We start from the raw sequence: 144,179 nt of genomic DNA, 5'->3' as shown, positions 1-144,179 counted from the left end.
TCAAAGAAAGCTCTGTTCAGGTAAATACTACAATCAAAACACAAAATGGAACCTCTTCATGAAGCTTATGTAGGAGATTCTGGGCATTCCTCCTTCTGTTATAACAGTGACCAGTCTAATTATGTACGAGTCATTAAAAGCAGTCTTTACTTGCTCCCGGAATAATTAAAGGTTTCATCTCTTTTAGCAACCACCAACTATAATTACTCCAGAATTTGTGGCCAAGAGCCTGAACAACAAATGGACCTTCAAGATGCACACAGACTTTTACCATTTTTTGTGAATGGGCATTGCCTGTGGTCTCCTGGTCCTTTCCCTTGTGCTGCTCTGCTCAGCTTCTTCCTTCGTCTGGTTTCAAACTGTGAGATCCCATCTCTCTCCTTCCCATAGTTTCTCTGCCTCTTCCATTTCAATCCTTCTACTAAACTTGCATGCTTTCACTACGTTTGCCTGAATCACAGCTATCATCTTTTTTTAAAAGCCAAATTTTGCTCCTTTTGGTTCAAAAAGAGCAACAGTTGAGTTTATTCCCTTGACAATCACTCTCCCTACAGGCACCATCTGGACACCATCATAGTTTTTCGTCACAGTGAAGGCCTCTAGTTTTCATTTTGAAAGCCCCATCCTACTCTGCTCCTCCCTTACTCCTTGCCCTCCCAGTGGCAGAGTTTCCTATCCGGAGGCACACAGCCCATTCCCTCCACACGATTTCTACATCCCTCTAACTCTCCGTGGCATGCAGCTTTCTCAGCATCTTTGTCGGATAGTGTCATAACCAACTCCAAGTGCTCTGGAGACATGACAGTTCATACAAGCAGAATACCGCTAGATATCACCTGAAGTCACACATACTAATGAATGCATACAAGTTCTGCAAGCAAACTATAAATATATGGAGCACTAGTCATCCCACTTCAATGTGCACAGGAAAACTAAACAAGGAAGATTATTTCTGCTGCTTTATAGGACAGACCTAAAATGAGAATAGGCTGGCTGAATTACAACAGAAAGAAGTAGCAGCACGCAAATAAACAATTTAGCTGTACATGAATGTCATTACAGACTGATAATAGAATTCACTCTCAAAGAAGTGATGTAAAGCGTAGAAGCCATCAGCTGCATGACTGATACTACCTTCATTCTCAAACTATGCTTTCACAAAACTTTGCGTGCTTTCTACGCCACATTCACGGCCTACTGAAGACGCTATAAAACCTTATTACTACAGATTTGCACTGCACAAAATAGCAGTCAGCCAGTGCAGCGTCCCAACAATTTTTGGCAAAGCTGCCTAGAACCACCAGAATTCCCATAGCACTGGATGGCGTAGTGCACGCCCTGAAGAATGAAAGGGATGGCAGAATTCACCAGAATTTCAGGAGCAAGGTCATTGGTGACACAGCTCAAATAAAAAAGCCTTTTTTCAAGTCTACTATGGAATTACTAAATGGAATTACTTGTGTTTTAAGTAATACAGGATTAAATTATTCCCAAATTTCCCACCATGCCCAGAATGAAACTGGGTATTTCACTTTACACCAAAACACCCAGCTTGGCAAGTTTCATAGTTTTATGTTACAGAAGTAGTAAAAAAAAAAAACCCAAAAATTCACTGGATTCCTAAAAATGACAAAGATCCCCTGGATTTAGTAATTTTTGAGGGCTCTTTCTAGCCCTCTCAAAGCAAGATGTGATGCTTTCATCTACTCTGGGCTGTAACATTCTTGTGACAGACACCTTAGGATGCTCTTGCACCTTACAGGAGGTTCACAGGATTCTTCTGAAGGTAGTAGAGTTTCAGCCTTTGAAGAGATACTTATTTGCTCAATAGCAAGACCTGATTAATTTTCATTTCAACACAACTGGTTTTCATCCTTTGTAGGTCCACACACGGGCACAGCCTTCCATATGAAAACTCATTAAGGAGCCAGGCGTAGCTGCTAACTCCTCTCCTAAGTAATCACATCGTAAATGAACCTCTGTTCTGACATGCCAATGATTACCTTTCAAACCCATTTTGAACAGCTCCATGCTTTTTAGACAGCATAATGTGCATAATCAGCAACACACCATGAGAGAACCAGTGCCAATATGGAAATAAAGGATGTTAATGATTACAAAGATAGAGTCACAGGAAGACAGCGGCCTCCTCTAACAGTATACCAAGCTTTAGAAGTTCGAATCACAGATACTGTTTTTCAGTAAATGGTCTTAGGATATGACAAGTTACAAACATCAGCATTTTTGGAATCACCATGTAGAGAAAGAGAATAAAGGGGAGATTCTACTTAAGTGTGAAGAGAAAGCAAATTAAGTTTGTTTGGTTTTTTTTTTTTGTTATTTGATACTATGTCCTTAGCATAATCAAAAAGTCTGGCTTATTGTTGGTTTGACAGCCCATACTGCTGAGCTTCGCAGAACTCCCTGGGAACACTTGGTATACATACAAAAGCATCATGTGTAGAGACACAGACATAGAAACACATCTCAAAACCGCATGCTAGGGAGGCTGCTAATTCTACCCATGCTGAATAAAACACTACTCCCACTCTTTTAGCCTCCTGTCACGTCATTAGCTCACCATAATCCTATGAACATCCCCAGAAACATAAGGGTCCATGTAGACAGAGTACTTCCTTCAAGCCAAGCTACATAATGTGTGTTACCACATTTTTTATCTAGATTAGTACTAACAGACATGGCAAGTGCTGGTTTACTTCACATAAGAGTTAGTATCACTGACAAGTAATACACCAGCCAACGGGACAGCAGTCTGGGAGGTTCTGTAGTTAGTCAAGCTTGCAGCAAGCTTGCTCTTTATAGCAGTGCAACTTCTAAATCAGAGGAACCCATTTCTTACCAGTTTCTTCTGGTAAGGCTGAAAAGCAGTTAAACTTCTGACCCATCTCTCACAAAACTCTTGTTGAAACATCTGCTATCAGAATAATGTGGCATTGTGCTACTCAAGTATTTGAATAAAAGTCTTAAACACCAACCGTGATTAGAACGTTACAGCCTACCTGCTGGCTAGCTGAAAGGCATCAGTAATGACTATTCCCCTAAGAGTACCAAGTCAGAAAGAGGACTAATGACATGGCTTAAAGAATGCCAAGAATCATTTAGAAAGATTAGTAATCCAATCTGCCTAACAGCAGAAAAGAACAACCCCTGAAGCAACATATTCATTGTTAGATTACAAGCATTCTATTGATTTACCAACAAGATCCACAGTCATATATAGTACAACTATGAAAGGCCACATGCTGTGAATGGGTTTTAAGACTTCTCAGGAAGTCTTAAGTCTTGTAGACAGTCATACAGTAGTACTGAATACGAGTAAAATTGGAAACCTTACCTAAAAAAGAAAAAAATCCATCTGAAGGCAGATGTACCTTTTCATAAGCCTATTGTTGCCCTATGAAAAAAAATTTCCTTCAGCCACAAAATAAAGAAACGTAGGACTTCAAGCACCCAGAGCAGATTGCCAGATTTTCCTTGTACTTCACTAACTCATCATAAACCATAACTCCTTACTCTTACCTGGTTTTGCTGCACTTGATTGTTTCACATCGCCTTCCCCACGTTCAGAAGCTTTTACTCAAAATTCCCCAGCACGTAGCCAATAAGTGAGATCTCCTACACAGCCGAATTCTGCGTTGCTCCTGGAAACACTGGACAACTCAAAAGGCAAATACAGCTGCCACTATGAGTTTCAGTGCACACCAGCACTACACATAGCAACAGGACAGGAACTGCACCTGAACAGAGAGGGCCACGATGAAGACAGTACAGAATATGTATACAGAATCAGCACCTGTAGATTGCTATAGCTATATAAAAAGGAAAGAAAAGGCCACAAATCCATACAGTGAATATGGTGTATGTTTTATTCTATTTACAGTACATTTGTTATAAATATAATACATTTCTTGAAAATCTTGAGTAGATTTTTTTAAAACAGATCAATTGTTATAGTTACATAACAAAGTAAGTGACAATTTAAATGACAATCTCATGGTTGTGAAATAGTGCATTCTGTGTTGAGATGAATGAGAAAATACTCAAACTGGCTGAAGAAATTATTTTTTAAACACCTTAGGTGGGACTTGTATGTAAACCTCGAAAGGTCACTAGTTTCCATAAACATGAAAACTCAAAACTTTAAACTAAAGAACTGAGAAACAGAAACAGATTTGAGAGACCTTACTGAGCTTCACAGTAAAGTTGGGGTTTATCATGACTAATGGCTTCAGACAGGAAAGAGCCAACGAGGGTTTCTTCCTGAACCATATCCTAATACAGCCACAAATATTAAACACACCATGCTGGAAGTTGTAACAGCAGTCAAGCTGCATTTTTGACAGGGCATAGGGCATACAAATATGTTCAGATCTGGAGCTGAAGAGTATTTTGTGTTATGAATATCTTAGTTACCAGGGAAGAAATACATTATAAAAGGATAAATGTATTTTCAGTCCAACGTGCATTGCATTGAGAAACAAACTGACAAGTCACCTGAATATTTTGCTATTTTCTTTCCTACACAATCTTTAGTAACAAGTTAGATGTCTGAGGTGCTACTTCCAAAACCTGCAGCAATATGTCAACCAGCAATATCAGAAAAGAATCCCATTTTATTTCTCATTAAGTGTGATTTTTTTCAGGAAGCAGTCAGATATTATTGATAATAATCAGTGCAGGCATGGAATTCTGCTGACTCGTTTCGAACAAAGTAACTTGGTCCACTAGCTTGGCAAATACTCTGGGGGTTCCAAGATTATAGACACCTGTATGAACAAAGCAAGCTTTCAGCTGCAAGCTATAGACCTCCTGGCTTTTAAGTTGAAGCTTGTACTGTGTTTGCCCAAGCCACGTAAAAGATCCATGGATTTCTAGTGCTTCTGGGCTGAAAAAGAAGGTAGCATCGTTATTTCTCTGCATTCGAAGCATGTATTACCAGTTTACATGATTCCCTCCAGCCTCAAGTTTTCTCAAGATTTTAGAATGTACTATGTCTGTCACCAGCCCATAAAAATATACATTTGTTTATGATTTCTGAAAACTTATTTTTGAAAAGTCAGGAATTCAGAAGTTCAGTTACTACTCTGGCAGTCTCTGGATGCATGAGTGCCTACTGCCATTTGTCTTTGATGTCTTTGAAGTTTTTAAGTCTTTTTGACTGGTTGCCTACAATAATTTCCCTGAAGTCACTGCCTTTCCCAGATTCATCATGCTCTTTGTTTCACATACACACCCACCCATTAAGACATTAAGGTTTTTCTAGCAAGACAAAGGTAGACTTTGAAAGGACAACAGTTGCAATCTAAGATACTAAATGCAGCTTCAGAAAAGGTCATGTCTATATGTCCTCTTCCCTACTACATCCACACACATGCTCATCCTTGCAAACATACACACACTGAGAGTAGCTAAGGTATCTTCACTGATCCTTATGTCCGACTATCAGCTCAATTTAACTTTGGGTCCTTACTTCCTATCAAATATGTTTTAATGTTCTCTGACTCACACTTAACACACTCTTTACAGTGGCTCTCCCCTTGGCTCAGATCCATCAGTAGAAATCTTTAAAGCATTTCTTTGGTTCCTAGTATACTGTACACTATATACAGATCCTCACTAAACATATGGATAGTGAGGAATTCCAGTGTGTTCCCAGCTTCCTACAGAACCTGCACATAACGCTAACAACTGACATAGTAACAAGATCCAGAAAGTTTTAGGAATTCCTACATAAGGTATTCTTAGGCCTGCCCCATGAGCTAGAATCCAATCAGAGTGCATATCCACAGAAGTAGTCCACCTACTTTAGAGGTACTGCATTAATAAAGGGGGGGGGGGGGGGGGGGGAGTTGTTTGTTTTTAAGAAGTTTCAAGGCACATGACTACACTGTTCTTCCAAAGACATGTCATACAATGGCCATCTTGTGAAAAGACCGGACCAATGAATAGCTTCCTAATGTTAACTGATAAGTAAAACATATTTAAGTCTTCTGTCCTCTATTTGTGAACCTGTTTCCCATGCCTAAGCCTACCTCAGTGTCTTCACAATCTGCTATCTTGCCCCAAGAATATACAAGTCAAGAATCCCAGAGTCTATTTTGTGGTAAGCGGACCAAGTAGCATTATACCTGGTGGCAGGGTGGTATTTAAGGCAGGGGAGAGGGAGTGTCACCTGAATTACACAACCACTTCCGTTAAAACACTACTATTAACAATGGTATACCACGGTACTGAATTATCTCTCTCCCACAGAAATCCTTAGTAAAACTTTTAGAAGCAATTCACAAAACATTTCCTCAGTGCTGATATTTTTGCACATAATACTACAGTTCTAAGCAAAAAGCTAGTCATAGGAATCAGTTGATAAACCTAGGGGAAGTCTTAAAAATACCTAAGGTTCTATGACATTTTATACTAAAGCCAAATTGCAGGAGGAAGTACTTGTTTAAACTTCAAAAGTGTTTTCTACAAATTACTTTGTATTTTAAAAATGACAACGCGACAACATACGTTTAATAAAGTAAGGTGGCTGAAGCTTGTATTTCAATAGTTCAAAAAGAACTTTTCCCTAAAAAAGATCTGCAGAGTTTAGATGCTCAAGAGTCACAATTCAAGGTCCTGTCTTAGCAACAGTCAGAAGCAAATTATAAATTGAGCACTGACTGGAGACTCCCATTTGGCTGTATGAAGCCTTTACCACCTTCCATTCTTTCAAAGAAGCCACTGTTGAGAAAATCCTATTCTAGATATTCAATACAGTTAAAACATTACATGACTCCCCAAAACTAGGAAGCGTTCTCAGAAAATAGTTTTATTAACATTCACACATTACCTTGTTGTTTTATGCCGCAAATCAATCATCACATCTACAACAGCCTGGGAACAATTGGAAAGTAGAAGAGTGACAGGTACCAGACAGAGGCTGCAAAGAGAAATAGTTCCATAGTAAAGGAGAAAAGTCTTACTTTGAGTAGTCTTAATTATACTCTTAAATAGTTGAAGTTAATTTCAAGAAATATTAATATGTAGTTGTCTATTATGCAGTCAGTGTACACTGCAATATGATCACTTACATTGACTAGAGTTACTTATAATAAAAGCTATTGAGGCAAACAGCATTGGCTCAGTTGAGCCAAATGAGTTACCACCTTCCTTCATCCAGCTGAGACAGGCCAGCAAAAGCGTAACTAATGCCTTACTTTACAGGAAATCCACCGTTACGACAAGAGACTCCTCAGAATGCGGTAACATCATCCAGTATGCTACTCTTAATAACCACTGTTCAGCAAGTTTTGTCTACTTTTCTTCTGCATCACCTCCTCTAGAGGAATTGCTAGCACCTGGCCTGAAGTTTCAGCCAGAACAGTGCCCCAACAGAACAGACAGCACATACATGTTTGGTGTTAATTTAAGCCTTTACCCTGAATAAAACTAATACAGTTAGTTGATATTCTGCTTTTTCAAAATTAGTATAATTGTTTTTATAAATAATGCTGCAGAAAGAAAGACCCCAAGATATTCACAGGCAGGTACAGAAAGTACAGCAGCTGAAACCACTTTGTGTGCACAGTAAGTGATTTGTGTCACTGAAATTCCTTGACACTGCTTAACAGTTTAATTATCCTAAACTTGAGTAACAAAAAAGAACAATCAGCATTATAACAAATAAGATATGAACTTGTTACTGGAATAATGCATGCTTTGTAACTGTCACTAAAATATGCCACCTTATAAAATGTTTAGATGTTTGATTTTATAAAGAAACATACATCTTTCTTTCGGCAATTTATATTAACTGAAATTTTAGGGAAAAAAGTGTAGCAGTTCTCAGATAAAACTACTCAAACCTGAACAGGTATTTATGTTTCAAGTACAATTCATTTCATACCTGGAAGTTAATCCAGAGGGCTTTGTTAGTATTTTAATTTTGAAGATTCATGGATTTCACAGGCTCCAATCAACTCACTCTAGCAGTCTGCTTTTTGGCAGACATTAATTCTGATACCCTTCCAGGAGACAAGCCCCAGTGATCTAAACTTACCACCTTTCCTTCTGACATAAATCAGAACCACAGGCAGCTAATCTTGGCAAGTCAGATGCTGTAGACATAACAGTTCTTTTGACTTAAAAGTACCTCTTGCTTTCTGTCTAGCTTCTCAGAGTAGTAACATTGTTTACTGACACCAAAAACAAAGGCAGCAGAGTATTTACTTTTCTTTCAGTGTGTTTGATAACATTACTAGTTAACATTAAGCCTGGAACTCTGGTATTACATCCTGCTTCTCTACCTGAAACTTTCATTTTACCTATGAAATTCTGAAGCAGTGACTTCAAGAATCGAGCAAGATTTCACCCTTGCCTAACAGACTATCTTATGTATCATAACCCACATAGCATCTCTCAATAGGATTCATATCAAATTGACAATATTTCAAAAGTTTCTAAAGAAAACGTTGCACTAACCTTTTTTGATGAAAAGAATGATTGAAAGACTCTGGATAATGAAGACTTGTCTTGATAAGATTAGAGAGCTGCTCTGGTGTTGGTCTTGCAGGTGCTGGCGTGTTTTCTGGTCGAAAAAACTTTAAGAGAACCACTTCTGGTAATTCCTGAAACACAAATTCAGATCAACATTTAAAATACTGACATTAGGTGCTGTGCAATGCAACAAGAAAACCCATCACAGAAGCTACAATTTTCCATTATGAACTATAATGCCAGGGAAATAAGTTTACAGCATCATGAAGCTTAAAGTTCTCTCTGATGTGCTCTGTATTTAAACATGCTAGCGAAGAACTGGTATGATTTATTTATTACCTTCTTCTGAGACACTTCACAGCTGCTTATGAAAACACTATCTGTACAAGTTTCACAGAAGCAGCTATTGTCGCAGTGATTTGTTAGTGTTTGTTCTTGTTTGTTTCTACAAAAAAGGGACAGCTTTTATACAATTCCCTATTGAGCAGCTGTACAAAAAAAAAAAAAAAAAAAAAATATCCATTACCTGCCCTGGGAAGTTCACAACAGGAAAACCAGTACCCAAGTTTCCCAAAACAGATCCAAAGTAAAAGCAAAGAAGTTTATAGGAACATGCTAACGATGATGGAAGGATTTAATAATGCAGAGAATCTTAAAAATTGTATAGCAAGCTCTTGCACATATGAAAATTACCTTTGTACCCAGCTGAAAGCCCAAGTCAAGCACTGACACACTACCTGGGATTCATCCTAACCCTGTGGGGAGAATCAATCTCTGAAGCAGAAGAAATTAGATGATTCACAAAGATGCAATGCCAAATGAGGCAATAAGGCTGCATTTGGTCCAGCATTACAGCACTACTGTAACACTGTCCAACATCATCTAATCTGTTTTGCGAGCAGGATTTATTCAGGAAGGGGCTGCCTTTTAGTATTCCCTTATGAATCTATTCTGCAAAAAGTCCACCTTTAGAAGAGAAAGGAATTTGCAGCAATAAGTGAGACCGACTACTAAAAGCATGTGAAAGAAAATTTTTAAAAGCCACCAATACATCAGTACAGTGTAGCAAAGCAATACTTGTTCATTTAAGGGTGATGGATTGCACCTTCTAAGTTGAAAATAAAACTACAGGCAAAACCTGACTCTCAATAACAGACACACTAAGCATTCTGTAATATGTATTAACATCTCAGTCACTGTTTGCCTGTGCTGGAAATACAACGAAGACATCACATGTTTTATCAGCCTTGCAATTCTCTCCTCTCAAAAGGAACGGCAGTTTTCTTAAAAAGTAATATGAGAAGAAAATAAAGATATTTGACAGTAACAATGAAATATATTTTGAGCATTGAATGAATTTGGAATTTCCACCCTACCCTATAGGTATCCAACTTGATGAAAATTGACAGCATGAACCACACCACAGATGAGATTATAGGTTTTCATTTAAATTGATCTTTCCCCTCAGATTATAATCCAACCAATTATTCAATGCCCTCTGCAACATACCGGTATCCTACACACTGTAGTTTGCCCTAGAGTCAATTACCTGTTCCAAGTCCTCCCAATCAGAATTCCCGAGTATTTTTTTAAAACCCTACAAAAGACAAATACGAAGGTTTATCTCTACAAATAGAAAGAACATCATGAAATGCAGCAGGAACATATACTGGTGAAAGTGCAGAGTGCCATTAATATTTCAAAACTTTAATTCTAATATTACACCTCCATTGAAGGACTTGTAATTAGTAAGATTAATCATTTGCCATCACAGAGCTAAACCTTAATTCCAGCCAGCCTTTGAGTGTCGGATTCAGAAAAAGATGTTTAGGTCTCCAAGTTCAGCTGCTCAAAGTCTAGGGGCTTTTTTTGTAATTCTGTACCTAGAACAAAGGCTAAGACATGACATTTAGTACATGATTCTCATACCTAATGGTTCAGGACAGAAGTAAGCACTTCCAAAAGGTAACCAGAAGATATGCATATGGATTAGGGAGCTACCTAGAGACAGCTAATATGTGCTAAGTTTAAGGATGCATTAATCTCCTGCCCTACTCTAGAGCTTAGGAAATTGGATCAAGGCTACAGAAAAGATGCCCCTGCCCGCTTGGGCATCTGTAGCCTTCCCTTCAAGAACATGCACCAAGCAGATAACCTCAAGACTTTTGCTTATTTACTCTTAGAAACAAAAGCAAAACAAAACAGAGAATTGAACAGGCCGCATTTTGTTGCTGAACCCCTAGAATATCAGCCCAAACTGAATATTGTCTTTCAAAAGGCAAATATGAAAGTTCTGACACTTAAAAGTCTACTTGTTGACCCATTATGGTTCCTTCAAAGCCTCCAGAAGTGCCATGGGCTCCAGTGTACAGCAAGCACCATATATTGCATACAAGAAGATAGTCCTTTAAAAAAAAAATAATCACAATATAATTTGAAGGTCTCATCCAAACATACTGGTAGAGGTACAGATAAGCTTGCCTGGAAGAGCCTTTCATCAAAAGAAGAATTTGGAAGAGCTGTATGGGAGGAAGTATTTATTTTTATTTTTAGGGTTTTTTTTTAATATATTTTACAGCTGCATTTTTAAGCTTTTTGGGTTTTGACTAGAAACATGCAACAGGCAGTAGGCACCAGAACCATGCTGCTCCCACAGTTACCTTTCAAGAGCTACAAATTGTGCAATTTGTGCTAGGAAAATTGTTTCTATTTTTAGAAAGCTTTTTGCTGCCCAAAGCCACCTACAAAGGCCAGCTTCAACAAATATACTTAAAACTTGACAAGCTTGCTGTTCCAAGTAGAATAATCTCAACAGCTTCACTTATTTGGTAGTTAGGAAAAAGCCAGAACCTTTGAAGTCTGATGTTTTGCTACGTTGAAACAAAGTTTATATCATCCCTTCTTACACTTGTGAAACTGGGTATTAGTCATTCACACTGGTTTTAGGTATCTCTTGCAACTGTACTAAGCTAGAAGTTGAAAAAGTCAAAATTTAGACCACTCAAAGCATCCTTTGCGTTATCTGATAGATGTAATAGGTAGGTCTGATCACAATATATGTTCCTCAATCTCTTAGAACACACTTTCAAAGTGAAAACTTCTTCCTTTCCATCAGACAGGTGGAAGTGATGGTATCTTCACATGCAGTCATTTTAAATGATTTTTTCTATGTAATATTAGACAGTTTCCAATTTCAGAAACAATCTCCTCAGTGACTGAGTCAATGTGCTCTTAAACAAACTAGAAAAAGCTCAACATCACAATTTGATTTCCAAGTTGTATGGAACTTCAGCCTATTCACCCCACAAATCACCAGTTACACATAGCCAAAAGGATTATTAACATGCTCAGTCAAGTATGTGGGACCAATACGCACAGCACAGAAGAAAACCTAAACAGGAAATTTACTTGTGCTTTGAGTTGTTCAAAAGCAGAATATGAAAGCAACAAAAAGTGAGACAAAGGAAGATCTTAAGCGATGTTTCTTTCTTCCTTCCCCATTTTAGATCAGAGAACTCCCATTTTAAAACCTCTGTTTTAAATTTGTTTCCTTCACCGTGTGACTCATCTATATTAATTCTAGCTCCTAACATCATAGAAATGATGACTTCAAGAGCAGTATTTTACTAAGACAAGACAGCAGTAATAATGCATTTGAAAACTCAAATGTTATCATCAGTTCTGCAGTCCATCCAATGGGTAAAAAAAGCAAATACAATTTTTCAGCTATTTGGAATATCTCATTCATGATAAAAACATAAGCCAGTCCTCCCAAACTGGCACAGTAACTAGGACATTGATACAAGAGTGAAAAACATACACTTCAGCTCTTTATTTACCCTTAGAAATTTTGCTTTCCCTCTATCAATCTGGTTTAAAGAAAGTCTTAAGCCCATTCCAACAGTCTGTGTTTGACTCAAGTACCCCTGCCCAAGTATTCTGTAAAAAAAAAAAATCTGAACTAGCGCAAGATATCACTTCCAGTAATTCAATTAGAAAAAATAAAGCTATGTAGACCCTACACACTCTTACCTTTAGGAAAGTCCTACTTCCAACCAAACTGTTGCTGCCTCACTAAATTGCACCTGTATTAACAAGCAGTGTTACCAAAAATTAGTCTCTGAAATGAAACAATGCCAATAAGCCTGCATCCATGCTGCATATATTTTATGGATTTTACTTCTGGGCTGCTCATTCAGTCCTGTGGATTAGACCAGTGCTAGTCCAAATCATATCATATGCAGTCCTGAAGAACATCTGGATTAATTCTGCCTGGAAAGCATCCACTTTGTGCATTACAAGACCACTTCACAATGAAGCCAGAGGGCTCTAAATGGGGACAGCATCTTAAAAAAAAACAGTATGCCTGATCTAAAACACACTTGGACACTATCTCATCTAGACTTCAGTCAAAAGTAAGTTTACACTCACATGCTAGTGTGTTTCAGAAGTATGAATGCATACATGCCAGCGTAACCAAGTGACAAGCCTCTACTAGACTGCTTCTCACCTTCCATCAGTGTGGCAAACGCCTCAGTCCCACACCACTACTGCCATCCCACCATACTACTGTGCTTCTCCTTTGAATTCACCAGATTAGAAAAATATGGGAGGCAGTAATAAGAAATAATGTTGATCAACAGCCCTGACTGAATGGATGTTTAAAGTATTTGAAGTTTTTGTTCTTTCATTAAGTGAAGGTAGAAAGATCAAGAACAAGAGACAGTACAGCTGTCTTTCTGATTTCTGTATTCTGATCAGTGTTTCTGATGCAATCAGAAGTTGACCTTCAGTTAAAAGAACCTTCTTCCTGAAAGCAAGTCTCAAAAGAAACAAAACCCATAGCAGTATCGTTGTCAAAAGAACAGCCTTTAGTTACAAACACCCAGCTAATTTGTATTAGTGAGCTTCTACTACTTGGACCTCAACAGCCGCTGCTAACACATCTGTTCAGAACTATTCACTTTAACACCTTCCATAATTTATTCTTTACATATTGTTGCTAGTGACTACAATGTATCACTTTGTAGCACCTTGTATTTCCAGTTCAAGGAAATAAACCACATTTAGCATTTTTCCCCTACCTTTAGCAAAAGGTCATATTTATTATTTTTTTTTTTTCAAAAATACAAGTGAGAAAGATAGGAAAATAAATGTTTTCCATATTATTCAAAGAGATTTCTATATGAAAGATTCCTTCAGCATACTGTGTTATGATTCCATACTTCCACAACATAGTGATGTAAGTAGTTCATCACATGACCTGGTAAGTCTACTGTACAGTACTATACAGTAACCTATGCTCAAAAACAGTGATATTAAACAAATAAAGAGCCCTGTAGTGTGGAAAAAAAAAAAACCAAAATAAATGTATTCAACAACAGAAAACCAGTAAGCCTCAGTCAGTTATCATTGTCTTTTTCAGAAAGAAAAATGTTTAGAATTCATAATTCTTTTGAACAGACATGGGGAGGAAAAAAGGAAGCACATGCATCTGTGTATCCAAGTAGGATTTGTATAGAATTTTACTGTCATTTTCTTTATGTGAGTACAGACAGAAATTTTCCCCAGAAAAAGATTGTCAGCCTCCCTCAAGCCCTCTATCTCATGTTTTATAGAAACCAGAGGTTTCATCTTGAATTTATAAATACCACGGCAAGTTATGCTACTGTGATACAGAAAGACTCAGATCCTGCTGTCTGTTCCACATCCCTGTTGTAATGCATTACACATTCCACAATGCACCAAGCAGAAGTAACCGCCTGCCCCTGCATCTCAGTTAGCAGTCTAACAGCTTAGCTTAGACATAGATGACGTGGTACTAGTGCACCCAGCTACCAGAACCTGAGAAACATTAAGTGCCAATAAATACCAATCTACTGCTCTTCTACTACAGTGCTTCACTGCAGCTTTGCTTCCCTGGACACTTCTATAATCTAGCCTCTATAAATCCAAACTAAAGCCTTAAAAGTTGGCAAAGAATTAGTCTGAGGCACCTCAGCTGACAAAGCAGCAGAAGCCAACCAGTACGTACATAGAATTTAATCAAAACATAAAGCAAGCAATCTTGACTTGTTCAACGTTGTTTGATGAATTCAGCTAAGATTCGAGACATTTCTCAGAGGGCTAAAAAAAATAAAAGCGGATGCAGAGAGAAATCTTGTTCATGTTTTCTCCATGTCTATTGTGAGACTTCTCAGTTGGGAATGGCTGTATTGACAGACAGAGAAATTCCTTTGCTGGCTGCCACAGCATGAAGCAGAAGCAGCTCAAGTCAAGAAGAAAGTTGCCCAAGAGCAACAAGCAAAACACAGCAAGAAACACAAGACTTTCACATCCTAGGTGACACTCTGTTCAGAATTTGTGAACAAATTTATCATTTAAGAACTGGTAACCAACATGCATTGGTAAAAAGCATGCATCTCCATCTCCCTCTGCTGTCTAGACTACAGAAAACAACTAACTTCTACACTGTCAGCACAAGATATTTCAGGAACAGTCCAGAGTTTCCAAACCTGAATAAATACAGATTTACAAAGACACACTATTTGAATGTTACATTATAAGTCTCAGAGCTATACACTGAAAATCTTAAGTTAGAAGTAATGTTTGGGCTTGGTATTTCTCTCCCCCCACCACAGCTTTTCACTGTGTAACTAATGCAAGAGCAAGATAACTCAAAGACAATGTGCAATCCTTAATATATTAAGTATATTCTTTTCTCTACCTAGCCTCATTTAATCCTATTTTTGGGATTCTTTTAATTCTTAAATGTGGAGTGAACGAAGTAGACTGCTGCAAAGTCTCAAATATTTTTTTCTATACCTCACCTCCCATCTCAGAGGGGTTTATCTATTCTCTTCACAGGATAAAGTACCAACTAAAAAAAAAGCTAGTACAGGAGTATATGAAATTTCTCAAGCCTTAGTAGTCCCAAGATAACAGGCTCTTAAAATCCAAGTTACATCTGGGCTTTGGTTACCATGAGGACATGGAATCTACACATTTAAAAACAACCACCGCTACTCACACCAGATTTCAACTGTGTCACAATACAGATGATTTTTGCTTCCCATCAAGTTACAACATGCTTCAAAGGAAGTGTGTTCCTTATGCTGAAGAAAGTGAATACAATAATCAATGTAGCATCTATCTGAATGTAGCTGTAATACTGATGAGAAAAATTATAGACAAAGAAAGATAATATAGTAGCATGTGTTCCTCAAAACAAATTGAGGGTGCATCTGGATCTTCCATGTTGCCGGTGGCAGGATTCCTTTTAGTTTGAAGCTGAATTTGATGCACAGAACTAGAGTTCCAGTGCAGTCAAATGTAAACTTCTACCTCTAGCATGTTCAGTTATTTGTTTACTTTAGTGTAGAGATCTGACTCATTCCTACTACTTATCCTCCCACTCATTTGCAAGAGCCTACTTCTGATCTCACTGAAATCTGAAGTCCGCAGTGTCTTCTCCTAACTTTAGGTGCATACAGTATGATCTACTGCTCTACACATACCTTAAGACAGGAATGGTAATACCAGAGTGGGCAGTTGTCTATAATAGACTAATAGAGCCTATTATAGCTCAGCATAGCTTAAGCCCACAAGTGCAAAGGATTTTTTTGGGGGTGGGGGGCTGTTAAGTGTTAAAAAAAGAAACAATTGGAATTTAATTTTCCTGTTTTTCAGTACCAATGAACACCAGCCAGTTTAGCTTAAACTGCATGCCCCTTTTGACTTATTCCCATCTACCTCATAGCACAAAGAACTAAATGGAAAAAACGATACAAAAATACTTAAAGCCTTATCAACCAAAGCCAAGTCCACAACTCAGTAATTCACTACTTACATGATAGCATAGTATTTACAGAAAGACATTTGCCCTGTATTGTTTTCTTGACAAAATCAACATATAGTAAGATTTGCTGCAATTTTGAGTAAGAGCTCACTAAAAGTTATATACAATGTTTGCAACATTGGTAAAAATATAAGGAGAATAGCACCAAAGCCAGAAGGAACAGCAATTTACTGCTCAGCAGAAGACTGAACAGGTACAAGACTTGTTTCTTTTTTTATTTTGCACATTAGTAATATTCACACAGCAAGTGACACCTAGCATAGATGTTTTTACAGAAATTTATCTATAGCTTCCACAGTTGTTACTGATTAATGTACCAGGAGACATTCACCAGTTTCTTACATATGCTATTTTCTTTGATCAAACAGGCTATGAAACTTCAAAGTGGAATAATATGCTATTAATTGATCAATTCCAATAGAGCTTTCAATGTCTTTTGAACTGCTCCAGTGTTTCTGCTGTTCTAACATTTTACAGTAAAGGTCTTCAAAGTTGTACATAGTAGAATTTATAAAATTGAATTTATTAACACTCCATTCTACCATTTTACTATTAACTTCGTTACGAAATAACTGTTAACTTTGACTTAATACCATTAATAAGCTCCTAGTTCTACTCAGAAATACCACAGAACAGCTTACTCCAACTGCATAGCAGCATACTTACTTGCAGATCACTTATCTTTAAACTGAGTCTAGCTACTTCACTATAGATGACTAATCAAAGTTGAAGTAAATCTGAATTATTTAATAACAACACGTATCTGATGTTAGATTCTACAAAAGCACCTAAAGTGATGCCATTTTTTTTTACAGGAAAACACAAAGTTTATTTCAGGAAAGAAGCAATTGTAAAGGAAAGCTTTGCACTAGATTACCTGTTTCTGAGGAAACGAAAAAGCCTCCTTCCCAACTGTATTAAGAGCAACATGATGCTGGCCCTCCAGAATAAGCTGTTTGTTGTCTTCCACAACATATGCCTACAGAACATAGCACAAAGACATTAGCAGACCAGAAACTATGACAAGCTTCATAATCACAGAATTACTGATTTCCCCCTAAGTTCAGTGGAAGATGTTGTGCTGTTCAAAACCTAAAAGGCATGACATTTATGTGTATTAGACTCCAATTTCCACTACTTAATATTTGCACTCTGGTAAGTAACATCTTCTTCAAAGCAGACTGGGGTCAGTCTTACAGATCTATGATAAAAACATGCATTAAGAAATCTTTGTTTAATATTTCAGAATTTCACTTTTAAGAACAGAACTTAAAAGAACTAGATGCATCCAGAGTAATGTAAAACCATTTAAGCATACTTATTACAGTAACAGCTACTAAGATTGTCTTTGCTTCCTGACACCATTTTAGTTCATTGGTCTGTTTTCACAAAAAAAAAAAATCCATAAATTTTCTATGAGTATGCTTGAAGGTTCAGGAGGCCATATTAACTTATTTTCTAACAGTCATACTTCATGCCCAAATTAACACAAAGGACACAACCATACATACCTTCCACAGTACAACAATGTTCAGATCAACTTCACTGCACCTTTGTATCAATCTGACTGTCTCATCAAATGATTGTTTTGCAGCCCTTTGAGATGTATAAGTATGAGATTGCACATGTGTTCTTTTAAATTCAGAGGATAAGCTTTGAAAAAAAAAGTCTGCACAAGGACTGGCTGAACTTATTATCTGCAAGAAAAAAAAAGCAAGAAAGCGTTCTCAGAACAGAATGCAAGCTGACACAAGTTACTCTAACAGAGCTGATCACCCCTGTAGTATTTCAGTTCCTTTGTCTTGCTTTGCTTCCCTTTGCAAACCTACAGAATCCTATACATCTTTGTTTCCATGATTGCCCTGTTAGAGATCAGCCCTCCCTAATAAGCAATCTAAGGCAGGGATCCTCAAACTACAGCCCGCGGGTCGGATATGGCCCCCCAGGATCCTCAACCCGGCCCCCGGTATTTACAGACACACACACACACCCGCCTCCCGGGGACTGCGGGGGGGGGGGGGAACCAAGCAGCCGCAGATGACTGCCTGCCACTGCATCCACCCACCGGCCCCCTGGTTAAAAAGTGTGAGGACCCCTGATCTAAGGTAACATGGGTAAACAGAGCTATAGATTATTGGTCTAAAACTACAAATACCAAGCTTAGAAATCAGGACTTTGATTACTACCACCAGACAGCCTACTGTGATATATGAAGTGTAGCAGAGGGAGCTGAAGTATCCAACTCACACAATCACATGCAAGTCATTATTGCTTATTAGTATTTTCCTCAAGTTAGGCAGAAATATCAAAGGTAGGAACATATATTTTGCTACAATACCAAAGATAATGGATTGCACAGCACATTCCCCATGCCTAAGTGGCACAGCCAGAAGTACTGTGCTGTTTGTCAAGTTTGTCATCATTTGTGCTGAGCTTTTCCAACACCAAAAGGTTGATAAGGAAGCAGTAGTTGTAAGACCAACAGCAACAATACTTGGAGACAGCAGGGTAAGTAAGAATCTTCAGCTTCCTAAACCTTTGCTTTCAAAAAGTTTAGCCTTTCCAGAATATGCTGTCGCAGAGCTGCTAATCATTAGAGTAAAACACACTTCTACTGAGGCAGACAATCCACTTTTGCGGTAACTGTCTAGAAGAAAGGGCACCCTCCCCAACCCCCCCACTCGAGAACGTTTTCTTACAAAAAAGCTGAAATCTATGCAGCTCATCCAACTTTAAAAATGCAGAGGGATCATCTATCTCAGCTTTTTAGTCCTAACTTCAATTCATATGCCTATAAAATGAAATGGCAGTGAATGGGTTTTCTTTGGCTTCTAAAAGCTGGATACATATATGGAAAACATACACTCAGCATAAAATAAGCAATCTGACATCCAGCTAAATCCACTATGCTAATGCAGATTTCTCATCTGATGCAAGTGGACTACTTTTCTCAGGGTTTGGAAAAGCTTTTGCTTACCAAGGTCATTTGCTAAAAGGATTCTTCTTCAGACAATGCCTGTATACTTAAAAAGATTAGAAAAGCATGGCAGTCCAGAAACTTGAAACTAAGAAGAAACAAACAGGCATCTTGAATGGACTGCAACCTACATCAGCAGTTTTGATAATCTGGTACGTACATACATTACAAGTTTCCAGATTATTTGTAACTATATTTTTACGAAGTTAAGAAAAAACAATATAAGAAGAATCTGACATCCACAGATCTCTACTAGAAACCTAGAGGTCTGGGAAACATTCAGAAGAACTGCTCTAAAGGGTTGGAAAGGAAAGAAAAGTATTAGCAAAAGTTAGCATTGCAACGTGCTCCCTAAGTGGTTCAGCTGTGGAGATAGGAACTTAAATTCCAGACTATCCACTAGTCTATGCTTTCTTACTTTCTCTTTGTAAAAAAAAAGAGCTGACCTAGAAAACCAGTATTTTTTGCCATGCAAAACTCACCTTTCGAACTACAAAAAGCACTGTTCCCATTTTTAGTTTTTAAAAAAGGTTTTCACTGAAATACTTCCACATGACAGGGATACCTTGCACAAGGACAAAATATGCAGTTGTACCAATTCACCTACCTGTTCATTTCCAAAGACAATGTCTGCAAATGTGTAATTTTCTAAGGGATAAAAAGAGAAGGCATTGTTTCAGCATCATGAGAAGTCACAACTTCAGCAAACAGTATTTTCTTCAGTAAGTTACCACATTCAGGGGACAACCTACCTTCTGAGTTTTTGCATCTCACTGCTTTAAAGCATAACTTCGCTCGCTCTCTGCTAGCAAGTTTAGTATCTGAAAGAAAAAGGTTGCAAGATTTATTTCCTCCCCTCAACATAATCACAGTCCCTCCTCATTAGTCAAGCCAGCCCTCAAACTTCACAAATAAGAAACACTGACAATATTCAAGAGGCATAACTAATCAAACAGAGCAACTGCATGGTAGTAAAGATGCATCTTCTGCTGACTCCTTCCATCAACATCTAGAGCAGAAAATGAGCCATAATACATGAGGGAGATACAGACAAAGGAGGAAGAAGCAGAAGACAAAAGATTCAGTTTATCTGACTGGTTCACCCTCAATATTAATGCAAGAGGAATACATGTCTAGACTAATTTTTAAGTACATAAAATGTTAGCATACTAACAAAGATAACATCCATTAGATACAACAGTTGTCCAGGGTTTTTTTGCCTGGGATAGCCTTTTCAAGAATTAGCAGCTTGTATTGGTTAAGGCAGGATACAGCACTAGCAATTCTGGTATATTTCTAATAACTGAATGGAGGACTTGTTGATCACTTTAAATACTGATAAAAACGAAAAATAAAGGAACACCAAAAGATATTTCTTGTGAGCCAAGTTATCAGCCAACCCAGACATGGATTTCTTTACATCACAGAAATAGTTTACCTGTAAGTTAAGCCCATTTTTAAAATTAATGAAGTCTGAAATATACTTTTCTTGAAACACTGACAAAAGACAGGCTGTAGCATGCTTGAAATGGACAAAGTTCTCAGAAATTCATTATCCTGAAAGCCAAATTCAACTCCTTGTAAGATTTTTAACTGTTCTTGTCAAGTAGAAGCTGGACTTGCCATCCTTTTGGTGAAACAGATACACACCTTTGTCTTCAGAGACGTTAACAGATTTTTGAAGCTTCCAGTGCTTGCTATTACTTGAAACCTGCACTATATGAAATTCTTTAACACCAGTCTCGCTCTACGGAAGAAACACAGATTATGTCAAACAAGACAATCACAGTTGTGATGTTCTACATTGCATCGTAAGTGTTCATTGCAAGACGGCACTGTTAGAATCTTAACTAATTATTCACACCATCTGTAATACAGTACTGAGAGACAAAGAGAGATTTAAGATCCACTGTAATGTGAAACAACAGTCCCAGCTCACAGCAACTTCCAATTTCAGTAAACAAAGCCACATGAAGAAGCAGCAAAGATCCCCCAGAAAAAAAAACCACAAGCTAGTATTTTAGATTAAAACAACTATAATAAAACCCATGCTTTTAACTCCAATGCAGAACACTGTCCACAAGGCCACTTATTTTCTAAGATTACTTTAGGAACATTGCTAGGTCATAAATCCCAAAAATTCAAGAACCTTTTTTACATACGTACACAATGAAAAATAGCTTTTGGGATTGGTTTTCTTTCTTGGAAAGAGTGGTGGTAGTGGAAAACTAAGCCTCACACAATGTTATCTGTTAACTTGGTAACTACTTCATAAAACATTCCTTTCTCCTCAAAGAAACAGTGGACAATACTCATTTTAGTAGCTGAACTAAAAATGAAGTGTACACAATTTAAAAACAAAATGACATATCAGCTCAGTGATTCTACTACCGCCTAAGCATCTAGGAATTCTATAAACAGAGCATTCAATTACCTTGCTTTGTGGTTGGAAAAATGGGAGTAGCTTTACCAAAAAAAATGACTAGATTTCAGTTAGCATGGTATGAACGACTAAAGTGTTTTTATCTGCTTTGCTAAGTCAACAGATCACAACAGACATCTCTATATGGACTGTGTTTGCAAAAACATCTTTTAGAGTTTAGTAACAAATGTAAACACAGAAGCTTCCCTCAAGTTGGAGTTAAATTTTGGCTTCACATTACCACTATTTCTAGCAGTGTTTTCACTGAAAGGTTGCAGGAGGCACAGGTTGTCAAATTCAGAACTGTCTTAAAAGTTGTTATCATCAAGAACATTCATGGATTTGGAATAAGACTTCCTAAAAGAAAAAATTACTCCAAACTACAGTACTGCAATTTGCTTAGGATAGAGATAGTTATAGTAGACTTCCAGAGAGTTGAAGTATAACTTAATGTTAGTACTCTTTCCAACAGTAACTGGAATTATTAAATATGCAAGGTTTACTTAGTGCTTGCATAGTTGTAAAAAACACTTTTACTTAAGTCTCAGTTCTACTGGTGACATATCTGCTGAGCTTTAGATGAGTATTATTAAAAATAAGAACTTACAGTATTGGTATTTTCTACATCCACAAACACCAACATATTGTCCCCTCTGCCTTCTTCATCCTCAAGGGCATTACTTCTGCAGACAGTAGCTCGAATATGCAGAGATCGGCTAGTACAAATAACTGCAGTGTGCCTTAATACCCTATGACTAGGAAGGGGCAGGGAAGGGGGAGAGGAGAAAAAGAAACACACATGCTGAACAACCAGGACTGCTGTCCAGATCCTGTCATCAAGAAGTTTAGCTTTTGTGGTTGTCATCAATATTATGGCCAATAAACAATTTATTTTTTTTTCAGCTAACGAGACAGTTTTTTTTTTAAGCTTCCTAACAAAATTATATTATTTTTAAAAATCATGCTGCATGGGTAGGTGCTGTTCAAACATGCAATCTCTCAGCCAGTTCGGAATACTGGAGGAAAAGGTTTGTATGCTACCATGACAAAAAAATGCAATCAGAAATATTTCAGACATAAGACAACTAGCACAGTGAAAGCAAACAGGCATATATGGGCACAAGGATATCATTAAGGTATTTAATGCCACCAAATACTTTGGAAAATAGCTTTGAGTAAATAAACCATAAGCAGCCCACTAGTTGGTCACATCTCCTATGTAAACATTTACTAAAAAGCGTTTAGAGAGAATACCACTGCTTTCAAGTTCCCCTGAACTAAGAATCTTGAAAGTTTACTTCTAGAGCCATCACTACTATGACTTTTTCCAGATACACTCAAACTCCAGGCCAACAAGCCCTTTGTAAAATTTACCTTCCTGCTTTTCTAAAGATGAGTAAACTTCAGTTCTTGGACACCATCAAAATACATCAGCTTTTCCCACATAGAAGAAGCTCTGTGATACCCTAACTTCCACTTGGAAACATTAGAGAAATGTAAAAATTTGGTACGCATTACCTACTAAATATGCTGAAACACCACACAATACTTGCTTTGGAGGGGAAATCAGTGGTCTCCTAAATTCTACTTCACATAATGTCACAATCTACAGAATAAACTTCATAGTTTGCAGTTAATCTTCAGACAGATACATAGATTCTGTATAGCTTTCAGGTGGCACAAATAAATATTTTTTTTAAATTTAAAAGCTATGCTCAGTCTACAAAAGAGCACTTTTGAAACAAGATCACTTTGCTTAAGTTCCCCCGGAAAGTTCAATATAGTAGGGAAAAATATATTCCCCAAGCAACCACCTTCTATCTCTAGAACACCTCACTTTCTGAATAGTATGAACTCACAGGAGAAATAAGTTCTGTTCTTAAAAAAAAGTGGGGGAACAGAACAACTACATTGTAAGGGGACAAATTCCCCGTTCCTACAGGCTAGCTCACAGGTAAATGAAAAGTTAACTTTGGCATTTCAGAAGCTACAAAAAAAACCACTAAACAAAGTGCATTTGCATGACTTTTAGTTTGACTCCACAAATATGCTGCTGATCCATTCTCCTCACTGTCTTCAACTTACTCTGCTTTGGTTTACATTACAGAGTAGTCTCACAGCACATGAACTTTGTTTTTTTCTCAGAACTAGCCTGAAAAACAAGCTACAGTCACAAGCAAACCTGGAGTCCACGTGACTAGAGCTCATCTGAAGTAGCCCCGCTCACCACCATCATCCTGCATATGCATAGCACAGAGACCAGATGTGCTGGTTTTGGCTGGGGTAGAGTGATTTTTCTCCACAGTAGCTGGTAAGGCACTGTGCTTTGGATTTGTGCTGGAAACTGCTTATAACACAGGGATGGTTTCATTACTGCTGAGCAGCTTACACGGAGTCAAGCAAGGCCTTTTCTGCTCCTCACACTACCCCACCAGTGAGCAGGCTGGGGGGGCACAAGAAGCTTGGAGGGGGACACAACTGGGACAACTAACCCCAGTTGACCAAAGGGATATTCTATACCATATGGCATCACACTCAGTTTATAAAGCTGGGGGAAGGAAAGAAGGAAAGGGGGGGGGGGGGGGAATGTTTGAGTGATGGCATTTGTCTTCCCAAGTAACTGTTACACACTGAACCCTGCTTTTCTGGAGATGCTTGCCAATTGCAAGGGGTGAATGAATTCTTTGGTTTGCTTTGCTTGCCTTTGCAGCTTTTGCCTTACCTATTAAACTGTCCTTATCTCAACCCACAAATTCTCACTTTTACCCTTCCAATTCTCTCCCCAATCCCACCAGAGAGAGGGGAAGTGAACAAGCAGCTGTGTGGTGTTTGATTGCCAGCTGAGGTTAAACCACAACACCAGGTCCCCAACCCTGATTACAGATCCACTCCTAGTCTGCACTGCTTCTTAAAGTGGACAGTGATATATTCTCCAGACAAACAAATCCAGCACATGCAGCTCTAATAGATTTCTCTCCCTGAAAATTAAGTATTAACATTTAGGTCTTTGACCTGTAATCTTAGTGAGCTATAAACTAATCTAGATAAAGCCCAATTGCAGCTTTCTCTCAGCTCTAGCTATATAGCAGTTAAAGCTCGAGGTAGTAACGTAAGAATAGTATTTGCAAAAGAGTAAGAGAGAGGGGTAGTAAGAAGAGCCTTCTTTTCTGTATTTGGCCATTTGCTAGATTGCTACACAGGCTTCCTGAAGGCTGATCTCTTCACTTCCTGAACACAATCTTATTCACCTCCAGAATCTTTCTGGAATACGTTTCTCAAAAAGTTATCTCCTGAGCCTTCTTAGCTGGGTGGGACTTGGGAATAAGCAACATAAGTCAACTTGCTACCTTTCAAATAAAGTTCAAAGAATGCATTATTTCTTAGCTTGTGGTGTCAAACTTGACTGTCCACTGTCTCGACATGGTCCAAAAAGGCACTATACAACAGCATACAAGTCAAACTTGGTATTTAACCCCCTTCAAAGAGAATAGCTTTCATCATAATACAATTACTAACCACATTTTAGCTAAGAACAAAATCTTTTGTTCAAAGTACCCAAGATTGGTTTATAACACACAGAAACAAATTAAGTCATGATTTTCTCCCCCCCTATGCCTCAGAACGATGTGCTTCCAGAGAAACTACATACAGAGTTTGTATTAACATCATTCCATTAACCCTCCTATTTTAATAATTGCCACTGATGGAAGCAGTGTAGGCTGTGTAATTTCAGATGGAAATCAGATCGTGTAACAAAAATCATTGCTTAGAAGAGCAGGTAACAGGCATCTTCTTTTGTATTATCATAGCCACTGTAAGCATAAACGTAAATCTTAATTTCTCTCAATGTTTATAATGTATCTATTAAGCGTGACAGAAAAAAGTAGATAAAAACTTACCACATTTTCGAGTGTCTTTTAATACTTTCATAGTAAAACAAAAAGTTAATTTCATGAACACCTTCTTCATCTGGTCCCCGTAACCACATTGGCAGCTGCACTGAAGCCCCAGGAAGAAGAACAGCATCAGGAAGCGGGACATGTATTACTTCAGGCTGACCTCCTGTGCCAACCCCAAAGTCTGCAGAAGAAGCTGAAGATAGCAGTGCTGTTCGCACAGAGGTAGGGTCTGTCACAACAGTCTTGTACGCACTACAGTTTTCAGAAGCTGAAGGACTTAGTGGCGTTAGAACAGCAGTATTTCCACCAAAAGTAAAAAATTCTGGATGCTTGGACACAACTTTCAGTGCCGTAAGAGGACACTTGCTTACGTTCACAAATTCTACATATGCTTTTCTAATTTCTCCACAGAGAAGCCCTGTAGGAAAATTTATGAAGAACACCTGTATGGGAGAGAACAGGAGAAAAGAAAAATCTGAACAGAGTCAAGTTACAAACATGCATGAAAAACCACCACCAATGTATTTAAACTATATTGCTCTGTACAGCTTCCTGAGGAAGGGAAATGGAGCGGCTGGTGCTTATCTCTTCTCCTTGGTACCCAGTGATTGAACCAGTCCCATGTGTCCTACGCTGCACCATGGGAGGTTTACACTGGACATGAAGAAGCATTTCTTTATCAAAGGCATGGTCAAATACTGGAACAGGCTTCCTAAAAGGAGAACTAATGCCCCAAGCCTGTCAGTGTTTAAGAAGCATTTGGACAATGCCTTTAACATCCTTTAGCTTTTGTTCCACCCTGAAGCGGTCAGGCAGCTGGACTAGATTATTGTAGGTGCCTTCCAACTGAATTGTTCTATTCTAGAGAGTGTTGTCATTAACCAGTTAGTCAAACCACTTTAACAACCGTAGTAAAGAAAACCACTAAGTTCTAATTAACCAATTTGAGGAACTATTCTAGATAAACGGCAGGCAAACAAAAGCTTCTTTGCCTGTTTCCCCTCACCTTGAAATGTGGCTACAAAAGCTGTTGCGAACTAAAATTCTGAAGGGAATATAACCATTTCAGAAGGATGTTAAATTTGGAGGCTTCAAGCTTCACTTGAAAAAAACTCACCAAGTTTGGCACTGACAGATCAGAAATTAACTGGAGATTTAGGCATTAACAAAGTCTAAGACTTCATTGTTACAACTACATTTATAAGCTCCAGATTCAGCTATTTGCTCAAAACTGCCTATAGAAAGTAGTTACATACCTCCAACAAAGGCATTTCTTCTGTAATAATGGGATCTAAACGTCGGTCAGGTCCATATTTAATAGATGTTTTTTCCTCTTTTGTGTTATTAAGTCGAGGCCCTTGGATTTCTAAATCTTGTCGTCCTCGTACAGATAACCCATTGGAGACAAGTTTTCCTGTAAAACAATTTTAAAGTTTGACTTTTTTTAAAGCTATTCCTAACTTTTTTGGGGAAGGGATCCAAGGCTTCCTACCCAACCTCAAAAGTATTTTTTTCTGTTACTGGGTACACACAGTGTTCACTGATTAAGTAGCATCACTCAAAGAACTATTCAAAGCTCACTGTCACACATAATGCATTGCTTCTGTGAGTTCAAACAGCCAGTTATCCACTGTTGTGGACTTACTCTGCCCTTTAATAGTTTGACTACAACTAGGGGGGAGGCACAGAGCATGAACATGATTTATTTCGTTTCCCAATTTCTGCCAAGCTGGAAAAATCCCCAAAGATTTTTATTTTCTTCAAACACAGGCCACCACTCTTCAAGTGTTCTTTATTCAAAAAGGTTTCCAGTTCACAGACAGCTGAACAGGCATCACTATTTCTTTTAGACACTTTCAAACATGTGCTTTAATCCCCATTTCCTCCCACAACTACCTTTTCCCTGTGAGAGTTTCAGATTAATGACTCAACAAAACAGATGAAGTAATATGCAATAAGTCATTTATATGTTAATATTTTGGTTCTCTTTCCTTTGTAAAGTGAAGATGCTAAAAACAAAAACAAACTGTATCAGCCAAACTTAAGTTTGGGAATCTATGCAAACATCATTGCAACAAAAAGTTGAAAGCTAACAAAAAGCCAAAAGACCCAGAGGAAAAACGAATGGCAAAAGAGTCAATGAAAGTTGTTACAGATTCAACATGGCATAGATATAAGTTTGTGGGGTTTTTTCATCATTTCAGAATTCCCACAGATTTAAAAGGAAAAGTATGGACTTCGCAGAGGTTACTTCCTTTCTCATAGGCTTCCTACAGGTCCCAATTAATTTTTTCCCTGTTTCAGTTGTTTCCCTTCTTTCTATATCCTCACCTGAAGGAAGGCCTCGCATGATGATAGTCAAACATTAAACACTACAATTTCATTCTATTCTACAGACACCATGTCTCCCCCCTTCCCCAGACATAGCACTTCAGGGAATAATACACTTACCTGTCTGTAATCCAACAGAAGGATCTATCCCATCTAAAGTCACAGCACCCTGAACAGTGCCAAGATTATAAACGACTCCCAGAATATGTAGCTCCCCTGTTTGATGGGGAAAGAGCTTTAGTCTTGCCTGTGGAAATATGTTAAATTTTTGTTGTTGTTGCTACTAGAAAAAAGTACTATTACATTTAAATGTCCAATCACTAAAAAACACTCACAGCTACATTTACTTTATGGTTGTGTCATATGTAGCTGCATACAATAACTACAGGCCATTTACTGGATTCAAAATTTCATATACACAGGATTTACTAAACCAGCCTACAGCTGACAGATGCTCATTACATTCAGAAAGAATCCTAAATTATAACAAAAATTAACAGAGGCAGAATGACAGAACTATTGAAGTTGAGAAGGACCTCTGGAGGTCATCTTGTCCAATTCACCTGGTCAAGTAGGGCAACCTACACCCAGCTAACCATTACTATGTCTGAACAGCTTTTAATATCAGCAACAACAGAGGCTCCATAATCTCTGGGCAGCCTGTGTCCAGTGCTCAGTCACCATCCCAGTAAAATAAAAAATAAAAAAAAGTTTCCTGATTTTCAGAAGGAGCCTCCTGTGTTTCAGTTTGTGCCCATTGCCTCTTGTCCTGTCACATCCTCCCTTCAGATATTTATACATGCTGATGAAATTCAGAAGTTCCAGTGTTTCATATATCATTAATGTCTTCTATTGAGTTTAGTATTGAGATCATAATATCTGAACTTCATCCTAAAGTTCAACACGAAGTACAGTACTTACCACTTTTGTCTCCTCACTATTAATTAGAAATTCTGCTATTGCTTCAGTTCCTATCATACCATCATCACACATTCCCTGAAAAGAAGAAACAGCTTTTCAGATACTATTACTCCTAGGCAGAGAAAGTGCCATAAATATTACTTCCCACACCCTTCCTAAACTGTTCAAGGAAAAAAGTATACAAATTCTAAACTGCAGACAGTTAGGACCAACAGGTGCTGTATGCCCAGCTTCTTAGGCTTTCCGAATTGAAGCAGCAGCTAGAGAGCTCAGTAAACATTGACTTGAGAGAAATTTAAGATTTATCACTATAAATCAGAACCATTCCCAATCAGTTTCACTGATACTCACAAAAGTATTTATCATATTAAAGTAGCAGTTCAGACCAGAACAGAAGGAAAAAAGGACTGGTAATCCTTGAGGCTCAGTCGTATGAAGCCATGTTTATAACTGACAAACACTTACAGTACCTTTAGAGATCACTATGTTCCAAATCCTTCTGACCAGGAAACCAAATTAAAAAACTTACTACAATATTCAGTATTAGAACATACTAAAACCTTAAAAATATGAATGTGGTAACAGTCCTTCACAGGAAATTTTGACAGTATTAGTTGTGTTTAACAGTAGTACGTGGTTCATCTAAATAATTCAAAAAAATTAATTTTTAATACAATAAATTTTAATTTTTCTTCTAATAGAGGTATTCCTATGTCATACCAGCACAGTTTTTCAGAATATATATTTCACTATATACAGTAGCTTGTGTAAGAAAAAGGTATTCGACAATAATACCTATTGACATTTCAAGACATTTTTGCTGGTCGAGGCTAGTGTGACTAAACAGATGTACTACACATACAGTGAAATGTTGGCAGTATTTTGCTCTGTAATGTAAAGCATTAAGCTTTACAATATATTTGTTACCTTGGCTGCTTTGTGTGCTACAGATCTAAGAAAATCTAAACATCACAAAAATTCAAGAGCTACTTTTTTTTTTTTTTAAACACACTTGAACCATCTGTTTTCATACTACCAAATTTTGAAGACTGAAATTATATATACACATACACACTCCATAACTAGCTGTTTGGGTTTGGTTGGAAAAGGATGAAGCTTGCCTTACCAGCTCTTTTGTTTCTCCATCATGCTTTGCATTGAAGTCTTTAGGTTGAAACTTCCACTGCAATGAAAGGTCAGTCAAAAGAACTGGGACTTTCAGAGGGTTTCGGAAGGACACTTCTACAGTTATTGGTTCTATTAAAAAAAAAAAATCACAAAAATAATGACAGCCTATGCCTACCACAATCTAAAGGTTCACCTGACTCAAAGCATTCTTGTGCTAACTTGCACAAGAATATTGGTTTAAATCTACAATAACACATGAAATATTTTATGTATTTATCTAATTCACTTTATTTCTGAAGTGTATAAATCTTAACTTTACCTTCTATCACAGCAAGTGGAAATCTAGAGTTATCCGAGTAGCGATTTAAACAGAACTGTGTTGGTTGGAAGTTTGAAGGTATTATTCCTTTATTTATCACAGAAACAACCTGCTCCTCAAGTTCCTTCCACTGCTGTGATGATTCCGAGTCATATTCCTGATCCAGGCTTACATGCGTAGCTGCCTGCTTTTCACCTGGTATGAATAAGGCAGTCTTAGAAGATGAGAACAGTGGCACGCAACAGTTGCAACAGAAGGCTTGATTGGTGATTTGGTAAGTATTGTTAAAATATTTTAAGTTCTCAGTCACTGTCATTTTATAAATATTATTTATAACACTGTCACGTTATAAGTGATTTAAGTGAGCAAACTGCAAGACATTTTGAAATACACACATGGAAGACAATACTGAGGATAATTTGAGTATAATTCTATTTGCAAATTGTGGAACTCCAAGATTTTAGCATGCTACATGGTATACTCAACTTACTTTACATTCAGGCATTCAGGAATCAGTGTTTCAAATACTTCATCCAAGAGAAAGTTCACTGTGAAGCTAATTTCTAGCACTGGCACTAGCGTCTAGCATTTGCTAAAGCATTAATAATCCAAAGTTTGTTACAGACTTTCATAGCTGGAAAGCTTCAATGTAAAATAGTGGAAGTCAGCACATCCACATACGCAAATTTCATATTTACACAGGAAGCCTAAAAACGTCTAGCAAGTAGATACTAAGCTTAAGCTTTTATTTTGAAACCGTATTTAAGAAGTTAGCATGTCACATTAGTTCTACATAATGATATTTTTTTTTTTAAATGACACTAACTCTTGCATATATGTTTGTTCCATAAATAAGGGACTCCACCTCTGTTTACATAAAAATTTCTAACCTTCTGCTGGTCTTCGATCATGCCCAAAGAAAACACGGGTTGCCGAGCTGTTAATATATGGTAAAGGAAGCTGTGGTAATGGACCGTCAGGTGATAGCTGGGTTACTTTCTGGAGCAAAGGAGGAAAATAGAGTGTCATGACATTATGCAAATACATAATGTCCATGCTGTACGTTACCAATGACAAGGAAGCCAAGTTATAAGCACTCAGTGTTTGAGCAGGTAGTATTTTTAAGATGGAATCAATAATTTCAATTAACTGTTTTGATAATTTCCTCTGCTTTGACAGACTTATTTTTTTCAATAAGTTAAAGTTGCAAAATCTTTATGGAAAAAGGAGAATAATGATTTTAATCTAGCAGTCTAATGACTATTGTGCCTGCATGGCTGTTACAAGCTTTATTTGATGCAAAGCTTGACTCCCTAACTCAGGATTTTGTAAACTACATTCACTACACCACCACCGTTACACAAGACTCTCACCACAGCTGAGCTGCAGAATTAAACAGCGGTCTTAAGTAAGGTCTACCCTAACTTAGCAAATCCACAGAAATTCTGTTTACAAGCTTTAGAAGACAGTAACTAACTACACAGCTACAACATACTTGGTTTTCCTGAAGCCTAAAATAAAAAATGAACACATTAACTAGATAGAACAACCCTGGAACAATGCAGGTATGACAAAAAATTGTTCAAAGACTTAACAGAAAATTACTAGTAATAAAATAACTAACTACTCAAGGAATAAAGACAATTGAAAAGTCATATTTACCTTATAAACGTAAAGATATTCTCTTAAAAAAGCTCCTTGCTGAGCTGGGGGTTGTTTGCTATCATTGATCAAAATATGCCTGAAGGCAGACACAGCATTGTCAAGCTGACGAAGTGTAAAGGACTGGCGACCAATTGTGAAGTTAATATGGTCTTCTGCAAGAGACCAGCCTTTCCCTTTGTAAACCTGCATGGCTTGACAGTAGCAACGTAAGGCATGTTTCTTCTGCAAGAAAAAAAAATGAGTTAATTTCTCAAATAATCCCATCAACCACTCATTGTAATTGTAATATCAGGAAGATTGACCAATAAGTCAGGAAAGTTACTGATGTTTTACCATCACCACCCATTATGCCAAGTGTAACGTTTGCAGAACTATACCTCACAGCAACTGGTCAACTTCAAACACAGAAGTGTTGGTTCCTACAGTACAGAGCCTAGCCTGCAGATTAAGCTCATGTTTTCAAAGACTAGTGTAACAGGCAGTAAGTTAAAAAAGTAAGTAAGAGAAGACTGCTTCAAAGTAGTGTTCTGTATTGCTTTAGGACTGACTGCTACAATCCACAGAGCTCTACTGCCAAGCTTCAGGACATAAGCTAGATCTAACACACTTCATTCCACTTTTGTAACTGAACTTTCAGTGTGACACTTCCAGTCAACTGCTATTCTGTAGACACTTTGGACAAAATCCATGCCAAGGAAACCAATAAAACACAGCCCTGCAGTGCATACAATACAATTACCGATCGCATCAGCCACTGGGAGACAGATGCTCTGCTCCCAGTCAGCTCCACAGTTCCTTTCCTCTACATATATCAGGACCTGAGCATTAATCCCAAGCCCAGGTACTGAACATCTGCATAGGCATTCACTGTACAGGCAAGTATCAGCTTCTAGAAAAAGGGAACAGCATTGCCTTATTTACAGCAGTAATGGGGAAATTTGAAGATATGTTTAAATTGGTATGGTGATGACAGAGTACAAGCAGTAAATCCTTAACATCAGCAAGTATTACTGACACTTTAAAATATATTACAGTATGCAGTTGAGTAGCCTGGATGACTTCCCTTTGGTAGAATTTAGTATTTTGGTGTCTTTAAGGCTATGGAAAAAGTAACCTACATTTACTGTAACACTGAAAAAGCATCCCTTAGAAACCAGAATATCCGTAAGAATCAGACAAACAATGAGAGCTGTAACGTGAAGATAAAGTCAAAGCTTTACCAAATGCATAAAATCTCCAGGCAAATGAGTGAGATATACAACAATAAACTAACACCTCCGGTCAGTAGCTCCCTGTCAGTACTGTATTGTCATAACAATAGACTGGGACACTACTGCAAGAAAAAAAACAAGGAGGGAGGGAAATAGTCCTACTATTCTTCACATCTGTGGTTTTAAATGCAGAAGCCCAGAATACACCACTTTCTTTGGTCCTTACTAGGATGATACAAATGAGATTGGGTGGAGTAGGAACACTCCCCCAAGACCACGGAATTCCAGTGCCTGGGTTCTCCTGCATTATTGATTTGCAATACAAATATACTTCTATTACAGATTTACATTTACAGCTTATTAGTAAACCGAAATTGAATGTATTCCAAGACAGCTCCATAACTGAACTCCAGAGGCTAACCTCAGCAAGAATCACGCACAAACTATCTTTAGAGAGTCTATCCCACAACTGAGGCAGAAATAAAGCACACAAGTTACATCCAACAAACTCTGAGTTTATGTACCACAATTAGAGCTGCCTGCACAGGAGTGTGAATGGAAGTAAAAACAATCTGATTTGTATTGGTTTAACTGCTACTTAAGTCTAAGCAGCCATAGAGACACTTTAGTTTGTTTTGTAGTAACTATTCATACACCTGTACAACCACTAAACACATGTGGTTAAAGCACCTAAATTTGCTATTATTCTGATAAATTAAGAGTTTAACAAATCCTTAACTCCTGCAACTCACTTATCTCAATAGTAAAATACTCCTTTGCCCAAATAAAAAGCTTTGTATTTTGCTGTGTATAAAAATTGAGACTCAGAAATGAATACACACATCACTTCAGTTTCAAGTCAGTGATCTTCAGCATTACTTCAGATACATGAATAAAAGCCTAAGCTGAATAACACAGATGTCATTTTCAGACGACCAGAGCTGAATACTTTTGACTAACACAAAAGTATCCAGAAGCAAAGCATCTTTTTCCAGACTAATGACACATTTAACATGTTTTTCAGAGTATCAAATACCAAGCATATTTTCCACGTGGAAAGATACTACTTACCTGGCCTGCTTTACTAAACCTATGGCCAGCCAGTATCATATGAAATGCAAACTTTCTAACCATGGGACTTTTCATATTTATAAAGCAATGGGCTGCCTGCTCCAACAGAAGTGCACTGCGAAGATCTGAATCCTATTTAAAAGTGAAAAGGAGAATTAGCCTCACAGTTGATTATAAAGATAACAGCAGCCTTGTTTTAATGCTAACAAGGACAGTAAGCCCTAACAGTGCTGTAAAGTTGAAGATTCATTTATATACAAACTTTAGATGTACATGTGTGCATATAAAAGAAGATTAGAAGTATTTTTCACTTTGTTATATGTAGTGTTCAATACCAAACACTGGGTTGTTTTTTTCCAGTGGAGAGATTTATATATCAACCTGTTTCAGTATAACAAAAGAAATATTTTCTGCTTTTTCAGTTAGTCGGGCTACAGTTTTAACATTTACCATTACCTCTGAAGCACTCCGCTACCTTTCCCCCTCCCCACCCCCTGCATGTATTAAGGCTAGAAACAAAAAAATAAGAGGTTTAACAGGATGAAGGAAAAACAGAGGGAACAATGGAACTTAGTGAATTTGTATCACAAGAACCAGGTTGATTTCTTAATGACATACAATTTCTCATTACTGTACTCTTCTCATGCCAAAACACAGCTATATTATTTTAACCAATCAGACCAGAATCTACTTGATTTTACCACAATCAAACTCCATGCTACCAGTGATGTCCAAGTATGCATCTGGACTATGTACTCTGAGACGCCTACCTACATAGTACCCTATAAATATTTCCCTTGCAACTGCCAAAAGGCACCAGAAACATACTAAATACAATTTTAAGTCATAAAATGATTGTGCAGAGCCAAAAGTATTTAAATTCCTTGTTTAAATAACTTGGTAACCGATTTTGGTAGCAAGTTTAAGTTGAAAGGGCAGGAAAGAACGAAGCTACAAATATACTTGAGAGCAAAACTTACAGAAAGTTTATTCCATGTTTAATCTGTCACAGGAAAAGTCTCAGAAGCATCACATTCAGTGCAGCTGGCCACAAAGCGAGAACTAACTGCCAGTTAGACTTTCCTCCAAGCTACACAGAAGATGCTACATTATAGTATTACACTTGTTTCACTCCTTTTCAAGCAAGCCACTTTCTGGCCATTAGAAGCCAATTCCGTGCTTGATTTCCACCAATTAATATCACAGAAGTGTTCAAACTAGCTTTCACTTACACTGTAAGATTCTAATGATTCATAACAGCTAAGCTACAGTATTGCCTTAGTTACTTAAAACTATAGAGAACTACCGATTTTATGTGGGATACTATCCATTATGGCTCTGGCAAGACATGTTGATAATTTCAGTTTAAGAACTTGGGAGTTAAAAGTATGTCATACAGGAGTTAAGCAGATGTCAAAGAAAATTACTTATAAAGCCAAAGACAAAAAAATGCACATTTAGCACTTTTTAAAAAGTCAAGCAAGTCACTTGACTAGAAAGAAACCAAGTAACAGTATCAGTTTCTTCACTTGCAGTGTAAACTGAGTTTTCTTCACTTCATACCTACTCATTTGCTACTTTTGGCTAGAGAGTATCATAGGACAAGATTTAGAATGTAAGCTAGAAGTGCTTGTGTAAATAAACAAACAGGGGGAGGTCAAGACTGGAAAAAGCTGTTAAGTGTTTTACCTCACTGGTTAAACGAATCAAAAGAGCAGCTGCCTCTGAATATTTGCTTTGACTTTTTAAGATTTCAGCACTAAGCAGCACACAGCGTTCAGCCAGAACCATGTTCCTAAAGCAAAAACATACATGTATTAATAAATATTTATGAAAATAAGTCACAGAAATCTTTTCACTTCAGATCTGACAAATTTTCTCCATATTTTATCAGACTGGTTTTCTGTTGTTTATCTTAAAGTAAAATATAAGAAAGCTCATCCACTGCAAAACAGCACCACACAGATTGATACATTGTGTCCTATCCTACTGTAGCAGCAGCTTTTTGAAAGTCAAAGCTAGAGCGCATTTTTGAATACAGTATTTTATTTATAAAAATACCAATCATCTGATAAACAAGAGGTCCAACAGCCACAAACAAGTTGTCCTGGGCTGACCTTGGCAAGCACCAGGTGCCCACTAAGCTGCTCTGTCACACCACCTCCTCAGCAAGGCAGGAAGAAAAAAAATCAGATTAAAAAGCTCATGTGCTAAGATAAGGGCAGGGAAGTGACTCACCAATCAGTCACAGGCAAAACAGACTTGGATAGTGATAAATAAAAAACTAAATTAAATCACCTTCCCCTAACTCCTCCTTCCCAGGCTCAACTGCACTCCCAACTAGGCAGGGGGACAGGGAAGAGGAGCTGCAGTCAGTTCATAACATTTCATCTCTGCTGCTCCTTCCTCCTCACACTTTCCCCTGCTCCAGCATGGGGTCCCTTCCACAGATACAGTTCTTCAAGAATTGCTCCAGCATCGCTTCTTTCCACAGGCTACAGTCCTTTAGGAACAGACTGTTGCAGCGTGGGTTCCCCACAGGTCACAGCTCCTGCCAGGAATGTGCTCTAGCATAGGCTCTCTACAGGCTGCAGTGATCTTCAGGGCATATCCACCTGCTCTGGCACTGGATCCTCCACAGGCTGCACTGTGGATCCCTGCTCCACTGTGGTCCTCCATGGGCTGCAGGGGGGACAACTGGCCTCACCATGGTCTTCTCCACAGGCTGTGGGAAAGCACTTCCTCACTGACCCCACCTTCCTCACTGACCTTGGTATTTGCAGAGCTGTTTCATTTTCTACACCCCCCTCACAGGTGCTGCATAGCAAATTTTACCCTTTAAGTATGTTACCTCAACAGCACCACCAGCCTTGCTGACAGGCTCAGCTTTGGGCAGCAGCAGGTCCATTTTGGAGCTGGGTGAAAACTGGCTCTGTGCAACACAGGCAGCTCCTGCTGTTTTCTCACAGGAGCCACCCCACTACCAAAATCTTACCAAGTAAAATCCAATACATAAGTTTAATGAGTACTCTCTTAAGAGCAGCATAGAACCCTTTACATGTTATCCTAGACCAACTAACATCTCGCTCTTTAAAAGTTACCATCATTCTGTGATTTTAGTCATCTGGCACTATCACTGTGCAGGGGAAGAAAGTTAAGCCACCTTTCATTGGATCAGTACAGAAGTAGACAACGTACTTGCAGATATCTCGATAGGTCTGAATTGCTGTTTCCATATAATGAGCAGGATATGGTCTAGGAGCTCCAGGCTGAAGAAAAGCAGATACTGCTGCCATTTCCTACAAGAGAAATTCAGCACTGTCACTGTAGGTTGTTTTCAACAAATTGTAAACCTCAAAATGCTGAGGAATACATTTCAACACCTGCTAGTTCAAGACCTTCATCTAATTGGTTACTGGCATGTAAAAGTGTACACAACACATTAACTGATAAAAGTTTTAATGCAATAGCCTACTTATCGGTCTGCCAGACAGCAGCCAGAGTGTTACACACACAGAGAAGGTTTTCAGCTGATGGCAGCCCCAACATTATGCAGAAGCATTGACTGAGCACCGCTTTACAAAACCAACAAATCATTTCCTATTTCAGGAACAATTTTTCTCATAAAGTAGCACTAGGAACTGATTTCTGAGACTTCCTTAAGTGAAGTTACATCATCAGCTTCCAAGGAAACTCCAGCAAACCTGGACTCTGAAATTTTACTTTTTTCCCTAGGGGGTGAAGATAGGATGGAAAAGTTTTTCTGCAGTAAATAGAGACTAATACTTGTAGGTTGAAAAAAAATCATCATTAAGACATACAAACCGTTAATTAAGAAATTAAGATAAATTTTCAGATTATCCAAATGCAGAGCAACTGTCTGTACTGCAAACATACATATCAAGGTGGGACAGTGTACAAAGCTGTTTTACATCAAGATGGGACAGTGTATAAGAACACTTCCATAGTTCTGCAAAGTAAGAGTTAAAAATTTTATCAAGTCAACTAAAGTCTACAAAAGATAGCTTCCAAAAATTGTTAAACAAGCTTATTTTCCAGTGTTCCCATTTATCTTGTTGAAAATTGTTTTAGTCACATATACCTTCAGTTTCAAAACTAATGAGTATGTGTTTACAGTGAAGTTCAGCAGTGACATACTCAAACTATATTGCTCAAGAGCCTTAAAGAAAAATAGTACAATACCATATTTATAGTGACATAGTCTTGACTTCCTGGCACATAATATTCTGCCAAAGTCTAAAAAAAGCTACTATAAAATTATTTTGCACCTGGTTTTGGATTATCAGACTAAAAATCTAAAGATCCATTCTGCTGGAGTTGGCCTTCTAGGTATTCTCCTTTCGTATTTTACATTTTAAGAATTAACTCTTCAATTTTCATTCACACCTTTACCCCCTTCATAGAACAGCAGCCAATACATTTGAGAATCCTTTAGGATTTGCTAAAGATATGCAGCAGATTTGGCAAGACCCTTATAAATTTGGAGATGGAGGGAAGAGATCATATATTGTTACCTTCAAACAAGTGTTTAGAAATTATTAGGAAAAGTTCACAGAATGTTTATGTTATATGAAGTACCAACCAGTGCTCCAGCTGCATAAAGCATTGCCTGATCATTTAAGAAGTCTTTCTTTGCTGTATGGTAACAGCTATATGCAAGTTCATAGTGTTGCACCAAAAAGCACAAGTCTGCCATTTTCCGGATTTGAAGCTCTGGTGCTTCTGGTGGATACCTATAAATACAAATATTTAAATTTAAAGTTATTTTAATAATTAGAGCAAGGTATGCTCTATGAAGTCATGCCCTCTCATCTTAATTCCTATTCACAAAGTAGGAATAAACACTGCATTCCTTCAGCTTTACCCAAAAAATAGCTAAGAAAAGCAAAGCTGCTTTCCTTCTGCCAAGAAATACTGGGAAAAAATATGCAGCTAGCACTGAAACTGCTCAATAAGATTAATTGTCAGAGCTAAACAGAGCTATATGTAAACAAACAAAAAAGACACTGGTCATCTAGCCATAATTGTTACTTCTCCCCATTTCTCTGGAAAGAAAAAAATCCACTAAAAAACCGTCTTAGTCCTGGACAAGTTCCTGTCCTCTACAAGCATCAGTAACTTTTGGTTAGCCAAATACATATGAATCACTTCAGTGAAGATTCACAAACAAACACTTATTAGTCAAACTTTGTCAGCATGGTTTGCCTCCTACAAGTTCAATACAGAAAGCTCAAATTAACATTGATTTTGAATCCAAAGACACACAACATACATACAGCTTTAAACTTGTAAGTGTCAAGGACATTAATTTTGGCTTAGTGATATCCAAGAACTATTTAGACTTCCATGGTTAAAATAAGACAGTTGAAGAGAGAGCACTTTTCATAATTATACATCCTCATATATAGAGGAATACTACAAACATACAGAATGTATAATTTGGTAAAATTCAAAACCTAATTCTAGTGTAAAAAACAGGTGCAAAAAATATGAAATTCCCCTTAATTCAGCTCTCAAGTGCACTTGCAAAAGCAATATACTTATATTCAACTGCAGTAAATTATGTAGTTACATGAACAAAAACACTTCTACATCGCATTTGCCTTAAATAAGAAAAGATAGTACTAATTTAAAAATATCCCTTACAGCAGACCATAGCTTATTTTTACTACTATTACTTTTAAAAATGTACGATTTTTGTAACTTCGAAAGCTTCACTGTAAATATAGCAGAAAGACTGCTCTGTAAACAGGTTTTATCCCCTTTTTCTTTAGGGTCTGCTACTCCTTTACTATATGTTTAGGCACGGTACTTCTCATGATTTCTATGCTCATTTAGTTCACTTGGTGGAACACTATCAAATAAACACAGGCTTTCCCTCCCCCCCAAAAAAAGGTACATTTTCAGTTTGGATCTAAAGATAAGGACTGAAGTTACTTACAGCAAACCAGAAGTATTCTTCAGTTCATTTATACTTTTCTCTGGAACCTTGCTGCCGCTAAACCACTTTTTAGTAGCGGAAAACAATGATCGACTCAAGCCTTTCCTGGAAATTAACTGCAAAAAGATACTAAGTTAGAGCAGTACACTGCAAGAGAAATACTAATACAGGTTAAACTTGTATAAAAATCCAAGCTGCATTAAGGCTTCCTAAACTCTTGTTTTTTCCATAAAACAGAAACAGTAACATAACCAAGAGCACACTCCTTTAGAATGAATCACTGACACTGACAAGTTGCAATTCATATATTTGTTCTATTTGAGACAGCTGAGGTTCACTGTTTTTGCTGTAAATTGAAGATATCTCAGTCCTATGAACTGAAACATTTGATGTGTCTGCTTGAAATCTAATAGAGTATCTAATTTCAGTCTTAGTTTTAGGCTGGACCAAGTACATACTTCAAAAGAGAACATTCTCCCTGTCATCACCCACATAAAGCACTACCACATTGTGAACACTGATTTCAAGTGTAAAGGGTACTAGTCCTATGTGCAAGCAAGGTCACACAACTTTATTCTTTTACATAATTTCCACTAACAAGGATACTTCCACAGCGAATTGCCATTCCCAGGATTTAAGGCAAACTACATCCCTTTTTAAAGATAATTTTAAGGATAGCAACATCATGCTTTTCTTACCACAGCTAGGAATTTATTACTACATTCCTAATGGCAAAGCTGTTTGCCACACTATTTATGCACTTTTTTTATGGTTCTTCATGAAACTTTCCAAGTATAAACATGGACAGCATATACAAACTCCTGAAAGTCAATTCAGGGAGAGAGTGTCCCTTACAGAATATGATTCTTAGTACCAAACCCCCCTCACACTTAAAACTATGACCTGAAGAGAGAATTCAATCAAAATACAGAGTTAAGATAACAGAATTTGGGTCCCAGTCTAATGCTAAACACAGTAATTTGATTGCACTAATGTAAGTCAGTCCATCTCTCTAGCCGTTTAAGACCATATGGAAGTGAAATACATAATAAAAAAGGGCCTTACTGTAATGGAAATCACTTTAACACACATCCTTTTTAACATGGGCATGATACTTAGTATCACACTGCTATAAAATCCTAGTTTAATAGAAGAATATTCCATTGCAAAAACTGCTGACATCAAAACAGAATTGCATGACTCAGGGTGGCCATGCATTTCTCTTCTGTCAAGAAACAGCAACTGAAGTACATAGCTCTTTTGCAGACAATTACTGATGAAAATATACTTGTAACTTCAGTTGTGCATTCTAATGTTGAAACATAAAAAGTACATTTTGTAAATACTAAGATTTTAAGAGCAAGGACAGATATCCCCAATAGCAGTTCAGATAGGCTTTCACCAAGAAGTCACCTTGCACCGAAGCTCTTTTGATATAAATTGAGTTTTGTTTTTTCAAAAGACAAACTGAACAAAAATGGTTAACTTCAGCTATCTGTCTTATATTTATTTACAGTTTTCAATAAGATCATTGAATCATTAGATGCAGAAGGAAGTAATAATTTCAAAGCAGGTTTTTGAATAACTGGATTTATACCTCTATTGTTTTTCATTATTATGGCAAAGTGGTTTTAAGAGTAAACTGACCTGATCATTAAGTTGCCGAATTGTCTTCTCTATATGTGGTAAAAGTCCCCTAAATGTGAATTCCTGTATGAACTGCCTAATTCGATCGTGATCTGTCAGTGTTAAACAAGCACCATGAGGCGTTCCAGAATTTAATTTCTTTGGGTCTTGCAATGATGCAGTAGCCTTCGTGTAATCAGTGCTATCCAAACTGCCACTGGGATGATCCAGTTGAAGGGGGTGAGTCTTAAAGTTATTTGACAGACCATCTATGGAAAGATTGAAAAAAAAAAAGTTACTTAAATATTTTGGGTTTTACATTAATTTTTAGTAACCTACTTTAAAGATTTCCTTACTCAGAACTCTGTTAAGCAAAGCTGTTCACCAATTATTCTGCACTATAGATCGATGCTAAGCAGAAAGACAGCAGCAGAGCACTACTCAAGTATGACATCACTCCTGAAATTCTTCAGAAAGCTCAAGTAATCGCAGGAACTACAACATGGCTAAATATGTACATTTTTGGTTCTCAACTACAGTGCAAAGAATCTCCAAGTATGCTGACTAGTACCAACAGCACTGAAGGAAAAAGTATGAAAACATTACAGATGAAGTCAAATATTCATGAAAAGTTGCAAACGCAGGCAATTACAATGGCTCCATTAGATCCACTCACTCTTTTCTATTCACGTTTTAAGATTAAAAAAAGAAAAAACAAACTCATTTTCCAAGCCCTTCTGAGCAACCATGATGTAAAAACAATCTCCTACGAAGTCCTCGTAATTCAATGAGAGGAGCTGCTGATATGACTATTGCATCTTACTACCCAAAATAGACACTTCTGCTCTAAGACTTAAATAGTTCTTATTATTTCCTTTCTATATAAGAAAGTCAGCTTGCTTTATCTGGCCCTAGCTAGCACTGGGCAAAGCTGAGCTGTGGAAACAAATTCTTAATGGAGTTTACTCGTGAAGTGTAAAGCTGGGTACGTAACGTTTAAACACCAGCCTGCAGGCTACATCTGGGCTGTAAAGCTCAAGAAAGCCATTTTTTTTAGACAACTGCAGGCTCCCCTACACACACCAAGTCTCCTCGTGCCTTTAGAGTCAGGTATGAAAGATTTGGGCTGAGTCAGGTCAAACAGCGTGGGGTACCTTCACTTCTTCCCTATTTGACCATGCTTCTCATCTGAATCCTATACAACTGCCTTATAATTAAAGAAGCCATGCACTAATTTGACCTCAATTTCATTTACTGTCCTCTGCCATCCACAAGCTCAATTGCAAGTCAAGTTCTTCCAGCCAACTTACTTTGAAAGTCACTACCCTGTCATTTCCAGATTTAAAAGCAAACAGACAAAAAAAAAATCCCCTCAGCTTCAAAGCTACATCAGACCCCACTAAGTGAAACTTTTATTACCATGAGAATTAACTATTTAATCCTATGTTACTTTTAATTAATTGTCAACATGCTTAATCTTACAAAAGGTGAGCCAAACACATCAACAGCCATCTCATTGAAGATTCATCTACCAATTATCACCAATGCAGCAGATCAGCACCACAGAATTTCTTTCCTGACACCAAGTTAAGTTATCTTTGAGCTTTTAGAAAATAATTACTTTGAACTCCCTAACAAATAACTCAAGTGATTACTGTCCAAGATGAGACAGCTGTATAAATGCTATTGTTTTGATAGAAGTTTAAAAAATACCTTTAATTTCACTGTCTAAGCCATCTGATATCAAGTGATCTGTATTCTTGTTTGAAATGACAGTATAAGGACAATCTTCATAGCAATCCTGACCAAAAAAAGAAAAGTCAGAATTTTAAGAATACTAGAGCACACACGAAAGTCAGTCAACAGCAGCTGTTTACTTAAATAACAGTTAACTGAATTATAAAGAAAACATGTTTGTTCATATATATTCATTGTTTCAGTAAGTTTGTGAGGCTTTAAGAACCTGTCCTATTGCACAGATGAAAGTTACTTGCTTCATTTGGTGAATATATCTCCTGGCTTGCTCAAATGGCTTCACTGTCAACTAAAGCAAGCAATGCCAACTCTTACACAGCAATGTCTACAGCAGTGAAAACATTCCCTAAAGCAATTCCTGAACAAGCTCATACAAAAAAAAAAATCAGTTATCTACAATGGACAGTTGATAAGGGACAGAAAAAATAAAGGTCTAATTAGTTCATGGTGGAACATTACTTCGCTTACAGAATATGAGTTATTTTGACTTTCCAGTACCAGCTAGACTTGGTAAAGAACTATGATTCCACAAACAAATCTTTTAATCAGATGCAGTTAAAACTGCAGGTCAGTCAAAAGCAAACTCAAGAAGGAATATTTTCGGTCCTGAAGCCTGAAATACAGACATTTATGGCAAATTGAACTCAAGAGTCTGAGCTAACACAATCATTTGCAGTCCAGTCTGGTCTCTCATCTGCTAAAATGGCAAGGAATTACCAGAAAAACCACACATGCCCCCAGAAAACACACCCCCACTGTTTAGTGAAATAAAGATGACCTGGAAATAAAATAAAACAAGTTTTAAGGGTGAAGAAAGTTAATCAAAATGAAGGTAGAACATTACTATGAACCGGACAGACTTCTGAGTTTACCTGCTCTTGTCAGTGCCTAAAGTCTAATTATTTCAGTGCTCCTGTCAGTTTATTTCAGACAGTCTAGTATTTCAGTGCTCCTTACTGCCAATTTAAGTAGCACAGAGGACAGTTCTTTGAAAGGACTAATCTTATGCCGTCAAGAAGTCATAGGTAAGTCAGAAGTATCTTAACTGCCTATTAGCCCACTCTGTAGCAACATATTCATAATACTAAGGCAAAATGTAACACAGTTAAGGTGCATATGAAATCCCAATTTATAATCATCTTTAGAATACTTTAATACCTGGTTCTGGATAGTGTTTTTCTGAAGGTACTGACTCCAAGGATCTGGTATCTGTTCATCTGTTCCTCTGTTAGACACCCGAGAATTTATTTTCAGTAAATAGCAACCCTGGGTTCCATACCTCTGCTTCATCTCTTCATAAATGGAGTCAGCTCTGAAAAAAATGAAACAGCATTTACCCTGTCTTGATATCAAACATATTCTATTCTAAATGTGTATTGCAACAAACTATTTTAGACTATTATCCATAGGAATTAAAAGGAAAATGCTCCTATTTTTAAAGCAGTCTTTTATGCAAAAGTGAAACAGACTCTTTGAGAACTAATCCAGCAAGCCAAAGCAAGCATCTATCACAAAAAGCTAGGACTGATTCTTTTTATTTTATATGAACACAAGAAGTAGATACTTCAGAAAATCTGCCTTGTTAATAGCTGGCTTACTAGTTAATGGATCCTGTAATCTTAACAATTTATAAATGCAAATGTTTCAGTCAGAGTTCATCGGTAAGTTCACTGAAGGTAGAAAACCCACCTTTGTTCTTCTCCTGTGCTTACATCATGCAGTAACACATAGTATTTGAGCGTGTTTGGTATAAACCACTTTGGATACAAGTATTCACTACTATGCTGAATGCGATGTTGCTCTTGAGACAGCTTCAGAAATTGCTCCACAGGCTCTGGTTCACTAGAAGAAACTACAAGCATACCTAAACTCATTGTTAAGGGCATTTATCAAAGAACCCAGGAACAATCACTGATCACAAAATACAAGATGTATAAAGTAGATTATATGATGTTTAAGACTGCAAAATGCACTACCACAAAATTATGTGCAATTAGAATTTGGCCTTAGTCTCAATAAAAAAAAGTGTTTAAACAGTCAGTTAACCAACATCCATGACATGAAATGAAACAGGAACTTGCTCCAGTTGTGACGTTGAATTCAAGTTTAAGCCAATACATAATAGCAAATAGTTCATTTAAGATTTTAAATACAGACCAACTGTTCATATAGCCAACATATAACTGAAATTCACTCCCAGTGTACTTCAGTTTTCAACTTCCAAGGAGAGCTGGGACTTTAAGGTATCACCTGAGCAACAATAACAGCCCATATTCATAAACACAGCAACATCTTCTGGTTTAAAAGCAGCAGCATTCAGATTTTTCTCTCATGCAACTACACAACCATTAGTAAGGAAAATCCTGCCCTGCTACATCTCTTCACTAAATCAAAGACAAATTCAGAGAAGCCAGAAAGCAAGTTGTACTCTAAGCATTCTAAAATTCCGAAGTCAAAAGCCAGAATCAACATTATGCCAAGTTAATTCTGTACAAATGGTTCTGTCTAATGGCTAATAACAAACCTGTTCCACCATACTGAAATGATGAAGTACAGTAAGGAGTTAGGAATAGAGTAGGTGTTATAAAGCCTGAAGCATTATAATCCTTGTAGAAGCTAAACACCAGGTACATCATGAAACACTGCATATTTTTATTTTCCCTGTAGACAAGCAAATTGGGCCCAAGTTTTGGTGTAAAAAAAGTGAAAGCATTTGGGCATCTTTCCAGACTTCTTTTTGTCCAAAATAGCTTAAAGTTCACCAATCTTCCAAAACACCCTCCCCAACCTTCCCCCTCCATCTGCTTGAAACAGTTATAAAAAGCAGCAGGTGCATCCCAAACACACAAGCCTCTGTTGTACCTAAGGGACAATCAACAGATACTTAAAGAGCTACAGTAGAAAGCATTTTAGGATGAGGAAGTTTATTTTACAGGTATTAGCTTAGAGTTCAGTTTGACACAAAGCATGATTTTAAAAAAAAAAAAAAAAAAAACAACAAACAAACAAAAAACAACAAACAACCACAAAGAAAATCTGGCCCCCTTATGAAATCAGTCTCCATAGTTAGACATATTGAAAAAGACATATTTCAAATCATAATGGCAAAAAGTTACCGCAAAATTTCAAAGTCTCCTATGTTACATTTCTGCAGCCAGCTGTAACAGCCTCACTAGAGGTCTGTAACACTCAAAGGATACACGCTATATAGTGGTTTAAGAATTCATGATCTGATGCAGGCATGGACTGAAGAAAGCACTCTCTGTAAGATTCAAACCAAGGAGTAGTAGCTGGAATACACAATAAGACAGAACGAATTGGAATATTCAGCAAAATTTCCCTGTTTACTCATTCATGAATAGGAAATATGAAAGACTACACCTAAAAGTGACACTTACAAAGTCTGACAAGGTTTGCATGGCAGGGGAAAGAAGGGGGGAAAAGTCTAGGGAGAAAGCATATAAAATACACACAAGTGGGAGAAACAGTAACACTTTGAATCAAATGGGACACTGAATAGCATCTAAGCACGAACTGCCTCAGTATTGCAGGCTCACATGTATTCAGTCCTTTTTAGATTCACTACTCCTTACCACCCTTTTAAACATGGACACACACACCCGGAAAGAAAAAAACAAAAATTCTTCTAACAGTCATTGAATTTGCCTTAGCTAGGGATATAAGAATTGACCAAAAAGCAAAATTAATTTTTGACTATGTAGAGGAACTAATAATTACCAAAACCTTATCCTGCCAGTTTTGTCCAAAGCTTTTTGCAAGTTTTGTGACTTGGCTTGATAGCAATCCCTTCCTCTGCTCTGCTAAAAGAGTTCAGCCATCAGCTAGCAAAGGAGAGATCCAAAGAGCTAAAAGCTCAGATCCAAGTTGTGCCATATATGCTTTATAATGTTAACCTGCCACATTCAATTGCCATTTTACAGTACAGATTTCAGTTTTCTGAGTCACAAACCAAGGGAAGCCAAGTATGTCTGGGGCATCCAAAGACGTGAACTTAGAAGTCTTGTCCATTTCTTTCCACTCCAACTATCAGTCAAGCAATGAAGTATTATTTCTTCTTTCAAGCCTGTTTTATATCATCTCAGTTCTGCAAATCCTTCCCTTGGGTGGGAAAGAGACCCCTGAGCAAAATCAGTCCACTTCCAATAACCTGATTTCACAGTGAAGTTAGCTTGAAGCCAGTGTAAACTCACCTGCAAACTAGAAAACCATAACTAGGTACAGAAAAAAATCCAATAAGAAATCCTGAATTTACGTTATTTTCTTTCCATGGCCCCAAGAAAACACATTCCTTGATTTAACTCACAGTAAAAATTTCTAATGCTTTGTAAGCCTTCCCCATTCCCACAAAAAAACACACCACCCTTATTTCTTAGCCGGCATTAGGAAACTGAGTTCCATTTTTATGTTGGAATTATCTCTTAGTGCATTAAATTAATGCATTTTGTTTAATCCTACATTGCCAGACCATCTTACATCAGTTTCATCCACACAGAAGTCAGATATAATCATGTTTCGTAACTGAACTCAGTAGCAGTCAGCACATCTCACAAAGATCAGCAGGAGGCAAACTTCTGGCTTTTGAATACAACCTTTCTAGCAACTGCTCTCTGAGCATTCATCTAGGGCAGGGGTCCTCAAACTACGGCCCGCGGGCCGGATACGGCCCCCCAGGGTCCTCAATCTGGCCCCCAGCATTTACAGAACCCCCCGCCGGGGGTCGGGGGGGAAACCAAGCAGCCGCAGATGACTGCCTGCCACTGCATCCGCGCACCGGCCCCCTGGTTAAAAAGTGTGAGGACCCCTGATCTAGGGGCATAAGACTACGTCCTACATGTAAATATGCCAACTATTTAAATTAAGGAAAACATACTTGTTATTAAAAAACAAACCATGAGAAAGTGACTCATGCATATTTTTCACATGTATAACAAGGCCTTGTAGTAACACAGGTTCAAACCAAACAATACTAAACTACTTAAGGCAGAAATTTCAACTGCATTTTGGTTTCAAGCTCTGTTTTCAGTTTTCCATTTCTATTTTGCAGTTGAGCCACAAAAAAAAAAAGTTTTAAAATCTGACACAGTTCGTTTTGTGGGATGTGGTTTTTTTCTTCCCCTCACCTTTCTCACTCTGACTATTAAGAACCTTGGAAGTTGCTACAAAGCCAACTTGTTTCCCTCCACACAACTAAAACATACACTAACAATATTCACTCAACCGCATTTAGAGGGCTGCAATCAATTAGGGTAGATATTTAGAATAATAAACATGCACCATATTCAAAGCAAAAACAGTATTTGAAAAAGTTTTCACAGATGTAACATTTTATAACACATTATAATAGTGCACAGCAACACTGTTATTTAGGTACACAGACCTGTATGTTTCTCATTTTTCCAGTAATACGTTTCCAGTACACTAAACAAGCAGAACTGAAGTTTAGGCAAACCTGTTACTGTGTTCAGAAATGGTTAAGAAGAGAACTGCTAAGTAATATTCACACGTAACTGCTTAAGAATAAGAAGTCTACTTCATGAAGTTTTGTACTCTTTTGCTACCTGACCAACCAACATGAATTTCACAGGTACACTAGCACATTAAGAAAGGAAGGAATTTAGCAGCATCTGACCAGACACTACTGAAAGGATAGCTATTATTAACCAAAGGCATAAACTTTGTAAATATCCAAAACTGAAAATCAAAATGTGGCTCAGACCACAACACAGAGCTTCACTAAGTTGAGAGTCCAATTACCAATACATTTCAGTAGCAAAAAGTCTTATAAACTACATGAAAATGTATTAGAAAGCTGTATTAGAAAGCTTTATTTTTTTTGAGAGCCATATTCCAGAAACAGTATCAATATAGTAGAAGCATATGCGCTCTAAGTACAGTCAACATTTTAGTTGCAATTTGAAAACTGCTACTATTCGCCTGAGAAGGAAGTTCTGTACAGAAGCAGAAAGTATTTACATTTGAAATATAGAACAGTGACAGTATACAGTTCCGTAGGATCAAACAAGACAGTGCTTTTATAGCATCAGGTCATTTCCCACCACCACTCTGCACTTATTGACTGTATGGAAAGACTAAATGATTTAGATTAACAAGAGTAGAAATATGACTAAAAGAAAAACTAAACAACCATCACCAACAACTTTTCATTTAGGGGGAAAAAAATGGAGGAACACACACCTAGGCCAAGAGAAGTGCTAAACAGTTGTAGCAGATGGTAAGGAAAGGTGGATGGGGCACACGGAAAAGGAATAAAGGGCAATTTGGTAGATTGGCACCAACCACAAAAAAATACCTGAATAAAACGTGGATGTGTTCAGTTCCATCAGTGTCTCTTTCCAATTACTGTACCAAGGAACACTAGCTTTAACTGAGCGATCTGATAGAAAAAACATGGTATTATTATACTAAAAAGGGTCAGGTGCAAACACACTATTGGCTTTTACGCTCTGGTAGCATAAAGTAGAAAAGCTATACCATGCAGGCCCATTAGGGACTAAAGACACTTGGTTCCAGCTAACCTTAATCATGAATGTTTCAGGCTCCTCAACGTTTGACAGTGTACTTTAATAGAATTCAATATTAATTTCTAGTTCAGCCCTAATTCTGGGCTTGAGTAAAAATGGAAGTCTGTAAAGTAACACAGAATTAAGTCTTATTTGGATATTATTTCTATTTTTCTAGTTGGAATACACTAAAAATGGAAGACACTAACTTTGAGATTTCTCAGCCTGTAGTACTAAAGTAACTGAAGATGTTAGCTGTTGAAAGTGGTTGTCCCAACATTCCCCCTTATCTCTACCATATTCCTGATTGCTACATGCCAGCATTAGCATCATGCAGCCCTGAACAAACATAGTCAGGGAAGTGATCCAGCAGAAAACTTACTTGAGAGAAGAAAAAATATGTCTTTAGTGAGATCACTTTTCCTCACTATCCACATGTGCAAGTACATGGGAGAACAAGGCATGGCTGAACCCTTTCAGCCATCAACCATGTCTCTCAGTACAAGATTATGGAACTATGAGACTATGAAACAAGAAGTATTACAAAGAAGGATTACAAACAATTGAACTGATTCACCACAAAAGTTCCAAAACTTCTCAAAAAAGAGCAGGATCATGATCCCTATGCTGGAAACATACATGAGCTTCTTTATGTTTGTATCATCCTTCAAAATCGACTGCACTTGATCATCATTAAAATTTATGCAAATATGTTTCAATATTGCTATCCTAGACTAATCTACCAAAAGAAAAAGAGCAAACTGAAGAACAGATGAGAGTAGTTCACATTTCCATGCCAAAAGATTGCATTTTGCTGCCAGGAATGAACACTTCCATTGGTTTTCAATAAAATGCTCTAAAAGTTTCTTGGTAAATATCATCGTTTCTAAGCAAAAAGGGAACTCTACCTGACAAGCTAGGGACTTCCTCATGTCCTCCTACAAGGTAATGGGATCCAAGTTTCATCATTAAGGACACCATGCCAGTGTTCTGTGCTAAAGCCCTAAAATGGGGTACTACAAAGTTGTTACGATTTTGTCCACCTGCATGGTCTTAAACAGCTTATACATCTCTCCTTCTGTCAAAAAAGCATATAGCCAGTCTGAATGGAAATAAGACCCTTATCATGGAGAAGCTGAAAACAGTCAAGTATGATAATTTCTACATCTGAGGCTCCAGCAGCAAATAAGGAAAACAAAAAGGAGAGTTACTTGCTTCGACAACTACAAAGCATAGCTTCATAGTGCCACTATTTCTCTTTGCTTCTAACACCTCACTTCTAAAGAGAGATCATTAGAAACATTAGGGGAAAGTCTCTTCACTGAAACCATTCTGCTTTCTTAGGATCTTCTAGTCTCTAGAACTGAAGCACTTTCCCTCCAAAAAAATGGCAATTCACCAATTCCACAGCTAAATGAGGGCATGGAAACAAAAGCGTGTCATTTTGAACAGCATTCAAGAATCAGAACTTCCAGGCTCTTTTCCTTTCCTATCAATATTTCACATCAAGTTGAAGATGTGGCTTGTTAAGTGAGGTATTGAGGATGTAGAATTATGCAATTTATCATAAACGTAAAAAAATCAACATACTACAGCATCAGTTACTAATTCTGATAAAGACTTTTCATCAGTCCTTTGCTATAGCAAAGTCAAATTTCTCACTGCATGCTGAGCTTTAAACAGGAGTAATTTATTGTACTTAAGTAGGGCAATGTATACACACTGAATTAAGTATGTACTCAAAGGTTTTAATGGATTAGGGTCTTAATTGGGAGGAGTTTAATCTTCTCAGCTCTAAAGATCAGGTCTCATTTAGTGTTATTCACAATGCCTCATCCCTTGGAAAGCTGAAAAAAATTTCAAATATTCTAGCCATTTTGACAGTGAAATATGAAGCACTGAGTTTCATGGCAAAAACAAAATCAAGACCTGAAATCACACACCTTTCCTCAAAACTTTTTTTTCCTTAAACTTCTTATGACAGCTATGTGACCTCTATGCATTAGCAGTTAATTAAAAAGAAAAACAAAAAAAGCCAGGGGGACTAACTTCAACATAAAGCTGTACCAACATTAAAAGTATGTTCTGTTATTTATTCAGCCAAGTGTAACAAGTGTATAAGGTTGCTAACAAGAAAAAACTCATCAGTTGAGACATTAATACAACCAAAGCATGAGTATTTTCTACATTAAAATAATACAGTGACTTAACACAAGTAGAGAAGAATTACAACATTAGGAAGCATTCAATTAAGAATAATTAAGTTCAACCATTTAGCATTATATAAACCCAAAACTATTTGGTAAATTGGAGGTTTCAATCAACTCAGTGATTTTAATACGTGCCATGAAGTTGAAATCAAGGTTAGACACCTTACAGTAAATTCCAGTTTAAGTTATAAAAAATACAGTATCATTACATACCACTGATGTTGAGATCATAATCTCCAGCTGTGATCACATTAGCTACTAGTCCTTCAGCAGGCTGACTGACAGACACAACGTCGTTCAAAAGTTTACGAATGGCACCAGGCTGAGGTGGGTGAGTAATAATGTTGTTGACAGCAATCTTCAAGTTTTTAATTATGTGAAGCTGATTATTAGGATCTCTCATGTGAACTAAAAAAAAGTGGAAAAAAAAGGCTTTGTTGAGTAAAACAGAGTTAAAATAGTTACCACAAATCAGTATTTCCCCAATAGCTGCTTCTTCAAGGATTACTTCTTCACTAAACCTCTTCATCATCCATTTTAGATCACAGTCCATAATAACTGAGTATCAAGAATGGAGGGGTAAGGCAAGAATGAAAAGTTACTTCATGTTCAACATTAGGCTCATCTAAGCAGACTGATGAAAACATAGCATTGGAGTGTACCTTGTAAAAATATCCACTCCTCAGAGCAAAGTGCCCAAAAACGTATGACCTACACTGCTGCACCCCCTTAATTGTGGGATGTACTCAACTTGCACAGCCACCCTATAGTAAACATACAGATTTCACATAACTTCTCACATTCCAAGGAGTCATCAGTTTCCAAAAAGCCCCAGTACACAATAGCCATGTTCAGGAAACTGGACAAGGATAGCATAGTATTAGTTCAAAGATGAACATAACCTTTAATTTTTAACACTACTGGGTTATTATCTTAAGTTCAGTTGGGTTTTGGTTTGGGATTAGCTTTTTTTTGTGGTTGTTTTGTTTTTTTAAGAAATGGGTTTAGAACTCTTCTGTTCTCCAAACAGCATCACACAATCAATTTATCTTAAAAGAACGTTAAAGTTACATTCTTGATTGACAAACTTGTGGTTAAAATTAATCATCTAAAAATAAAGTCAATATTAGTAACAGCATTCCTGACTCACTTTTAAATGTTTGTTCAAAAACCAGGAAAAAAATCTTGCAAGCATTAAATACTCATTTAGAATTATGCATGAGACTTTTGCCTGACAAGTAGCACATTATTGTATGCAGGCTCAAAAAAAATCCCAACAATGCAGTGAAAGTGTCCATGACCTAGTGTTTCTGACAAAAGTAGAAACAGCTGGCAAGCATGTAAGTTGTTGGTGTGGATAGTTTGCTTATTTAGAAAAAGTGAAGTAGACCATTAGCAATGAAAATAATATTCCAAAAAAGAAACAGATTTGTTATTAAAACAAGCCTCAAAAATGGTGACATCAACCTTATGTTATCAGCACACAGTAACTTACACTGTTTTGGTTTTGTGTTACTTATCCAAAAAATTTAAGACCAACTTCCCCAAGAAAGCCGTTAGACAGAAAACAGCCCAAGCCCATGTAAGGGAGTCCATACCAAGCCTTAAGGAGAAAGCAGCAGCAGAGTCCAGCAAGACAATTCATGAGCAATGGTATTAAACTGAACGTTAAAGCTGAAATTCCATATAAACGTTGACATCTACATGTGGGGTGCCTTTGTTTTCTATGTAAATAAAAACACTATCACAGGGCAAATTTAACTTTTTTCTGTAATGATATGTGATTGCTTTTATTCCCTAAGTCCTTGCTTTTGTTTTGTTGGGTTTATTGTATTTTTAAAAAAGCTTCCATCTTCTGAAAAGCAAAAAATTATTACAAGAAAATGAAGGGTTTTTTCACATTTACATGTATTGGATCACCTTTCTACTTAAGGCCTTGCTCCGTGATATTTCCACTAAAATTTGACCAGGCAGCAATCCCTTTTATATCTTACAAAGTTCTACTTTACCATAAGCATTAATTTGAACTTCACACGACCTGTAAACCCTTTGCAGAATCTTTGAGAAACTTGCTCCCTCAAGCCATCTGTTTTTGAAAAAGTATTCATGAGATTTTTCAATGGACATTACAATTCTACATCTGCTCTGATTTTTCATGTAATTTTGCCTATTTCAAACCAAAGCACCATCAAGACAGCCAGACTAAGTGCAGGCAGGACACTGACTAACAGCTACCTAAGACAGTTGGTGCTACCACATGCACCACAGTACAGTCCTCAACTCCTTTGCATTTTATTTTCACAAATCAGTGTGTAGCACGTAAAGAATTTTCCTTTGTGCTGCCCTTTAAGTTCTCCTCATCTTGCAGCTAACCACAAAATTCACACCATAAAAGGTCTGAAGCTGAGGCTTCTGTTCCCTCCAGCCTGGAGGGCACTCCACACCTTTTCTACAAGACCCTTCAGAAGTAACAACGATGCAGCCTGAGCCAGATCATGAGATGTGTTTACAGTCCATCTTGGCTGTTGAAGCAGATTTCTATCACAGCTCAAATATGGACTGGTGCAGTTCTATCCTCTTCATCACACATTCACTCCCAACCCTTAGTCAACACTGAAGCTCATAGGAAAACACAGTGAAGCAGTTTAGAGAACAGATCCTGCCCAAAACAACTTAAAAATCTGTGCGTTTTTTCAGCTACAAGTATCTGATTGAGCTGGCTCATCATAAGGCAATATCAACACAGAGAAGGGCAACTGTGCTAGTTAAACTTAATTCATCCAGTTCTGTGTTTCTATCAAAAAGCTGAAGGGGGGGGATTTTTTTTATTCCTTCTTATCATATAGGTGCATTAGCAACCTACTGCCACATGATTACTGAGAAGATCACACATAAAGAAAGGAGGAGGGACAAACAAGAAACATGTTTGCCTTTACCAGTGCAGCTTTAACACTAAAACTCATCCTTAACGTTTCTCCTAAAATACAACAGCCGTAATAATGAAGAGCAAACACATTCCCATACAGGACAGGGATGACATTTCTGGCACATGTGCAATGTTAAGGACTGATAAAGGATGTACTTGAAACCCCATAAATCTCTTGCCTTAATCCCTAGTAAAGGATTTCCAGTGTTCTACATTTCCTTCAAGTGTTCGTAAGATCATTTCAGAAAGTATTTTGCCAAAAGTGGAAGTAGGAACATATTAGAACAAGATCTTTCTCATCAGAAGTTGACTAACATTTTTAAATATTCTTAAAAACAGAATGCTATTTTAAAGAAAATTACCTATACAGCATCAATTGTTACTAACAAACAATAGACAGAGAAAGACTGTCACTTTGAGAATAAGTGTGAAGGTATAAAATACACAATATACTTTTGGTTTCCTTTATCAAAGAAAAATGGGAGTTTAGAGGAAAACAAAACCCTTCCCAAAGTCAAGACTTAGTAGGAAAGTGAAGCCGTTCTCTCACCTTTTTAACCAATCCTCCTTCAATAACAAGAAGTGCCTTACTTACGGAAGTCAAGAAACTCAAAATTACAGTATGGAGCACTTTGAACCTGCGCTTCGGATTTTCTACCATCACAATTTCCTATATTGCAAGGGTATTTTCAGCTATACCAACATTAGCAAGTCCCTCATAGGCAAAAGTTGATGAACAGATTAATACTGATTAGTGCAGAGGCCCCACCACCACATCTGCATTATGTATGTTGGTGGTCTTCTACTTGAAATTAAATACAATCTCATCTCCTTGGACTGAGCAACCACAAGAAGCACATGGTTTAAGACTACCTGAAGAATCAAGCAGTGGTCTGGGCCTTCCCATCCCTGCTAATGCAGGAAGGACGACTGAATCATGCACAGTAGAAAGACCAGCTTAGTTTCTGTGTATCAAAACTGGTCTGCACATGAAATGAATCTCCTAATTTGTAACTCCACTACTTCTCTAAGCAAGAACACTGATGAACATGCAGCCTTCAGCAGGCTCATAAACTATCTAAGTCCTAAACTTCAGTAAAAAAATCTGCATTTAACAGGACTAAAAATGCAGTAGCAAACCAGTGACGGATCTCTTGAAATTACAGCAGAGTTTATAAAGTAACGCTACTTTAAAGTTTTGCACAAGAGACAGCTTATTTCTAAAGACAGGAGTATTAGTAAAAAAAAAGGACAGCATTTCATGCTCCATTAAGAAAAACTCTGTTTAAAAGTGAATGCATCAAAAACAGTGAAACACAGTTGTGGATGCATGTACATGTACACATTCTGCTGTACCATGATCAGATCATTAATCATGCCACTCCTCCTCTTAACTGGACATGAAAAGCATCATGGAAAAATTTTACTTCTAAGTCTGGTCAAACCTACTGAGGTAGAGCAATTTAAGAATTTATCCTGTTTCCAGATCCCCTGCACAGGATACAGTTAAAAATGTCACTATGCAACAGTGTTTGTACAGACTAACAGGCATGTTACCCTCTCATAGAGCTCCACAAATGCTGGAGCCAGAGAAATTGCTTACCCTCCTTATACAAACTCACAAGAAGTTTTACTGCACTGAACTACTCTTCTGCCTGAATAAAATGGCTTGTACTGCTTCTCCTAGCCTCACGCACACTGGCTTCCACCACAAGAAGTTACATATAGCATGCCATAACGTTTTTTTCATGAAGCTAGAAAAAGAGGAAGTCACACTTGGAGCTAATAACTGCAGGCAGGCTTGCAGCCTGTTGAATCCAAATACACAGAGAATAGCACAGCAACAAAACTCACTGTACCAAGCTTCAGCTTCTTGGCTATCTGACCCTCGGTTCAGGTTCTGAACAAGATGGATTCAGACTGACAAAATTACACAGCCTACACAGAACTGCAAGGGTGCTCCTTCTCAAAGATTCACCACAATGCCCACAGCTGCAAAATTAGGAAATTAAAACTGTATCACGGGGATTTAGAGGCTGTTCATGAGGTTGTTCATTTATACTAGTACATGGCAGAGCTTGCAGAAAACCAGTTACAGAAACACCAAAAATTACTAGGAAATTACGAAAATTAAACAGTGGAGCTTTCCTTCACAAGCTTAGAAGATTGCCAAAATCAAGTCAGTATAAGTCTCTCAAGTAACAAGCTCAAGGCCTTACATTTATATCAAGGGAGGAAGTCTAATCTTTAGCCATAACTATTTTATCGCAAGAGGGTGAAAATTGGTTTTGTAAGCATCGACACACTATTGAAGTCTGCATTCAAATGGGGAACACTGAGGATGATTCACGTTTGCAAGTTTAACTATTACAATAGTTGGAACAAAAACGGTTACAACTAAGAGAGAACGGAATGAAGTACTCTTCAGAGGGAATGCTTCATTTTGAATAGTCTGCCCGGTTTGCTAGACGCATTTTGAAAGCTTTTCACCAAAGAACCTAAAGAAATATCTAGGTAACTTCACAACTGCAAGGATGTGAGCTTCTTGATTTTATTGGTTGTGCCTCTCCTCCATTCTCACATAGCTCATGAGTGTTGCTAAACAAAGGGGAAAACATCTATAAACAAGTTACATAAGTTACTAAGATTTGTCACAGAATTAAGGCAGATTTTTAAACATACTAGCTTTTAAGTCTATGCCATTTTTTAAGCAGCAATGCAAAAATCTAACTCAAGTGACAGTACAAGCTTCATTTTCTTGCACTGTTTCCTCAACACAACATGAAGAGACTGAAGTCTAAGTGTCTGTCAGAAACCATAACAGACAAATGTCACTGCATTGCTATTCTGACAAGCAGTTCTATTCCAATTGCTGTCTTGCATTCTATTCTGACCAGAAGTAGCTTGGAGAGAATGGCTTACGTTGAATTTAAGGAAAAAAAAACCCACAAAAAAACCCCACAGATAGCAAGTTAAAGCATTACAGTAAAAAAATCCTACTGTTTAAGTGGTCAATTTCCAGTTTTACTGCTATTTCACATGGTCATTTCACCTACACCACATAATCAGCTCAATTCCCACTGTCCCTTTGCACAGGTCTTAAAGAAACACCAACAAAAAAGTATATGTGATAAAAACACAGGTGAGAGAAAGTAAAGACTTGCAACTGAAATGACAACTAGTGTTTCTGACAGACTGGCCACACCTTCAGCGACCAGGTACTTTATGAAAAGCCTTACCCCAGTGTGAAATCCCAGGCCTACAGCAATACTCAGGTACAAGTATTAGCCAGACTAACTGTAAAGTCGTTCTCAACGAAGAAAAAACCCGCTTGGAAGAGCTAGATTTACAGACACCTCTTTCTCTTCAGCCATGCGCTCTGCGATGCCTCCAGGAGAAGCCTAACTTCCAAGGCTCCGCGGAGAAGGACAAGATCGAGTAACGTTACAGGGACTTAACAGGCACGTGGGGAGCCCCCGGCAAACGCGGGCCGCCTCCAAGCCTGCCCCAGCTCCGGACAGCGCCCGGCCGGGCGGCCACCACCGCGGCCCCGACAGAGGAGTCTCGCCTCCCGCTCCCGCCCCTGCTCGGCTCGCCGGGCAGCGGGGCACAGCAGTCGCGGCGACGGCCGCGACGGCCGGGCGGGCGGGACCCCGGAGGCCGCCGTGCGGAAGGGAGCGGCGCCGCCGTCCCCGCCCGCTGTAAACAAGCCGCGCGCCCCGCGCCGCTCCCGGCACCGACCTTCCGAGGTGAGGCGGCAGAAGGGCTTCACCAGCTCGGCGAAGCTCAGGCTGTTCTTGCGGGTGAGCCTCTCCGCCTCCTCGCTGCACAGCGCGGCCACCAAGGGCACGAACGAGTCCTGGATGAACTCCTGCACCGACTGCACGCACTGGGCCATCGCCGCCAACGCCGCTCGGGGGCCCGAGCCGGCCCCGCCACCTTCCTCCGCTCTTCTCCGCCCGGCTCCGCCGGCTCCCTCCCGCGTCTGCCCGCCGCTGCCTCTCCACGGCGCCCACTCCGGCCGGCCGCCCGCCCCGACGCCGTGGCCACGGACCGCTCAGCACCCTGCCCGCACCGCCATGTTGCGCCTCAGCCGAGCCTCTCGGGTAGCGCCCGCTCCCGGCGGCCCCTGCGCTCGCTCATGTGATTGGCTGAAAGGGGCGGGGCCGGGCCGGGGCGCGCGGGCGGAAGCGGCCGGGAGGGGGGAGGCGACGACGGTCAGGCGGGGGCGGGGCCGGGGCCGGGGCCGTGCGCGTCCTGCCGGCAGTTGGCGCGTTCCGAGGGATGAGCGCGGGGGCCCGGCACCAACCGCCGCCAACGGCCTTCGCCTGGCTGAGGCGGCGGGCAGCTGCCCGGGGGGTCGCGCTGATGCCGGGAAGCTGTTTCGCGGTAGGCCGAGGGCTGGCGTTGGGCCCCCGCGCTCAGCCTCCGCACTCCCCCTGCCCGCGGGTACCCCGGGGCACTGCGCCCTGCGGTGCCAGCCGCAGCGCGGGGCAGGCCGCTCGCCAGGCAGGCCGCTCGCCTCACGCCCTTGCCACGGCTGGGCAGCCGAGGCCGGCTCTGTGTTCGGCGGAGGCGCTGCTTATTAAACCAAGTGCGGGAGAAGGGGGAAGTTGAGTCAGGCAGGTTTCTGGAGAGCTTTGCTAGGTGGTGAGCGTTCCTGGGCAGGGGTGGGGGGTGGGGTTAATGCAGAATTCCTACACACACGCGCACACACACCAGGAAAACAGTTCTGGAGTTTTTATTTTAAAAAAAAGTGAGAGTTGAGTTGTTTGGGGGTTCTGTGGCAGACCTGTAGCTGCTCAATTGTATGCATGAAATGAAAATCGTGCAAAATCACTTCATCGAGGTTTGCTTTCGGTGACAAAGACAACAGTGATGATCTCTGACAATTAAGAACAAGTAAATTTGAGTCTGTTCTTTAGAAATACGGAGTACTGTCGTAGGGCAGGGTTTTAACATGCTTTCAGGGACAGTCTTTAGGGCTTGTAAACATCAGAAAAAAAGTTCTTAGGCCTTTGGAAGTCAAGGCTTAAGACTATAATAGAGCATGATTTCAACAGTAAGGTTTGGAAATCATTAGCCAGTTTCTGAGTGTTTGACAGGCCTGTCAGAAGCAGGAAGTTTTCACAAATTACTGAAGTGTGCTAGGTAACTACAGGAGAGACCTTAGTCTGAGGGAGGACGTAGAGCATCAGATCACTCCTTCCTAAATGCAAATTTCAGAGTCAGGGATGTGATTATTGCTTAGGTTCAATGGGAGATCACACGCTATTTTTGAGGTGCATGATTACAAAGGCATAAAAAGCTGAGCCTCATTATTTCTCCTGCTGCCAGAAGTACTCTTTTATGTGCAACTAATTTCCATGGTAAATCTTCAAATGTAAAAACCTTTTTAAAAAAAAAAGCAAATGGACGATGAGGTTATTTTTATAGTTGATATTACAGAACTAATACATCCCATTTGAAAACCAAATAAAACTTGGGAAAATAATATCGATCTTCCCTAAGAAATTCAGTAATTTGGAAATTAGTGTTAACCAATTCATCTACAGCAATCAAATCAGCAACTTCCTCTGTGAATGAAAAATTAGTTATTAATTCAATGTAGGCAGTAAGAAAAAAAACAACAGGCCATGCAAGTTGCTGTTTTTCAGGATTGAGTCCTGGGAATTTTATCCAAAAGCTAATAAATACTGCAGAAAAAAATATTTTGGCTTTGATAGATTTTTAGAATAAGGTGAAGACCAACATTCTGCAAATATTTATGACTTGTGTACTTTTGGAAATTCCCCAGAGCTATTCCAAATAATGTTTTCATGGATACTTTAAAGTATGACCTCCACATGGGCACTTTGGAAGAACAGTGCTTCTCTCCCTTTCCTCTTAAGCCATTACTTCAGAACAGTATACAAATTACATCTGGTAGATTGAAGTGGATCAGAAGTCCCAATCCTGTTCACACATGATTTGATATTAAAAATTGTTTTTAAATTCTGATCATCATTATGTCTTTCTGGCAGAGATTCGAGTTTTTATTCAAATTTCTGGAGAGATACAAATTTCAGGTGGCTATTAGCAGTCTTTGGTAACCATTACGTAGCGAGAAATTGTTCATTTTTATTGCCAGTGGGTTGGGGTTTTTAATTAGAGCAGCTCTGCATTCTAAACCTACTTTTGTGTGCTCAAAATCTACTCTCTGTGTACAAAAATACGTTGTGCACATTTTTCTTTCACCCAGTATTAGGGATTTGGTCCTTAGAATTTCTCTCTTTGGTGACATTCTCTTACAGCATGGACTGCTTCCATCGCAGTAGTTTCATATAGCTCTGCCATCTCGTGGGCTGTGCTGTCTCAAGACAAGGTAGTGTTTTCCCAAGACCTTTAATGCAGCCTCTGACTCACCTGTCCTACTAAAGAGGGATAAACAACCCCATCATCAATGAACACAGTAGCTCAGGGTGTTGTATCCCAGATATGTTGCTAAAAACAGTGTAGTCAAAGAGGATTCAAATAAGACTGTTTTTATTTACAAGACAAAAGGTGCATTAGAAGGACTGTAAAATATCATTGTTAATTGATAATTACTTATATCATTCCCAAGCCTGCCAATTTGTGCACAAAATTTTGCTTTCAAAGTCTGACAACGTACCAATAGGTAGGACAGATGGCAGACAGAAGTACAAAGGGATAATACAAGATCATGAAACCATGCTTGACCCATCTGAATTAGTTAACTGAATATACTATTTTTCAGAGGAAAAGATGGATCAAAGGAAACAGCAGGTGAACAAAGTGAGATTGTGCAGACAGGGGTGGGAAAGGGGAGGCCTACTCAGAGTGAATAGAAAAAGAGAAAATATAAGAAAATATATAAAAGTGTCTTGAATAGACCAGAACAAAAACATCACTGAGACAGAAAAATATGTCCACTGTTTCAGTTGTAAAGAAATAGAATATGACTGTAAAATTTGGACTTGAAAGTGTTCAGTGGTGCTTCCTTGCTGCTGCCAGGAGTGTTTTTTCACTCCCTCAGGCTGGAACCTTCTTGAACTTACAAGTTCTGTGATGCCTTCATGCAGATCACAAAGCCAGAGAGCATGAACTTTCTGCTGAACGAAGCTGCTGCTGAGGAAGTTTATGTGAAAGGCTTTTTTCACCTGTTAATAAACCAGTATTTGTGTTACTGTGTAGGCTTAAGACAGAGGAAAAAGAATACAGAATTGCAAGTGATGCAATCTGAAGTTGAATCCAGCGCTTTCATTTCCAGTTATTCAATTATGGAACATGTCTGTTTCCCTGTAAGTTAGTTACAGGTTAAACTATATCCTTGAAAGTTTACATCACAGACTCCCAGCTCCCTGCAAACTTCAAGGGCACATTTGAGTTTTGCTCAGTTCAAGCTTCTGCAGAGTTAACAGGAGTGGTGTTTTGCACAGCAATTCACTCCAGCATAACCTGAAGTAAGATTTAAAGTTCAGCTGAAACCATGCAATAAGCCACATATGGGGATGTTGGTTGAGGGTTTTTTTTAATAAACCACACTGGACACAATCACTGCAAGTTAGGTACCAGTGTAGATTTACAGCCAGTTAGCTGTCATGTTGTAACTCCTTAAGGTCAATCTGTGACCCTAATTTCTTGACTTTTGGATTTGCATATGTCCTTCACAAACTTCCTGGACCATGTGATCCTCTGTGTTAGCTGCTCTGCACCAGGGTCACTGGTATGGACAATGACTTGCTGACAGAGAGTCTGTGGTGTCTGAGGCTGTGGTCCCTGCCATCTGCCATGCACAAGTAGCCCTCTGACTTTCACTGCCTTCCATAGATCAGGAAGAGCTTTTGAAATGCACTTCTACAGCTTGCAAGATGAACAAGAAAACAACCCAGGCAGACAGAAGAAAGAGCAACTCATCTTGTGGTGAATCAACACACATTTTCCTAAAAGGCATGGAAAAAAACAATTCTGAAGGAAAATTTTACACAGCAAGGCAGTGTGAATTGTGCCAGGGGCATCAAGTGTGTACCAGACCCGGACATACCAAGCCCATGGTGTCTGGAACATGGCCCATGCAATCCTCTGACATGCTGGCTGAAGCTGCAAGGGTTAAACGGTAAGCTTTGCCCAGCCGTGCCTCAGGGTGGGTCATAAAGAGAAGTAGATGGTAGCAGATTGTCAGTCTCCAGCTCTTCTGAATCAATGGGACACTCTAGCATCCCAATGTTTTTGATGGCATGGGATGGGAATGCCTGGTCATGCAGTTTTTCTTCCAGGCTTGGTAATAAAGCTTCTCTCGTGAACAATTCCCAGTACCCAGAGATAGCTAGGAAGAGATGGTACCTCTTGACAATCCTGCCGTGGGTGGGAATTCCAAGGTTACAGTTCTCTAGAATCTCTCTTTTGTCCCCCATAGAAGCAGCCATATACCACTGCCCTGACTCAGCCCAGGATTAACAGCAATATTTTATTCTTTGTCAGTATTGCTCCAAGGCTTTTAAGTTAAGAGCCTCTTTTTATTAACAGATGGAAATCTAAAAAGACTTCATAAGAATCAATGTAAGTTTTTCATATAAGTATGGGGCCTGCACATAACAGAAGAGAGAGAGAAGTAGAAGAAAAGAAGAAAGGAGGGAAAGCAAGTGGGTCCAAACTCATCACTGGAAACCTTGGCTCCACTTACCACAAAACTCAGGGACAGGTATAATTCTTCTCACTTTCCTGGTAAGAAAAAGCAAAGGTTGCTCACTCTCTCACTCTCTCTCTCTCTATTCATACTCTCTCTCTTACACTTTTCTTTTTCTAATGATCTCAGAGACTTCTCCTTTAAGAGTCATCCTTGCTGTATGTTTCTGTAAACTGTGGTTGAATAATCTTCCAGATCCTGATGGGCCCTTTGTCAGAGGAATTCCTGGGGATGTTGCTCCCTCTTGATGAAACTAAGTCACTAAATTAACAAACGGCTGAGTAACAAACTGATTCTTAATGTGTAGGCACCATTTGAACTAATTTCCCCAAACCTGTTTCATTTTTGTAGTCTTAGTCACATGCAAAAGACCTACATGTAACATGGCCCTATATCAACATGCATACTGGCATATATGGCTTAGTATATGGGTAATACACAGCTTTGACTTGTAGGTGATCAAAAGCAAGTAGGATGCGAGGCAAGCTCTGGTTACAGTATACATACACAGGAGTGCAGAGAAATAACTGAAATTATTAATTAAAACCAGTTAATTAAAACCAGTTCTGTAGATTCCAATCTGATTTCACTAAGCTTAGCTGTCAGAGCGATGATAAATTTAAGCAATCTAAAGAAAAAGTCAGTGGGGCAATAACTGGAGAACTTACATGTGTAGACAGCTGGGGATATGAAAATGCATTGTCAAGTGGATTTGTTATTTCAGAACTTTTCATGATGTAATCATGAGCATACTACATCTGTTCACCTGAGGTGAATTCACACAAAAGCCTCTAAAATAAAGAAAAAGAAAAGCTTTTCCTTGCTGTGCCATGAAAATAAACTATCTTCTAACATAAAATTCTCTCTTTTTTTATACCAGGCTATATAGCAAAACACTAAATAAATCCTGACCTGAAGCTACCTTTTTACTTTAGATTGCAAAAAATTTACAGTAAATTAGACCATACCATGTCATATATGAAAACCAACCATCCTATAAGTCATTGCAAGGCAATTTGCAAACACACTCCGTCAGCAGCATGGTGCTGGAACAGGACTGGGGGCTCATACTGAGGTGGGCCTGTTGCCTGTGAAAGCCACTGCTGCCAGCTGGGACTGATGCCCCTGCCGCCCTGGATCACTGCAGCCACTTCCAGTGGTGTTGCTGCCTTCTGGCCCAGGCAGCAGCAGGGCGGGATTGAGAAGCTGTCACATCCTCAAGTTACTTTTAATGTAGTTGCATTTGATTGCAGTTTAAGACCAGAGAGAAGAAGCACAGAAGTGCCCAGAGAAGCCCCATCCCTGAAAGTGTTCAGGACCAGCTGGATGGGGCTCTGAGCAACCTGGTCTAATGGAAGGTGCCCCTGCCCATGGCAGGGGGGTTGGAACTAGATGATCTTTAAGGTTGTGTTATAAATACTTGACCCGCCAAATGTAGGTTCAGAAATCTTTATTGTGAGGCAAAGTCAAAGTGCAAAAACCGCAGCGCTGAGCATGTGACTGACTTCTAGTCAGAGGAGCACCAAATGAGCTCAAATATGATCTACTTATACCATTAAGGTTGCTTCAGCCATATACATATTAATTATTTTCTCACAACTATTTACAGTATTCCTTGAAATGATTTAAATAACTCCATCCCCACTGCGCTTGCGCTTTTCTGTCGTTGGGGTCCTCTGGTGGTCGCGCAGGGATGAAGTCGGATGTCTTCCTTGCGGTGAACGTTGGTCCCGAGGAAGGCGCCTTATTATGTCTAGCACAGCACTCAGCAAAAAGCCACTATCTGTTAGTTCATTTCTCACTTCCAGCCCAAACCATTTTATGACTCTATGAAGACCAGATGCAATATTTCTAGCATATGGATTTTTGTTACTCATGTCCACAGAGAAGCTACAAATTTTCATGTTACCTGTGCAAGTTGTGTTATTAAAAATTCTGAGATACTGAATTCACAAATTGTTGCTATTCAGTTATTGTTTTAATTTTTTGAGTCAAAGCAGCAACCTTCTTAAAGCAGAGGAACACTAAATTTTTCTCATCTTTTTCCTTACAAGGGAATTGTGGCACATTAGTGTTTTATTCAACGGGGGGTTCTCTTCTGCTTTTCAACATATTTAAGTAGTTACTCTTGGAGACAGAAGGAGAAGGTGAAAATGAGCCAAACAATGGATTGTCACTCAGCAATCAGTATTTTCCTGGCCCCTAAAGAGTATTTGTCCCAGGTTTTTAGTTACGTAAATACAGTGCTACACAGTGCAAAGTCATACAATAATAATAAAATGCCTTGGGATGATATCAAAGTTTTCCATTGTTCACCAGATACTACTCCAGGGGATAAAATCAAGTTTAAATTTCCTGTCTTTTGTATAATTAGAATCGCCTCTCTGTTTTTCCACAGTCAGATTTCTTTTACCACGTTTAAGAGACTAAACAAAGCAAAAAGACTAAACTTTTCCTCATCATTAAAGAAATTAAATTTTTAATTGATAGTGCAGATTTTCACTGCAAAAGGTATTTCAGTGCATTAGAAACAATTAACTAGCCACAGAAAGGCCATCTGAAGCTTGCTAGAGTAGCAGTCACAATAGTCGAGTAGATGCAATTCATCTATGACACCACAGGCTGATTGAATAGAATGACATTTTTAAAACCGCCTTTATTGTATGCAAAAAGGTGTGATAAGTAATATTTACAAACCAACATTTTGTTAATTGGGTTCTAATTAACAGAATTTGCAGTATTCCAGGGAAGTTCTCTGTTTAGATTCTCTGTGACTATAAATTATTGTGGTTGTCAAAAAAATTGAAGAGCAGGAGAAAAGCAAAACAGAAATACCATTCAAGAGATTTATTTTTTTTTTTTTTTACTAATTGGCACAATCAAAAATTCTCTTGGGAAAGGTTTCTTCGAGTTACATATTCCTTTCATTCTGTGTGTCTGGAGAGTTTACGGAAAGATGAAACTGTCCAAATAACATGTAAAATCTATGAGTTTTACTCGGTTTAATTATTATTTCAACCCCAGTGCTTACTGAATAAAATCAGCAATAAAAATAACTACGGGCGTTTTCTGTTTATCTTAGGAGCCATCATGTGGCTGTCTTCTCATGGAATAGTTTCACAAGTAATTGAAGCCAATTTAAGCCTCAATTACAAGAGAAAAGCAGTTCCACCCTCCCCAATCGCTCTCCACTCTGTGCTGCTACCACTTTGTACCTCCTAAGTCTTTCTTAAGTGGACACATAATCACCTGGAGCAATGAACTAACACATCTGAAAATTAACCCTATTTTTAAGGAGTGATCCAACTGACCGCTTGGACAAAGCTGCAGAATCAGGAGAAAGGGACCATAGCTCGGGACAGGAGGTAGGACCAGCCCTTTCAAAGGAAGCCTGGGCTCCCAGTGACCTCAGCCATTTGCAAAACCACCCTAGAGGTGATGAAATGTGCCTTAGATGCTGTGAACTGGACTGTACAGAGACAATAGCAGAACGTAACTGGTCCAATTTTGGTTTGGGTGAGAAGCACACTTGCTCAATGACTTGGGGTTCATATGAAGGAGCGGGTTTAGATATAACTGATCTAGAAAACAGTGTCCATGGACACAGCTACTTACTCAAACTGCTAATGGGAGCCCAGTTCACAAGCCCAAAAATGTCAGCTGCTCCAGTCTGCAAAATCCACTCCTATTAGGACATGCTACTTGCTGATGTAGACATAGCCACATATTACCTGCTCTCAGCTCCATTTTGGGAGTAACTTCAATCATCTGCTACTGTCTGCACTGAAAGCACCAGAGCTGCTTCTTCGGTAATGGTGAGGCAAAGGGCTGACAACAGGGAAACAAAGAACATGTAATTTTGTTTCTTGAGATTCTTCCTGCTGAATATAAGAAATACTACTTCTATTCTGCAATATTATTCAACTTCTCAATTGCTGCATTATCATTTGAAGCATAAAGGAATTAATTCTGATCTGAATTATACCAAGAGTCATTGGATTTAGTGTACAAGATGCGATTGTTCCTCTAGTATTTGTAGGGATATAGTCCTCAGCTTGGGAAGAGATGGGCAGCAAAGGGGAGACAGCATCAGAGTATTCCACTCCAGCAGCTTCTAGACAGCACAATGCCAACAGGAGAGAAAACCATTCTCCGTGCTAGGAAATAGAAATATTTTTGCTGTTTGGGAAAGAAGGGAAATGGAGGAAGGAAAAGGAGCGTTAGATTGAGTCTAATAGTGCTGGCTCCCAAATTGGAAAGCCATGACCACAGGATGTAATCTCTTTCTTCCACATCTTGTGTCCTGTACCAGCCATGGCAAGGTGAAGTCCAAACTTTCCAACCACTTCCAAACAACTTGCTTAATTTTTTACATTTAGTAATTCCATGTAATTCAGAAAGGTATTTCACATTACAGTATAAATTACATACCAAAAGCACGATGTTGCCAAGTCAAAACAGAAGCTTCTTTAAAAGTAAACATTCCAGCTGACTTCAGACAAAGTTTTTTTCTTCCCCTCAAAATGCCAGTTGGTAGGAGATTTCAAAATTTCAACTTTTGTTCCAGTTTGAGGTAAAAAAAAATAATTAGGTCATTTTTTGAGGAACAGAAATTACCTGTTAGATCTATACCTACTATACTCATCAAAGTCATCATGTATTCCTCAGGTGAGACTGGCAAAGAGGTGTAGTGCCTCTAATCTGAGTGTGGTTTGTGTGGCAACACCCTTCGTAAATAATTTAAAGATTTTGTGCTAGCTCACTTTCCAGAAGCACAGCCTGGTGGACAAGCTGTCTAGATCCTTCAGCTAGCCACTGACTCAGGCCTGCTGGCCCCCTTCTGAGGGCAGGTTTTTCAGGGGAAAAGTGCAGTGCAGTTACACAGAAAATGAACATTCACAGAAGCATGGATTCTTGCACAGGAAAAAAGCTTTTAAAAAAAGAACATTACAAATAATTTCTATTTCAAATTGGTCAGGAAAGCAGTGAGTGCTACTGGTCAGGCAATACTACATGAAAAAGCAATAGAAAAATCTAGGAAGCTAAGCCAGCAGACAGGGGTTAATAGCTTGCAAGGAAACACTGGAGGAAAACACCACATCGGTGTACAAAGCTGGACCTGGAAGGGCAACACTGCAAGGAAAAAGCATCGGACACAGATCTCAGTGCAATGAAGAGGACAGAGCAGTAGTGTGAGGGCAGGTGAAGGCCAGGCAGGAGGGAAGGCCCTGATGGCTGCGCTGGGATGGTCAGGGAATCTGTGTGGAAGCCACAGCTATAGACACGATCAGAGCTGGAGGGAAATATGAGGAACAGGGAAATCAAAATACCAAAGGAAGTTTTAAAAGTTATTTGGCTTCAAATAGATTTTTTTTCCTATATGTTGATAGCAAAAAATAAATTTCAGGCACTGTTTTTTCTCATTGCCGCTTTGCTCCATGCCACTTTCCATGAAAGAAGCATGGAAGCTAAGTAATTTCATAAATTAACAGAAAGATGTTAAACCTTCTCTTAAAATGCTAACCATCAAAGATATCTGTGTTTATATGGCTTATCTTTTTAGCTGAATTCACAAGGTTTTTCCCTGGAGAAACTCTATTGTTCCTCAAGGTACAAGGGGAAATTAGAGATTATCCCATGATATTAGAAAACCAGCTTCATGGCAACACATGCTGTCACCAGGCAGCACGTGTCTGCTTCAATTGACCTTACTCAATCACTTAATTTTTTGACTCACTCTATCAAAGGTTAAGACATTAAGGTTTTAGAAAGCTATACCAAATAATATTATTGTCAGAGATTACTTTCTCATATAATAGTTTCATTAAAATCAGGTAAATAGATGAATGTTCATCACGTAAGGAAGCTCACTGAAACTGAAATTCACATTTCAAGGCAACAGCACTGCCATCTGACATATGTGCATACTGTAGCGTCTCCCTTTTGGGAGTGGGAAATGCCTCGTTTTGACTTGCATAAATGACAGGAAACTCATACGAGGAAATCCTCTACAATTTTAGCATTTTTAATTAGGCCAAGGGAACAAGGAGGAAAGGCAGCTCGGTGTGCTTTTGTTAGGCCAGTCAACAAACATCCATTGTGCTTCAATGTGAATTTTCAACTACAAAGCATGGCTTATGCATGGGTGGGAAGGAAAATGCTCTGTGGTTCAGCAGCAGCGTTCACTGTCCGCATGTTCAGGTTACACTGGGGAAAACATAACCCAAAGCCTCTGCTTGGGAACTAGTGCTCTGTGTCTCATCCCCTTTGATTATCCACATCTCCGTAATGCAACTTTGTGCAGATTATCTGTGGGCATGGGTTATCTGAAGTATGCCATGCCTCCATTGGAGGGGTGGCAAAGCCACATCAAGGGCCCAAGGGGGCAATCTGTTACGTGTTTTATCATATTACGATGTTCCCAGCTCTTCTCTCTCGAGGTTATGTTGTATCCCTTCAGTGCAGACTGTGTTCTGTTAATATGCCGACTTGGGCAGTCCTTGCTGTTGTCGACAGAGCTAACAAAACCAGCTAGCACGCTGAGCTCAGCCTCTTCAAGCTAGAGCCTTCTCATATGAGCTTTCTCTCTTTCCTTGGGCCTGCCCCAAACAACCAGCCCAAAGATATCCTCCCCGTGGTGAGTTCTGGGTGAGGACGTCTGGTTCCCAAGCCCCAGGGTGCCTCGGCAGAGGGTGCTGGGGAGGCTCTGCACTGGCGTTTGGAGCAGCTACAACCGTTCCATGGTCACAGATGGGGCTGGGACTATTTCTGGGTGAGGAACTGGAGAAGGCTTCAGTCTTGACCGAGGAGCTCTGTCGCTGGGTGGAGGCTCTAGCAAGGGCAGGCACCACCAGGCAAATTTATATACACACAGAGAAGATGATGGTATCATTTAACCTCTTTGGGTAATCAGTCTAAAAACTCATGAATAAGCATCACTGTTCCTCCACAGCTAGCAAGCCCCTTAAAGTTTTATGACTCTCCAGAATACTTAGTTTAACGATGTCCAAACCCCTCAAAAATAGAAAATAAGGAACTGACAAAGACTGAAATTTTATGGCTGAGTTACAAAAGCTGTCTGATATGACCTGATAAATGCCCAGCTTTGCCCTGCTTGAACTGTGGTGTGCTGCAGCTATATCTCTCAAAACTGAGTTAAAAGTACACAGCACTCAGATAAACAACAACTAAGCTGAAGAGTTTAATTATCTCTCTTGATTAAGAAAAGAAACTTTTAGGTGAGTTGCACCAAGCAGAGGTTCCTTCACTTGTTCTGCACTTAAAGCAGTGAATCTAATGCAATAAATATTCTCATTTTCAACTTTTACTGTCATTATGCCCTCATCAGAAGTCACTTGCTCTCATTGATAGCAGTGCTACTCTGGAAGCACACACTGTTTCTCCACCCTGCTGCTAGATTGTGTTCAGCTGCTAGTTACTCTTCCAGAAGTACAGTACATATTTTTCCCCCCTATATATATATATATATATGAGATTGCACTTGACTATTTAAGATTCACTTTCTTAAAATGGGTCCAATTTATCCTGGAATCCAGATGGCACTGTGCAATGTCTGTTGCCATGGTGATTTATCACTTCACCTGTGCTTTTGGTACCTGCAAGTACAGTCACTTGGTGATTTTATATTCGTTTCCAGATTAGTCATAAAAATATTACTTAATATCAGGTATGTATGTTTTTGATGCTACTTCGTAAGATGCCACACAGCATTTTATATTTCCTGTGTATCTTTATTTATATTATATGTTCATTTATTTTAGTTTGAAGGCCATGAAAGGCTAAGTTAAATACCCTACAGAAGTATATTACATCAAGCACAGTTTCAAAACCCAAATATATTTGTAAGTTCATCAGAGTACAACCTGAGTTCAGCTTGCCAACTTCTGTTTCTAAAACCATGTTAGTGAGCATCAATATACTTTTATTGACTGAACTTAATTTTTTACATTTTATAACCCATGAGGTCAACCTTGTCATTTGAGTCCAGCATTGGAGGACTTCCATTGCATGCTTAGAATCATTAGCAGCAACTAAGAGCACGAAAGAAAACTCTTCGGCCAACTCTTCTAGGATTATTGGGTGAAAGTCCTCTCTGCCTTCCCTTTAGAATATTTATTCCTAATTAATGTGGTTTAATACTTACATTGTCATTATGGGCTGGCAAATTATCCAATACCCTGATCAGATATAAATAGATCCTTTTCCTTCTTACCAAATATTGTAGCTAACTGTTGAACACTTCTTTGCAACATTAGCAGTCTCCTGTCAATCTAGTACCAGATCACAGCTTCTGTTTTAGCTTGCTTTGTTTATACTTTAGAGTTCCTTCTAGTTTTACTAGGCTTGACTTTTCTTTGGCTTCGTTTAGTAATTTATATTTGCGATTGCTATCTACTTCCAATTATTGCCTTTCCATCCTTTTCCAGAAAGGGGTTTTAATAAAATTGTTCATTTTAATATTTAAAATATTGTGGAATACTTACCATGTAATGAAGTCTTTGGCTACACACCCTGATTTTCATTAATATTGTTAAGTTTCTTCTCTAATATGTGCTCAGATTTTCTTATTTCTTAACTATTTTTTTTCCCTAGGAAACTGATCTGGCAGATGTAGGTAATTTCTGTATGTGTGTATCTAAGTAAATACATACACATCTGTAAATCCCTACTCAGCCATAAACACGTGCATATGTAACAGATCTTGGCTGCGTCTGTACTCTGTCTGCCCATATTTGATGTAATTAGTTGTGAGCACTGATCTTCACACCACCACAAGCTTCCAGCCTTGTGATCATTCCGGGCTTTCCCACCATGGTTAGGTCTGTGTGTGTGCCACCGATTTGGTACTGGAAAACTATCATCAGTAATTCTTAAAATCTCTAATGCAGTTTTACTGCTGCTTCATGAGACCTCCATTCTCCATACACCAACTATAACAATGCTAGTTTTATTTTCACATATTATTGACAGGCACTTAAAGGCTTACTTGGGGTTTTTAATGCTTTTTTTAAAAGCATTCTAATTTCATCCTTCATGTTTTAGTGTTTTCCAAACATTATTCATACTTATATTAGGTCAAATTTTAAATAAGTGTGTGATTTACCAGAAAAAACCTGCAGTTTTAATCCCTAATCGATTTTCTATTATAACCTTTGCACTTAATTATCTTACAGTGGCTAATGACCTTTTATCACATTGTATTATTAACACAACATGAATAAATTAAATTTGGGTATAAACAAGTATCTATATCTTAACCAAGTGACACTAAACATAACACAGCAATAAACAAAATTAGAGTTCAGCCAGTGGGATGGTATTGCTATTTTCTTTGTGATTTATGTAATCTAAAGAAAACCAGTAACTGACAGTGGAAATGCATTGACTTGATTCTGACTGACAAGATTTCACGTATGCTGGAACATACTTCGTTACAGTTTCTAGAACAACCCATACTGCTGTCCTGATTTTTGTGGGTTTTACCTAAGAAGAGATACAATTCTTCCTAGATCTGATTTTATTATTCATCAGTGAGGTAGCCTATGAATAAATAGTCAGCACAGGAAATATTGCTGTCCTTCTGTTGTCATTACATATGTGATCTGACAAGTTAATTGCATGACTGTAAAAGCTGTTTATATGAGATAATCATCACTGCAGAGCTCAGGCCCAGAAAATGGTGATATCTTCTCCAAAACCAAATCTGTGACGGAAATTTCTAAGGAAATCATTTTGACAGGAGATTACTAGTTTTACTGCAGGCCAGATGCAAACTGAAAGATACCAAACTTGCTGATGCTTTCATCTTGGAGTTACCCAATATACTGCATTTCCCTTCTTACTTCTTTTTCACAAGTGGGTCATACTTGACTTTGCTTCTGTAAAAATATTGTTACAGAAAATACATTGGGTACTGGAAAAAAAATATATATGTTGAGACATGCCCAGGTATTAGTTTTTCTGATTCTGTATTCAATTTTTTTCAATATTAAAGAAAAAAGTAACAATCTGTCACAGTAGAATATACATTGCCCAAAAGATATTGAAACCTATTCCAACTGTACCTAATAGAGCAGGTACAACTTTTAGCCAAGTAAGAAAAACCCGGACAGGTCCCAATTCAAGTATGTGCATTACTAAATGTACTGTAGTTTCCAGTACTTCTAGAAATAAGTGGGAATACTACCTTTGTTCTTTGGGTGTTCACATACCTGGGGACACCTAGAACGAATCTGCTTTTGTTTTTATGCATCATAGGCACAAATAACCCAACAGTTCCTTTGATAGGTTGCTTTGACAGCCCCATTAAAGCCACCATGTGCTGTTTGTACATGTTCAACGCCATCCAGGATACTCCCTTGGCTTCAGCATTCATTTTCACTGTAGGCAGAGAAGCTCCGTGTGCGGGGATGCATGACATGCTAGAGTACATTGAGAAAAATCACAGCTTTGTTTCCACAGCTCAGCAGTCCTTGGGCACCTGAACTTCCACTAAAATGAACCCGTGTTTGTGTCCATGGCCAACACAAGGAGATGCCTCATGCCTTCCACCACGCTGTTATTCGCTACAGATACCCTCATCACAGCTATCATCAAGTACTGGGTGAAGAAGTAAGAGGCTGAAAACAGGTAACACAGAGAATCAAGGTCCTTCATAACCTTTACAAAGACAGCTGAAGAAATGTCTTCCAAATAGCTATTGTTGCTGTTTATAATGTTTAGCCATTGCATCTTTCCCTATTTTGACAGTGGTAGTTGATGGTCCACCATGAGGGCACAATGTATGTGGGCCATTGCTGTCTGCATCTGAGAAAATGCCCCCTCCAGTGCTAATGAAAATTTATTTTTAAAAGTAATCATTGACTGATTTACCAGCTTCAAAATAACCTACTGCTGCCTACCACTATTTTAAGTGCCTTGTCAGTTACACCTGTGCTCAACAGTTACTTGGTGGTTGAAGCAGCATTGGTGCCAGCTTTCTAGCTTCTCTTACAGATGCCGGTACTGTGTAAGTATGCATTACGGGGAGCCACAACAAACACAATTATCTGAATTTGACGCTTTTTAGGTTTTAAAGAACCCAGGGTCCCGCCCACTTCCTGGAGACCTCCCGACCTCCCCGCTCGCAGCGGTAACGCTGCAGCCGAAGGGGGTCCCGGCGCAGCACGGGGCAGAGCGCCCGCTGCCCGGGGTGGCGGCCCCGGCGGTGAGTCGGGCCCTGCCGGGCGGGGGGCTCCGCAGGGGCCCCTTTCGGTGCCGGGGCGGCGGCGGCCGGAGCCCCCCGAGGGCCGCCCTGCGGCCACCTGTGGGTGCCGGGTCCCCCAGCCCGCGCGGAGGGGCTCCTGCCGGCGGGGGGCGCCCCGGGCCGGGGGCGGGCGGAGGAGGTCGGGGTGCGGGGTCTGGCGGTGGGCGAGGTTCGGGGTGCAGAACGCGCGGGACTCGCCCGGCCGGGGAGAGGCCGGAGGAAACCAGCCGAGGGGAAAGTCGCTTTGAACCGGCGGAAGATGGGGGTGGGGTGGCGGGGATCGGTGTCCGTCGGTGTTCGCATGGGTGGGGGCAGGGCAGCACCGCCCGCGCGCTGCCTGCCGCGGAGGGGGTGCAGGTGGCGCAGCCGCCCCTTCCAGGCGGGATCGCCTCAAGGGAGTCGTGGCTGCTTCTCTGCTGACGGCGGGGGGCCTGTGATGTCTGTGCTCCGTGTTTTTCTGTTAAATACGTAGGATTTAACCGTCTGGATTCATCCTGGCTAAATCTGCTTAAGGGTTGGTACGCCAGTAAATCGGTTCTGGGGTAGCTGCTTTGGGATAAGGCTGGTTATTGTGGAGCACTTAAAAAAATCAATGTGTAAAACCAGCTGTTCTGGAGTGAGCGTGTGCTTCCGGTTCAGATTCCCAGTGAGCGTTTCTAATAGTTGTCTTCATCACAAATTTAACGTGAGCCACAATTGAAGTATTGCCCCTAATCTGAATCCTGTCCAGATGCAAGCATAACATAAAGAGCCCATCTAGAATCAGCACAGAGCAATGTATACAGGTGTAAAATGCAAGAGCAAACGTGAACCATCTGCTAGTGACTCCCTTTACAAACGTGGCACCTGGCACAGGCATCCTTCTAGTGATCATGGCAGGCAATTGGAAGTATAGCTTGAGCCAGTGTTTAGGAATACTTGGGGAGTGGGGGGGAGAAGAAGAATAAAAGGATAAAAGGCTTCCTAGCATGTTTCTGAGCCCCTTCTTCCAGGACCGCTTGTTGGCCTCAGAAGCTATAGGCAACTTCACAGAGTTCTGTCCCAGCAGAGATCCAGCTGAGCAGCTGCGCCTTTTCTGCTATTCACCTGGCCAGTCTTGTTTTAATTATTTATTCAAGGTCACAGACCATGGAAAATTATGTGTTCCTGAGCTGAGACATACACATATATGTATGTCTAAAAGTGCAACTGTTTACAGCACCCTCAGTATCTTAAAGAACTAATGCATTAGCTTTTTTGCATTTGAGAAGTGTTACGCAGCCTCTAACTAGAGACTTGAGGCAATTGTTTGGATGCTAAATGGAAGAAGAGAAAACTCAGGGCTTTAGCAATGTTCAGGGTCAATATCCTGAGATGCTCAGGTTTTATGTAAGCTACTTGCAGTGTCTGAAGTTTTGTTTGTTTCTCTGTTTTACCTGTTTAGGTACGGACTGAGCAAATAAAGCAGAGTGATAAATTGGGTTAAAGGTGGAGGCTGAACTGGAAATTCTTGCAAATTCATTTTATAGTCAACTGACCAAATCACTGAGTAACTGCATAGTGCATGAGTGTAGTTTTTCTTCACCAATCCTTGTATCCTTTATATTAACTTTTTTTCTGCTACTGACAGTTTAAGGGGGAGGGTGAACAAACTGACAAAGGGTAATCTGATTTTATATTTTGTGACATTAAAAGGGGAAAGCTCTCAGGCAGCATGTGAGAACCTTGTGCAGGGTTATTTATAGAAGACTCATCTGTCCCTCAGGGAAACAAAGAAACCTTTTCAACCCTGTTTAAAGTACAGGAATAATCTAAGTTAAAACCTGCCCAAGGGCAAACCGTGAGTAACAATTCTGAGTTTATCCTCGGACAGGGATCATGTTGTGTCTTGGCTGTACTCTCTGCACTTTGTGTAATCACTGATCCTTCTGCGAAGTTAACTGCAAAATACCACCTTCTGTGTGAGTTAGGCTTTGATTGTATTTTATGTGGCTCTGTGGAGCTATATATGAAGAAGGCTTCCAAAGAAGATCCTACATCTGAAATCCTCCGGTAGATCAATGACAGGTTAAGTATGTTAGAAATGCTGTTGCAGAGTGTACTGGCAAGCTTGGCAAGTTGTTTTACAGTGGCTTAAGAAGGTTTTGCTTCAGATTCCAACTCCACTCCTTTGCTGGAGTTGCTATCTATATAGCAGAGCTGATGAGGGTAATGTGGACTTGTGACTTGGGAGCTCTTGTGCAAAGGTTAGCATTTTAGCAACTGGGAAAGCAGGTAAATGCACTAAAATGGCAGACTGGGTAGAAGTATCTGAGAGATGAGCATGTGAAACGTTCTGTTGGCCTGGAGGGTTGGGAGAGGAGACAGAAAGAAAGGTGGGTAACCTTCAACAGAGAGAGGGGCAGTGCAGGAGGCAAGTGGCAACATTTTAAGTTGGCATAGCACGGCCACCAGCACCAGCTGGTTTGGCCACAGTGACTCATGGTTTCAGGTGCCTCTCTTCTGGAAGCTACTGCATTTCAGTCTCCAGGCAGAACTGGCAAAACAGAAGATGTTCCTGCTTCTTACCCATTTCAGTGCAAAGTCAGCAGTTTATTTAAGTGAAATTTTTCATTCATGCAGCTGGGGTTGCAGACATAAGTTTGCTCCTGACACTTCTGCTGCAGGGCTGTGACACTTAACAGAGGGGCACAAGTGCAAATTTATTATAGAGGCACAGGGCCTTTTGTCACCCGCTCGCCATTATGTGTTTGCTGCCTGCACACTCAGCCAGGCTGAGCAGTGTGCTCGCTGTGGATTGCAGGCTGGCACAACAGCTTCTTCTAGCTCCTCCAAAGCCAGAGGGGCTGTCTGTCAGTCAGCCAGCCAGTCAGTGTGCACCCTTTCTTTTGTCCTTCCTTAAGATCCCAGGTTGTTACTCTACCCTTCAGATCCCTATCCAGACATGATGAGGAGCTGTAATCTGATGCAAAGAAAGGCCATCTCCCATCCCATTAGCATCAGAACTTTTCGATGGTGCTTAGATAGTGAAGGGCAGTAATGTTTTACATCTCTACAGGAAGATTCACGAAAGTTTCTCTGTCATATCCGTTACTGACAAAAAAGCTTTCAAAAGCAGCTGCAGTGACCACTAATTCAATCTGCTTTTATTACTAAAACCAGAGAAGTGGCTGAGATGCTCCCAGAGGTTGGTATACCTTTATGCCATCCAAACCCCAAGACAGCTAGAACAGAGAACCACTTACCACACAACAGCATAACAGTTCCCCTGCACCTGCTGCCTAAACCCTGTGAGTGTAATTCTCTGACTCCCAAATTCATCACGTATTAGAGAAATTCCCTTGTCTTAACAACCCGAATGGTTGTCCCTCATAGGAGCAGCATGGGGCATTCTTCTGTTTGTGGGCTCGGGAAGACTTAGAGTAAGCTATCAGTATGCGTATATTTGTGACATTGTCCAGCAGCAACACCACAAAAATTAAACAATCTTTGCTGTGATGGCGGGTTTTGAAATCATGAACTGCAGGCTTTGCCTGGCCCCTGGGACACAGGTTCCTTGCTTCTGCTCTGAAGTAAGTCTTTGCAGTCTCATGTGTTTCAGTGCTACCGGGAAGCTCAGCTTGTCTGTTTCCAGTGCTCTGCTTTACGCAGGTAGGGCTGCCGGCACAATACCCACAATCTTTTTGACAATATATCCTAAGAAAAACAAATGTCCTGTAATGTTCCACCAGGAATGTCATGTGGTGCAAAATTTTGATTCTTTTTTTATATACCCTGCCTCATTTGAAGCATGTTTGGGGGGGGATTATCATGTTCGTTTTAGTTTCTTTCTATGTACAGGTTCTGTCATTCCTGTATTTCTGCATGTTTAAAGACTAAGGCATGGATGTGCCCTTACTGCCATGCTTATCTTCCCTCTGAAGGAATTCCAGCTACTAATATTGCCAAGAAGATGGGAACACATACCAAAATTGCACAAAATGCAAAACACAGGTTTGCAGCCTTGAACACGTAACTAGTAAATAATTCCAGAGCTGTATCCATGCATGAGAACTAACACTATTAAGATACCTTTTTAAGGACATGTCTAAACAGAGAAACTCTACCAACATGATGATGGAAGAATAGATTTTTGTGATTTATCAAGTTCCATATCTAAAAGAGCTCTAAAACACTCTGCCAGTGTCATTGCAAATATTAAGCTCAAGCCTAAACCTGTGGGAGCTGAATCTTCTTGACTACCTACGTTGGCTTTGGCTGGAGAAAGGACAAATGACAAATTTAATATTTAACGATTGCATAAGAAAAATCCTGGCCAAAATTGCATCTGTTAAAATACAGAACAAAGATGGAAAATTTTGTGGTGGTTGTTGGTTGTTTTTTTTTTAAACACCCCCCAACTCCCTTCAGTAAAGCTACCTAAACTGAGCCTTTTTCCTTAAATCTAAATAAAGCCTTTGAAACATCACTTACATGCAAATGAAGTTTTAAATGCTACTGTTTGAACTGGAAGGTGTTTATCATGTTTCATCAAAACAAGGTGCAAAGCAAAAGGTTAATGGGGCTTTCTGGTGGAGGACAGGGCATCCATAGAAAAGCAGTTAACCAAGATTCAATTAATATAAATTTACTTGAAAATTCATATAAAAGCAAGCATTTTCTCCTTAACAGTATTAAATCTGTGTCTCTTTCTGTATAATGAACACTTTTAAGTCCTGCTCTTCCTCATATTTTTATACCTTTGTTTTGTGGGAGAAGATTGTACAACTTAGAACTGACTCCCTCTTTTTTCTCTGAATGGATTTGCATCCGACTTCTATAATTTCTTCTGTCTTGGTAGCTGCAAAACAGTACCCTTAACTCTTTCTTGTCTAGCAGCAGCAGGGTGAAAATACCATAAAATGTAAACCAGCAAGTAAATGTATGAACTTCAGAAAGACTGTTATTTGCAGGGTTGTGGGGAATTACAGAGAACATAAGAAAACCAGCAAAAAAGTGTATTTGTTTTTAACACTATCAGTTCTTTACCTTTATGCCATGGGTTTTCTGTTTGGGAAAGATCGGCTTAAAGCTAGCAATGAAATACATAAACTGCAACACCTTGGTATTAATAGTAGCTAAATATTGAATTTAATGTAGCTAAATATTGAATTTAATGTCAATATTGTTTTAAATTCATTTTTTGCAAAAGGAAGCCAATTGAAACAGGTATGTTAAGAAGTGCTGACCTACGTATGGCTTACCTAGTCTCAGTACTTAGCATAGCTTAAGAACTGCTTTTTGCTGTTCAGTGGCAGAGCACAAGTGACCTGATGATGTATATTTGCAGTGGTTTATAATCTTTCTTATGGCTGCAGAAAGTGTTGGCTGTATTTCTTGCGTAAAACAATCAGTGAGGCCTCTAAGATATGTTGAAAAGGAGAATGCATTTAATGCATTCTAGCATCAAGATACTTTTGAGTGTTGTTTCTGGTATTTGGCTACTACCCTTGGCAAATGCTCCTGCAGCATCTGAGTCGCGCCAAAGTACAGATTACTGTATTAGTATAAACCTAATTTCATTTGCCGTTTCCATTTGGGGAGTGGGAATTGCAATTAAGTGACTGCGCTCTGAGCATTTTCATTCTGCCTGATCCGCAGTCAGGATGATCATTTGTAGGGTACCCATGGCACAGCCATCTGGGACAGAGTTATATTAAATTTCTTCACCAAGATTCACCAGAACTGGTCATCAATGTTTAAAGGTTAAGAATATAGAATATAACCTATAAGTAATATTAATGTCTCTTCACTGTTTCTGTGCAAATGATATTTTAATATCTCAACATGACAGCTTCATATAATTTCATATTCTTTCTTGTCATGGAAAATACCTCATGACTGTGCTTCATCAGATCTGTTATATGGAGATTCTGAGTTAAAGGAAACAGGACAGCCGGCACAGCACAGCAGCAATATACAACCCAAATCTTATCCTTAATGAATCTATACAAAAGTTTTGCTGATTACTTCATTGAGGTCAGAATTGGGTCCTCACCTTGGAATATTTTTTGGTTTAACAGGGTTGGTCTAGATTTTCACCATTAAGAACAGAGCAAGATATGAACTGGGAGAGTCTCCCTCCCCAGATTAGAAATCTTTCCCTTTTGCCTCCCAAATTTCATTCCAAAATATTAAGGACCAACGTAAGGGACAAATAAAACCACCACAAACCAATAATTATTTCACTCAAATTGACTTTACTCTCATAAGCTGAATGTTATTATTATAAAATGTATTACAGCAATACTGAACCAGTAACAAAATGCTTGAGCAACAGAGCCAGTAGTCGAAGGAGATGTGTTTGCTTCCCTAGGTGTAGCCATAATTGTAATAAGCCTTTACACTAGAAAATGTTGAGTGATGTGTTAGCATAAATGTGTCACATTATAAAACATAACAAACTGCTGCTGTTTCTTGCTTAGGTATGTCTGAGTGAAATGAGAGCTCATTTAAGAACCTGTGAAAAATGTACAGAAAAATATGGATGTGTAGGGGAGCTTGAAGATGCTGCAACAAGGTAGACCTCAGTGTTGATGACACTGTAAAACCACTTTTGAGTTTGTTATCCCAACATAGTAAAGTCAAACTGTAGAAGAAGCATCTGATTTTTTTTTTAATTGCAACATGTTTCTGTTTCATAAGTTCAACACAAATCCTTTATTGTTTAAAACATAATATGCAAATAGTACTCAAAATGGATGCTTTTTTTTGGTGTATGACTAAAAAATAATGCATTTTACTTGCAGTCAGTATGATTTTGATAGAATTCAGCTCCACATGACCTGTTTTGTAGAAACAACTGTATTTTGACAAGTCAGCAGTTTTTGCTATTTTAATTGGGGGACAATTATGTTTACTTTCAAATAAAACTCCTTAAAGATGTTGGTTATTTCCAGAATGAATAGGGTTAATAATAATCTAAATGTAATTGGCTCTCTTCTAATAATTTGTTCTTCAGAAATAGTTTTGAGTTAAGAAGACTGACAGCTTTCCTTATTTATATGTTTATAGTATAGATAAATATTTGCAGAACATGTATTGTATGTTAAAAGTTTAAATCTTTAGTCCCTGCTATTCTTTTTCAGGGCAGGACCTGTTAGAGCAATCAATTAGGTGTGTAGTAATTCTAGAGGTCTTGAAGTTTAATGGCCTTTAGTTTTGTCCATTAATGATTAGAAGCAATTTAGGTATCACTATCAAAATGCTTTTTAATTTATGTAACTTAAATTCCCTATACTCTTTGCTATTTGAATTCATAAATGACACATTATTCAGGCTGCTTGCTCAGAAGACCTATCTCCTTATCAGTTATTGTTCTTCTGATGCTCAGAAAAACTTGAACATTTATCCGCACACATCTGAAAACTGCACTAACCTGAAAACAGTGTCTCCACCATGCAACAAGACCATACTCTATCCTGAAAACTAAGTAGGAATCCTGTGCAAGAAAGCACTGATACTTAATGGGGGCTCCCGAGAATTGGTAGTTGGGTCACACATGTTCCAAGTGTATCACAGCAATTAAATGATGCTTTTATCAAATGTCTATAGTTGTAGTGTTCAGTATTTTCATCTGTGCTTCTCTAAGTTCATGGTTATGTTAAGAGTGCTTTTCTGGATCGATATCCTGACATGCTGGCACAGTTCTGTGCAGTGCTTGCAGCATCCATTAGCAAGGCTGACCTTTTGCCAGCATAGCATACATCACACCCAGGTACATGTCATACACCCATGATGCATTTTAGCTATGGCAAAAGGAGCTCCTGATGATACCTGACCACAGAAATCTAAATACTACTTTTATTGCTTGTAGTTTTTGCTGAAAATGTATCAATTACATCTGCATCCAGTAACAACTTCCTACCTCTTATTCCCAGATATTCCTGTCCTTTTTGCCAGTGTGAAGTAGATGAGGCTGAGCTGATGGACCACTGTCTCACATGTCAGAGTGGAAAGAGCAGCAGTGGAAATGTATGTAAGTATGTATTTTACTGAATTCACAGGTTAAACGGATTAATTCTAGCAAGCATTACTGATAGGAGATAATAGACAAAGAAAAAATTACTAATTGTTTAATTGATTTTGACAGTGAAAGAAAAACATACCTATATTCATTCCCTCTGCCCATCTCTCACTGACCAAGTGTGTATGCACATAATATTTAAAACACTAGCACTTCTATCACTGTGAGTGCTGATAGGAGCGCTGAAAATGGTGTAGGAAATCTTGTAATGGGTACAACAGTTACTTACAGCCAAGACAACAAGCATTATTAGCTTCAGCAATTTGCCTGTTTTTAAATCCCACATGTGCTATTTCTACTGCCTTAACTCAGATTTATGTGCAGCATTTGCTGTGTATTCTCATCTGGGTTTTGAAGTTATGAGAACTGCTTATGTGACCTTATATAGGAGTCTGTCATAGCAGGGTTTTTAATTCTTTTTTTAAAGATAATGTTACATAAATGGCTTCATTCTGAAGGTCCATGGGGGCTGCGAGGTCTTACTGTGACCCTGCCTGTAGGACTGAGGTCCATAGGGTTGTAGACTCAGATCTGGACAAGTGTAATTTACTTCCCTGATAGTTACTTGCTGCAGCATTTTCGACTCCAATTCTCACATGTGGCAGGAGTGTTTTAGAGAGGTTACAGACTGAAGGGCTTGTAGACAAATCAACCAACGCTCCTGTTTCCTGCAGCAGGTGGGAAGGGGGAAACCGGCTCCATTCCCTCTTACGTTGCAGGTTAGTTTTCACCACCTTAACCATGATCATATTAGTAAGTTATTGTGAAGCCAGAGCTCTGAGTAAACTAAAGGAAGCATTCCCTCAGAGTATATACTGTGTTCACATTTGCCTGAGTTAATGCTTTAATGCATAACATTTTGCCAAATTTTGTATTCTTCAGATTAGACTCTGTATTTAATTCAGGCAACTGAAATATTTCTCAGTAATTTTTATCACACCTATCAGTCTATAAGCTCTTATTTTTTCACTCGGGGCAAATTCATAAATAGCCGTGTTGTGTATCTGTAGAGCAGAATCAAGCCTTAAAACTTAGAAAATTATTAAATGCTTAGCTCAATTCAGAGTTGCATATAGAAGCTGATCCTGAGACTTGTAATATGCATTATACAGCCTCTTTTGCACATTTCTGTGAAACCCAACGGAAAAAACAATGCCCAGAACTGTGTTTGCCTGCAAATAATGTAAAAAGTATAACCAGGGAAATGAAAATGTGATCTTTTAAGTCATACTGGTTTCATAACTGCTGTAGTTGATTTATAAACTGTAGGTCCCACACCATTAATACAAAGCAACGAGAGGGAACATGCTGAGAGGTGCACTTCATTGTTTGCTACTGCCACGCTGATCCTTCCCTTTAGTCCTAAAATACCTTTTGAGTAACTGTTTCAGGAGTACCTGAAAAAGAGATTTGGCACATCTTTTTCAATGGTTTTATTTCAAACTTAGAATAAACACATTGGACTTCTAGTTCTAAGAAAGGCATAGGATTTTTTGGCGTGTTGTATCATAATGCTCATTACCATAACATGTCATAAAGCTGGTTTTAGTCTACATGTAGTATATTCACATGGTGTATTCCATGATAATCATCTTTTTAGCATACATGCAGTGTTCTCATGATATTGCTTAAATGAATAAATGTTGCAGCAACTGCAACTTTTATATTACAAAGAACCCACAGGAAGTAATTCAGCTTTTCTTTTGGTGAAGTGGTTTAGGCACTTCTGTTGTAAACACACACATGAATGAATTTGTTATTGATGACCAGAGAAGTCTTGCATGTGTCTTGTAGCATTTTATCATCCAAACAGTGGCTTGGATGACAAACAATGGGTTATTTGTTATTAGTTTGCTATTTGAATGATAAACAAATGGGTACATGAATTGTTTGGATGATAAACAAGTTTTGCATTGCCTAAAAAATGCTTTTTGAGTGACTGTTATTTTGTAGCTAGTAGGAGGGAATATATTAACCATCAGATCTATATAGGTTGACAATCCTTGGAATGTCTGCAGGCACTAATTACGCAACAGGGATCAGCATAATTGACAGTTGATGTGAAAGTGTACTGTGCTTAGGAGTATTTGTTTTGCTCAAAGAATGCTATTTGGCCATAACAGATCCACTTATTTCATATTCCTGTTTTTTAAACATTGATAATATTTCTTCTCTAAGACCTCCAAGATGAAAACTGAGTACTTCCTTCCATTTATTTATAGCGTTGTCCAAATTGTTGTTAAATACCTGGGAGAGATCCACACTGTTTCAGCAGAAATTTTGTAAGGCGTCTTCAACTCAGACACGCGCCATTACAAAGACTACATAGTAAGTAATGGTATTTGCAAACTACTGGACTTGATTTCTTTATGTGTATCTTCCACACCTTTTACAATCAAGAAGTTGTGAAAAGAACTGAGCAGGTAACTTCACCAGGAAGTCACTAAGCGTGGTAGATGTGTACAGAAACAGCATAGCCTGGTACTCAGAGGTGCCAACTCAGGGATTCTGTCCTCAGTTTTGTTGCTGTCTAATGGTGGGACAAGGGAAAGGTAACCCATTTCCTCATTTCTTAACAGGTATTATGTGTGACTCATGACTATAAATTACTTGGAGATCCTCAAATGAAAACCTATGTACTTTAAATGAAAGTTGTTTCAACAACCCATTTTTATTTAGTAAGAACCTAAGATGACACAGTTGTACTTGTGAAAGCTGCCGCAGCTGTTTGCTGTCTAAGCAGGCTGTAAAACAGAAAGTGCAGCACAATCATTAACATGCTGTTAGAATTTCTCAAGAATATTAGTTAGTGCTTTCTTTTATTTATTTTTGATACTCATCCAGACAAAATCCCAAAGAAAGATATAAAATGTTTTTTCAAATGGTGCAAAAGCACTAAAGAAAATTATGTCCAAATGGAGGGCAAGGGTGAAAAACCATCTTAATAATTCAAACCTGTAATTCATGCACATGGCAGAAAAAGATTTCTGTATGATAGCACTTTAATGATAGCGCACACATATAACTTCATAAAATACAGCTAAGACTAGAGTTTTTATTTCTATACACAGTAATATAAGATGCATCACCAAATTGGACTCCTTATTAAAGAGCAGTAGCACTGTTGGGCTTTGCATAATCAGTGAATTAATCTGTTTCTCCATCTGACATTCTCATTTATTTCAAATTTCATAATGATTTCTCTTGCTTTATGTTGCAGTGTTTACTGCCAAGGAGTAGAAAGTTAGGCAGTAAACTTTAAACATGGATGTAAACACATGGAAACCAGTGTTTTGTTAACTGGTAACTCAAGCAGTCAAAATTAAATATATTAACATATCAATTACTATCTTGATAGTCTATAAAATATCCTTTTTTTTTTTCTTTCAGGACACAAACACTATTGGAGAAGTTCTTATTGAAAGAGTTCTAGATGGGTCATTCTTAGAATATGTGCACATGAATCATCCAAACATCACGTAAGAACCACTGCAGAACAGTGGAAGAACATGTTCTGTAGATAAACATGGTCATTAAAATTTAGCCTTTTGCAATTAATGGAGTGTTAGTAACCTGCATGGACCTAATTTTTTTTTCTTACACATTCTTTGTTAAACTATTTTTTTTAAATTGAATTTCAGTTTAATTTAAAAATGTGTTGTTTGGTGTGGGGATTTTTTTAAGGATAAAAGAAAATATTGTCAGTTCCTCTGCCTAAAATGTGATGGTCTTGAACTAGCTGCAGGTCCCGTATTGCAGATACACTGGCTTTGACAACAGCCTCTCCCATCTGTTCCAGGAGCAGGCCAGTCTTGTGTATATTGATGATGACAATGTGATGCTGGAGTCAGATGACAAAAACGGCAGCATTTTGGATGCTACAGGACCAAACAAATTGGAACACACACATCCCATGCCGCCCCCCCCCAGCAGTATTGGGCATACTACCTACTGTCAAGGACCACATGTAAGTTTCCATTTACAGTACAAAATGAGACTCATAATCTCGAAATGATAGCAAGAGATTACGATAGTTTACAATAAAAAAATAGAAACCTGTTCAAGAGATTGACAGTTTAACTAACCTGTATACTTACTATAAACTTTGAAAAATATGTAGTTTTTTCATGTACAGTATAACATAGTATCTTTCCAAGATGCAGTTGATCTGTAACAAAATTCATGTTCATGCAATGTACAGTGATTAAAGTAGCTTTAATCACATGGTAACATGTTAACAAAGAAACTCCCAAGAGACTTTGGGTCTTCACTAGTTTTTCTTGGAATGAGAAAGCAGCTGGTTTTGGGGAGGAGAAAGATTCAATGTTCCATGTGCCTGGGCAACGTGTTTCCTTTCTCCTTGAGAACTGTCCTTGGAAATGAGAACTCCTCAGTTGGAAAGATGGACAATGCTGCTCCAAAGGGTGGAATTTGTGGGAACATTTGATTAACAAAACAAACCAACCAAACAAAAAAAAATATATCTGGTCTGCCAAAGCAAAGCAGCCAAAGATATAGGGAAAAAGTTACTGGATTTATGGCTTTCTGCACATCTAAATAATGTATAGAGAACTTTTCAGATGTATCAAATAAGCAACCACCATAGGAGTGCTGTCCTTAGTTTTGTCTGTGGTTTCAAGCGTTCTTTGTCAGTAGAGATACACCTGGCAAGAGCAAAAGATGTCCTTTCCCTTGCATGTGACACCTTCTGATCCCCCTGCAGTTACACAGCTTCCTCTTTCCCTTTCTGCTCATATCCATCTTTGACTGCTCCCACAGAACATATCCCTGCTCTTTTCATGTTGGCAGGGAAATGTGCTGTTCTTGCAGTAGCAGCAGCAGCGTTGTCAAGAAAGCAACCAAAATAATAGTTGTATGACAGCTATGCAAACATGATCTAAAATGTACCTCTTCGGTGGAGTTGCCCCCTGCAAAGTCAAAATTTTATAAGCAGTTCTACAAGTTTTCACTGTTGAGATTTCATTTCACAAACACATTTTATTATGAGGAATAAAAAGTTGGCATGGTCATCAGTTTAATTTAATCTAAAAAGTCTGATTCAAAATGCTTTTCTTCAAATAAATGTGTTTCATAAACTTTAGCTTGCCTGATTTCTCTTTACATGTTGTCTATGTCAATGGCAAAAGCTACATAAGATTTACAAGGCTGGTGCCACGCTATATATTGCTCCATGGCATGCTAGTTGTCAACTCCAAGGTCACAGCTTTATTAAAGGATCAAGATTTACAATAACGTTAGCAAAAGCGTGAATGCCTTCACACACACCTTCCTGTAGTTTTCTTCCCTGAGGTCGTCTGCGCAATTTCTCCCCCTGCCAAAAGCTACTAATCAATAAATACTGTGGTCTCCTGAACAAAGTTCAAATGGACCTATCTTGTTCCTTTAGTAATAAATCTTTGCTTTTGTTTAACACCTGCCTTTGAAGGACGTAACCCTCTTTACCTGCAGTAATTAATTTAACTTCACAGCAGCCTTATTTGGCGATTAAAAACTGCTTCCCTTTTACAGATTGAGAAGTTGAGGCACAAGGACGTGCTTTGCTGAAGTCATACGAGAAGATGGAAAAGGCTGGGAAGCCCATCTCTGCCAGCCTTTCACATGCTGAGGCCAAAGGCCATGCGGCCTCTCACTCAATGAGTAACACAAGGTGGTTGTGTAGCATCTGCACTCAGGCTTCTGTAATTCTTCCTTTTAACGTACTGTCACAGCATGGATAGGGCACATCTGAAGCTGGCTATACAGCTGTGCTGTAGTCCTAACTGACACAAAAAACACAAGAAGTGTTCTGCAGGCTATTTCCCACTTAAGGTATAGTTCTATGTCTTCTTCTGGCTGTACTTGCACTGTTGAAGAGGTTACTGCCACATGTTACCCATCCTGAGCCTGCTCAGATCTACCAGCCTGGCTTCCTACTTCATTTCAGGGAAGGAGATAATCAGTTAATCACTTTAAATAGCAGGGGGTTTTGCCAGCCCATTAGCAGCTTAGCTAACCCTTGACAGAGCAGTGAAGAGCACAGGGGAGCAGTAACCTCCTGAGCTAGCACAGCCAAAATTGCAAGAGGACCTCTTACTGCAACGCTTCAAATCCCAGGCTTGTCTTCTGGAAGATCCCTGCCTAGGAAGGAGTTCTTTTCCCCTGACCTGAAACATGGGCAGTAAGTACTGCAGCCCAGGTGACTTAACTCTTATGTTGGGCCCATTGCTTCAGACATGCTTCTCTTCAGTTTTTCAGACCTCGTGGTACTCAGAGGCATTCAAATTTTGCCTCCGTGTGGTCTAAAAAGAAGGTATTCAGGGCAGTCATTGGCTTTTGCTTAGGAAGATACTAGCATTTTTAGCTAATAGTAATTGTGATAGATCCTGAGGAAGAGAACCGGGACAGCATCCTCACAGGATGGTTCACCTCTCATCCTCACCTGAAGGGAGACCTGAACTTCAGCCTAGTTTCCTGCAGTTCCCTCTCTCCCCTTGAAACCCTGAGATGGTGGTGTGGGCATTGCCTCTCACTGCCAATCACTGGCAGATACAAGGAGGAGCTTTGACGGATGTTTGAGGCCTAAACACTTTTGAAATGCTGGAAGTTGAAGGCCTATGTGAACCACAGATCTTGGTGCTTTGCACTCTCTCTTCCCCAAAAGTGTAGCCTCAGGTGAGAGAGGGAGGGACCTCCCCACCCAGCGATCCCCTGTGGACACCTAGCTATGGTACAGACAGCAGCAGTCCCAAGGAGATGGGGGAAGAGAAGGTGCTGGACCTACTTCTCCTCAACCCTTGTCCCACATCTGTGATACAGGGTGAGAGACCAGGACTAGCCTGAATCTTAATTTTATTATGAATACAATTTTACAAATTATTGTAATTGATATACTTGCTACAAATCCATTTCTTTTTAGACCATTGCCCACATTTTGTTTGTTGAATATAACTCGGCAGATAAGCAAATGAGGTCAGTGACAGACATGCTTCACAGGCCCAAAGCCTTCTCTGCCTGGAGAAATGAGTTGGCACCACTGTATTGCTGTAACAATATTCTTATAATTCCTTATTCTGGAAGAAATGCGCACAGTCGCACTGCTGACTTATGGTTCTGTCAGCATCGTTCAGGAGGCAGAAATCCTGGCCCAGATAATACTAATATTACCGCGTAACATCACCGCCAGTATCAGCCGATCTACGAATAAGCGACAAACTAGGCAGCAACGGTTTCGCTGTTGCCTTATTTGCGCAGAAGGTGGTCGTAAACGCTGCCCTCCCGTGCGGGGCAGCAGCCGGAGGTCGCCGCCTGGCACCGGAGGAGCCCCGGCCCGGGCGGGCATATGCTGGGTGGTGGGACCGCCCGCCGCCACGGAGGCGCCGGCCCTCGGCCCTGTCCGGCGCGGCCGCAGGCGCCCGCGGAAGGGGAGGTGCGCGGCGCCGTCACCCGCGGGGCCGGGAGGGCGGGGGGGCCGGCGCCGGGCGGCAGGCGGGCGGAGCGGGGGAGTCTCCCCGGGCAGGGCGGAGCGGAGTCCGCCCCGGCGTGTCAGAGCAGCTCCTCCGGGCCGGGAGGCGATCGCCATGGAAACCCAAGCCCCGGTCCCGCCCCTGCCCTCCGGGAGCGCGGCGGCGGGGCGTGGGTGCCGCCGGGAGCCCGGCCGGAGCCGCGGCTGGGAGGGAACGGCCGCCGCGGTGGCTCCCCCGCCGGACGCCGCCAGGTAGAGCGCGGGGCGGGGGCGCTTCCCGGCCGGGGAGGGAGGGCGGGGAGGGGCGGGGCGTGCGGCGCGCAGGCCGGGCCCGCTCCCCCGCCGCCTCCGCCGCAGCCCGGCCTCCCACCTGGCGCCAGGTGCCCACCCGCCGTCTTCACCCGGCCCCCCGGCGCCCTCCGACCCGCGCCCCGTGCCCGGCCCGGGCTGCCCGGCGGCGCCCCGAGGGAGCGGAGCGGAGCTCGGTTCGCTGGGGCGGGGCTTGTTTCTCGTCCCCGATCCTCACGGCGAGGCCCTGACGTGTTGCCATGGCCGAGGGAGCCGAGGCGGCGGCGGCGGCGGAGTGCTTCAGCGAGGATGATTTTTACTGCCCCGTCTGCCAGGAGGTGTTCAAAACGCCCGTGAGGACCGCGAACTGCCAGCACGTGTGGGTATTCCCCCTTGCCGCCCCCCTCCCCGCGCTCCCCCCCCCGCCCCCTTCACAAGCCTTCGCTTCGCCTCGCCTCCGCCGGGTGTCCGCCTGGCGCTGCTCTGCCCCCCCAGCGCGCAGCCCCTGGGCTCGGCGCCGGCCGCGCCGGGAGCCGGGAGGCGCGGCGGGACCCGCGGAGCCGGCTGCTGCCGCCCGCCGCCGCGGGGGCTGACACGCCTCCGCCGGGAGCCGGCCTCGGGGCTGGCGTGCCCGGGGCTGCCCCAGCCTTCCCTCGCCTCTTTCTTTTGTAGCGGACGGCGACCGGCGGCTTAGAGCAGCCGCCTCTTGGAGCACGCCCCGGCTGCCTGATGGGTGGCGGCCGAGTGTTCCTGCCGGTGGAAACGCATCTCGCACGTCTAACCTAACTCGCGGTTTCGGCTTCGTAGTTTCCTGTTCGTTTCCGAACGAGGACCGAAGCTAGCTGTTCTCTCTTTTCAGTGCGCCGCCGTCGCGTTTTTCAGGGGAACGTTTCGTTGCGAAGCGCGACTCGGTGGAGAGGCGGGATGGCCGCGGCGGGCGGGCGGGAGGGCGCGGGGCCTGCGGGAGCTCGGGGCTCGGCGCCTCCGCAGCGGCCTTTGGCTCCCTTAAGGACAATGAACAGCAGTTGCTCTGATAAGATTTTCCTGATCTCACGTGCTTGATGCGCCATTTAATCTCTCATTAGCGGTCAGTCCGGCTCAGGAGCACCGGTCGGTGCGAGCTTTACCTCAAGTGCATGGTCACGTGCCCCTGGTTTCCGTATAGTTCTTTGTAAGCGCCGCTATTGCCTTGTGCTTATGTCTGTAAAGATTTGTGTTCGGTGGGCTCTATTACTCAAATACCTGTTTTCCCCCATCCCCTCAATAATCACCCAGCTCTCTCCAAGGACGAAATATCTAACTCTCCTTACTTTGCTAACTTGTGTTTGTGGTAACTTTTTAATTCAGGTTTTGCAGGAAGTGCTTCTTGACAGCTATCAGAGAAAGTGGAACACACTGTCCTCTCTGCCGGGGGAGCGTGACTAAAAAAGAAAGAACCTATCCCAAAAGGGCTCTAGATGTTGAAAACAGTATGAAGAAAGCTTCTGGGGGCTGTAGATGCTGTGAGAAGCAGGTAGAGTAACACTTTACAAAAAGTTGGATTATTTTTTCTTATTTTTGACCAGACACACTTTTACCGTGTGTCCTTCTTGTCTTGGAGCTAAAGAGCCTATAGCAGTTTGAACTTGGCTTTGTATGGCTTGTGCATATAACCAGGCATGCAGTGCCTGCTAGGTATGCCTAACAGGTGTAAACTGAAAGAGGATCCTTGTATTGTCTATAAAGACCTTTTAAGTGGAGTGCCAGTTCTTCCCCAAAACAATGTGAAGGTAGGATATAGCTATAAAACTGGAAAAAGAGAAATTAGACAACTGAAAATTAGAATTGCAGATACATGGAAGACCTCAGAAACTTTCATTGTGAGAAGTGCTTAGAGCTACTGTAAAATTTAAAACCAATACATATGGGTTAATTACTCTTGGTGTTCATACAATCATATGTAGTTTTCCCCCGCCCCATCAATGTGTTCCCTTCGTTCCCTTTGTAAAGGGGTCATTATTTTCAGAACATTGGGTGAAATCTTGACCCCCACTGAAATAAAGACTAATCTGCCTTCTAGTACAAAAGGATGCAGGATTTCAGCCACACGTTTTGTTTACATCAAAATGCATCAAATCCAGATAGTCTTTTTGCTTGTTTCATTTCACTTGGGACTTAGTTCTGCCAATGTGAAGACTAGCACTAGTGGAAAGCTGAGCTGCTTGCTTTGTACCACATGATTCATTAGGATGAAAAGCTGGGAGAAAGAAACGGTAGCAAGCTGGTAAACAGGAGGGAAGAACCAAACAGATCCCAAGAAGAACTTTAATGGAATTTAGGCACAGGTGTGTGAGATGTGATTTGTTCAGCCTCTAAACCTGCGAGCATTTTCTGATAGTGTTGTTGGACCTGAAATTCTGACTTAGGTCATGTCCAGTACAGCTGTCTTCTGACAAATCTAAGGAACTCCTTGGCTTACCTTGCATTTAAGATGGATAGGCAGCCTTAAGTTGGTGTTCATTCACCTCTTCCCCACCCCCAAAAGAGAAAAGTTATATATTCTTGGAACACACCCAATGCAGAAAGATTTTACTCTGCACAAGGTAATAGCAGGCCAGAGAAGACTGAAGGAGCAGTGGTGCTTATCCCATCCTCACGGTCCGTCTCTGTTGTAGCTCATCAGTTACTGATCCTGGATGTGGGAGGTATAGTTTCTGTGACTTTGTTTCAGTTAAATGGAGTTCACTTGCATCTTTCACCCCTGAGAGAGCTCTCAGATGCCTGGCTGTTGGGGATTTGGGGAGTGGGAATGTTCTCCAATCTCACAGTGTGACAGAAGCTCTATGGAAAAAGGAATTGAAGATCTCCCGTTGAGGAAAGTGTTCATGTTGAGAGGGGAGACGCAGGTTCTTGTTTCTGCTGCATATGATGTCTATATAATTCCTGCACGCATTGCTTTCTGTTGGCAGAATTCTCTCTTCCTTCTATCCCTGGATTGTTTAGTATAAATTCAATAATTTGGCATTTCATTTACAGGTTAGATTTTCGTGGATGAGACAGCATTATAAAACGTGTAAGAAGTATCAGGATGAATATGGTGTTTCTTCTATTATTCCAAACTTACAGATTTCTCAAGATTCAACAGGGAACAGGTAATTAGGGTGTTTTATGTATAATAATGCATCTTCTTCTTCCCCCTCACCTGCCCCCAGAAAGTATTCTTTTTTTCCAGGGTGTGCTTTCTTTTTGCAACAATTATTGTCCATATTTTTGTGATTTTAAAAAAACTGACGGTTCTTCTAGGTCTTTTTCTTCACCCTTAGCATACAGAAGAAAACCTTTCTGCATGATGGTTTGAAATGTCTTCTAGGGACTCCTAAAGGTGTATAGAATTTGTAGCTTGCTTTCCTTGCCTTGACAGCGTTCGAGCAGCTTACTTGGTAACATATTTCGTAATATCTAGCCCCAGGGAAGTTCTCTCTTTACCCATCCACCCCACCCCTACCCGCCTTTCCTAAGTCTGTTTTAGTGGGTATCCTGTTTCAAAACATAACTGTGCAAGCTTTTGCTTTCTGATTGAATTTCTTTTGAACTTTTGAACTGATCTCTTATAAAATGTATAAGGAACTCCAGTACGTTACACACCATAAAATACAAATGACACGTATCATTTGTTTTCAGGCAGTAAGGCTAAAAAACTTTTTTTCATACCTTCTCACTGATGTATTTAGTTTGGCTGGGGATTTTTGCTTATTTTTGAAGACCTTTTTTTACATATTAGTTTCATAGGGTTTTATTATATATAGCCTGTCCTTTGTTTACTTTCTTTTGACATCTGTTTTCTATTTTTAGCAGTCTGAACTTCTGTGTTTGGTTTTCAACCCATCAGCATATTGAAAGCGGAAGTTTAAGCTGTTACCAGAACTAGCTGCAGCAATGTTTCACCAAAGTGTCTGGATATTGTTATATCACTGTTTACTGACTACACCACAGTAGAATACCTGTGTTTATAATATTACAGAAGTATAAAAAATGTACAGTGACCAGATTTGTGACTGTAAATACTCATGGTCTTAGAATGATCAGTGTCTGAGCAGTTTTTGTGGCTTAGCTAGAGGTGCATATGTGGTCAACTTTACTTTCTAAAATGTTCCTGTCTTCACTCTTACTTTAGAAAATAATTTAGTTTATACTCAGTGTAAGAAAATTTATCTTGTTTTAGTTGAAAGCTGTCAATTATTTGTGTAAACACATGGCAGTTAAATGCCTATTTACATAGATCTAAGTCAAAAAATTTAGAAGATGCTGCCTGTCTTACATTCGCGTAATTCATAATGCTTTTTGAGCTACTTGGCTGTAATCTCCAGTGCCGTTCTTGTTGGCTAAATGTTTGTTGTATTGTATACCACTTTCCTATAAAGTTTTGTAGTATTCCACCAAGGGTCATCATGGTAGCTAAATACTGAGACAAACCTTGATCCAAAGGAAAAGCTGTGAGAGTTAAAATATGTGCTGCCGTATGTTTTACCTTGAAATTAATGGGGCTTAATGGATTCCTCCCCCACACTGTTACTGTGAAGCTTATAAAAATTTTGATAGTAGAGTAAAATAATCTCAATTTTCATTGTTTTTTCTTTTTTCTTGACTTCATTTAAAGTAGCAGAAGTGATGCAATATCTGATAATGGCGAGATGTCTAGTAATCAAATACTTCAAGGAGAAACAAGGTAGGCCGCTTGTTTTTCTGTTGTTATTATTAAAACAGATCCAGATAGTCATAGTGCAAGCTTCTACTAACTTTAAAAATAACTCACACAAAAACCTACAATAAGTTGTATTAAAATACCCCCATAGTTTCTTCTACATTTGCATCTATATGTAAGAAGTTTGTTTTTTTCAGTACTTTCCTGAAGGGTACGCACTAAAAGATGTTACCAGTAACTAAAAGCAGGGTGCAGATGCAGTTGGAACAAAAGAATTTTCTAAAGTCCAAGTCTCAGAAGAATGCATTTAGGCATAAAAATAAGAAATGTGCTTTAAATTGCAATTTGGTAGTAACACTGGAAGTCCACGACATCCCCTACTATGTCAGTGAGGATGGGGTGTTCTTGTTATCAAATTAAGGGAAAGCAATGACAAGACAACAGATGAATTAAGCTTTCTGTAATACTATTTCTAAAACTATTTTGTTTAATACTGCGTATTTCTTTTTACAGTGGACACCCAACCTTCAAATGCCCCTTGTGTCAGGAAGCCAATTTTACCAGACAACGCTTGCTGGATCACTGTAATAATAGACATCTTTATCAGATAGTTCCTGTAGTAAGTAGAATTGCTTATGTATGCTTCTTAAGCTACTTTCATTATAATTACATGGACAATTTAAAATGTGCAGTAGCTATTCTGTATCTGTAAAGATCACTGTGGTCTGAGAAAGGCAATATACTTAATGCAGTGCATGTAACTTGAGTGACTTTCATGTGATAATGTTTCTTGTCCAGCTTGTCGGTTCTAAGGCATTTCGGACTTTTTCTGTCTCATTTATCTTGATGTGAAACAGACTCGGTTTTTGAGCCTGACACTCTTCTTCATTTAGTATTTCAGATCTGTTTCAATAGAATCCCATTTGTAATGTAACTATTGTTTCATGTGAAACCTATAGTTACTTGAAAAGTAATCTAAGGTAATCAGAGGGACTGAAGGAGAAAAATCTGTTTGGTTTTCTATTCTTTTCATCTGGATAGGGTGTGTTATTTTTTCTTTTGGCTTACTTGATGATCTCAGTTGTATGACAGTTCTCCCAAACAATAAGTAGGATGCAGTAATCACATTTTTTTTAAACTTTAAACAACAGAAATTGACAAAAACAGTACCAGACAGACATGATAATCCTCTACTCCAAAGAGAAACACTTAAAAAATTTGGCAAGTTGAAATGTAATTTTTGAATGTTACACAAATGAAGAAAAGAATACTTATGACTACAATTCTATGTGAACATGGCTGTTTTGGTTTGGTTGTGAATGAGTAGTAGACTAGTTATTCCTGTAGAACATGTGTTTAATGCATTCTGTATTACCAATAACTTTTTTTTTTAATTCTCTCTCTTTCCCCTTCCTCTCCAAATTCAGATTTGTCCTATTTGTGTATCTCTTCCCTGGGCAGATACTAACCAGGTTACTAGAAATCTTGTTAGCCATCTAAATCTAAGACACCGGTTTGACTACGGAGAATTTGTGGTAAGCTTTTTCTTCTTCGATGCATAGGGGAGTAAATGGTAAATTTTTTTCTACAAATTAAAATGCCAAATAAAACATTTGTACCAAACGTGTTTGTGCTCTGGATATGCTGTGTTCCTGCACTGTACAGAATTCAGAAGTAGGCCTGTCTGTTCTTAAACTTCCTGTTACCAACATGAAGTGCTACTGGGAATAGGTGTTGTCAACATTTAAGCTTTGTTCCAAACTGATGACTTAAGTCTTTAGCTTAGTGTTCTCAATCAGAACTATTTGTTCCTCCAAAACAGTTTATTGCTGCTGCTTCTGGGGGAAATAAAATAGACGCTACTCTGTTTTATTGACATTTTTGACCTTTTATGGCAGAAATGCCAAAATCACAATTCTCAGGACTCAAAGTGCAGCTTGACTAGCTGGTATTGCTGCTACAGCCTCTCTTCCAGTGTGTTGTGAGAGAGGCTGCAATGTGAAAAAGAGATACGTCATTAAATCACTGTTCTGGTTGCCGCCTTTTAGTCTTGCTTTGGGTAAATGACCTTGGAGCAGGTGCAGAACTACATACACAGATGTAGACAGGGGATGGATCATAAGTCAAGCCAACCATTTGATTTGCAGGTGGGACCAGAGAGCTAGAGAGTTTGTGTTGTAGTTTCTACAGAGTTTGACAGGCTTTGGGGTACCCTGCTTGAGCTTTGTGTGGGACAAGCATAGTATTTGAGGCATAGGCAGCCTTACTGGTTAAAGATGGCAAAGGTGATGCATATGGTTCTTTGTGTTGAGTGATCTGTGACAAAGAACTATTGGACTCTTCAATATAATATGAGTGCATCTTGCATGTTTGAGGATGTAAAACTGGGAAGCTGCTGGAATTGCATTAAAAAGGTGTATTACTTTGGCCTATTAATGACTTGCAAGATAGCTCTTCAAAAGTGGCAGGGTTAACCACCCATCTTTTGTGCTACGTGTTTTCTTTCTCACTTGAAGCAGTATATTCTCAACAATCTATGATTACTGTTGTTTGGGGATCACATTTTGGTTTTATTAACGGAGGATATTATGGCTGGTTGGAAGCCCTGTTCTAAGAATTGTGTGACAGTCAGCTTGCCTGAGCTGGTTGTTCTGTAATGTAATTGTGCCAGGGAGAGGAGATGGACCCTTCTGCTTAATGAGCCTTGCCCCACTCTTCTGATTCTTCTCCCATCTCATGTATCTCTTGGTACTTGGTTAAGTAAAAGATACTGTGCAACATAAACAATCATTAGTACACATAAAGATGGAAAGTCTTCATCTAGGTGCTAATTCCTATGTAAAAATGTGGAAAATGAATGATTAAGCTAAGGATTATGGTACATCTTGAGTATTTGTCCATTTTGATTATGTTTTTGTTTTGTTTAGAATCTTCAGCTTGATGAAGAAGCCCAATACCAAAATGCGGTTCAAGAATCCTGTCATGTGAACTTTTAAAGTATAGCCCCCCGTCATCTTACTAATTATCTGAGAGAAAAATTACATTAATTCTGTTACTGATCTGAAGTGTATATTAATAAAAATGCTATTCAGTAACCATTTTTCAGGCTTAATTTTTTTGTGTGTTCATAAGGACTTTTCATAAATGATTTTGCTGAAACTCAAGCTTGACATCTTTACTGAGATCTGGCCCTGTGTATTTAGGGACCTTTTTGGAACCGCTCGCTGTTGTCTTATTTTCTCTAACTTTTACTACTGTGCTAATTACATGGCTTCTTTTATAATGTCAGGTATTTTAATTCACCAAAACCAACTTTGAAAGTATCTTTAGAAAGACATGCAGAGGTGCTCTGTTGCACTGAGTTTAAGTTCAGTTGTCATCTGCTAAGCTATCTATGAGATGAAAGTTTTTTCCTCCTGCCCAAGAGCAAAGTTTTGTTTGATGTTGTGATTTGTTTTTTACTGTTATAATGTGAATGAAAATAACAACAACTTCAGAAATAAAAATATTTGTTTTCTATAGATCAACAATGCAGAGCAGGTTTTTTTTTCCACCTTTCACTGAGAAAGAATGATGCCATTGCCTGGGAATAATTATATCTATTTTTTTCCCCTTTTGGAGCATAACTGAGAAAGGATACTTCCTTCCTGAAGTGATGGGTCAGGAGTTTCCCCTGTACTCCCAACTATAAGGAAGATGACGTACTTTGTGAGAAATTCAAGATGACATGCAAAAGATACACTTTTTGGGTATATGACTGCGACCAGCTAGTTTTTCATTTTGTTAGAACTTTTTACAAACTTCTGTTGCTGTATTTGGAATTCAAGTTTTGGTCCTGCCTTTCATGGAAGGCTGTGTAACTAGAGAACTAACTGGCTTCAGACCTACCAACGCTCATAAATTAACTTGTTTATTTTGGTAAGACTGTTTAAAACTTGGTCATCTCCTGTATCCAAAGGCTTGAAAGAACAGTTGAGAAGAAAAACTTGCTCTAACATATTTTAAGAGTTCCTATTCTAGATTTCCACATTCCCAGCAAGACTGTCATTAAAATCAGAAAACAGCAATAATGCAATTTTGAATTTAAATGGAAAATCCATCTGTAAAAGAACTTTGAGGTATTTTATTTAATACTAATGGGGAGAAGGGGAAAGCAAGCTGCACAGCTTACATTTTGGAGTTTTAAATAGAGACTGTTCTGAGTATCTATTGGGACTGACTTTTCATCCTGTGTCACCATCAGCTGTTGTCAAGCCTTACTTTATGGGTATTGTATATGTGGTGGAAAACATCCCCAGTAATTTTCCTACTCTAGTTGGTGATTTCTGTGTAATAATATCAGTTGTGCAGCCAAAGTACAGTAGGCTTCTTGTGCCCTGGCTCCCATTTGCTCTCCAAATAGGGGTTTTGATTATTCTTTAAATACTGGGCTATTTCATATTCCAAAACTGGTAAGATTGAAATGCCTCACTCTGCAATGTAATTGATTTCAGAACTGAATCTTGGTTCTAGCCTGTTGAGTGTTGGAACTAAAACAATATACACTGTAACTTAACGTTACTACCTTATATTTTTTAAGAGTGTAAAACATTACTGAAGTCATAGCTGGCTAACATACAGAGAGAGTTGGCTATTTCAGAAACGTCTGGAGGTTATATCGTTTTTATAACAGCTTAACATGTCTTGCATTTTGTTACTGACTTAATGCAGTATTTTGACAGCGGGCCATGCTTTGATCTTGTACTCCAACTTGCCTGTTTGCCCCCCATACTCTTGTCTGCATATTCTCACTTGTCTCTCAGCTCTAGTACTTGTGTGACCACATGCTGATTTGGAGTGGTTCACTGACCCAACTGAAAGTTGTTTGGATTTTTACTTTCTCTCTTGCTCTATAAAGCCAGCTATGAAATAGTGCCCTTAGACAGAAAGGAATTTTCAAGGTAGCCTGATGCTAAAGTTTTAGCTTTTTAAAAACGCTTACCGTGGTGGTTTTATTACTGCATACATTTCCTAAGGAATTTAATAGTTATATGTAAGTTTAGTTAACTTTTTTAGATTCAGTAAAATATTTCTATGAACTGGCAATAAATGCCTACAGCCAATACAGATTCAGAATGCCTCATGGACACTGGAACTAGTTATTTCTATTACTTGAACAAATTAACATCTATTTTAAAACTCTGGGAAACAAATTTTTCTATAGCAATAATTAGTTGTCACTAGGTGCATAGTTGCTGTGCATTTTAGTCATGTTTAAATGTCGAGAGACTTGAATACACATTTTAAAGCAACAAGTGTGTATAAATGCAATATTAAAAAAAACTTGCAAAATTTTTATCCTCTTTATTTGCATATGTTAAAATCTGTATTGGCAGGCACTGCCTTGCTGAAGTTTTTATACTTTTAGTATGAAGGGGTTGCATCCAATACATTCACTAGGTAAGCGTTTAATGAAAACGAAACAGTCTGTTTAAATGTGATGGTGCTGGTCGTGATCTTTCTCACTGAAACCCAGACATGCACAAAAAGCTGTGTATTTGTGGTGGGTGATGCTTGTACTCAAAACATGCAATCTTTACTAGAAGATTGCTGTTTAACAATGTTTTCATGTTCATGTTGCATTGTGTATGGTTTCAATATGCCATGTTATGTTTGAATTGTTCCTTCTATTTTTTCTCCTATTAAAGTATTTTATTTTCTCTTTGTCTTTTTGTTGCATAATAAAGATGATCAGTCTCCTTTATGCTACTTCTTCCCTTTTAGATGCTTTCTAAACTTAAGTACGTGGTCAGTTGTATGCCTTCACACTTTGAATGATTAGAATGGCATGTATGCTGCTGGAACCGATGAGTTGTGGCTCATGATCCATTAATGAGCTGACAAGCTAACTTATATCACATCTTAAGATATTTCTATGAAGCAGAAAAGATAAGTTGGCCAAAACTTATTTTATACTTCTTTTTTCCCTTCCATGTTTGTAAGTTGCTGTGCCATGTAATGTTAATAGAGAAATAACATCCTTAAAGGCAGAGAGAAAGAGGTATGTAACGCTCGGGGCCAATAGCAAACCTCATTATTTAAAGGTAGATTTACTAAGAAGGGTTAATGGTGTTCTGAGGAAAGACTTGTCAGTAAGTTTGGGCTGGTTGCATTGTTGGACTAGCAAGGTGGCATCTAGATTTATTCTTCCACCCCGTATTTTTGAACTGAAACAACCGTAGTTACTTCTTGTGCTTTTACATTCTAAGGGCATACAGGTGATAATATGGTTATGGAATTGACTTAAAGCCTTATTTTGAATTATAGAAATATAGCAAAATTATGCAAATTTACTTTTTGTTTATTGTTCTTTCTCCCCTTGGAATCTAGTTTTCTGAGCTCTAAATAAATCACTGTATCTTCTAAATCTGGTTATAAGCCCTTTATTAGAGATTCCATTTGATTTCCTTCTACTACAGCAATGCATATTTCATTATTCAGAGAGAATGCACTCAGTGCGTTTGATTCTCATTGGCAACATGTTGGTTGTAGGATATGTGAGCTCTGTAGAAGCCCCTGTTGCCCTGCTCCAGGGCTTCATTCCCAGGAGGAGAGGGTGACCTTTGTGCACCCAGGTCAACTTCTGACAGGTAGTCAGGGCTGGAAGGTTTTCTGTGCTTCGGAAGCATTCCTGGGTCCCTTTTTTTTTTTTAGATATGGCTTCAGAGTTAAGATTTGAACACGTAAGTGTCTGTGAGGACTGCTATAAAAGAGTACAGCTAAGTGTGTTTTTTGTATCCTTTTTTTTTATGCTGAAACAGACACACTAATTCGTGGGTGCTCGTAAGAAATGTGCTGTTTGCTGTGTCTTGTAAATACTGTGCCATCTGTGAAATAGCTGCCAAACCTGGCAGCCAAGGGTTGTTTTATTGCAGGCAAGCAGGGCTACAAGAGTATCTGACAAAAGCATCTTCAGGTTTCTTTTGGAATTGGAGAAACTGATGAAAAGGGACAAACACTACGTAGTCTGTTCTCTGTACAGTGTACATTTAAACTTGCTCTAGATAGCAGGTTTCTTTGGTGTCCTGTTGTGGGTATGTTTGAAAACTTTAGGAGAAAAATTCAGGCCTCTGCTATGAGAAGGTTTTTTAATAATGTTAAAATTGCTGCTTCCCAGTGAATAACCAGACTTTAAGTCAAAGTATAGGCTTCTCCCGCCACTGCCATAAGTAAAGTAGGTCTACTGTTTCTCCTCAAACTGTTTTCATCTTTTCATTTTCCAGCCCTAACCAGCCTTATTCTATCTGTAATGTTGTTTTTTGCGGTTTTTTTTCTTCCTCCACAGTCATATTTCTCTGTTTTTGTGGACATGATCAGGAAAAAGCTAGGAAAGTAAATTTTATGCTTATTCCTCCACCATTCCCCAAGCTGTTAGGAAACTGGAGAAAAAGAAAAAAAAAAAAAGGTCATCCCTGCAAAATGCATCCTGTGGAAGATATGTAATTCAATTTTAAATCTTTGCCTTAAATCCTCTGCATACGTTTAGAATGCATTCCTTAGCTCCATGAAACTGCAGCCCATTTCCCAGGGCTTAGTGACAGAATATGGTTTTTGTGGCTTGTGAGGATGCTTAAGCAAGAGAAAAGTGCTCCTCACTATTCATTTACATTCTTTTTTGTTTCTGTCTCTCTCTTTTTTCATAGAATCATAGAGTAGTTTGGGTCGGAAGGGACCGTAAAGATCATCTCATTCCAATCCCCCTGCCACGGGCAGGGACACCTTCCACCAGACCAGGTTGCTCAAAGCCCCATCCAACCTGGCCTTGAGCACTTCCAGGGATGGGGCATCCACAGCTTCTCTGGGCAACCTGTTCCAGTGTCCCACCACCCATTTTCCTCTGTATGTATTTCCCTACAGCATTTCTCCTGAGTTTATGCTGTTTCCCTCCCACTCCCCTTTTTGTCTTTTAAAGTTAATCAGCAACTGGATAACTAAGGTTATATGACTTAGCTGCTAAGTATGGTTTTGTAATCTGCATGTTTTATAAGCTCCTCTGGCTGTGCCCTCAACATCTGGGGGCTGATGTGAGCCTCAGGGGTAAATACAGTAACTAAGAAACTTAGCATCAATAATTTCCAGAGTTTGCCTGCCATCTTTGCTTCTACAGCTGGAGGAGTTTATATATCTCAGAATTTTTGCAGTTTGAAAGAATCTGAAAGTCAGATTTTATTGCTTTAAAATGCTTTTTAAAGTATTTACTTTGGTGTTGGTTTTTTGTTTTGTTTTTTTCATTGGGGGGTGTCTTTTTGCATTGAAGAGATTAGGATGATGTTTAAGATCAAAACCATCTCATGCAGACAGGGTCTTTAATGGCAATGAGTACTTGTTTTTCCGAAAGCCTTGCATTAGGTTCTCTGGTTTTGCACGTGTGGGCAGAAGACAGTAGGAAGACGGTGGGTTTTTTCTCCAGGGTAGCTTCTGTGGCACTAGTGTCGCAGAAGGTGTGTTTTATGTGCCACCTCAGTTGTATTCAACTTAAGTTTCTTTTGTGAATTTTTCTTCTTTCGTAAGTCAAACCACAAGAGGGCACTGACTATTTTTGGCTTGTTTCTAAGTAAGGATAGTATTTAAGGATGCTAATTCACTAAGGAGTTGTACTCTGAGACTCTCTTAGATACGGGATTTCTATCCAGGTATTTCATAAAACGTCGTAAATCTTTCCTATGTTTTAGAGGTTAAGTGACTGGGATCATTTCAATCTACAGAAAGGATCTTTCTAACTTTAAAACCTCCAACTTGCAGGTTTACTGGGGTGCTTTATCACCTGTGGCAAATAAGCTGTGTTCCCGCAGGGATCCACTCCGGGAAGACCTGAGCGCTCCCCAGTTCACGAGTGAACGTAAACCGTAAGGTGTTCACGCCACCTCCGTTTACCTGCAGGACCTTTCCTTCCCCAAACGCGTTCTTTAGGGGTCGCCTCCAAGCCCGAGGCGCTGCAGTGCACACCGGCGTCACACGAGGGCAGCTGAGGACTGCTGCATTCCGCCGTCGTGAGCGCCGGGGGTTATCGCTGATTCCTGGCTTCTTGCTCGCTGAAGCTGCACGCATGGCAACGACCTCGCTAATTCCATCTGCTGCGGGGATGAGGTCCACCAGGTGCCAAGTACAGGTATGTTTCCGTAACCCTTTGTATTGCTTAGGCCTTTAAAGTTGTTCCCTGGCAGCACGTGCAATAGTTTGGGGTTGCTGCAGGCCTCTGGAATGAAGAGGGAAATTCTTCTGCTAAGGCTCATGCTCCATTCTCAGAGAGGATGAAGTGTCCCTGGAGTATGCTTCTGCAGTGGCATGATACTTAGTGGCTGGCTACAGCCACTTCAGTAGCTGTGTATCAGTCACAGTTTGTTTCACGCTGTAATCTGATTCATATTTACCATAAAATATGTTTGTGTGAAAACATGTCAGACATGATTCACTTTCCCATGAAAGGGGGAGAGGTGTAATCCTGTATGAGTAATTATTTGATTTACGAAAGATTGTTTTCTCACACAAAATAAAAGATAATGGTTAAAGTACATGTCTGGAGTGGCAGTGGGCAGGAAGGGATGAAATGTTGCACACCCAAGCTTCTGCTGTTTGCTTTTTAACCTTGCTTTTTAATTTACCTGTAGCTAAGCAGTGCGAGGAAACTGAAGGTCTGCTTTGTTTTCTTGATAACCCTTAATCAAAGAAAACATGCCTTCTTTGCTCCTCTGCAAGAAGATGGAACACTTGTATTTGATATGTTGGGATTTTCACTTTCTTACATCGTATTCCATGTGACATCCACTAGGTTTTGAAAACATTGGAGTGTCTTAACTTGAAGTACTTAGCTGTTCAACTTGAAAAATTTTGGATTTGATTGAGGGTCTCTTATCTTGTAGGTTTATCTGACAACTCTTATCTTCATTACTGCTTTTGCCTTATCAGCCAAGGAGATACTATTACAGTGTTATCCACATTTGGGAGATTAACTGAAAACGTGAAACAAATTGTGCAGGATAATGCAGGGAGCTCGAGGCAGGGCAAGGAACAATCTGCCATCTGAGAATAATAGACTGTTTGAGTATACTCCTACTCTTTAACATTTGGTCTATAAGCACGGCTAAGTGGGGTACGTAACGCTCTACAAGCCAGCACTTTTCAAGAATATTTAATGAATTCATAGCACTTGAAGTTGACACTAAAATTTACGATCAGTCAGGTTCCACCCAAATGTCAACAAGCAACCATGAATCACCATTGTTGGCTGAGCAGTATACCAATAGCAGAATTACCACAGTATCTGTGCTGAAATACAGAAGATCAACAAAACTAGTCAAATGTGAAACTACCTACCAAAAATGCTAGAAAATCACTGTCCCCATAGAGCTATTTGTAGTTGTTTTTATGGTTCTCTAGTTTTTTGGCATTACATTTTGAAGTTCCTTTGGTTTTTAAGGAGAGCATTCTTTCTCTCCTGTACTTCACTCATTTTTTCCCAGTCTCTCTGCTCCCATTACTGTCCATCCCCAAATTATTATCTGCAGATGTAACTTTATGAAGAATACTAAAACAGGTGATGTTTCCCATCTGCATTGGACAACGCCTGATGAACATTCCTTCTTCCACAGCAAGGCAGGGGGGTAAGCAATGCAGTATTATCATTACCTGTGCCCCAGTAGTGCCCACCAGAAACAGTGCTACTGGGCAGGCTTTAAAGAGACGGTGCCCGTCCAAGGGAACACTCAGTCTGCCCCCAGGGTGGTCCCCATCTGTCTGGTGCTAGGGAAGTGAACTCGGAAGGAGAGCCAAGCGGTCACTGCAGTAGATCCACAACAAGTTCCACATCAGGTTCTGATGTCTTTCCTTTTCATTGCTTCTGTGTGAGCAGCGTGGGAGCATGTGGGTCTATGGGGAAGGAAATGTAATTGACTGGCAAAAGCTCAGATTTTGCAGGTGTCTCTCATAGTTACTCAGGGCTCATTAGATAGCTTAGTACCCATAAAAGTTGTGGAACATGTTCAAGGCAAAGAATTGCAAGAAAGGAAAAAGCAATCAACCAGTTAAAGACTTGCTCCTTCTGCTTTGTGTTTAATGTTTTTACTTTTCCTCAAACATAGAGCTTGTAGTTAGAAAACTGGTGGATTCTACCTGCAGATCAAAATGGTAATGGAAATAACATCCTTGAATTCCATAGGTCCCCAACAGTGTCAAGAAAGGACGTGCATTACTTTGGGCTGTTATGTGCCCTGGTAACTGTAGAATAAAGGCACAATCTAAGACTGCCATTCTTTTTGTACATCTGAAAATGCTCACCATCTATCCAAATATTAATTAAAAAGCAGTGTGAATTGGAGGAAAAATGTGTATAGGGGGAGTATTTTACAATGCAGGGTTAGTATATAACTTTGGTGACTTCTCTGTTTGATGTCACTAAGTGCCAATTCCAACACCTTCTAGTGTTTTCTTTGGGTAACTCACTTTTCAGCCAGTCCTGAGAGCAGCGATGGTCATGACACAGAGGTTCATACAGCCCCTTTTTGTAACAGGACAGTCATCCTCCCATCTCCTACTGTGAAAAGGTTGGTGTGAGGTCTCTGTGCTGGTTGATGTATCTTAGAAGTGGGGATGTGGGAACAGAGAGCAGATTGGCTTGATCATTTGCATGTAAAAGGGAGCGAAGAAGTAGAAAAACAGGCTTTTAGGCTTTCTTCCAACACCAAGTAGTAAGACCAAAGAAAGTGCTATTTCATTTGAGTTCATATTCTACCATCTCAGGAAAACACTTGTAAGGTACTACAATCAAGGAATAATGGGTGCAGCTGCATTAGTCTTTTAGTTTTGATCAGGAGTGTACTTTTTAAGCAAGTGTCATCATCATTCCCACTTACCATGCTTTAGTTCACATCACAAGGCAGTTTTGGTGTGTCCAAATTTAATCGTTTTGGAACTAAACCAGAATATGTTTTTCAGATCCTCACGTAATGCAGTCCAGTTGCCACCACTGATGTCCAGTCCTTGGGACCAAATCAGAATCGGCCTGTGAAGTAAAATCCTTTGAGACGTGTATGGCATAGATGGCCAGGTTCTTAGCACCAAATGTTTCAATGTATGGATCCGTTCCATTTGGTTCCAAGGACCTGTTACCGTGGTCATAGCCAGTCTAACCTAGAGAGCCTCCAAAATGACCTGTACCCTCATCTCCCAGCAGATGAAGATGACAGCATGCAGCATTCAAGGACTGCTGGACTTGCAGAAGAAACCTTGACAGAAGAGCTGTTCAACCTTCCAAACATGACTGATTTGAGAAACAGTTGACACCACCATTATTGGCGGGTAAAGGATTACAATACTTAGTGTTACTTTTCTAGAAAAACCCATAACATTATAAAAACAGTATCTACCACTGCTACTCCCCAATGGATCAGCAATGCAATAAGCATGGATCTGAGCAGTGAGAAATTGCTCAGGTGCCCTCATTACTTAGGATCAACTCGTTCTTTCTTATCAGCTTTGATACTTGAAATAGCATGGGAAATGTTATTAATTTTGATATAATTGTTTGGGAGTCTATTTACACTACAAAATGTAAATAACATTTTTAGTTTTTACAGTGGTCTAACCAGATAGTTGGTCTGGGAAAGTAAAAGGTTAGCCCAGTCTGATCATACAATTACCACACGTAATTGAGCATAAGAGCAGTTTAGAGCATAAGAAGAAACTGGCAACTTCAGCACTCTAGCAGCTAGTAAGCAGAAGAGATGACTGAAGTTGGAAGAAACTAAAACTCCAAAGAGTCAGAGAGTGGTGATAGTACAATGGTATGGAATTTTTAAATAATGTAATTTTTAAATAATGCAGGAGAATACCATTATTTGAGTTAGTGACAAATACAGTGTTTCACATAAGCAACAATAGAAATGACGTTGCTTTTTCTAAAAGCAAGATACCGAAATTATGTTGCTGACAGATATTTTTTTTAAATGTGCACACGTTTCTCATTTTCACTTTTTGTCAAAAAATACATATTTATTAGTATGTCTCAACTGCCAAGAGTCTTGCTAGCTTTCTGTTGTTCAAAAGGTAGTGCTGGCTTTATTCACTGAATCACAGGATGGCTGAGGTTGGAAGGCACCGCTGGAGATCAGCCAGCCCAATCCTGCTTGCAGCAGGGCCACCTGCAGCAGCTCGCTCAGGGCTGTATCTGGTTGGGTTTTGACTGTCTGCAAAGATGGAGACTCCGCAACTTCTCTGGGCAACTTACTCCAGCGCTTAAAAACCATTAGAATAAAAAAAAAAGGTTTTCTTATCTTTAAATGGAATTCCCTGTATTTCAGTATGTCCATTTCCTCTGTATTTCCATTTTCTTGTGTCCATTTCACCCTGTGTTTCCCTTCGTGTCCAATGCTTTTTCTCATAACAGTGCTTAAGAATAGTTCAAGTATATGTTAGTTATTATAATGTAGTAAAGATGGACTTTGCTTACTGGACAAGAAAAAGGTAGGCAGGTTAATTACCAATGAAAGGACAAAGGTTTTTGTTTATGATTTTTACTGCCTTAAATACCAAGGAGGTCTGAAATTGTGTCCATGCAACTGCTGACTGGAGATCAACATGGGCTGGTTTTCTGTGCCTGTGGTCCTAACTTGGCTGCTTCTCCAGGTGGTCTGGAGTCAGGTAAGAAAACAAAGAATGTATATTCTTTATATTGATCGAGTAAGCAATACAGCTTAAGGTAAATTTCAGAGGAAAAGACTTAAGTCATGTTGCATGTTGCATGTTGTCATCTGCATGGAAGAGAGAAAGATTTCAGTTTCTTTGGGGTTTTAGTGCTGCTATTTTTAGTAGGCCTGGCTATACATGGGAAGAGCTTATCTTGCATTCCCCACCTAAACAAAATGTCCCATAATATTCAAAGTATCATTATCAGAATATCAAATCTGTGGTTAGAACCAAGATAAGTATTAAAATTTATTTTACTACTCCATATTTGAATGGAAATATGATTCTTCCCCACCCCGCAACACAGTATATTTGATACTGAAATTGAAGCTTTTTTAGCCGCGGGACATACTTGGAAATGACTGTTCTCTCTTCCTCCACTCCAGCCAAACCATTTAATGCCAAAAATAACCAGCTTAGATTTTTGTATTTCCTGTCTTTTGTAGTGAAATGTAGCATTTTGCTCATCTTGTGATAATTTATTGTAGAGGCCAGGAATCTTGGTAAAACACAACATAATTATTTTGGAGAACAAAAACCAGTAGGCTGTTGAAAGTTCATTTCAGCTGCTCGTAGCTGCAGAGTATTCTTCAGAGTAAGATGTTACTTACTGTGACATTACTTAAGTGGAATAACGTTATGTATTTTAAGTTATGCAACTAAACTGATTCTGTGAATCCAGCTCTAATTACCTCACCGTGGCAGTCATAATCTCTTCATCTCCACTAACACATGCTCATACATCTAAGTCAAGAGCTCAACCTCATGTGCCCCACACTCCGGTAGCCTTCCTGTATCCCCACTACCCCAGCCCCACACTGCACTTGTATTTCTGCCACTCATCGTGACTGCCTGTTCCCAACCATTTGGAAAGTCAAGTCTCGGCTTTGGTTAGATTCCTCTACAGGCTTTTGTAAAGCCTGTAGTAGGTGATGTAGGTGCTACTAATATCCACAAGCTATCATACATCAAACGGACTCCTCATAACTGGCTCCTGTGTGAGACAGGGGCTTCTCATCACCAGGGGTAATTGTTTCATTTCCATGTGCCTTATGGCCAGGAAGAGCTTCTTTCATATTTCTGGATGCCAGTACTAGGAGTTATGTCGTCTGGAGAAAACACTGATAGTTAGGGTGTCTCATCCAAACTGGTTGACTATGCTCCAACTGAAGTTCATGGTGATGATACAGGGAAATTTTCATTTGGGTGATTTATCATCCTTGAGTTAGATGTCCAAGCTAGGTGAGATGGATCACCTTCTGGAGATTCCAGACCATCATGGTGGTGCCATAGATATTTTAGGGACAGATGAATTACCTATCTGTTTCTCCACTGATCACTTAATGAGTCTGCTTACTTAGTTTTTACATGATTACAGTAGGTGAGATATTTCCCACCTATTCAAGATGCACTTGAATTATTTGCCAGTTAAATGTGGTCACAAGCCATGGTTTGACCAACCTTTACTGTAACTTAATTTACATGAACTATGTTGTTTGCTAAAGTTAAGGACTAATATTATAAATGTTTAGAATTTTGTGTGTGTGTGTAGATTTAAAAGCAGCACTGATCACATGAATTAGATTCCTTTTTGGTACACCTCAGGTAATCAACCTTCTTCTGTATGTGACTGAACTGTGAATCTGTTGATTATTTACAAAACTTTCAGAAACTAGAAATCCATGATATAGGTCTCAGTTGTCAGGCAGGCATTGAAACTGAAGTTGCTGCTACTCAAACGAGTAGTACTTGTACGCAGAGATAATCCTTTTGAAATGCAGTATTTTGCTGTTGAGATTCACAGGACTAGAGACCTAGTTTTATTGAGAAGGAAGCAGAAAGGAATGATGGAAGGGATCCCTTCAGCATAAAACATTCCGTGACTGTTTTCAGACACTGAGGATCAACCCGGGTTTCAGTTGATTGCTGAATTTGGTATTAGTCATGGACTCACATTGGTTTATGCACCAAAAGTACTGCTGGACTTAGCTACATTGATTTCAGTTTGTGAGCTTTGGCTGCTGATGGAGGAGCTTTTCCATGACCTAGCCAGTTTTTACCTTTAACACTGTTATACTCTGTGATTAGTAGATATGGGTACATTGCAGTTTATAATTATTGAAACTGCAGAAACATTTTAATCCCCATTAACAGTTATAAGGGGATTCAACAAATATGGGTATAGTTCTTCTCCTCCATTGACAATGTTTAACCCAAGACAATAACATAATTTTAATTTTTTAATACCACAATCTTTACTTGTCATTTTTTTTTCTTCTACATTACCTATAAATCTGTATGAGAGTGGGAGTTTAAAATGAAGTCTTCAAAATGTGTGTAAGACTCTGCCTGTGTACTTTCAGCCTTTTTTACAAGCTCCACTTTCATTTCAAAACTTGAATACGTGGATGCTGTCTTATGCAGATCCAGTAATAACAAAATGTAATGATAGAATATCATTACATATGTGGAATACAACTTCAAAATGTAAGAGGAATCTATTGACATTTCAAATTTATGGATGATTTGTCATCCATAAATTTAGAAAAGATATTTGGGGTTATTAAACTGTATTTGTATATAGTTATATGCTTATTCTTTTTTCTGAAATCCGCATCCTTATTTCTCATGTATCAATGTAAATCTGAATAATACCAATTACTCAGTGAAATGCGAGATCAAAATCAATCCTTCACTTTCTGCCCAACTCTGGAAACAATTTTTCAATGGACTCGGTCCCTTTTGTACGATGATGTTGGGTTTTTAGGAGTCGGGTATCTTAAAATCTACCAAATTTTGAAACGACTCAGAACCGTGAAGTGCTGAAACAGGGTTGTTTCAGGAGAAACCGGGTCAGGAAACAGATTCCACTCAATGGTTTCTGTAACTGGCACTTCAGGGTCAGAATCCTGCCTTTAGGCTGGGTAAGGATATACGTGGGTGGTAGTTTTCATTAAGAAAATTCAGAAGCAGTTGTTGTTGATTAAAAACATTGCCTGTTTATGTAACATTTAGATATTAAGCATTTGATTATGCCAGCTCATACCAATTAGGCATTATCTCTTAGACCTATAAATTATAGCCTCTACTTGGTTAGGCAAATAATAATTTTCTCCTCTTAGGCGATCAGAATAAATGATCAAAATCTGACAAAAACTGTGAAGCAACAGTTTGAATTAATTTTAGTTGAGGTGAATCAAAATGATAAAATGAGATTTCAGGCTTTTGTATTTACAATATTTTTTTCTGCCATTTTCCGAAATTTTCACGAGACACTCATTTCAGATTGAAAATGAATCTTTCATTGGAAAGCTAAAATAGGACATTCTGACAATTTCAAAGCTTTCTTTCTCAACCTTTTCCAAATGAAGAAATTTCATGGAAGTTTGTTTTGTTTGGGATTTTTTTGGTGGTTTTTTTTCCCCCTGCGATTGTTTAAATTTTTTATATGAACATCATAAGTTTTAGGGCCCATAGTTATGTTTGGTCTCAAATTATGTGCCAAAAATCAGGTCTAGATGAACATGTGCATTTGAATCTCACTTGAAAATTCTGGCCATACTATTTTCTTATCCATCATACAGGTGATAGAAGTGTCCACAATTAATATTCCTCTGGACTGCACGGACTTGATTTTTACCAGTTTTCAGCACTCTGGTCTTGTACTGTTTGTTGCTTTTAATGGAGGTTGCAGATGTTTATCCCACTAGGAAAATATGACAGACATGCAAAACTGCATGTACAAAAAATAACAAGCTATTTACACGGAGAAAGAAAAAAAGTTAGGGGGTGGGGGGAACTATAGTACAAATAAAAGTAAAAATCCTACACTGCTTTGCAGAATTGATGTTATATCTTACCATTTGCTACATTGTCGAAGCTTAGAATTTAAGGGTGTTCTTTACCTTCAGTTTGTGACCTTCTTTTCAAACATACAAATACAAGACTTCGGATGAGAAACAGGAAAACCCACCCAGCAACAATTGCTTAGAGAGGCTGTTCATTATTTTACTCGCTGCGTGAGAATGTTGTGTAATGTTATGTTGGGTATGTCCAAGACAGTCCAAAATGAAGCATCTAGTCTGATAAAACCTTATAGATTATGTTCTATAGGCATGTTATGGCAAGAAAGTGTACTATGTTTATCCCATTATATCTCATTATGGTCTCTGGATTTTACATGTTGCAGAAAGAGTCTTTGAGTTGGGATTGCTTAGGTAGTTGGAGTCCAGCTAAGGCACTAACTGGGGCTGAAGTGACCTGGACCTTGTACCCAGTCCTTCAAAGACTTGCTGAGTGACACCAGACCACTCATTCTATTCCATCTTCAGCTGTATGATGGAAAGTTTAGCATAACTTCCATAGGTTCTGTACAGCTCCTGATTAGTAGCAATAGTAGATGTCACAGAAATAACAGCTTCTTTTTCCTGTTTGTGAAAGAATATTCTGTACTGCCTGAGTTGTGAGAGAAAAGCAGTTGTGAAAACTTCACAGAAGCAGTCCTGGGTGACTAGTTGGGCAGCCTGAAGTGGGGAGGACACAAAGCTGACACAGAAGCAAATCAACATTTCCAGTCAAATGAGGACGCTGTGGGTCCAGTCAGTCCAGTACAAAGCCATGTGCTAAGTGCTGTCAGTTGAGCTTAAATTGCATCTCTAATACTGTTGAGAGAGTAACGTGAGCTGCATTTCATTATGTGCCTTTCTAATAATATCTTTTTTTCTTCCCCCTTCCCAGCCTGCTCCAGAGACAACTGGTGAGTTCTGTTTAGAGATCTATTTGTATGCACGGGAGGCAGTCAACAAAACCAGCTGCTCATAAACATCGCTAGGACAGACACAGATTTATAATTACTGTTATTGTTATTGCATTAATTTTCACACTTCATAAAGATAACAGCAAGGGCTAATGTCCTACTTCTCTTGTCTTTTTATTTTTCAGAAATAGATGTAGATGGAGGACTTGATCAAGACATCTTTGACATCAATGAAGGTTTTTTTAAAATTCAGTTTCTCTCTTAATTGTTTTTTATTATTTTCATGATGGTAACCACAGATCAATATAATAACTGGGTGTTAATTTCCTCTTCCCTTTAGCTTTAGGACTAGACCTTTTTGAAGGAGACATCAAACTTGATGGGGTGAGTTCAAATAAAATATAAAACCAGAGATGTGTCATTGACTTACATAATGTAAAGTATCGCTGGCGTGGAAATGATTGATGCATCCTGCTCCTGCTGACAATAAATGCTGTTTATGTAACAATAAACTGAAAATGTTTGGGGATGGATTTCTACAAAATGCCATAGACAATGAAGGAGTCGGGTGCATTTGCAGAAACGTTATCCAGAATAAGGTTGGTTTAGCCACTAGATCAATGTTACTAGCTTCTTGTTTCCTTTGCTGTGTTTTTGAAGTTGAGCTTTTAAGACACTCAGCAGCACTGATCACCATCCAGGCAGGTTTATATAAAAGGTTCTTCATTTGTCTGTACACAATGTTTATTCTGAGCCAACTAAATTTACAGACCAGTGTTGCAAAACCTTCATCATATAAGTAGTTCACTAAAACCAACGGAAAAATTAGATTTGTAATACCACATTTTAAATCATCTGTCCAATATCCCTATCTGATTAATTAAAAAATTATTTACATAGCAAGTTACATCTCAAAAAAAACCTAGTAGAAACCTCCAAAATGTCTTGAACCCCTGGAAGCTGGTAGTGTTTTACTCTTCACTTTGATCAACTGCTTTGGCTTGAGCATGTGAGTGGACACAAGGACAGCACTTGCTAAGGGCACAGGAGCAAACCCTTGAGTTATGAAAAATTACAAAATTATTAATCTCTGCACGGTTTTCAGGACTTTAGATCTTAACGCTTCCCACAGGAGCTGAAGCTCTCCTCACACATGCATCAAAATCTCAGGTAATTCCTATGGAGAAAACGCTGCAGAAGTTGGAGACACTGATAGAAGGGAGTGAAGGGATTTCAGCCCAAACCTTAGACCTCTGAGTGAGCTTCCAAAGTTTTTGAGCTCTCTGATTTCTTATATGTCTTACATGGAATTGTAGGAAATTTGCTTTGCCTTAGCGCTATTGTTAGTCTATGATCCTAAATCACTTTTTACTGAGGACTGCATGCTTATTTTCTTTCTCAAATGCAGGAACGAAACTCCATCATTGGTGACAACTATCGGTGGCCCCACGTTATCCCTTACGTCCTTGATGACAGCCTGGGTACAGTATTTGCCCTTGACAATGTCTGTATGTCGTGTTGATAGAAATGTGAAATACAGGTTGATAAAGATACTGTGGCACCCTTTCCTCTTGTAAGCCTAGAGCAGGCCGTTTCCCGCGGCAGGGCTGGGCCTGGGTGTGCACGAGCAGGGTGTACCATCTTTGGGTTGGTGCTGGCCCTCACCTCCTCTCTTGGGTGGTTCTTATCCTGTCATTGCTATGGCCCAGCAGATTGAGTTGGTGTATATGTCTGAGACATGAAACTCTACTAAGCAGAAAAAGAAGCAGAGCACTGAAGATCTTTTTAAAGCCAGGAAGCTTACCTGGCCATTACACCATCTACAGAGGCGACGACAAGTTGTCATTCTGGCAGACAGTGCAGTTTGCAGTGGCACTTTGCTGAGTCCCCTCATGTGGGCCAGCAACACATCCTAGCTTGTCTCCATCCCTTTGAATCCACCCAGCTGTGGCTTTTCAGGGCAGACACAAGTGGTGAGACAGGGAGCTTCGTTTCTTGCTGTATACCACATGGAGAGATTGCACTCTCACTATGCATGGAGTCACCTTTCTGGTACATCATAGAAAAAAAATAATCACCCCCCCCACCCCCCCAGTTTAGATTCAGATCTGAACTGGCTTGAAACCATGCAAGTTACTTAGAGGAGGTAACCAGATACGATGTTAGCTGTTCAAGTCCTGGAGAGATTCTGTGAGAGATCTGTAGCCTGCAGTCTGCACTAAGCAAAATCCGATGTCTTCGTTCCCTATTTATGTAGTACTTGCTCACATAAATGTCAGCAAAGTAAATGAAAGAATTAAAAAATTAAGAACCATGCGCTATCATACTTTATATACTCATCATGCCGTATTTTAAATGCAAGTACCAACGAAAAATTACACAGAAAAAAAAAAAAAAGAGGAAGATAAAATGTCACAACAGTACAATTGATGGTTTTAGGTCCCTGCTCAGGTCTCAATCCAGCAATATGCGTGCTTATTTTGCTCAAAGATTGCTGGAGCAAGACCCACCCTTAGGACTTGCTCCATACAGATAATAGTACAAACCTATTGGCTCAGTATTGACAAGAACACTGTTTGCTTTTCAGAAATGAATGCTAAGGGACTCATCCTCAAGGCATTTGAACAGTATCGACTGAAAACCTGTATTGACTTCAAACCTTGGGAAGGGGAGAAGAATTACATATTTGTGTTCAAAGGAACAGGGTAAGAGGAGTAATGTAAAATAAATTTCATCCTGTTTGGCTTCAGGCTATTTTCATGGCCAGTATTCACTCTAAAACACATATATATGATTATAATTTTCTATTTTTGTTATGTCCATTTTTCCAGTCCTTTTTTAATTGGAAATTGTAGTAGTTTCCCGAACAGGTATTACCTGGTAGTAATGAAAAACTTCTTGCTGATACTGATTTTTTTAATGTAAGAGGAAATCAAGTCCTTTAAGAGGTGATATTCTGGGCATAGTAAAAATCTCAGAAACAAGCCAACTATTTTCTTGACTGATCTTTGGATATATGGAGTATTACTTTCAGTAGTCATTCTTAATATACTTTAGGTTTTAGGAAAAAAAAAATCCCAGCAGAAATATGATAGTTCTAACTGTGGGACAATGAATTTGCTTGAATATAAGAATGGATTTGCATTTGAACAATGTCACACCAGCATTCAGATATAACAGCAATATTTTAAAATGCTGCATAACACTGGGATATTTTACAGAGGTTTCACTTTATTTACCTCTTTTGAGGAATAGTTATGCTATTCCACCTTAAATTTTGTAAGATGAGACTCCAGTAAAGAAGTCAAAATTGTCCCAGCTGCTTCCCTTTCTAAGATAGTTTCTGTCAAAACAGTGCAACAAGAACAAATATATTCTCTACTCTATGCTGAATCATTTCTCTTTTAGAAAAGGAGATCAGGGAAAACTTGATAGCCTGGTGAGGAAATTTACATTTAGAAAATAATTTCCTGGTATAAGAATGCATTCAGAAATAGGGAAAGATTTTTCTGATAATAAAAATGTTTCCCTTTGGCTTGTTCTGAGATGTTTGTAGCAGATAATTGTTTTCACGTTTCTTCAGTCTCTGGCTCTGTATGTTTTCTACTGTTCATACTGTACACATGACCTTGAAACTCAGCCCTAAAAGATGTATAAATGGAGACTTAGGGAGCAATGCATTTTCCTGTGCTAATGACTCTTCGGCTTTTTGAGCCAAATGGAAAACTCATGTAGCTAAATTTTTTAATCCTTCATCACATAAAGTATGCATTGAGTTTGCTAATAATTGTACCCGAAAAAGAACCACAGTATTTAGCCTATGGCAAGTAAGAGGCCTCTACACGATATTTCATTTATATATCTATTAAAAAGAGATGAGTCAAGGTGGTGAAGAAGACAAGTCGTTCTAGTTGGATAACATATCTTGCCCTCACTACCTGGTGTGTTGCTTGCTTTGAAATGTTTCTATCACCTCAGCTGACACATCTGCAAAACAATTAAAGCTCAGCAGCACTTTTTAAAAGTTTGGAGCTAAACAGCGCAGTCTCCTGAAAATGGCTGTCCAGTTTCAGTGAGGCAGATTCAGGTTCTAAAAAGGAATTACCAGGACTGATTCTGCATTAACTGTCTCTCATTTCACTCCATTCCTCTCTTCTGATTTAATGGGACAAGGTGAAAGGTGGGTAAACCAACACATTTCACCTCTGCCATTCCTCATTATTTTTTTTAGATCAGTTATGACTCCTGTAACTGCAGACTAAAGACCTCAGTCCAGAGGGTACAGTGCCGACAGGAGCACAAAGTTCCTGGCAACACCAGCTGGATTCATAAAGTTTTATTGCACGAAGAAAAAGTTGATAAATCACCTTTGCCTTTCTGATCTTGGCCTGCATCTATAAAACAGAGGAAGGTGAAGGAATTTTGTGTCAAAAGGATTTGTAGTGGGCCATAAAGTGTTCGTCTGGATCATCCTTTTGAATTCAAATGAAGGCAGCCACTACAGAAGCCAGCTGCCATTTTGTTGTGTGGACTGCCCTGTGTAAAAACACACTTGTAGTCTCTGATGTATGTACACAGTGTCATCAACCCCTGTGCAAAGAGCCACCTTCCTGCCCACGTTCTTTATCTACCATTTGCCAAGCCTTGGCTACTACCTGTGTTAACAGGTATATCTTTATAACACGTAGTGAGTGGAGGTGCGTATAAGGTTCTGTAGCACACAGCCTTTCACCTCATCCTCAGGTCTATGCATCTGCAGTGGAGGTTAGACTGTGGATCTATTTAATGACCTTTTCTTGACTCCAGCCTGTGCACTGAACAGAATTTGTGAGGGATGCTTGTGGGTTACAGAAATGCAGGAGCATCAAATGTGACAAGTGCCTGCAAAGCTCATGGAACAGTCTGGGAACCTTCAATGGATGTGCTGTTTCTCCCTACTCTGCTCATAAACAGGACTCATTCAGCAGAAAAAATAGCATGGTGTGGTAGAGTCAAATGGTTAGCAGGCGAGGGAGGATCGGTGCCATATCTAGTATTTCCATATGGAAAATCAGGTTTTCCTGGAGCTCTCCTGGGAGGTCACTTCAGCATTTGCCACTGTGGCACACAGCAAAGGGAACCCATGCAGAAGTGGATTGTTAAAGATCCCTGGCTAACTAGCTTGCTGCTGATAAGTCAAAGCGTCTGTGTGCTGATATGGGTGATCTGTGATACTATGGGAAGTTATTTACTAGCGGGACACTAGTATAAAAATGTGCTTGAAGTCACATCATGGCTACTGATAGCATGTATCTACTTAAAGCCCATCTTCCAACAGGAGGCTGGTGGGACTAGTCAGAGCAGGTACTTCCCTGTTCCTCTGGCCTCTGACAGAGCAACTAGCAATGCAGAAAGCAGTGAATCAGAGGAGATACAGTTCTCACACTTGGGGAAGCTGGGACCTTTCCCCATTTTCTCTCTTCCTGAGGACACTGCTAATATGGCGTTCCAGGTGCCCATTGCTCTGGAGTGCCATGTCCTACTCACCTCGTTTTATTCTCAGTGCTGGCTGACACAGACCATGTGTTTACTCCCTCTGCGGATGCAGAACGATGGTGGTGTAGGCATTTGGCATCTGAAGGCAAGGGGAAGCTGCATCCCCCAGTGTTTGGATGCTGATTTTGCCAAGTGTCCTGGATGTGCCTGTAGCCTGCATGTGCTGTGCACAGCTGTGAAGCCAGAGGCAGCTGCTTTGGTATGAGGTGGACTCAGAACTGTGATGGACTTAGACCTCTGCACAACACAAGAAAAAGCTTCATGATCAATGTGAGGCCTTGTTCAAGGGAAACCCATGAAATTATGGATGCCACATATGCTCCTTCCCAGGTCTCATGTTGTGATTTTAATGAGTAATCAATAGCCAAGGCCTGTGCTGCTTTGTGGAAAGGGAAATACCAGGGAATATGTTGCACTAATAAGTTACAGGGTTCGCAAGCACATGGTGTGCTTGTGTTTTTAAATTTCTGGGGGGGTAGGACTGCAAATCCTATGGCATATTTTGTGCCCGATTAATTTTATGGACTTCATTCGGTAAGTGTTGATTTATTTGCTGCGTAAAATATCAATTTAAATGTAGCTCTCTGTGCTTGCTACTTTGTGGACACAGGGTGCCATTTTATTGGCTTGTGCAGATAGCTCACTGAATTTTTTTATCCTTTAATAAAAACTTCCAGCACAGCTGTGATTTTGCTCTTCCTTGTGAGCCTGTGTCAGCAGCAAGTGCTTGAGTACAGCAGCTTACAAGTAGCTAGAAAGAAAAGAGTTTATGAAAAGCATTGTCAGATCCACCAGCCTTTCAGAAGGTAAACACAGCCGTATAGAAGCGTACCCTACCTGGCAGCTACAGCCCCTCGCAAAGCAAAAGGCCAAAACAATAAGGAGAGAAGCAGCTGCAATGGCAGAGGGAAGATGTGCATGAACCTGGTTCCCCTCGTGACAGGGACAGGCCCAGAGTGTGCTCAGAGTCACATACTGTGGTCCAGCTAAAAATTGTTAATTTACAGTAACTTAATTGCTCTAAATCATGTCCATAGTCTTTGATGTTTGCTAGAGTACCAATGAAATTCTCATCAGTTCTCTTCCATCACAAATTGCTCAATATTTTTATTCTAAAGAAAACCCATTAAAAACAGTAGAGACGGAGTGGGGGAACTGCTTGTTCATCAAAACTGAGCTAAATGTGAGAGGAAAGGGTCCTGTAAGGAACAGATCAATGAAAAAATGCTCTCTATAGCAAAATAGAACTTCAACGCTCAAGTTAAAAATATACCTGTTGAATAGACTGATTCTGGAGTTTGCGTGGTGTGTTGATGGTTTGTATCTCAGAGTCATCTCTCCCTTTATTCCGATGCTAGCTGCTGGTCCTCAGTGGGAAACCAGCAAAAGGGGTTGCAGCAGCTCTCCATCGGAGACAACTGTGACAGGATTGGGACGATCCAGCACGAGTTCCTGCATGCCCTGGGATTCTGGCATGAGCAGTCACGGTCTGACCGGGATGACTACGTGTCCATCATCTGGGACAGGGTTCAGTCTGGTCAGTCACTCCTCTGCTCTTCCTTTCAGGCTCTGGCATTTGGGGATGTAGTTGCAGAACCTCCCTTCCAGTCACACTTTGGTGGTCACACTATTCTCTTACCCGGACTTATTCTTTCAAAGCCAGCATATCAATACATTAAATAGCAAGTGACATCTATTTGGGACCAAAAGCCTTGTTTGTTGTTGCTGTGGTTATTCCTTGTGCCACAGCAGTTCCCAAAGCCCTAACTAGAGATCTGAGTCCTGTTATGCTACATATTGTACAGCAGAGCAGCGGAAGAGAATAATTTAGTTTGTTTTAAATGAATGGTCTAAAAGCACTGTTACTCTAGGAGCCCTTGACAAAATGAAAGTAATTGAAAAAAAAATCCGACTCTGAAAAACCCAGTGTGGCCAAAGCCAGTAGAAAATCTCCAGAGAAAACACAGTTTGTCCTCTTTCTTCCTGGCCACTACACCCAGTGCAGGCAGCAGAGCATGCAGAGAGGGTGGGCAGAGAGGAGAGACCCGTTTCAGAGTCTGCATCACATGAGTGGTGACTTTAACGATGCAGCTTGTGAACTTGAGTGTTGGTGCATTTGGGTTCCTCAGGACTCTGCTCAGTCTCTGCCTCTTCAGCTTGCTTTTGTCCTCTGTGACTTTCAGGCAGTTCAAAACCAAAGTTGTATACACAGACTTGATGCTTTCCTAACACAGGTATGCACAACAGACTGAAGAAATAGGTAATGATTAAATCTAATGCATTCTTATTTAGTTGTGATCAATAGTCAGGTGCCTATGCAAGTATATATTACAGAAAATGACTTAAGACTCCGTTATTTGATTTCCATTATATTTTGCTGACTCTTTAATGACAAGTTGCACTATTGTTAACTGTCTGAAACTGCTGCAGCTTTTTTACACTGACCAGAATATAGTTACTGTATTTTGACTAATCTGAAACATTTGAAACCTTACCTTCCATTGGATAATTAGTAATGTTTTTTCCTTAGACTCCAGAAAAAAAATCTAAAGTTAAATTCTGGAAGCTTATCTGACAACAACTCTAACTTGTTTATTGTAAGCTAAAATGACCGGTAATTAAATGTCAGAGAATACAGATTAGAAACAGTGAGGCATTACAGTTGCAAATTGCATTAATTTGAGTACTGAAACAGAATCTCTGCTTTTGGATATCAGAAGCCCGTCAAAATTTACAGGTAGTTTCATGGGAAAAAGATTTCTGGTAGCAAAAAACCTTTGCTTCATCCAGCACTAGTGGCTGAAAGAGGAAAGTAAATAACTTTAGGCAAAAATAGAATAGTTTTACAGAGTAAGTACCAGTAAAGACTACCAAAAAAAATACTTGGGGATCTGATGGATTCTCTGTTACTTTAAGTCTTTACATTAAAACTTGGTCTTCTTGGGCAACAAACAATCTTTTCTTTTCTTTTTCCCATTTAGGTAAAGAGCATAATTTCAAAAAATATGATGATAAAACATCAGACTCCCTGAATGCTCCCTATGACTATACTTCCGTGATGCACTATAGCCAAAATGCTTTTAGGAATGGAACTGAACCCACCATCATCACTAACATACCAGACTTCATGGATGTTATAGGACAGCGAATGGATTTCAGTGATTATGATATCCAGAAACTGAACCGGCTGTACAATTGCTGTAAGTTTCTCCCATTTCTTTTAATTTTTTTTTGTTTCTGGTATTTGACAGAAATGAGGGTCATGTATACATGCTGGAGTCATACAGGCACAAGTGAAAGAGATGCTAACATATCTGGAGAAGTGAATTGTGTTAAGAACACCAGAAATAATGGTACAGCTAGAAATAACATAGCCCTCCTGCAGAAACACTGCTGCGCAGCAGAGTTTTCTGTGCAATTTTATCTGACCTTTAGTTAAAAACCAGCTTTACTCAGCAGCTGATTTTTGTTCATTCTTTGGGTGGTGGTTTAAAATCTGTGCTTCTGCACAAAGCTTTTTGTTTTTTCCCCTCCATTATTCCACAGCTGTTTCTCAGACACCGTACAGAAATTAATATCTTTGCTGTGACTGTCACACCTACTCTGCTTTCACGGAATCTGTAAGACAAAGTGTGTGTTCATGCAGACACGGTACAGATGCTGTTACGAAGAAAATGCAGACTTTTAAAATTTTTATTTTTACTTTCAAGCCAAGTCTCTTACAGAAATGGTCAAAAGAGTTGTTTTCTCATGTGGGATTTATTTTTGCCAGCTGAGTGGAAGTAAGAGGCAGAGAAATATACACAGATCTATTACCAAACTGGAATATAATTCTGTAATTGTGACTGCATCAAATGTGTCCTGGTACTCAAATAAAAGCTTTTACTTCACCGCCTCAGTATCCCAAGTAGCGAGTACCAGTTTACAGTTATATTTTAAGCCTCATTCTACAGGTACCTTAAATAATTATCAAACTGCCCTGTTATTTTTTGAGTATACAGTTCTGATGAAAATATTTCTTTCCATGTAGGTCTGACCTGAGCATACACATGCAGCCTTAGCTTCTAGCACTTGGCACACAGTCAGTTAGGCGTTACAGAAGTGCTTACAGCCAGGGATGTCTTTAACAGTGGATGAAGCCCTTCTTCCTCTCCATTAATCTTATATACTTTCCATCATTCTGGTGCATTACATAAATACTTCATGACATTTTAACTTCTTAACCCAGAGGCACATTCCCCAAATGAAATAAACCCCAAGTCATGTTGAAATTAGCAACAAAACTGCCACCACCTTCGGTGCAGTCGGGATCTGCCCTGCTCCGCAGTCTGTCCCTTTGCTTCGTATTAGTGTGCACAATATTCGCAGGGCGGTAAGTGGTCTTCAGATCAGCCACCATTTGACTAAGTGCTCCCTGTGCTAGGAAAGGATGGGTGCTTTGCAGGTCCAAGCCCTCGCCTACCCAGCTGCTAGGGTAGACTGATGCTTTGTTAGGGGGAAGACTGAGAATGCTAGACATGGTTTGGGTGGCATGCATCCTCTCAGAGGAATCAAAAGATTACTTCTGTTGGTGAACGTGATATACGGAAAAGTTTAAGCTGAAATTCTGCTGAAGGTTAGGAAATTGCATTGAAAATGGGAAACTGGGTTCTTAAATTGAAAAAAACCCAACGAACCCAAAGCATGACAAGTCCTGACTGATACTTTAGTGCTGTTCTGATCTTTTCCTCAGAACTGTCTTTCAGACCATGTGGTAACAGTAGATTGTAGTCTGCTTTCCCCTTCTAGCATATTACCCAACAGAACTGACCATGAGGTTTCCCTCAGCCACTGGGAATTAGGATTCAGCACTCCTCCCCCATGTATTTCCTTCCAAGTCGAGCCTTTCACAACATAGCAAGAAAGTATCTGGTTTTTGGTGCAGATGGAGATGCTTCAAGCGGTGCCCCCATCCCCTGTTTAAGGAATTAATCTAAAAAATACATTGTAAGCTATTGGGTCTTGCTCTTTTCTCCTTTCTGTTGTCCAGGTCACCACTTCAGGCCATACTTTCTAATTAGGGTAGTTAGGCTACTTCCTTTCTGTTTGGGTAAATACATTTCATATTATGCTTTGTATTTTGATTTCAATGAGTTTATTTCATTTAATGAGTCTCCATTTATGCTTACTTTCTTGCTGACACCCTAGCTCGTTTTTTTTCCCTTTCTCCAGAAGTCAACATAAAACTTACTGTGAAAATCTTTTCTTGGTTTTTACAGCATCATACCAATACTGTGTCTTAAAAGGTATCAGTCACACAAGATTTCTGATAGCCTTGCAGGCTCTAGAGGATTGTTAGCTTTCTGTGAGGACAGTATAAAATATCTCAGCAGTACAACTGATTTGGCAGCAGTTCATACTTAAGTGCTTCTCTGAGCTACAGCCTAAGTGAAGCATTTGGCATGCCATTGAGGTTGCTTTTTGTGATGCTCAAGGTCCTTTTTGTGGTGCAATGAACCTTTAAACCTGCCACAATATTTTATACACAGTTTGAAAAGCATTTTATTAACTTAGTTGTTTTCAAATCATGACTGGTATTAGACGGAGGTCAGACATGGTACAATGGGAAACAAAACTAACAGCAGGGGAAAACCTGGGCTGTGTCTTCTCTCACCCATCCAGGGTTTGCTTTGGATGGAGAAAACATTTCATACAGTGTTTTCCCTTTCCTATTCAACTTCATAGTCTTTCTTCACTTAATTTTTCACTTGTTATATGCAAGACACCTTAGAAATTTGTATGAGATGAGATATAGACTGGTCCCAAATGTACCTTTGCCAAATGTTTTTTTCAATTCAGAGTTTTGAAAACCAAGGTTTTCTTATTGTAGTGAAATACTTTCTGCCCTACTGTATTTCAAAATGAGCTCATATACTACTGAACTTTTATCAAAATCTGTGGATATGTGTGGACTGGCCCAAAGAAAGCAGAGGAAAGAATGGGGAGCCTCAGGACATTTTGACTGTGTGAAGGTTGGGGGATTTGGGTTGGTGTTAGTGTTCCTTTTGTAAATAAAAGATGTGATATGATAATCAGCTGGCACCCTCCTGTGCTTGCTTAGCGCACAGAGTGGTCCTGACACCTTATTAAAGTCAGTGTTAATCGCCAGATGCTTTGAGTTCCTGATCGTTACGCCTATGAATGTTGATGGTATTTTAAGCTGCTGGTTACTTAGTGTTTGCATTTAGTCTTTCTCTGCTCTTGGCTTTGGACATTCACAATTAAAATGTATGTCATGTAATAGATTCACAATTTTTTTTTTTTAAATGTTATAGCCTCCTCCATAAGTTTCATGGACACATGCAGTTTTGAACTTGAAAATATATGTGGCATGATTCAAAGTTCAGATGACAACAGTGATTGGCAGCGTTTGTCTCAGGTTCCTGCTGGGCCAAATACTGATCACACTAATATGGGAGAATGTGAAGGTATGAGAAAAAATTGTTCTTATCTCTCTGGGGAGTATTTTCTGCAGAGGCATGTGAGTTGACTTTGATCTTGGCCTTGTTCTCTGTTTATTTGTTGTCAAATTACAGATTATTTTTTAACTAAGCAACATAAATCTACATACTTTGGGACATCATGTGATATGTTTGATTTTCTGCTAATTTGAGAAGACTGAATGTCCTTACCTCTTGATCTGTTTTCGAGTCTTAGTGTCACATCCTGATACAAGAACTATATAAAATGTGCTAACCTATGGTACAAGCACACCAGAAAGACTGCTGCTTTTCTGAGTAATTGCTTGGTAGGTCTTTGGAAAGGATTGGGATTTAGGAATTATGTATATTACCAGAGCTCAGGTGAACAATTAATTGAGAATATAGCCAGTTGTTTCTGAACCTGTCAGAGGAAACTTCTTCAGCTCAGGAGCTTAAACCAGTCCTCCAGAGAGAGAGTCAACTGTGAATTACTGGCACTGAGTAAAGAGTAAAAGCCCGTGCTTTTGAGAACAAATTGCTAGAGACAGCCAAATGAGGAAAAAAGTTGCAAGGAGAGCAGTTCTGCCTATGGGGAATGTGAACAGATAATGGTCCTCAGTCTGCAAATTCATACAGGATCTACCTTACCCTGGCTCGGCCATGTCTCTTAGCATTACAACACAGCGTTAAGAATACCAGTACACTGGGAAAATTTTATTTTCTCTCTCCTTCCTCTGCCATTCATTTCTCTTGACTTTTGACAGATTCTGGCTACTTCATGCATTTCAACACCAGTGCTGGAGCAGAGGGAAGCACAGCTATCCTGGAGAGCCGAATTCTGTATCCCAAAAGGGGCTTTCAGTGCTTACAATTCTATTTCTATAACAGCGGTCATGAAAGCAACCGGCTGTATGTCTGGGTCAGGGAGTATACTTCAGCCCATCCGAATGGTACTTTGAGACTCATTGAAGAGATAAAAGGTATGGAATAAAATTGCATTTTGGTTTAATCTATGCTCCAGCACCTTTTCAGTGTACTGGGGGAGGGAGGAGAAAATATTGTAGCAAAGTGACTCATGTCCTAGCATTATTCTTTGGCTTCTTCTCTATGTAATTGATTCTCTGCTGGTGAAATTATACTTGGTGGATCCTCAGTCAGCTGTTTTCCTGTAATATAATCGATTACCACGAATTACAAACTCTTGCATTATCAAGATAATTTTCTCACCAAAATAGCTAAAATTCCATGAGCAGTCATTTTAACTGTTCTAGAATTGCTGGTCTCAATAGCAACAGATGAAGTTGCTCATTAAAGTAAATTACAATAAACAAGAAAGTAATAGTAAAGAAATGGAAAGTGAAAGTGCCCTGGAATACCTAACATGCCAGTTTAAAGAAGATAAGTAAGATTTAACTTAATTTAAAACCTTGTTTAAAAAGTACTTAAATGAAATATATGGGCAGCAGATCACGATTTGAGCTGTAGTCTGAAGAAAATTAAGTTCTTGAGGTTTTAGGAGCCTATGACCTACAGAATGAGCAGCTGAGGTCAGTCAATGGACAAGAGCTCTTTAAGCTAGAATTGCCAAAGTCACCTTATAATCAGATACTTTCTCAAATATTTAACTATTACTTGGTCTCCATTACAGCTATGACTAGTTCAGTCTTCTGGTTACATAAGGGTCTGAGCAAGTTCTTTTACTAAACAGGTATCAAGTCCACTCTTCTGCCCCTTTTTGTCCCTTTAGGCTCAACTGCTGCTGGTGCCTGTTTTTCTTTTCTGTTTTCCACTCTTTTCTTCAAGCTAATGCTTTCATCATTCCTGTGTACCATCAGGAATCCTTAGTGTAAGTGTCAGGACTGCTGAAGCAGGTGTAGATTTCAGATCAGTCTGAGCCCTCCAGACTCTTTCAAACTCTACTTTGAAGCCAAGATTAATTTCTCCACACTTCAGCATTCTTCATAAATCCTTTTTCATGTATATTAGGTCCCATTTCCCATTCCTGCTTTCTCAAGTCCGTAAGTTCCTTTTAAGTCTCTGATCTCGTAAATATCCCCAAATGGGCACCCTCCTTTGAAAATCTCTCGTAAAATTTTCAGGAATGGTTTAAGATAATGTTTTCCCCCTAGCTGTTTCAGTTCTCTCACCAATGTGGTCGATGAACTGGAGAAACAGTGACACTGCAGCCCTTTCCAGCCATCACCTGGTACCCTGGCTGAGCTGCTCATGGCTTTGCACTGAACCACCATGCTCGAGGGGCTGACGGACAAGCCCTGAACCCTTTCTGCTGGTCTATGGCAGCTGTGGCTGCCTTCAGCTAGGAGCAGGGGAGGCTGTGGGGCTGGGACATTTTACAGCACAGTAGCTGATCTGCTCATTGAACACAAGTCAGAAACCCCAGTCTTGCATATAATCTGTGCAGTTCAAAACCCTTTCATTCATGCAGAAAGCAGTTTAATGGAAAACAGTGGGGTGCTTCTGTTCTTGTTTCTCAGTTTATTTTTTTCCCTCCTAATTATAACGGTAATGAAAAATGGCAAGAAATTAAGACTCATATCTGAGATCCATTGTGTTGTGTTTAGAATCGTTAGGAGAGTGAAGCATGATTTCTGTACCTGGGATTGGCACTGCTTATTCCATAAATGCAGCTGAAAGTCTGGTCTACTGCACAGGTTAACATAAATCAGACAGCAAAGGAAACTGTTTTGTTGCACATGCTATTAACAAAGGATGGCCTACTTTCATCTGCCTTACAAGGCCCCTGTGCAGAGGTCTTTGCATTTGTGTTAGCTGCTTTTGGAGTTAAATGGAATTTTCCAGTGCAGGCACTTTTGGATGCAGCACCAGTCTCACAGTGAGGTTTTATCACATGAAGTAGGTTTTGCAAATGACTGGCTTTAATTTGAACTTAGTACCATTAATCATTTGATGGGTGAACAGTGCTTCTGCATAGGCAAATTTCCAACAAGCCATTTAAACATACAAAAACAACCGTGTGAACCAATCTTGTCATTCTGGGCTCCCAGGTTCCTCTGTGGCACTTTTTTGTTGAGACATGTTGTTATTCAGTAACTTGAATATACCTTGTTATGATTTTTTTTCTTTTTAATAATACAGGTGACAGCCATCTTTGTGCATTTAATTATCACAACATTTGGACTAATTTAATGCACGGTTCTTTAAAAATATAAAAGAAAAACAGCCTTAAAATCCATGAACACTGTTTTCACTCAAATTAAAGAGCTGTTATGCATACTAAATCAGTTGAAAAATTGAATTCAGAAAATATGATCTTGCATTCAAAAAGTAACACCCACCAGAGAAATATTCCATCACATCAGTGCCAGTGGAACAGAGAAATTCTTACATAGTGTTGGCATAGGGTCTGTAGACCTGTCCTGTGTAGTGTTTGACTTTACTTCTTACTCGGAAATCTCTACCCTTATTTTTCAGGTTCACCTGTGAGTTCTTGGCAGCTCCATCATGTCTCTTTGAATATCACATGTAAATTCCGGGTTGTGTTTCAAGGTGTGAGAGGAAGTGGCTTATCAGACGGAGGCCTCTCTGTTGATGACATCAACTTATCAGAAACTCAGTGTCCCCACCACGTCTGGCATATCAGAAATTTCACACATCTCCTCAACACAAGTCCAGCAGGGACAGCAGGAAAAATATACAGCCCACCTTTTTACTCTAGTAAAGGATATGCTTTTCAGGTCAGCTTGTATATAAACGGTACCACCGATAACCCATTTAATTTAGCAATGTACTTGCACTTGATTTCTGGAGCAAATGACGATCAGTTGCAATGGCCCTGTGCATGGCAGCAAGGTACAGTGATTCTGCTTGACCAGCATCCTGATATTCGTCAACGGATGTCAAACCAAAGAAGCATAACAACAGACCCCCTGAAATTATCAGGTTAGTTAAAATCAGATGTGCTATTAAGTACATTTGAAACACAGCCAAAAGAAAAGGAGTCAAATTTTCTCTTTGTGTAAATCAGTGCTGTTTTTTCAGCTTCTGGAGTGTTTCATTTGTTTGCAGCAACAATATAATTGATCCACAAACAAGAAAAAATAAAATATAGAAGTAGGTTAAGTGGGGACCTGGGCTTTCAAAGTTGATTTGCATAAGAAACAGGTGGATGATCCACTCCTAAAATTTCTTTCATATGCTCTGTGAAGATGCATTTATATGTGCTTTAATGGGAATGGAAGTTTTCCAGAAGGCTTGAAAAGAAAAATACTGAATTAACAATAAACACAGTTCATACCAGATAAAAGTGCAACTAGGAAACAAATCCCTGCCCTCATAAATGGTACAGCAAATCTCCAGATGGACAAAGTACTGATTCATATTACATAATCTGTACTCGTTCAAGGTGTGAGAAGATAAGGAGCAATGGTCCACAGTAACTTGGAAAGGAGGCAGTTGAACTAAAGATGTAACCCTGAGACATGGTAAAAAGAGGTATTAAAGAAAACCCCCATATGCATCATTGGATAGAGATTGGATTTAAGCCATAATAACTTTCTGTGTTGATGTAACAGTTTTGCCAAAAGAAACCACCTCCACCACTGAACGAGCTTCCTGAGCTTTCAGATTGTAATATTAGTGAAGAAAGGAAGGCACAAAAATGTCTACTTGACAGTATTATTTTAAAATTTTTATGATTTATGTTCATTTTTCTATGACACTGTATGTTAAAACAAAGCATGTAAACTAGAAAGACTAAATGTCCTCTCTGTAAATGAAAGATGCACGACACCAGGTTCTCCATGGGTGGTTCACATTTTCCCTGTGCTCTCTGCTGTTATGGCCATAGTGCTTAGCCCTTTTCCTTCCCTGACCCTGTGGACATGCAGTCTGTTTGCACTCTGCTCCTTCTCCCTTCCCTAATTGAATCAGATATTTCTAATAGCTTCAGATTCCCAAGGGAAGCTTTGTAACTCCTACCCTTTCTCTAACCATCAGAGGTAACAGGCAGTTTCTTCTCCCTCTGCCAGATATTTTCATAGACAATCAGGCTCAGCTTTGAGATTTAGAACAGGGTCTTATGGAAGGAACATCAGTCGCCTGTGACCATTCAGGTTGTTCAAGTACCCTTTGCTCTACATCCACATTAACAGATTTATTTTTTTTTTTTGAGAAGCACTGAATTAATTAATTTTACAGTTGATTCATATGCTACTCATCTTCTTGCCCACCACAGTTTAAAAGAACTAAAAAGAGAATACAACAGGTTTTCAACTAGCTCTCCACTAACCTCGTCTCCAGCAGGTTCTTTTCTCAATACCTCAAGCTAAACCAAGCCTTTGAAGATCTCTGTTGTTTTGTGCATCTCATTAGCGTGGAATCTCAGGCAAAAAAACCCCTGCAAATATTGTAGGCAGATTCAGCATTGCTCCTACTCCTTGAATTTCAGGTAATCTATTGTCTTCTCCATATTCATGATATCCCTGAGCAGTTAAGCAGAAGCAGGCAAAGTAGGACACAGTGTGTCTTGGTTGTTGAGAGGGGCCTCAGTACTACTTTGCAGCAGAGATTATTTGAGAAGGAAAGGACCCTATTTAGAAAGAAATTCACAGTGGTTCCACACTCACATGAAGTTAATTTTTTTCCCCAGCTTCCTCATCAGCTTATTTTTGGGATAGACCAGATAAAGTGGGATCCACAGCATCTTTTCCCAATGGAACTACATTCATGAGGGGTCCAGGAAGTGGAACGAGTTCATTTTTGACTCATCAGAGACTTAGAAGCCGCAACTTTATTAAAGAAGATGGTGTTTATATTCTTATAACAATGGAAGGTATGTAAACATAGCTGATATTCTTTACAATACACTAAACATGGAATGGCACATACTAAGTCACTAGTGCTACAGATATAAATACATGTGATACTTTGCACAAGAGCAGGGAACTACGCATGTATCTGAAGTCAGGTCATATATCTGAATAAATTGTGGATAGGTACATGCATAGTCTAATTCCTTTATCTCATGTGGAGATGTATAACACGATGCTAGTTCTGTGCAAATTATTTTGAATAGAGTACTTAGAATAAAATTGTCTGTTTCTGAAAAAACCCTAGAGGATATTTCCAAAATACATCATGCTTCCTAAAGGTAAAAAAGACTATTTATCTGACTATTCTACCTGTGGACAGGCTTTTTGCTCTTTACTATTAGAACTCACCATTAGAATAAGAGGTAGAATAACATGAAATAAAGATCTTATTTCCTGTGTTTTTATCATGCAGATATATCACATCTACTGTCAACTCAGCCAAGTGCTTCACCCACTTCTGTTATAAACACACCCAGTGCCACCACCACCAAACCTACCTCTAACACCACTGCCACCACCAAGCCCACCACCGCCACGACCACCAAGCCTACCACTATGTCTACCACCACCACAACACCCATCACAACAGCTTCTGTCACCCTGACTGAAAAGCCAGAGGTTCCAGGTTTCTGTCCAGACAACTCTTGTGAAAATGATGGTGTCTGCATTATCGTACATGGAGCACCGGTGTGCAGGTAACTGCCTTCACTCACTCTCAAATGCAGTTTTAGGGTGAATAATGGAAGTTTCTAGTAGAATAAATCTTTATTCCTAATGAAAGGAAAGACAGACTATAGCTGATTTAAGGCAAATATTCCCAATTGCTACTGCGAGACTAAAGCTTATGACCAGTTTGGGCAACAAAGCTCCTAACTTCAGCATTTGACCATTTTGAAGTACTTTGCTTGACTTCCCTGTAAATTGTATTTTAAACGTGTTTATAATTTTCAGTGATGTTATAAAATGGACTGTGCATCTCCTTAGAAGTCCCTGCAGCAACATTTAGAAGAGTTAAATATAAATGCAGTTGAAACAAAAGAGCATTCATATCAGTAGAAAAGATGTTTAATAGTTTGCAGGCAAGAGGCAGCATAGATATTATTTTAGAATTTGTTTCAGAAATATCATGTAGTGCAAATTATAACCATGAATTACTTAAGTGTAGTTGCTTGCTTTTGAAAGCAGCAATGAAAGCTGAGGACTAAAAATGTTGTTTGCCCTGCAAGGAAATGAATATTAACTTTTATTTAATTCTCTGTGGATACATTTGTGTAACCCACCTGACTCATTAGCATTGTCCCAGCTCTCAAACAAGCTCTAAGGCTGAAGATGGTAACCTTATGTGATGCTGTGCCAGGGCAGGTAGATTGGAGGAATGCTGTGAGGCAAACATCTAAATCCTGAGAGTAACAAGGGTCAGGAATACTCATTAAATGTTATATCTCCCCATTTAGAAACATTTTAAAAAACAATTCTTGTGCAACCCATCAGAAGCAGGTCACCAATATGAGTAAATGTCAAGAAGCTGTTCCAAGAAGACAAAAAAATGTTGTGCTGATTGTTATGCTTGATTTCAAAATTATGGAAAGAGAACATTTATTTTCTGACAGCTCTGGACTATTTGAAGCTCTAGTGGCTATGTGAACTATTTTCCATCCTAGAGAAGTGTGTGACCAGCAGTCAGTTTCCAGTCCAATTTCCTACTGGGAAACGAGGGGGAATGCGATACAGAACTCTGAGCTGGATCACGTGAAGTCCCCCAATAGTCAGTGTCTTTGCAGCACACTGCCAACAGACTAATTTTGAGGGTTGAGGGTAGTTCTGAATAAATGTCTTAGGAGCTAGAAAAACGATACATAAGGAACAACCAGGGTGAGAAATGTAGGGGCAGGTGTGCACTCAGCAGTACTGCACAGCTGGTTTTTTTTTTTCAGTTGGATCATTGGGACCCTCATGTGCTCCCCATAAAATGTTTCGCAGCTGGTTGTGATGCTGGATAAGGTGAAGGAATCGAGGCCTGGAGGTTGTTTTTAGTTGTAAAACCAGACAACTGCTAGGATGTCAATTTCTTTTCTTACCTTCTTCTTGGGGGAGGGCAGAGCCAGCTCATACAAGTTCTTTACATTTGAAAATAAGCCCCTTCTGGCAAGGAGGAGGTCTGATCAGAACATACCACATCTACCAGTGGAGAAGCACCAAGCAGGGAAAGGAGAATGTGGTGGGAACACGTTCAGCTAGCTCAGTTCTTGAACTGAGGAGTTCCTGCATCAAAGTTTTGGTTCAGCTGCTATCTGGTCAGAGATGCCTTGAGAGTCCAGCTTGTGTGTGGTCTCCATCTCATTTATCTCACAGATTTGAATTGATGCATAAGGTGAGCTGAGAAATAAAAAAAAAACACCAAAGGAAATGTGAGGAAACAGGAGGATGAAGTTTTCTGGAGGGTGGTAAATGTGGCTTGATTGGATAAAAATAGCAGTTAAAAGCTTCTGGACCAGTTGCCACAGGAGCTGATTCAACTCCTTCCTATAAAGTCTTTTCTAGATTGACTGAGGGAAGAAGGTAGAAGGGCTTTGTGTAAAAGCTGAGCATGACAAAAGGCAGAACTGCATTAGGGTATGAGGCTAATTAGTTATAGCACAAGCAAATATTACATGGCACTGGTCCTATTGACTGCTATCAGTTTCGTGGAGCAGCAAGTGAGTTTTTTATCAACAGAAGTGCTATAAACTTCAAGGAAAAGGAAGCAGATAAGTGAACTGAGTGATCCAGAGGGCCTCTCTATTGGTAGCGAAAGATGACCATTCTGTAGCAGCAGCAGCATTCTATAGATCAGCTGCAGCCAAGCGTTAAGCAGTCAAAAGTATCAGGATGGTGCTTGGGTTTCCTGCATAGACTCTCTCTGAAGATGTGACCTGTAAAAGACTGGGAAGCTGAAAGGAGCACTCCAGATGTGTAAGGACAGTGAGCCACTCAAGACAACTTTAAAATAGAAGTCCATTTTAAGATAACTTCATTGTGCTTTGGGTTATATATAGAAACAGTGCATCAGAGATGCTGTTTTTCTTAAGTAGATGTTTTCATGCCTTTAATCTTTAGGGGATAGCACACATTTGTTCTTTTACTTTCTAGATGTCCAGCAGGTGACAACTGGTGGTACATGGGAGAAAAGTGCGAAAGGAAAGGCTCAACTGAAGAAAATACTATAATAGCTGTTTCTTCAACCATAACTGTATTTGTTGTAATGCTTATTGTCACTATCACAACTGCAGTGTGCCTTAAAAAGAAATACAGCCAAGGAAAGGAAACTGGGGAGAGCCTGACTTTAGAAGAAGTAAGTATTTTGCCTCTTTCAACATACATATATATACACATATATATAAAACACACACACATATTTATCTATATTTACTAAAAAGTAAACAATCAAATTTAGTAAGAAGTAAATTGGAAGATGTTACATTTTTGAAGTCTGAAGACACCAGCTTAGGAATTAAAGAGCTCCATTAAGTGCTACTAATTTATCAAAGACCAAAAAATCAATACATTCAAAATCTCTTCTCCACCACCCCCGCAACTCTTACTGCCCTGATGGCAGTCTACATTGAGTGGGAGAGTGTAAACAAAGGAGCTAATTTTCAGTTTGTTAACTAAACTGTGTTTTCCACTTAGTGGACTTGTATTTCATCTATTTTACTGCATTTTCTACTGAAGATCTCTCCTTAAAACAACTGAATATGGTGCTAAAACCCCCAACCCAAAATGCTGAAACAAAAAGCAAATCTAAAAATTAGTTTCCCTATGCAATGGCCATTTTTTATGCAAGGAACAAAGTAGCCATGGAAATCATGGCTTAGGGAGAGGTAAAAGAAGATAGCAGATTAAAACTATCTGAACGGCTGGATCAGAAAGCCCATGTAGTGAATAGCACTGGCATTTGGGCAGGTTTTGGTAGAAAATTTCATAAAGTCTGAGGCACATGGACTCTTAGTTTAAATAGAGACTTAAACTTGGAAATGGCAACAGTGATGTAGCTTAGAGGGACTCACAAGGCACAGGAGAAGTTTTTTAAGCAAATAGAATAGGAATGGCTTTCCAGACAGCAGAGTTCCATTTTTAATTTTGTACTAATATTCTTTGTGTGATATCCTGTTGAGGTGCAGTACTTCTGTGCAATACCAAATACTTGACACTGTTACTTTATGGCCCTCCAATATATAATTTTGGTTTCTTTGCAAGTAACACTCTTACATTATACACATTTTTCCCTTCCCTACACACTTATAAGATGTGGGTTTGTTTATTTGTTTGTTTTTTCTCCCCGCATTTAGAATAAAACATCCTTTTGAAGGTAATGCAAACAAGCATCAAAGTCACAAGATGAACGTCACTGGAAAACCACAACTGCGTCATCGTTCTTTCTATTACTTTTATCTCAACCACCATGATAAAGGTTTGTAAAGTCTGGAAAATAATTCATCATCTGGATAAAATACTATGCTAAAGTCAGTGAAGTGTCTGACAGTGCTGTGTATCTCCATGCAACGGAGAAAAATGGAAATATGTTGTGTGACATGCCTGCCCAGTCCTTCAAGTCTACCTGAATATGAAGAAAACATGTAAAACTGCATCCTGAGTTTCAATCAACACAGTAAAGTCTAGGTTTGCTACCTTATCATGATACAGACATCTTTAATAAAAGGGAGCTGGACCCTGTAATCATGGGTTACCCAGCTGTTCTGAGTCCTGCAACAGCTGTCAGTCAGTAATGTCAGGGTACGTGCAGTGTGGGAGTGTCTGGTTCATTAAGTTATTTAGTTGTGATCTATTCACTATAAAAGAAATAACAACTAATGAGGAAAGTGATAAATTAACCACACAGACACACAAACATTAATGAGGAAGTCACAATAGAGACGATAATGAGGACCCAGAATGCTTCAGCTGCTGATTGATGGTCCATTAAAGGAACTACTCAGGCAGAGCCTTCAAGAATGTCAACCTGAATTTTTAACTGATAGGAAGGGGGAAACATGATTAACGTGAGTATTATGGGAAAATTGAGGCTCCTTGGGATATGAGCTATCAGAAGAGGTTTGTGGACTTAAGTAAAAATGACGATGGGATGTTTAGGGGAAGGGCCCAAGGATCCAAAGAAAAGGGAAGGATCACAGTGACTCAGAGAGGAACTCATGTGGGAAAAGGGTGCCAGCAACTGGAGAGACAGACCTGTAAAAGAGATCTGTGTGCCAACAACCAGAGGAGACCACAGGTCTTAGGACTTGTGGGCCTGGGTACTAGCCCATGGAGGGACTAGCATGCAAGAGTCTGTGTGCCAGTAACTGGTGAAACTGTGAGCTGAGGGACTGGGGTGCATGTGCGTTGTATGTGTGTTGAAGGTCCAAGTGCGAGCAACTGGAGGAGAGGCCAAGGGCACCAGGGCTGTAGGTTTGGGTGGCAGCAGCTGGGAGCGATCAGGTTGTATGGGGATGTGTAAGAGGTCTAAGTGCTGGCAGCTGGGAAGACCTGGGTGTATACATATTTCTTCAGTGATTTTATTTCTCTGTGCGTGTATGTATAATTCACTAGCAAACCTCAAGATGGACTAGCTGATGAGTTGGAAGAAACATTTCCACATCTGGAGGACACAGTCTGAGCCAGTGGCTGGGGTAAGGGAGCTCAGGATCCAGGCATGGATATTAGGTAAACTGAGAGTTCATGCTAATATTCAAGGGATCTGTGATTGTGGGAATGCTTATGCAATGAGTCTGTGAGCGTGTGCATCTGTTTCACTAGCAAGCATCACAGTGCTCTATCTGGCAAGTAGGAGGTGACTTGCATACCAGTTAAAGGACCCCAGGTCCAGCTGTGGACATGAAACGCATTTAGAGGCCATGCTAACATTCAAGGGGACTGTGAATGTGGCTGAGTTTATGATGAGGACACATGTTTTCACCAGAGAACCTCCCTTCTGATCAGCTGGAGGGGAGGAAGAGGACAGGGCTGTCTGCACTTGTGTGTGTTTGGGTAGTGTTATAGGTGGGTGGTGCTACCCGCACAGCTCTGTGTGTGCAGCAGCCTGTGCACTAGGGACCTCTGTGTGCCTGTGTGCGTGTCTCTTGGATACACACTAAACCTTGCTACAGGCCAGACCTGCAAACAGGTTTCATGCTGCACCCTTGGGACTGGGATGTACAGATCACCTGGGACCGTTCCTGGCTGGGCATGTTGGCTGGGGAGGAAGGATCCCAGGGGTGCTAGATTTGGTGGCTCTCTTAACGCCCTTGACAAGCTGGGCTACAATTCAGTGGGATTTGGAGAAGAGAGTAGTGCATGGAAATAAAAGGGCCAGAGGAAGCAATGTATACTTCCCTGAGGGTACTTTGCAGAGAGGGATGGCAGTCACCATGGGCACAGATCATCACATTTTCAGTGTTTTGGAAGGGAGCTGCAAGAGGCAGGAATGCCAGTAACAGAAATGTCAGGTCACGCCAGATGGTTTGTTGACTGGTATGTTAATATGTTCACGTTTAAAGGTCAGCAGCTACTTTGATTCCCTGGAATGGATGTTGATGATCTTAACATTTGCCATGCAATTTGTTCTAACTCTGGGCCAGAGCAGTTCAAATGTATGGAAATTTGATGAGGGAACTAGCCTTCCTCTGAACACTACTGCATGGGACAAAGCAACAAATGTGTATGCTTCTGTACCAACATTACATATCTACTCCTCCTCTGATTTATATTCTCTGAAGTGTAGTTATATTTAAAGCATTCATAGCTGGTTTTATTAGCTTTTGTTGGAACCCAAAGATTCATGGAAACAGCCAGCCAAAATTAACAAAGATTTGTCAGAGCTAACAAACATCCTGGATAGGAAGATACCCTACTATAGCTGTCTTAAAATAACTTCCCTATTTTGACATGTCTTCATCAGCAGTTTTCATGCAAATAATTGAAGGCGCATTTGGAGGATTAAGATATGCACATAGATTTACATGGAGTTAAGAAGACACAAATGAGACTGTTCATAAATTCGACTCTGGCTAAAATACGTAACATTATAAACAGTAGGCATTTCATAATTTCAAATGTGAACTACCAGATTTATGACTGCAGAGATTGTTTATATTTTTTGAAATCCAGATTACATGAAATGGCATAAATACCCGTGCTTTCATCAGAAGACAGCTTAATACACCGAGCAATTTATTACAATATATTGTGCAAAATACAAATTCCATAAGGTATATCGTGAAACGGTAAAATTCCATGGGGAAAACCTTTAAGCTTCTACTTACTAATTTCAAACATGAATCAGTGAAGAGTACAACTTAAAACTGAATCTCCTGGTCAGCGAGCATGAACAACTCACTTTTCAGTGGTGAGCAGATTCCATAGTGCCAAAAGAGACTGAGGTTTTATTAATGTCATTAACCGACCTAAAAATACTCAAGAGAAAAATACATTGTTTTCAATGTGCAATGCAGAAAAAATTACTTGGGAAGTCCAGCATCAGATTCAATATTGCCCTTTATTGTCTATCACAGAAGTTACATGACTAGCTCAAGTTCCTGAAAAAATACATTTTTCTTAAAAAGCTGTAGCACAACTGACTTACAGTGATGTTATTTTTCTGTGAAGAAAGGAGGTGAGAGATTAAAAGTACACATGTGGTTTAGGAAATGAAGCATTTCAACTGGACTGCTGTTCTTTATGACTAGATGCTTTACTTGGATTTGTAATTTAACTGGTTAGAGTTGCAATGCCTCAGTAATGGTCATCTCTTGTGAAAACAGTAATGAAAATTCACCAGCCCAGGTCCTACGGTTTTCCTCTGGAGCTGACTTCCCTGCTTTACAAAGACTTTTCCTACATGGTTATTAGGACTGCATCTATTATTTTTAATGAAATAGCTTAATTTTGGAGACATACATTTGACACATTTACAGATTTCATCACAGATCAGACACTGCATTGGTCAGTCAAAGAGCCATACGTGGGGTTGAAGCCTGGGTGTTTACTTTCCTAAAGCAGATTTATTCACAGAAAGGTTTACTAAAAATCTTTAATGTAAACGTCTCTGTGTGAAATAACTGAGATATTAATATTACAGTAAAAGCCACCAGCATTAAATCTGCACCAAGTTCCACTTTTCTTTCCCTTCCTTCTCACACTGTGGTGATTCAGCTTAAAATTTGCAACAAGGATTTGCTTTGCCTGCACCCTTGGTCAGGCGCATTCCACTCTCTTCAGATCAGGACTAGCGTAAAAAGCCTATTATTTGGTTCCTACAATGTGCAGAACAAGGGCTTGAGCTGTGGATGTTGACTTCTCAGGTCGACTGCCCTGCTCCTGTTCCCCATTCAAAGGGTTTCTGCTGGTACCTGGTGACCTCCCCCCCCTAGCAAAGACCCAGGTTTAAGTGAACGTTGTCTTTTCTGCTCCTCCCTTTCTGGGCTTTGGACTAGCTGTACAGCTGGACCCAGCAGAGTATGTGCACATTGTATTTAGAGCTGTGTGCATGACTCATTCCCCACTGCTGAGTCTATCAGGAGTCACAGCATGAGCTTAAAAATAAAATAAAATAACCCCAATATTCAAGTTAGTGGCTCAGGTTTGGAGTAAAAAAAAAAAAAAAAGAAAAGGTAGGCTGTTTTTCTAGCTACTTAGCAGTCTTTCTTCAGGAATCTCAGCATTGCAGAAAATCTTTTAGGCATGCTACCTAATATCTATGCTAAACAGTATACACAGCTTCATATTCCTGATATAGGCAAACTAGACCAATTTCATTGCTATTTGCATCACACGGATCAGCTCACTCGGTCTAGCTTTTGCACAAGTAGCAAATAACTGAATCATAATGTTTAATAGTCTGGCTGGCACTGCATTGTCTAAATGCAAAAAAAAAGGGACTGATCCTAGACACTAGCTCTCTTTCTGCAGCTAAGCATGTCAGGTGTCTTGTACCACTCACACTGGGCAGACACAGTTCCAGGGTGCAGGGCAGGAGGCATGAGCTGTCATTTTTTTCAGGCACAGATCAGAATAGAGTGGTATTTCTCCATATTTTTTTTTTTTGTCACAGCTCTCATTTTCCACTGTTATTCGAGCTCAGGGGCTTTTGCTAAGACACAGATGCCACATGTCAGTTAACGTACCTTTGATTCTCTTAAATAGTTTCTTAATTCTTCTGTCTACTTGGACTGCATTTTCAAGCTATCATCTTCAGTGCCAGTAGTACAGATAGTCATGTCTCAAAAGAAGAAGATAACCACCAAATAAGCTTCTTTTTCTGAAAATTCAGTTGCTGTTTCTCAAATGTAGAGTTGTTGCTTAGAGACTTTTGTAGTATTTGATGCAGTAATGGCAAAATATCTGTACTTTGCTCTGTGTTATGAAGCTATTAAATTAAATAGATGGTGATCTCATTTTCCCACATCTTTCAACTACATACATCATAATTTATTACAAAAGACAGCTCTAACATCAAGTTTTAATGATTTGTTTTGTGCAAGAAGATTATGAATTTTTTGCAGCAGACAGATTCTCTGTAGCTGTTCTCCCTGTCCTCTCCTCTTTCTGAGCATCAACAGAACAAACGGGGAAAAAAACCCCAACGACCATATCAATTTAGATAGATCACTCCTCCTTCCTCCTACTTCCAAATTAATAATTTTCTAGAGTGCAAATGTATCAGTCTCCTTTATGTTAAGTTTCTTCAAAAACTATCACCAATGTCACCTTTTCCTGTTTTTTTCATGGAATTTTTTTTTCTCTCCCCACCCACCCATCCCCAGTCAAAGTTTATTACCTACACCATGTACACTATAACTGGTGTCATAAAGGTTGCAGACAGGTTTACATTCCAGTTTTCATTTTAATTTGCTCACGAGTTCCTAAACTCCTTCCACTTGAGATGAAACTGTCCATTCTTGATGTCTGCCTTTGACTTCACCTACTGTAAAAATAAAATAGCATCAAGGAAGCTTCACTTGAATGTCTGGAACTTAAAAGAACAAAATCAAACCTCATTGTTTCCCAAGGCTGCAATGCTTAATCCTACAATACATAAACATGATTGCTCTTCCAGTGCAATACTCATGGGAAAAAAAGATTGTGTGCTCTTTATCAGATTTGAACCTTACCTCTAAACAATTTGATGGAACATTTTGATTAACTTAATGGTAGCACTTCTGCTTAGCAGTTATTAATGTGTAACTAGACCCAGCCATCTTGTTCTGCTAGAGCTCTGCATATGTGCATTTGCCCTTGATTATTATTTTTTTAACACCATCTGCATCCACGCAGTCTATGCTACAAAAAGCCAGTCAAATCTTGTCAGTAGCCTGTCTGCCTCTTCATCTGTGATTGCTTTTTTTCTTCATGCTCCTCATGGTGTTGTGGACACTTGGGTTTGGAAGCAGCTTTCACTCAGGTAAATGATGTTTGCCTGCTCAGAACAGAGCATTGGAAATTACATAAAATAGCATTGCAACTTCAGTTTAGTTTATTAAGTAACTAGTAAACTTAATAAAATACTAGCTTATTAAGTTGTTTAATAAACTTTGCTTATTAACTCTGGTAGGAGTCTCTGTTGCTCCTTAGAAGAGTCAGGTTTCATTCTGGGTGCTACTTTCATGCCTTTGTCACCAGAAAAGATTTGTCAGGGTGAGCTAAAGGTAAGCAGAGAAACAGAAAATGAAAGTATCTATCATCTCAGCCGATTAAGGAACAACCTCTGCAGCCACTCAGGACAACTGCAGGTTTGCCTTGGCCAAAAGAATAATGATCGTGCTTAAGCCTTAGTGTGTGTGATTGGGAGGAATGGAAAAAGAAAAGCCACTGGGGTAAGAAAATATGAATTTCCTTAAGGGGAAAAAAGCTCTAAGGGAAAAAAAAGAAAATTAAATTGAGATAGTGAATACCTACTATGGGCCACTGCACATAGTCTGCAGACCTTATCTCCGAAGCATAGATGCACCTTTGCAACATGAAGCCTGAACTATTCCTCCTGCCTAGCAGCCCACCTGTTTGCTTTGCTTTTCATAGGTTCCCAGCTCACAGTAAGATCAATCACTGCTACCTGTGTCCTTTTCAAACCTATTTCCATTACCTTTCTGTTAGCTAGCTCCTTTAGCATGTCTGTCACTTACAAGTATCATGAGACCTCCAGCTGCCCCTGCCACAGCACTGCAGAGCCTCCTTGGGCAGCTCTCTCCCTCAGGGACGTGTGGGAAACTGGCTGCCAGGGTGATGCAGGGGCTACGCTGGCACAAGTGTCACACAAAACATACTTCATCACTGGAAGCTGGAAAATTGAAGAAAAACTCAGAAGCATAACCCCTTCCATGGCCTCTGCTGAGGACAAAGCCAGTGGTGCTAGGTGCCTTGTGGTGCCTGCTCTGCTGTCCCTATGGAGAGCTCATCCCTGTGTAGGCTGCTGCCAGGGGCAATAAATAAGAGCGGTTCTTGCCTTGGACGATTTGTTGGAGGAACTGGTGGAGACCAACGCTCTATTTCACTCAGCCACTGAAGACCAGATATAAACTTTTGTCCTTCTCCCTTAGGTGGGAAGCCCCATCCCACACCCAATTACCTTGCCAGGAAAAGCGGGGCTGCCCCTGTCCCGGTGCTCTGCCCCATGCTGGCTTTCCTGGCTGGGTCCCCACACAGTCACACGGTGGGAGTGCATAGCAACTTGGTTGACATCAAACATCCCCACTGACTACACCCCAGTCCACGAAAGACCTGCAGAGCACTGGCTGGCAACCACCTCCCCCCCCCAAGAATGAATCTTGAGCTCTGGAACAAATTTGAATTTCTGAGAAATACAAATAGGCACAAATACATCCATTTTGAATGCAGTCTCAGCAACCTCAAAGGTCTTTCTGAAATTAAACGTGGGGAAAGGAGGAATAGAAGTTTATTTACCCTTTCTTCCCTAGAGGTTATTTACCCCTTTCCTCCCTGGAGTTCAAATGAGCAAGCCACACTGCCTTTTGTGCTAGCCAAGCCATAGAAATGCTTTCATTTATGCCACAATTAGGCCTGAGTGCCTAGATTAGGTGGTGCCACTTGCTTTCCTCATAGCAAGTTATCTTGGCTTC

General features: G+C 39.6%; 3 protein-coding genes and 1 long non-coding RNA gene across 10 annotated transcripts; 3 read left to right on the top strand and 1 right to left on the bottom strand.

The window, feature by feature from the left end:
• Nucleotides 1-3,864: 3,864 nt before the first annotated feature.
• On the bottom strand, nt 3,865-59,445 carry TRAPPC8 (trafficking protein particle complex subunit 8). Of its 4 annotated transcripts, XM_056331281.1 has the most exons (31): nt 59,064-59,445; nt 52,610-52,804; nt 49,976-50,059; nt 46,845-46,934; nt 45,334-45,508; nt 44,803-44,956; nt 43,603-43,690; nt 41,911-42,158; nt 40,264-40,379; nt 38,905-39,055; nt 37,500-37,600; nt 35,991-36,096; nt 34,302-34,433; nt 32,017-32,241; nt 31,245-31,353; nt 30,355-30,549; nt 30,034-30,164; nt 28,908-28,982; nt 28,107-28,233; nt 26,912-27,069; nt 25,656-26,098; nt 22,364-22,511; nt 20,985-21,081; nt 20,087-20,155; nt 19,942-19,982; nt 17,869-18,054; nt 17,235-17,336; nt 10,049-10,096; nt 8,485-8,630; nt 6,854-6,943; nt 3,865-4,906 (listed from the first exon to the last, which is right to left on the bottom strand). In XM_056331281.1, the coding sequence occupies exons 1-31, from the start codon at nt 59,218-59,220 to the stop codon at nt 4,672-4,674; spliced, it is 4,422 nt and encodes a 1,473-aa protein (XP_056187256.1). In that variant the 5' UTR covers nt 59,221-59,445; the 3' UTR covers nt 3,865-4,671. The 4 variants fall into 4 exon arrangements, with proteins under 4 accessions (XP_056187256.1, XP_056187258.1, XP_056187257.1 ...); XM_056331283.1 differs by lacking the exon at nt 49,976-50,059; XM_056331282.1 differs by lacking the exon at nt 10,049-10,096 and having other exon boundaries at nt 59,064-59,444.
• A 15,704-nt stretch (nt 59,446-75,149) lies between these two features.
• LOC130146285 (uncharacterized) lies at nt 75,150-87,218 on the top strand. Its single transcript, XR_008820852.1, has 5 exons — nt 75,150-75,235; nt 81,718-81,812; nt 83,173-83,266; nt 85,541-85,646; nt 86,709-87,218. It is a non-coding gene; the product is annotated as an uncharacterized LOC130146285 (long non-coding RNA).
• A 3,006-nt stretch (nt 87,219-90,224) lies between these two features.
• RNF138 (ring finger protein 138) lies at nt 90,225-101,448 on the top strand. 4 transcript variants are annotated; one of them, XM_056332490.1, is made up of 7 exons: nt 90,225-91,032; nt 92,416-92,581; nt 94,084-94,199; nt 95,705-95,773; nt 96,263-96,368; nt 97,211-97,284; nt 98,677-101,448. In XM_056332490.1, exons 1-6 carry the CDS (start codon nt 90,398-90,400, stop codon nt 97,247-97,249), a joined length of 1,131 nt encoding a protein of 376 aa, XP_056188465.1. In that variant the 5' UTR covers nt 90,225-90,397; the 3' UTR covers nt 97,250-97,284; nt 98,677-101,448. The 4 variants fall into 4 exon arrangements, with proteins under 4 accessions (XP_056188465.1, XP_056188464.1, XP_056188463.1 ...); XM_056332489.1 differs by having other exon boundaries at nt 90,231-91,032; nt 95,708-95,773; nt 97,177-97,284; XM_056332488.1 differs by having other exon boundaries at nt 90,239-91,032; nt 97,177-97,284.
• A 7,912-nt stretch (nt 101,449-109,360) lies between these two features.
• Nucleotides 109,361-141,822, top strand: MEP1B (meprin A subunit beta). Its single transcript, XM_056333712.1, has 15 exons — nt 109,361-109,423; nt 114,206-114,224; nt 114,410-114,460; nt 114,565-114,608; nt 115,633-115,705; nt 116,812-116,929; nt 121,118-121,296; nt 122,741-122,959; nt 126,074-126,226; nt 126,985-127,200; nt 129,674-130,141; nt 131,850-132,032; nt 132,485-132,767; nt 135,202-135,403; nt 136,401-141,822. The coding sequence occupies exons 1-15, from the start codon at nt 109,361-109,363 to the stop codon at nt 136,416-136,418; spliced, it is 2,289 nt and encodes a 762-aa protein (XP_056189687.1). The 3' UTR covers nt 136,419-141,822.
• The last annotated feature ends 2,357 nt before the right edge of the window (nt 141,823-144,179 follow it).

The sequence above is a fragment of the Falco biarmicus genome, chromosome 3 (assembly GCF_023638135.1).
Source record: "Falco biarmicus isolate bFalBia1 chromosome 3, bFalBia1.pri, whole genome shotgun sequence".
In the NCBI taxonomy this organism is placed as follows: Eukaryota; Metazoa; Chordata; class Aves; order Falconiformes; family Falconidae; genus Falco; species Falco biarmicus.
Note: the sequence above shows the minus strand (reverse complement) of the source record. Positions and strands in the feature narration are given on the sequence as shown.

Excerpts from the sequence above, each read along its gene's own strand:
- TRAPPC8 (XM_056331281.1), bottom strand. The coding sequence starts at position 59,220 with ATGGCCCAGTGCGTGCAGTCGGTGCAGGAGTTCATCCAGGACTCGTTC. Across the intron at positions 31,354-32,016 it reads AATATCTTTACGTTTATAAG|AAAGTAACCCAGCTATCACC; the intron begins GTAAATATGACT and ends CCTTTGCTCCAG. Across the intron at positions 10,097-17,234 it reads TTTCGTTTCCTCAGAAACAG|GGTTTTAAAAAAATACTCGG; the intron begins GTAATCTAGTGC and ends TGTCTTTTGTAG.
- RNF138 (XM_056332488.1), top strand. The coding sequence starts at position 90,398 with ATGCGCACAGTCGCACTGCTGACTTATGGTTCTGTCAGCATCGTTCAG. Across the intron at positions 95,774-96,262 it reads ATACTTCAAGGAGAAACAAG|TGGACACCCAACCTTCAAAT; the intron begins GTAGGCCGCTTG and ends TTCTTTTTACAG. Across the intron at positions 96,369-97,176 it reads TTTATCAGATAGTTCCTGTA|ATTTGTCCTATTTGTGTATC; the intron begins GTAAGTAGAATT and ends CTCCAAATTCAG.
- MEP1B (XM_056333712.1), top strand. The coding sequence starts at position 109,361 with ATGGGCTGGTTTTCTGTGCCTGTGGTCCTAACTTGGCTGCTTCTCCAG. Across the intron at positions 114,461-114,564 it reads CATCTTTGACATCAATGAAG|CTTTAGGACTAGACCTTTTT; the intron begins GTTTTTTTAAAA and ends TCTTCCCTTTAG. Across the intron at positions 132,033-132,484 it reads TATTCTTATAACAATGGAAG|ATATATCACATCTACTGTCA; the intron begins GTATGTAAACAT and ends TTTATCATGCAG.